Source organism: Pan paniscus, chromosome 9 (assembly GCF_029289425.2).
Source record: "Pan paniscus chromosome 9, NHGRI_mPanPan1-v2.0_pri, whole genome shotgun sequence".
NCBI classification, from domain to species: Eukaryota; Metazoa; Chordata; class Mammalia; order Primates; family Hominidae; genus Pan; species Pan paniscus.
Genome location: NC_073258.2, coordinates 91,964,779 through 92,108,957, shown reverse-complemented (window position 1 = coordinate 92,108,957; position 144,179 = coordinate 91,964,779). Strand labels below are relative to the sequence as shown.

At 34.2% G+C, this 144,179-nt stretch overlaps 1 long non-coding RNA gene and 1 pseudogene across 1 annotated transcript; one reads left to right on the top strand and one right to left on the bottom strand.

The window, feature by feature from the left end:
• Positions 1-22,872: 22,872 nt before the first annotated feature.
• On the bottom strand, positions 22,873-94,152 carry LOC130540606 (uncharacterized). The gene is made up of 5 exons (XR_008954602.2): positions 93,856-94,152; positions 85,216-85,359; positions 84,767-84,968; positions 58,956-59,095; positions 22,873-23,714 (listed from the first exon to the last, which is right to left on the bottom strand). It is a non-coding gene; the product is annotated as an uncharacterized LOC130540606 (long non-coding RNA).
• Positions 94,153-99,125: 4,973 nt separating this feature from the next.
• Positions 99,126-137,611, top strand: LOC100982848 (oxysterol-binding protein-related protein 9-like; annotated as a pseudogene).
• Positions 137,612-144,179: the final 6,568 nt, after the last annotated feature.

The window sequence follows — 144,179 nt, the reverse complement described above, 5'->3', positions numbered from 1 at the left end:
GGAGAAATAGAAATGCTTTTGCACTATTTGTGGGAGTATAAATTAGTTCAACTTGTGGAAGACAGTGTGGCAATTCCTCAGGATCTAGAACCAGAAACACAATTTGATCCAGCAATCCAATTACTGGGTATATACGTAAAGGATTATAAATCATTCTACTATAAAGACATATGCACACATATGTTTATTGCAGTGCAATTTGCAATAGCAAAGACTTGGAACCAACCCTAATATCCATCAATCATAGACTGGATAAAGAAAATGGGGCACATATACACCATGGAATACTATGCATTCATAAAAATAAAGTGAGTTCATGTCCTTTGCAGGGACATGGATGAATCTGGAAACCATCATTCTCAGCAAACTAACACAGGAACAGAAAACCAAACACCGCATGTTCTCACTCATAAGTGGGAGCTGAACAATGAGAACACATGGACACAGGGAGGGGAACATCACATACCAGGGCCTGTCAGGGGGTTGGGGGTAAGGGGAGGGAGAGCATTAGGACAAATACCTAATGCATGTGAGGCTTAAAACCTAGATGGTGGGTTGATGGGTGCAGCAAACCACCATGGCACATGTATACCTACTTAACAAACCTGCATAGTTCTGCACATGTATACCAGAACTTAAAGTTTAATAAATAATAATAAAAAGTAGTAGAAATTTAGGTGTGATGAGAAACTAACAATATTATCTAAAATAAAATGGGGAATGTGTGGTAGACAGGAGAGACCATGTTGGTAAAGTACATTAAGATTGGAAAAACACATCAGAATATTCACATTTTAAAACTGTATTATAAGAATATATATTTTTAATATACATCATGTATATTATAGGAATAGTCTATTACAAGAATAAAATTCTACTGGAAGGGAAAGAATATACAGAGATTTTCTTAGGATGGCATATAAACATAATCATACAATGTTAGACTGGAGAAAATTATGATAAAGACATAAGCCATATATTGCAATCTCATTTTTACATATGAAGCAACAGGCTTAGAGAGATTCAATGACTTCTCCAAGTTCTTACGTTTTGTGAATGGCAGTCATGGTTAGTATTCACAAACTTTACAGTATATTCTTCCTAAGAAAGACCATACCTTCTATAGAAAGAAACAATAGAATCTCCTTCTATGACTAACTTAAAAAAAATAGAAAAATCAACTCTCTTGTACATCTTAATAGTCAGAGTCTAAGCATTTTGATTTATTTTAAAATCAGCAATAAACTAATCATGTATGAATCCATAAATAGCTTTTAATACTCTGAAATGTTTTTTATCTTATTAATGCTCATTTAATTGTATAGAAATGACATAAATGACAAATACCTACAAAACTTGTGCATACAATGATAATTGCTGTGTAGCATAAGATCTTTAAATTAGAGTCATTAACAGCTGCTTTAAAATATAGGAGAATAAATTGGATTCCATTACATGATCCATTTTCACATATAACTTGACTTCATAGTTAGGATGCTTTAATTCTTTCACCCTTTTCCAGTTTTATTCCCGAACAATGTTAATCTTGTTTTCACACCCAGTATGAAAGTGGTCACTGCTTACAATTCTCCTGTTCTTCTACTCCAGATTCTCTGGTTCTTTCATTGTTTGTCCCAGGAACTTTGCACTTGTTTTTGTTCATACCTAGAATTTTTTCTTGAGACTCCTGCAAAGCTGCCTCTCTCTTATTATTGATCTTCCACCTCAACTCTCACTTTATTAGAAAAGTTATACCTTTCTCACTTTATCTCAAACAGTTTCTGCTTTCTGCATCTTTTCTATTGCATCCCTTTTTTCACTTTACATACTACTTTTAACTATCTGAAATTTTTTATTTGCTCATTATATGACTTCCCTCTAAGACTAGATTAAACATATGTTCTTTCAGTTTTTGGTTTTACTTGATTTCATTTCCCTACCTTCTCTAGGACATTTAGACTTTTTATCATGGCATTGTGGGGCTGCTATTTCCTAAGGTAGACATTGCACTCACTAATACTGCCCAAGACACTTTCTTAGCATATCATCTCATTGGCTCATGTGAAGCCTGTATGCATTAAGGTTTTCATGCAAGTTGCTATAAAGACTCTTCTCCCAAATTCTATAGATATTTAATTAACTTTTAAGCAAATTTAAGTGAAGGACTTTATAATTAAGTGCCATAAGAATTTCAAAATATAAGCCAAATCCTTTAGCCATGTCCTTAGAAAGTCTCTGTAGCGCTCATCTATCGAGAAAGCAGACAAGAAATCCAACATATAGCCCTGTTTAGTTTGCATTCCTTTTTACTTACTGAGCATACCTCATCACTTTAACTCCCCTGTGAAATTATGTTTCATGCATCTAAGAACTCTATATAATACCCATACAAAGGCTGCATTTTGAGTGGCTTGGGGAAATATTTTCAGAATCTTGTTTTGAAAGCAAAAAATATAATAGTGGTGACTCTAGGTGGAATGGCAAATTGCTTGTGTTATGTGTAAGGGAAGCTGTTGGCATGACTGGTGGAATGCTCTTTAGCTATTTGTGAATAAGAGATGCTGTTAATGTGTTAGATATGGTTCGTCTTCCAACTCAACCCATGCCTAATTACACTGTATTGGAAGTTAAGTAGACACTGAAGTTAGGGATGTGGAATCACAGGCAGTGTATCCCCATTGTGATTTCTCCCTAGCACCACACAGTTGTGTTTTTTTAATACTGTAGGGAACTTCATAATTATACATTTTCTGCCTCTGAGAGATCCAGTGTATAATTACACAGTTCAAATACAACAGTGCTGGTTACTGTCAAATGCATGTAGCTACATGGGATTAAAATATATTTAACCCTAATTGCATAGAAATTAGGTGTTTCTATGCAATTATGGGACCTATTACTTATTTTATTGTGAATGTGAAACGTGCAGGTATAATCTACTCCATTTATATGTGAAGGCAGTGTCTATCTCTGTATGTGACATTGTACAAGAATACAGTTAGTGTAATGCTTTTGATATTTTAACACATACTTTATAAACATTATACAAGAAAACGAATAAAATCTGCAGTGGGATGTATCTTGGGTACATAGTGCATATTTATCACTTATATATTTTGGAGTTATTTTGCTGTTTTTTCTTTTTCTTTTTCTTTTTCTTTTCATTTAACAAGAACTGTCAGCTAATCTCATCGGTGAACACCAGATGGCGCTGCATTGAATATCAGTGCCTTGGCAATTTTCCGTGAATGCTATAAACATTCTGGAGGTGAAGTGCATGTAAGAAATAATCTTGTCCAACTCTCATTTCTCAAATGAAAATACTCAAACTCATAGAGGTTATGTAATTTTTACAAAATTATGTTAAGTGTAAAAGTCTGACACTGCATTCACACCTTGCTGGGTTTTGCATATCCTATCCTATATTACTTGGGACCATGGTTTAGTTGCACTAAAGAAAAAGCAGCACAACGATAATGGTCAAATTTTAAATCTATGATGTTTCATTTACTAGCTGTATGACAAGTAGGAAAGCCATTTAGCCATCTTCACCTTTAGTTTCCTCATTTGTGGAAAAAATGAAGGATTCAAAACCTACTTACTTTATAGTTTTATGTTGATTAAATATAAACTCTGTATTAAATAGCACAAAATGTGCTACACAGGAGATGCTGTAGATATGATTCCCTAGATGAATTTAAGGCACCATACATATTTCCTCATTTTCATAATCCCAAAGCCTTTATTACATACTTAATTTTACTTTACGCTGTATTTAAGATAATTTACCTTTTGCTTTTTAGGAGCTTACACCACAAGATAGATATTCTGATGTAGATATGTAGACGAACAGCAGAGTTCAAGTACTCCAAGGAAATAATAAGTAGAAAGATATTAGGCAGTGATGTGTGAAAGGGATATGGTGTTTCTGCCTGACCAGTGCAGGCAAGGGACAATGCAAATTAATTCTCAAGTGGGTTACTTAAAAGCAACTTCACAGGATTGGACTCTCAGACTCTCCACTGATTGGCTCTTTTAATCTCCACTTCAGCTGTGTTCAGCCCATGCATTCTACTCACATTCTTCACTATTACCGCATGCTGCAAACTCTCCATTAGAGCTTCTCCTCTGGATTTTGGTGTCATCTGCATTCTGAATCCAGTCTTTGACAATAGTTAGATTTATGTGCCTAGCCTGGCACTTTTCTATTGTGGCTCCAATTTATTTACATGTAAAATGAAGCGCTGAACTAGATAGATGGTGTCTCTCTGAAATTCTCTAGTTCTATTTTTCTCCCGCTCTAGTCTCCAATGACAAACCTTCTCCCCTCCACACACACATGCAAACGTAAGCCTAGTCCAAATGTACCTTCTGGTGGGTCTCAAAGCTCTCTAAAATGCCAGTATTGTATCTCTTGTCTTCTAGACCTTGTTTAATCCTCTCCCACAGTCACAGTACTTTTTCATGTGACTTGTTGTGGCCAGTGAGTTGTTAGCAAAAGTGATGCAAGCAGAGACTTAATAAACACTTTTTTAATGGACTTGTCTTTTGGAAAACTCGTTTGCAAGCATGAGATCACCATGCAGGGCTCATGCCAGAATTGTGGATAAATAGCAAGGGACCTAGACAATAAACAATTACAATAAACAAAATAAATAGCAGACATATGGCTCACCCAGCTGTCCTATCCAGCCCCAGCCATTGAAGCCACCCCCAAATGACACCCTAGACCTTGTGATGCCCCCACCCTCATGTCCAGCCCTGTAGTGCTGCCCCATGGTGACTCTACTGGGTCCAGCCCAATCTGTGGTAGAATCCAGAGATCCTGCAAATCTCTGACTGGTAGAATATAGAGCAAATAGAATGATGGATGTTTTCAAGCTATTAAATTTCTGAGTGGTTGTCACACTTCAGTTGATAACCAAAACAATGTGTAACCTTGTTGACTAGTTTTGGCTTAGCCTCTCTAAGCCTCAATTCCCTCATGTGCGAATGAGGGATAATAATGGTACCAATGTCACAAGATTAGGGTTATTAAGTGAGAATTCATGTTATTAATATGTAACAAATAGTGATTAAGGCAGTGATAGGAATAGAGAAAAATCTCAGTATATAATACTGGTTATTATTAAAGGAAAACACTGTCATGATTTGATAGATTTTGTCCCAAAAAATCTCATTCAAGTAAAATTAAGGATTGGTTATTAGAAGGTTAATGAAATAACTGTAGTTAATCTGCACAGCTGGCAATTAGAAATTCCAGTGTGGCCTTTGTGAACCAAATATTTCCCAGTTCCAACTGCTGTTTAGTGTACATGCTGATATTTTTTAGCTGTACCTTAAAAATGAATGGGAAGGACTTGGAGTTTTCTAAATGTTTGGGACTTCCAGAACTTCCCAGTTAATTGACATCTGTTTCTCTCACTCTATTGAAAGACACTAGGTCAAGAGATTAGTAGATTACTGGTGACACAAGGACCCACATTTTACTTCCTTGTTTCCCCTCTTTTTTTTTTTTAACTATTCCCTCCCTTCTAATTTCTTTATCCCAATCACATTTTCATCAGATATAAAAACTTTTGCCTGCCTCCATTTGAGAACCAGGTTTGGGTGAAAGAAATGATGGGCTATTGCAAAGCATGTTTAGGTTATGTTATCATGGTGCTTTATTGCATTATAATTCTTTGTTATTATTACCATAATAATATGCTAACTATTTTACACATTTTGTGTATTAGAATACAGATGTAATAAAATGTATACATTATTACTATACACATATTATATATTAAAAACTGCATATCAATAATGTTAAATCACATGCCTGAAATAGCATAATGAATAAGATTTGAACTGGAACAGACAATCATCTATCACTGATGGCATTTTCCCCATGTATATAATTGGGACAATTGTACCTACTACTACAGTCATTGTGAAGATTTTTAGTAATAATACATGTAAATAGCCTAAGATAGTGCCCAGTATAGAACTGTTACAGATCTACCTTCTTCCACTCTGGAAAATATTCCTCATCAAACATCCAGGACCTCGTTAGTGGTACTTTGTGTACATGAGATGATCCCATCATCAAAGACCATGAAAAGACCTCTCATGAGTCCTTATGACAACTTAGCACTCTATAATGCACACCTGAATTACCTAATATATAAGTGATAAGATGAACATTTGCATTTTTATTTTTGGAGTTTGTTGTTAAATTACTGACCTGGATATCTCTTCTGCTGCAAGCACCATGCTCTGGAGTTTGTTAAGTCTCCTGTGTATTGTCGCTACTTCTATAGATCATTTCTGAGTTACTTTTTATTTCTACAGTAAATTAGATTGAAAGACTGCTAGTGCTGCTCAGTGCACCCAGGAGACAGCTGTAACTTGATCAGGGTCATGCAGCCAATCAGTAATGGAGGGAAGCAGAGGTAGGAGACCTCAGAGGAGAGTATTATTAGGCCAATGATAAGCTGTTATTTGGTCCTCTGGGGAAGCAGGTCATTAGGTAGGTATCAAGGCGAGTAACATGATGCCCTTGCCTGAATCATATCACTGAGTGTCTCTTGGGAACCAAAGCATCATGCACCATGGCGTTCTCTCATTCTAAAACTGAGGCTGCTCTGTCGAAGGCAACTAACATTCTGTCCTTCTTTCCCTGGTTTCCCTACTTCTTGGTAGCCATTCTTAGGTTCACTTAGATCAAGCGAAGGAGCCAGGACAAAGCCCTGACAGGCTAGCCTGGATACTTTCCTATATTTTATGTGTGTTTTCATAGTATCATAGAATCAAAAATTTTGAGGCCAGAGTTTATTATCATCTGACATGGCCATTTCACAATACTTAAATTCTCTCTGTAATAATTCTTTTGGTAAACATTTAGTCTTCTATTTCAACACATTTCTTGTAGGGAAATTCATTACCAGGTAAGTAGTCCATTCATTTCTTCAGATTTTTCTAACTCAGTAAATATCTTGCTTTCCTTAAATTTTACTTATTTGTTTCTCTATTATCTTTTTGTCATTAATAAATCATCAGATATCTGAAGTACACAATCAAGACTTTTTTTCATTTTCACCACTCTTCATGCTTTCCAATGCCAAGGAAAAAAAAACTACAGTTCTAGTAATTCTTTATTTCTCATGTATTATAGTTTTGAATTTCCTCATCAGTGTTATTTCATGAAAAAAATATATATATAGCCTTTGGATTCAGATCTGGCTCCATTTCTAGCCATAGCAGTAGATTTGTGATTCAGTACAAGTTACTTAAATTTCATGCCCTTATTTCCTCTTCTGAAAAATGAGATGAAAATATTTTATAATTTGATGTTTCAGGCATTTATCCACCTGACTAGCTTCTTTATTGGAGGAGCCATATCATATGGTTGATTGATTAGGAAATTATATCAACTAAATACCCTAGATTTCCTTTCTATTTTTTTTTTGTCCTTAACTCTGACCTCCTCACCTCATACTTACATAATTGGTGTTCTAACTTAACACAGTTATTTTTACTTTTCTCAAGTTTTAACTCAAAAGATTCATCCAGGAATACAGAGATTTAAGAATTGTTTCGCTATTTCTGACTAGATAGCCATATGATTGGCATTGGCTCATATTTTTATTAGGGAGTATGTGGTAGGTTAGCTTGATTGCTTAATGAAGGCTACAGAAACTAAGTGCAATCCTTGGGTGGGTAACTGTTGCAGTCAGAGACTAAGCAGGATCCTTGGCTAGCCTTCTTGCAATTGCACAACAATGGTGTCATAGTGATATATTGTGCCTGGATTCAAGACTGCAGCTCATAAATGAGTTAGGGTATATTTCATGTTTATGTGTGAAGAGCAAATGTTTCTTCAACAGTAGGGTCCTCATTTGAATTAGCATAGGATTTTCATTAAAATGGACATTTGACTGTTAATCTCGTAATTCGTTTATTTTTTGGAACTGGTGATATGACCCCTGAGACTCCTTAAATTTATAAAACAGCAGCTTATTGCCACCCCTACTCCAATAACAAACAGGTGGGAGTTACCAGGACTGCTAGTAAGAGTGATATATGTATATGACTTTGCTTTATTTACTCATTCAAATGTACTTGCAAATTACTTTACTTGAGTTTCATTAAGAAATTTGAAGTGACCAACACATTCCATGGTATGTGGAATTTCTAAGTAAGTTTCTGGATATTCACCTGATCCATTTTAGGCTCTTTGTGGATAAGCCTGAGTTATATTGTTTGATTTTGGCTTTCTGCATTCCTTGGCAGGGTAGCTGTTAATACAAACATTCCCCTTAGTTCACTTAAATAAATGTGTGGTGGTGCATTTTTTGACATATTATCTGATGTTGCAATCTTCTAAAACTGTATAAGTTGTTTCACTATTACGTCTTGCTTCTGGCCTTATGGTATTTATAGTTTTCCTTTACCATCACCACTGTCTTTGAAAAATGTTTTATATGTTATCAAAACCTTTGTATGTCCTTAAAACCTTGTTTTCTTTCTGTAAGTCTCAACAGTTTATTTAAATCCAATATCTTGGAGACTAGCCATCTTATAAATTTTCCTAGATGAAATTTAAGACACCCAAAAAGTGAGTTGAGTGTTGAATTGCCTGAAGGATGTGATGTTTTAAGGACTTCTTTTGTGGATATGAAGTCATGACTGGAATAGCAAAATCTTTATTTTGTGTCGAATCTAAGTTTGCTTCCATTAATAGGAAATTTGCTAGATAAACTGCATTTATCGTTAATATTTTTATGTAAAAAAAGCTTTCAATGTTTAGACACAATCTGTTTTCAGTGCTTAGCAGTGTGTAATTGAATACCAGAATGTTAAATACTTGCAAAGTAAATTTTTAATGCCTATTTCCCTATAGATCTGTGTACACTTAAAAATGTTAGTCACATATATTAACTCATTTACCATAATAACTCTGTAAGTGGTTATTATCACTTCAATTTATAGACGAGTATAACTAAGTCTAGAGAGGTCAAAGGACGGGCCTCAGGTCATTCAACTATTAAAGCAACTGAGCTGAGAGTCAAATTTTAGTTTTTTTGACGGTCAACAAAATGTTATTTCAATTCTGCTGGCTGTATATTTAGGAAAAGGTCTTATTCTTGGCCCTTAAGGGACAAAATACTTGTATATAAATAAGACAATTCCCAAAATACCAGAGGTATAAGATAGAAAAAATAAATAAATGCTGAAAGATTGTTGCAAAATCAAATATAAAGAAAAAACTGTCCTCTCTTTACGAGAACATTTATAAAAACAGATTTAATTTTGTGTCAATATCCCTGCATCTCCTGGAAGATTATTAGCTCCCTACATTCTCAAACCTCTTCTTCCCTTCTCACAGTTGTAGTCCCAGTGACTAGCGCTGTGCTTGGCACACAGTATGCAATTAATAAAGTTTGCCATATGAATGTGAAATGCGTGCTATGAAGGCACATAGGAATTTTCTCTTTCCTGAATTTTCAGATGAGAACCCCACAAAGATTATAAAATCTTAAGGAGCAAGGAGAAAATATCCCATGATCTATGCTCAGCCCTAGGTTCCGATTTTGCCATCTTCCTTATTCCTTGAGTGAACATGAGCAATCCTAACCCAGAGACTTGCTGGTTTAATGAGGGTAATCATTTGAAAGTAAAAAATGCAATGTTCTCCTTTAAATTTTGTAATATACATTCTTTATCCTTCTCAGGTCTTGGCTTACATCTAACTAAGGAGAGTTTAGAAATGCAAAAATAAGGAATACAAATAAAACAAACAAAAACATATTTGTGACTTGTATTTAAAATTATAATTCAATAAAACAATTCTCCAAGTTTTATACAAAATAAGATTTTTCAAAATTCCCAAATTGCATTTTAAATATCAAATATTGACGTTCTCAGATTATTGCATTAGCCAGAATGGAAGAAAAAGTAATTATATAGAAATGAATCAACCTTTCTGGCCAAATAGATTATGGAAAGGAAGATAGAGATCTAGAGAGTTAAATGTATCTCTATTTTTTTTCCTTATACTGGCTTAGACTCAGGGAATATGAAGATGCTAAGGATAAATGACAGCAGTACTATTGCAGAAGTATTTTTAGCCACTATCACTAGATTACGATTCTGGAAACAAATTATTTCTCTAGCAGTTATAACACCAAACTGGGATACAGCCATCTAAATTTGGCATTTCAGAGCTTTTTTCAGTTCCCAGTGACATGAAAACTGACATGAAAGCCAAGAAGATTCCATGGATTCTGCCCTGGTGGGAAGAGGCACCACTACCCCAGAGACCAGTGGGCCCACAGGTTTGATAAAGTAAAGAAGCTATGCAAGGATTTGCAGCCAGCAGGAACTAAAGTAAGACCTTCAAATGAAGTATCACCATTCTCTGATGAAACAACATTAGAAAGACTATGGGATGTAAACCCCAAATTTCAAGCATGGAGATCATTAATGCTCTCAGTGACCAGAAAAATACAGAATACAGTAAAAGGATATCAGAAGAATCTGAAGATCTTGTCCCTCTCAACTATAAAATAAGCCATAAAATTTCATAAACCACAACTCTCTCATAAAAAGCTAGATGTCATTTTTTTTTTTTTTTTTTTTTTTTTTGAGACAGAGTCTTGCCCTGTCACCCAGGCTGGAGTGCAGTGGCATGATCTTGGCTCACTGCAACCTCCACCTCCCAGATTCAAGTGGATTCAAGTGCTTCTCCTGCCTCAGCCTCCCGAGTAGTTGGGATTAGAGGGACGGGGTTTCACCACATTGGTCAGGCTGGTGTTGAACTCCCGACCTTAGGTGATTTGCTTGCCTTGGCCTCCCAAAGTGCTGGGATTATAGGAGTGAGCCACTGCACCTGGCCTAGATGTCATCTTAATGAAAGCATCAGGGTCCTAGAGAAAGAACTGATAAGTTTTAATCATGTAATAATATTACCTAGAGGGATTATTTAAACTACTTAGCAGGCTAAGTTTATCAAATGGGATTAAATGAAATTTCTTAATTTTCTTTTCTTTTTTTTTTTTTTTTTTTTTTTTGAGACAGAGTCTTGCTCTGTCCAGGCTGGACTGCAGCGGTGTGATCTTGGCTTACTGCAACCTCTGCCTCCTGGGTTCAATTGATTCTCATGTCTCAGCCTCCTTAGTAGCTGGGATTACAGGCATGCACCACCACACCCAGCTAATTTACATATTTTTAGTAGAGACAGGGTTTCACCATGTTGGCCAGGCTGGTCTCGAACTCCTGACTTCAGATGATCTGCCCACCTTGGCCTCCCAAAGTGTTGGGATACAGGCGTGAGCCATGGTGCCTGGCCCCAAATTTCTTAATGTTCTAATTAAATAGAAAGTGGCATTTTAAGTAAGGATAGGTTCATAACAGACTGAAGGTACTATTTTTATTTTTTCCCCATAGGTTCCAATTGTAGTGCAATTGAGTTTTGAGACTCATTACATTAATGAAATATGGATTTTTTTTGAGTTCTGTTTTCTCAACATCGGCAAAAGGACAGCTGAAGTTAGACAATCTGCATTTTGTGTATGTTTGTTATTGTCATAAGAGCAATAGGTTTTTCCAGTGTTCTTATCCCTTTGCTAGTTGATAGAAGAAACACAGGTGATAGCACTGCTCGGGGTTCAGATGGCAAAAACAATTCAATCAAAAATTGGTAGCCTGGGGTTTCCAGTTTCAGGTCCAACATCTAAAGAACTGTCCATCACTACCACCCTTACAACAAGAAAAACCTGAGCAAAAATCTTACCTTGAAATTACCCAGGAACTGCAGTTACAAGGCAAACTGCATCTCCCAAAATCTGGAGAAAGAAGCACTTACAGAGAGAGACAGCTGAGGCTTGCTCACCTGGAACAAAAGCTGTTAAATCTCTTAGATGGTTAGAGGCAGCTAAGTGCTAGTTTTGATGATGTGCTGAAGGTTGAGCGCAGTCTATCATGAGAATGAGAAACACCTGGGGATCTTAGTCATAAGGTAAACCACATATTTTCGTAGGCTTTCACTCCAGGAAACCCTCGAGGTTCCCACTGTGAGGAACTGAGAAAGATCACCTCCTGGCCCTGGCAGGAATAGGGAAAAAAATGCTCTCATGAAACCCATCCAGTGTCTTCTCTTTAACAAAGACCTAGCATCCTGAGGAAGGAATTTTCCAGAGCATATGCTGAAACTTGATTCAAGCTAGGGGAAGGAGATTCCTTCACACTCCAGCCCTCTCCTAACTTCCACCTCACCTAACAGGGTAAAGGCGAGGGTAGACAACAGGGGAAAAGGCTTCAAGACAGTAGATTAGTGTACTGCAACCAGAAGAGGCAGTAGGGAAAAGCAAGCAAAACAAGCAAACAAAAAATGACCTTGGAAGATAGACTAGAATACTTTTGATGGCCATATCCCTGAAACATTGGTCCACTAAGACTAACACTTCATTAGAAGATTATAGAAATATGCCTCTTATTCGCATGCTTCCATGACAACAGAAAGCTTCAAATATAATAATAATAGTAATAATAATGAATTATGGCTGAAAGAGCTGCAAGTCTCAGATCTTCTTTAAGCATCATTACAAAGGGAAACTCAAAGTCAAGGAGTACAAACGCAAGAACAGGAGAGGAGTTTGAAGCCTCGGGTACTTCTGTGAGACATTAAACAGAGCTCAACTAGCCACATTAACATGAATCCTCACATTGAAGGCCTATTTACTTCACTTCTGTAGCATGCTTGGCTTTCAACAAAAAAATTATCCATACCAAAAGACAAGAAAAAAACACAGTCTAAAGAGACAAAGCCAGTATCAGAATCAGTCTCAGATATAACAAAAATATTGAAATTATCAGATAGATAGGATATTTAAAATAATTGTGGTTAAGATCAAACAACTTTTAATAGGAAAACACACACACATACAACGTACAAGACCAGATGGACACTGTAACCAGAAAAAGAGGAATGATGGGAAAAAAAAGGAAATGTTGTAAATTACAAAAATAATCACAGAAATGAAGAATACATTCAACAGGATTATCATTAGATTCCACACATCTGGGGAATTACTCAATGAACTTAAATATAGGCCAACAGAAATTTTGCAAATTAAAAAGCACAGATTAAAAAGAGTGAAACAAAAAAAGACAACAAAAAATAGATCAGAATATGTAAGAACTGCAGGATAAAAGGTGTGATACAGGTAACCGGAATACCAGAAAGAGAAGAAAGAGAGAATGAAGCAGAAGAAATATTTAAAGTAATAATGACTGAAAGCTTCCTCCAATTATTGAAAATACCAAATCATAGATTCAGAAAATTCAGATTATATCAAACTGATTCATCTACTTACCATTCCGCTACCCTCTCCTTCCACAAGAAAACACCTAAGCAAATTATATTCAAACTGAAGTAAACAAAGACAACAAATATTGAAATCAGCCAGAAGAAGAAAAAAATAGTTTAAGTATAGAGTAACAAGATTAACTATTACTCTCATCAGAAAACAAACAGCAGGAAAATAGGGAAATAAACTATTTAATGTATGAAAGACAAAAAAACACCAAACTCAAATTTCAGATCTAGCGAAATTATCCTTCAAAAGTGAAGAAGAAATAGAGAACTCTCAGATGAACAAGAACCCACGGGCTTCATTGCCTGCAGATCTTCTGTACAAGAAATATTAAAGTAAGTTATTTATGAATGAAAAGAATATATTAAAAACTTGCATATACACAAAAAAGAGCATCAGAAAGAAAATAAATGAAGGTAAAATAAAGCATTTTATCTTTTAAACGTTCTTAATTTATCTAAAAGAAAACAATGTTTTAATCAGCTCGGGTATCATAACAAAATAACTGAGATTGGCTTACACAACAGAAATTTTATTTTCTCACCATTTTGGAAGCTGGCTGCGTTCTTCCCCGAAAGAAACCATAAAGCCAGTCTAACAATAAGAAAAATGTGACAAATGAATCTGAAGTATATTCTACAAAATATTTTATCTGTATTCCTCAAAAAAAAAAAAACAGAGAAAACATCTTAGTCTAAAGCAGTCTAAGGAGAAAAGACAAATATAATATGAAATCCAAATAGAATGCTGGAATAACAAAAAATATTAGGTAACAACGAAGGAAATCTGAATAATATATTGATTTTAGTGAATAACTATCAATGTTGGTTTATCAGTTTTGACAGATGTGCCATGGTAAAGTACGATGTTAGTAATGATGTCAACTAGGTTTAAGATATACGGGAACTCTCCGTGCTATTCTTACAATGTTTCTGTAAATTTAAAGCTATCCTAGAGTAAATAATTTAAAATATTTCATGTTGCCTCATGGTCAGAATAATAAATATGAACTCTCATTCAAAATTTGGGATGACTGTTAGTCTCCATTTTTACCTACACAGCAATTGAAAACTAGAGACAAATTTGAATTTAAGTGCCTATTTGAGACACACACCCTCCACTTTGCCCTTGTCCCTGTCACCTATTTCCTTGAGTATGCTCTACTTCATACATTTTTGTTACGTACCTATCTTCTTTAGGCATGTGAGTTGCAATCACTGATATAAAATCTATAACAGCCTAGAAATAATTTTGTACTGATAAATAAAATTTGATCATAAAAAATGTTTTAATCTGAAACATTGTCATGTCCTGACTCCCTGGATAAGATTAAGCAGTTGAAACAGACGTAGAACTGCCTCCCCATGCCCACTCCACCAGCACTACACAATACCCATGATGTGAGGGAGCTCAGAAGGTTTGAAAGGGAGGGACAAATGTGAATCAGTCTTGTTTGGCAAGGGGAGTGGATCTAATGAACAGTGAATTTATAAGATGGCCTAGCTCTTGCCAGGACAGTGGGCTTCACCCTTGATTGTTTATAATTATGCTCTCAGTCCCTATTGGAACTCTCTGATTCTTACTTAGAACAAACAACATCAGTTAAAATGGAAGACCTAGAATTAACTAAGTCTTAGTTTAAGATGAGTAATTTGGTGTCAAAACTATTTCAGCCACATTTATTTTAAGAGAAATAAATAAGTCTAGTTAAAATTCTTGGTGTTAAAGAAAACATAAACCACTTGAGCTGTAAGGGTAGACAATGAATTGAGCAATACTCCTATACTTTAACCCACCAAAGCCATCATCAATATATAATATGGCATATTGATGATATAATTTGGCTGATGATATGTGCAAAAGACTTAGAATGTACTAGCAGGTAGAACATATTAAAAACGTACAGATTGGCTTTCATTCTGATGTGTAGTAAATATGCAGGATGGAAGAATGGAGAGTTGGGGAAAGGAAGAACAGAGCCTATGGAAGAAATGCCAAAGGAAATAGAAAGTACAGGGTGTATTTGACAGGGATAGAAAGTTTGAAAGCTCAGCTAGAGAAGTTTCAGGAAATATTCATGATGTATTTCTTAAATTTTGTTTTCACCTAAAAAAAGTGGCAACCACAAAAACAGAAGTTTCATAAAACATTTAACTGGATTAACTTTGAGGACAGATCCAACTAGAATAATTTAGGGGTATCATCACACATTCCATTTTCATCCAAGAAAGTAGCAGTGTGCCTTACATGTCATAAGTACTGAATTACTAATTATTTAATTTATCCCTTTTGTTTTATATATATAACATATATGTTATACATATCATGTTTTATATATGTTATATATGATATATATGTTATGATATACATCATAGATAATATATATCATATATGTTGTATATAGTGTTATATATATCATATATAACATATATATGTTATATATCATGTTATATAATATATGATATATATCATAATATATATAACATATATAACATATATATACATATATATAACATATATACATATATAACATATATATGTATATATATCTACATATATATGTATATATAACATATATATGTATATATAACATATATGTATATATAACATATATATAACATATATGTGTATATATATAACATATATATACACATATATATGTTCTTGTATGGTCCTCTTCACATAAAAAGAAAAGACTTTCTGGAACTCACTTGCCTTTGATATTTCTATTTGATTAGACTTCATTATGCAAATCAAAACCACAATGAGATACCATCTCACACCAGTTAGAATGGCAATCATTAAAAAGTCAGGAAACAACAGGTGCTGGAGAGGATGTGGAGAAACAGGAACACTTTTACACTGTTGGTGGGACTGTAAACTAGTTCAACCGTTGTGGAAGTCAGTGTGGCGATTCCTCAGGGATCTAGAACTAGAAATACCATTTGACCCAGCCATCCCATTACTGGGTATATACCCAAAGGACTATAAATCATGCTGCTATAAAGACACATGCACACGTATGTTTATTGCAGCACTATTCACAATAGAAAAGACTTGGAACCAACCCAAATGTCCAACAATGATAGACTGGATTAAGAAAATGTGGCACATATACACCATGGAATACTATGCAGCCATAAAAAATGATGAGTTCATGTCCTTTGTGGGGACATGGATGAAATTGGAAATCATCATTCTCAGTAAACTATTGCAAGAACAAAAAACCAAACACCGCATGTTCTCACTCATAGGTGGGAATTGAACAATGAGAACACATGGACACAGGAAGGGGAACATTACACACCGGGGCCTGTTGTGGGGTGGGGGGAGTGGGGAGGGATAGCATTAGGAGATATACCTAATGCTAAATGACGAGTTAATGAGTGCAGCACACCAGCATGGCAAATGTATACATATGTAACTAACCTGCACATTGTGCACATGTACCCTAAAACTTAAAGTATAATAATAATAATAATAATAATAAAAGAAAAAATAAAAAACTAAGCCAAATTGGCCGGGCACAGTGGCTCAGGCCTGTAATCCCAGCACTTTGGGAGGCCGAGGCAGGCAGATCATTTGAGGTCAGGAGTTCGAGACCAGCCTGGCCAACATGGCGAAAACCCACCTCTACTAAAATATATAAAAATTAGCATCACTTAAAAAAAAACATATTAGAGACTATACATAAATGAATAACAAAATGTACTGCATACTAATGAAGATTTGAAAGAAACATATTTAATTTCTTAACTTAGTCCATATATTTTTCTTATAAAATAAATTTTTCTTATAAATCTGAAAATTATTACCTATAAGAATATTTGTTTTTTGTTCAGATTCTACTCATAAACCATGCCCTGGACTCTTCTCAATTGTTCGAAAGAGATTGCTGTTTTTTTGTTTCTTTTGTAAATGTAATATAAGCAGCAAAGAAGCAAAGGAAAGAAGAACTCTCTACATATTTGAGTCAGGAATTAAACTTTATTCAAAATCCTTTCCAATAGTACCTTCCCTCTTCCAAGTCCTTCAACGTGTCGAGAGAAAAAAATTCAATCAAGATCCCATTTCACTTTATGACAGACCAAAGCTATTTCTTCTTCTCCTTCTTCTTTTCTGGAATTTCTGCATTTAAAAATTATTTTGTAATTTTTAATTTAAAAATTATATGGAATTTTCCAGTTTTAATATGAACTGAATTTCCTTTTCCCTGAGACCTAGGAGAAGCAAGAAAGAAAATAAAATTGTTGATAAATAAAATGTTTCTCTGAGGAAGACAATTATACATGCAACTAATTACAATTACAAAGGGATGAAATACATTCTCTAACACTACTGTATGGGAGCCCAGAAAAAGAAATGATTAATTACAATAGGTGAATGGATTAAATACAAAGAAAAACTCCATGGGAAAAAAAATAAAACATTGAAATTGGCTCAGAATCATAAACAAGAGTGGCCATGCTGGAAGTCAGAGGGGTGATATCCCAGGCTCAGAGAAAAACTTGACCAAAATACAAAGCTGAAATCACATCTGATTGAGTTGGAATAGAAACCAATTCAATATGGTTAGAATGTAGTTTATTTGAAAGTGTATAATAGGAGCCAAGGCAGGCCAGGAACATGGCTAAATAGGTTAGAGGATTGGTTAAATAATTTAGTTTTTATAGGTAAAAATTAACTGCTGAAACTTCTGAAAAGGAGAGTTTCCAACCAATTGCTTCCTTTTTATTCCTTTTTATTCAATGTCAAGACATACAGGCTAAAATGTTGAATAATACTCCATTCTTACAGTGAGAAATTTTATGAAATGAATTATGCCCCCACAACCTTCATGTTGAAGCCCTAACTCCTTATGTGATTGTATTTAGAAATAGGGTCTTTAAAGAAGTAATTTTGGTTAAATAAGGCCCTGAAGGTGAAGTCATAATCTAGTATGACTTATTGTCCTTATAAGGAGCCTGGTCTGTAAAGTTTCCTCTACCACCTTATCCCCTTTTCGTGATTGTTATGGTTTCGCTCTGGCCCCGCCCAGCCCAAATCTCACCTTGAATTGTAATAATCCCCACGTGTCAAGGGTGGGACCAGGTGGAGATAATTGAATCATGGGCGTGGTTTCCTCCATACTATTCTTGTGATGGTGAATAAGTCTCACAAGATCTGATGGTTTTATAAATGGGAGCTGCCTTACCAAGCTCTCTTGCCTTGTGTTATGCGAGATGTGACTTTGCTCCTCATTCGCCTTCCACCGTGATTGTGAGGCCTCCCCAGCCATGTGGAACTGTGAGTCAATTAAATTTCTTTCTTTTATAAATTAAGTCTCGGGTATGTCTTTATCAGCAGCGTGAGAACAGACTAAACACTGATTTATTTTTCTCCATAGTTTTTATCACCAGCTGATATTCTACGTATTTTATTTCTTGATTTGTCTCACTGTCTCAACTACAATGTGTTCAATAAGGAATTGGGGGGCTTGTTTGTTTTGTTTTTTCCCTACTGTAGCCTCAAAACAGCCATACAACAGTGTGGGGCACATATTAAGAAATGAACAGGTATTTGCTGAATACTGAGTGCATGTACATAAAAAAAGAAAGAATATAGACAAAAAGGAAGACTTAAAAATAATTTAAATAGCTTACATTTATGAAATATGATTATTCTATACGAAGAACACAAAAATTATGAAAAGTTGCTGGTTTGAGGAAAAATCTAATAGTTAGCTTCGTATATATAGGTCTATATATAAGTCTGTAGGAAGCAGTGACATCTGTGTTTTAGATAGTGGGAAAAATGGGTCTAGAGTCCTAAGAAAAGATTAGACGTATAAAAATAGCCCCAAGAGATCTTCAACAATTAAAAGAGCACTTTTTATGAGAAATGTGGCCCTTAATGTCAGAAATCATTTTAAATTTAACTATATTTTCAATGATTATTTTACTAACCCCTATCTGCTTGTTAGTAACATCAGACATCATATATACACAAGATTGTTGGCATTCAATTTTTTAAATATGTTTTCCAAATGTGGGATTAATTAGTCCTCTTTGACAAGGCACTTGGGTCAGTGGCTTAGGTGTCTGTTAATAGTTTTAAAGAGTGTGAATTGTCCTTTCCATTACTTAACGAAAAGGGTCTATTCTCAGTAGACCTCTGCAGGTCTGGAAGGAGAAAGCCACTAACAGTCTCTGGGTTTTGTCAACATACTGAAAAGTAACATTTTCAAATGTAATTGTGATTATGCAGAGGCACTGGTGCTCTTCCTTCACCTTCCCTCTGTGGGTACTCTGGGTATGACACCAGGATTTCCCTTTAATTTATCTGAAGCTATGTCAACTCTAACATGCAAAATGAAATGGGATAATGGGAGCGTATTTCACAATATTTTTCACTTCAAATTCAATAATTTTAACTCTAGATTAATTTTCAGCCAATTTTATCCAAATAAATGGTAGTGAGCCAGTTCTCTATTATATTAGAAAGTTAAATTATTTTAAAAAGGCAACAAATGCTACTATGTTTTATAAAGAAATGATTAGTATGCACTTATATTTTCCTAACAAAAATATTGAAGGAGTCAAATGGACAGAGGTAGAGGGATAATGTGATAAGAGTAATCAGAAACATGTGCTTTAGAATGAGAGGATAATGAGCAAAAGAACCAAGTCTCAGCTGTTTGACTGTAAGTGAGACTAGAGTCTCATTTGCTACAGATTCTTCTGTGAAATGGGGATCATCACACTCACGTAATACCGTTGATTAGATGAGTTAATGTAGGTCGATTTTTGGCAACATTTTCTGTAGTTTGGAAGAACTCAATAAATGGCAGCTATTAATAGAAAATAGGCAGAGATAATAGAGCTTTGAAAAGTGGAATTTCCTAAACTATGCCTAGTGTTCCATTACTGGAACGCTTAGCACATGGGAGTTATTTATAGCCCACTGCTCAGGGTCATCACCAAGGTCTGATGGCAAATATTCAAAAAAATTGTAACCTCAGGCATAAGTGGGTTAAAATGATTCAAACTAAAAGGTATAATTTATTAGGCCAAATGAGTGGTTTTGAAGGTTAGTTTAAGAAAGAACTGCATAACAAATACGAGTTCTCATGTTTCTTTTTTTTTTTTTTATCTTCAAAGGGTTATGTTAACACAGAACTCCTTGAGAGCTGCAACTGAGATCATTGTAGCTTCAAAATGTCATTGACATAGAAAAAAAAGTCCCATCAACTTATTTCAGGAAATAACTTAAGGATTGTGGAACGTGAGAGAAAGGCATAATTATCTTAGATAGTCTATGCATTTTTTGGAGGAAAAGAATTCAGTGGATCTGTGTAAGTCTTTCATAATCTGAAGACAGCTCATTTTGAAGTGTACTTAATGAGCTGGTCCTACAAAAGAACTTAAAAGTAAACACATTGCAGACCTAAGAGAAAGAACAATGTACTGGTACAGCACTCTTTTCATCTAGGTGGTTCTCGTGTTACCTGAGAGAGCTTTTACTAACCTCAGCCAATAGGATGGACTGGATCAGTGGCCTGGAGCTAAAGTGCAGTAACAACATCTCATAAAGGCAGCAAACCATATAGGTTTACATTGGCTTTGAAGTAAGAGTGTCAGGGTTCTAAAGTCTCCATTATTGGTTAGCAGTGACACTAAGGTCAAGTTACTTAATTTCTCCAAGTCTCACATTCTTCATTTGTATAATTGGGATAACGATAGTACCTATTTCATAGGATTTATCAGAAATTAAATAAGGTAATTCATTTAAAGCATAGCATACCACCTGGCACACAGTAGCGGATCACTAAACGGATTACTGGCTGTTATGATGCAAATAAAAAACATTTAATTCTTTTTTTTACAAAAGGTAAAGAAAACTCAGAGCTGGGCATCAAACATTCATCTTTGTATTTCCAATTACATTTCAAGAAGGACTGCTTTAATGCTTACATATTTTTAATAACATTTTCTTCTGCACCAAAGAGTTTTCTATACAGATAAAATTTTAGGGAGAAGGAGATATTATGGGAGATTGTATAATCTAAGATTGTTTGTGAAATTATTTCAATGTCTCTCATATTTCTTGCAGTGAAGAGGGGTAGAAATACAACCTTAGGAAAATAATCAAGTCACCCACCCCATGGGCCCCTCTAGCCTAAGTGAACACACAGAGGAGAATTGGAAGTGAGTGCAGCATGGTGCTGGGAATGTAGTCTCAGCAGACCTCACCACAAGACAGCGTTTTCTTGAATCTTGATTACTTTAATGAAGCATTTCAGGTCACCGGCCTCAAATTTTACAAATATGAATTTATGTTAGTTTCTTCAGTCTCTTAAAAACACTTTCTGTAGCTCTGTACCTGATTTTAAAATAACACTTGCATCTGTTATTTACAAGCCAAATTTCCATGGAAAATAAACATATCTTTGGAAATTGCTGAACTCTTGGACAATTCTAGTGAGTCTTTTCCTCTCTTTAAATTTATTTGAAGACATGGAGTCTCTTTTACTCTCTATTTTCTCTATTTATTTTTTATTCATTTTGTAACATAAAAGATAACCTCTGATAACCTACTATTCCTTATGTGGTTTATATTATCCAACCTTAATACTCCCTTTTAGTGGTACAAGTATTAATGGACTTTTTTTATTGTTTTTACCAGTTTTGCTGTTTCTGAAATAAATATTATTGACTATAAAAGTAAGAATGCATCATTCAAAAGCATCTGTGTTTTTTTTCCAACACATGACAAATTATGTGTGAATAACTTACTGTCTGACAAAGGCTACTGTGACAGTGAAAAGCTCTGAAAAAAACTAGAAGGAAAACAAAATTAACTTAAGAAAAATCTTAATTTTAAGGTAAATTTCTTCCTTTGCCCAATTTTGTTATAGTAAATTGAGGTTACATTTTAATATAGGGTTCAGACACAAAGATTATTCATCTTAGATTGGTAACTATATATATATATGTACGTGTATATAAATATATGTATAAATATATATAAATATATATATATATAAAATCTCCACACATATACACACACACACACAGACATATATATATATACACATATCTTGTTAATATTAAATGTATATGGTTTCTCAGGATACCATTTACACAATTTCTTCACTAATCACCTTCCCTTTTATTTGATGCTTTTTTTAGTTCTAATTCCTCATCTTAATTTTGAATCCAGAAAATATTAATATTTAGTGGTAATTTTCTTAGCCCTTTCACATAAATTATGTTGTAATAATTTTAGCCACCTTAAAAGGGCATACGAAAGAAATGCTATCATATTTATCACCATCTTGCAGATAGAGAAACTTAGGAAATTGCCTTTTGCTAGAAGTCAGCAAAATAATAAAAAGTAGAGCTAGCTCCCTATTTTCTAGTGTTTCCATATTTGGCACCAGCTGCAATATTAAGCAAAAGCATTGACTTATAGAATGCAGTATATGGTGTTAGGTAGCACATGGGAAACATAATGTCTGAGATGTGTCGGACAAGTCTGAAGTCTGGGTGCTGCCCAGAGGCCCCACTTTTCTTTCCCATAAGAGCCACCATTTTGCTTGAAATGCTATTTTCTACCATGCCTACCTGGTTGGCTCCAACTCCTCCTGCAGGATATAGAGGAGATGCTCCCTTTCCTGGAATATCTTTCCTGACCCCTCTATCTCTAATGAAAAGTTCTTTCATCTGATGCTATAATGTGCTGGGTTATCTCATTCATTGATTGAGCAATTATAGAACACTGTACTCTTAGAAATTAGAAAGGAATCACATTGTAATCACCTTCTTTGTTCAAATACCAACTCCTCGCTGAAACCTAGGAAACTATTTCTGGGCTGGCAAAATCTACCTATAGACAAATAAGCATTTGTTGACACATAATTTTTTTCATTTTTGTTTTTGTTTATTTCTATGCCTATATCCACCAAAAGATTATCATCAATTTGGAGGTTTAAATTTGCAACTTGTAAGTTTTACATTCTCAGAGATCAGAACATCTCCTGAATTTTATAAAAGAAATTAAGAGAGAAAAGGATAGCTAAAGAATGCATGCTTTAAGTGCTTGACCAAGTAGACATTTAATAATCTTTCAGGCTGTGTGACAAACATAACTCTTCATATATCATCAGCTACACTAATCCTGTTCTCAGTACAACTCTGTAGACCCAGGCCTGATTATTAGGGAAAACAATATATTGTTTCTATGATATGTTGATTGTTAATAATTGTGGTCAACTAAACCATATTACACATATTAAAATCTATTCCCTAGTAGTCATCATTTTCTTCAGTTCTACTGGCTCCAGACAGTCTGGCATTGAATCAATTCTTTGTTCTGTGGAAGAAAAAAGAAGTATATTTAGAACAGGAATGATTAAAAATAAATTAATATCATTCCACCTGGAGTTTATTTGTAAGAAACCATCTGGCCATGCTTGGATCAATACTATCAGGAAGCTTGAAAAATTAAGCTAGTATGATAACTTTCCTTGGTGACTGGTTATTAAAAGAAAATAAGGTGGTACTTATTTTGAGGGGGCTTCTTTTAATAAAAGCTTGTGCTTCCCTGAATCTTAAATATAAAATGTAGATTTCCATGAGAGGACTGGAGACCTTAGAAATGATTCAAGTCAGGTGTTAGATAATGTCACAACATTATGTGATATATTAGAGAATGCCACAGGATGTTGAAATGTAGTATACATAGTTTTTTAACTATAGAGAAACCATTTGTAAAAGCAGAAGGAAATCAAAATATGAGAATGTTTATTAATTGTGATGATTTATTCAGTAATAGTTATGGAGACTATATTATGTGTCAAACACTATGCTGAGCATCGAAAAGATTTAGGAGAGATGAAATTATCTCCTCAAGAGAGTACACTGTAGTGTGGCAAGGGGAAAAAGCAACAGGTAAAAAATTATTATAAAGTATGAGATAATAGTATAGTTGAGGTGTGTATAACATGGACTGGGATGCAAAGGAAGGCCACACAACTTGCAGTAGTATAAGGAGTTCTTAGAAAACTCTATAGAGTAGGAAATGCTCGCCCTGAGCCTTAAAAAATAAAATAAATGGACATATCTGCAAAGTAGATAAAGGATTCCAGTAGGAGAAACCAGATGGGCTAAGACAAAATCAAAGCATAATAATTTTGCAGAATGAGTAGTAATTTGGTACAGCTAAAGAATAGGGTTTCTTAAAGCTGGTATCAGTTTTGCAAATGTGGAGTTAAATTTAATCTTAAGAGTATACCCCAATTAAGTAAGCTAAACATTTTTCAGCAATTAACTTCACATACATAAATATGAAGCAAAACCCACAGAGATTCTTAAGCATATGCAAATGAGAGAAACAAACTTTATTTGGGGTACCTGGGAATGTTATATCATCCTTGTGGTGTTCATAGGTTAAGTGATTAGACAATTGAGAGCATTGACTTTGGAGGCAGAAAAAGCTATTGTCACATCCTCACTTTGCCACTTATTACCTGGGTGACTTTGGGAACATTACATAAACTGCTTAATGTTAGTTTACTTGGCACACAAGATAATGTAAATAATAAACTCTTCTTGCAGAGGTATGCCTGGAACCTAGTAGGTCTTCAGGGAATGACAGCTATTATCTTTGTCATGCTGCTAATTACAATATTTTCAATTTGGTCTAGAAGAAGTATTACTATAACAAATAAGACATTGCACTTAGAGAATACACAACATTTTTTTTTATTATACTTTAAGTTCTAGGGTACATATGCACAATGTGCAGGTTTGTTACATATGTATACATGTGCCATGTTGGTGTGCTGCACCCATTAACTCGTCATTTACATTAGGTATATCTCCTAATGCTATCCCTTCCCCCTCCCCCTACCCCACAACAGGCCCCAGTGTGTGATGTTCCCTTTCCTGTGTCCAAATGTTCTCATTGTTCAATTCCCACCTACGAGTGAGAACATGTGGTGTTTGATTTTTTTGTCCTTGCGATAGTTTGCTGAGAATGATGGTTTCCAGCTTCATCCATGTCTCTACAAAGGACATGAACTCATCCTTTTTATGGCTGCATAGTATTCCATGGTGTATATGTGCCACATTTTCTTAATCCAGTCTATCATTGATGAACATTTGGGTTGGTTCCAAGTCTTTGCTATTGTGAATAGTGCTGCAATAAACATACGTGTGCATGTGTCTTTATAGCAGCATGATTTATAATCCTTTGGGTATATACCCAGTAATGGGATGGCTAGGTCAAATGGTATTTCTAGTTCTAGATCCCTGAGGAATCGCCACACTGACTTCCACAATGGTTGAACTAGTATACAGTCCCACCCACCAACAGTGTAAAAGTGTTCCTATTTCTCCACATCTTCTCCAGCACCTGTTGTTTCCTGACTTTTTAATGATTGCCATTCTAACTGGTGTGAGATGGTATCTCATTGTGGTTTTGATTTGCATTTCTCTGGCCAGTGATGATGAGCATTTTTTCATGTGTCTGTTGGCTGCATAAATGACTTCTTTTGAGAAGTGTCTGTTCATACCATTTGCCCACTTTTTGATGGGGTTGTTTTTTTCTTGTAAATTTGTTTGAGTTCTTTGTAGATTCTGGATATTAGCCCTTTGTCAGATGAGTAGATTGCAAATATTTTCTCCCATTCTGTAGGTTGCCTGTTCACTCTGATGGTAGTTTCTTTTACTGTGCAGAAGCTCTTTAGCTTAATTAGATCCCATTTGTCAATTTTGGCTTTTGTTGCCATTGCTTTTGGTGTTTTAGACATGAAGTCCTTGCCCATGCCTATGTCCTGAGTGGTATTGCCTAGGTTTTCTTCTAGGGTTCTTATGGTTTTAAGTCTAACATTTAAGTCTTTAATCCATCTTGAATTTTTGTATAGGGTGTAAGGAAGGGATCGAGTTTCAGCTTTCTACATATGGCTGGCCAGTTTTCCCAGCACCATTTATTAAATAGGGAATCCTTTCCCCATTTCTCGTTTTTGTCAGGTTTGTCAAAGATCTGATGGTTGTAGATGTGTGGTATTATTTCTGAGGCTTCTGTTCTGTTCCATTGGTCTATATCTCTGCTTTGGTACCAGTACCATGCTGTTTTGGTTACTGTAGCCTTGTAGTATAGTTTGAAGTCAGGTAGTGTGATGCCTCCAGCTTTGTTCTTCTGGCTTAGGATTGACTTGGAAATGAGGGCTCTTTTTTGGTTCCATATGAACTTTAAAGTAGTTTTTTCCAATTCTGTGAAGAAAGTCATTCGTAGCTTGATGGGGATGGCATTGAATCTGCAAATTTCCTTGGGCAGTATGGCCATTTTCACGATATTGATTCTTCCTATTCATGAGCATGGAATGTTCTTCCATTTGTTTGTGTCCTCTTTTATTTTATTGAGCAGTGGTTTGTAGTTCTCCTTGAAGAGCTCCTTCACATCCCTTGTAAGTTGGATTCCTAGGTATTTTATTATCTTTGAAGCAATTGTGAATGGGAGTTCACTCCTGATTTTGCTCTCTGTCTGTTACTGGTGTATAAGAATGCTTGTGGTTTTTGCACATTGATTTTGTATCCTGAGACTGCTGAAGTTGCTTATCAACTTAAGGAGATTTTGAGATGAGACGATGCGGTTTTCTAAATATACAATCATGTCATCTGCAAACAGGGACAAGACAGGGATGCCCTCTCTCACCACTCCTATTCAACATAGTGTTCAAAGTTCTGGCCAGGGCAATCAGGCAGGAGAAAGAAATAAAGGGTATTCAATTAGGAAAAGAGGAACACAACATATTTTCTAGTCAGTCAAACTTACGGGCAGGGCATCTTCGTCCCGTGTGGGGCTATCCTTTTTACTAAAAATGTCTCAAGCGAGTCAGAAACTACAAGAGCAGAATTGTTATAATGTGAGTATAACTTTTGAGTCCTTTTCCACTACTGACTTCGTATTTCATGTCCCGTTCAAGCTTTGCTGTTTTATTCATAGAAATAGGCAACATAAACAGAGATATGGCCACAAAGTGAAGTGGTGATACAATTTTTTTCAGTGTAATGATCAATTATTAAATATATAAAATGTAATAAACAGCTTTCCAAGCTTTTGAACAATGATTACTAATTGATTAGTTAAATTATCTTATGTAATTTAGACCACAATTTCAAACCAGTATATCTTATTCCTACTTATTAACTACTTTTAAGATAGAATATATATAAATACAATAATTTCAAAACTATTCCTAGAGTTATAATAAAGCCTGAGACATCAACACTGATTTTAATTCATATTTCTCTTTCAGATCTTATGTTTTTCAAATGTTATACTTATTTTGAGAGCTTAGTAGGGTTTTATTATTTTGATGCTTTCCTAGGGTTTCTGTAATGTCATTAATTAAAAGTCTCATAATATAATACGTAAAACTTTGCTGTAGGAAAATAAAGGACTCCATTTAATGTTCCTACAAACAGGTCTAATATCTCAACCAATAAATAAATCAAGTGATGATGTTCTTATTGTTATTGCTCTGTTATATATTGAAGGGTTAACCTGTCACAGGCACTATGCTAATGGCTGTAAAAAATGCGTCCTTATTAATTTTCAGGACATCCTTGTGAGTTAGCTACTGTAATAATCTGCATTTTAGAGGTAGGAAAATTGAGGCTTAAAGTGGTTAAGTTTGATCTCACCCAAGGTCAAACATTTAGTAAGTGGTAGATCTAGAACCAGAATCCAGCCTATATTCTAACTCTCATAAAACTAACTGCTATGTTCAGGATAAAATTATATTATTGTAAATATAGAATATTTTGTACAATTATAAAAAGGGCAGGAAATAAATGTCTCTATTTGCAATGTCTTTTTCGTGGCCTTGTTCTAATGTGTAGAAGTCTTGAAGGAGAAGACTGCAAACACGGTACATCCCCTAGCCTTTATACATCATATTATTCTTCCCTCTGATCATATATTAAGAAATATTTATTGAACAGCTACTTTGAATTAGGAATCGGGGTTTCTGTGATGCTCAAAGCACATTTGCTACCTTTTCAGCTCTATAGAATGTACAATAATAAGAAAAATAGGGTTAAGCAATGCTTATAATACATTATGACAAGTGGTACATAACAATATTTGAAGGCATGAATAACTCTGCGTAGGTTGCAATTAACAAATTTCTTATTTGATAAACTGTATTGTAATAGGATAGTGCTATAGTGACAAATATAATTGATTTTTTTTTTAGCTGGGCCATGAAAGAGTGCTTATAAGGTTAACTAATAGCCACGTACATTTCTGCCAGAATTACTGTATAAGGCATATTTATGGATTCATTTTAACTATAAATCAAAAAGCAAATGCCTGGGCTGCCTCCAATTTTGAGCAAGTGCCAACAACTCTAGAGTCTCCCTTACAGTTCCTTCTAAGTCTACCTTCTATTTATTTCTTTCTCAAAATTCAGTGTTTTATCCTGTTTGGGAGTCAGCCAGACTTGCAAGATTATAGGTCACTTACCTTAGAAGAGGTTCAAGAGGGACTGTTACATGTGCTATATTCAAGGACAAGCCAGGATTCCTGTTGCCCAGCAGGTATTGGTCTGACTGTCTTAGGTGGAGAATAATCTGAAATCTTGCATACCTTCCTGAAAAATGTGACACTTGATGGAAGTGTCCAGTCACTATGATAGGATGGGATACTTTAGTACATATGATAGCAAAATTTATTAAAATAATCCTTTATATTTTGTTTATATTGCTATTGAAATAAGGCTATAAAAATTACTAAAAATAATGGTCAGTTTTGACTCCCTTCCCTTTCTGATTGCAACCAGTGATGTTTTGAAAAAAGCAATACTATTTTTGTTTTTTTTTTTTTTTTTTTTGAGACAAGATCTTGGTCTGTTGCCCAGGCTGGAGTACAGTGATGAGATCAAAACTCACTGCAGCCACAACCTCCAGGGCTCAACCAATTATTCTACCTCAGCCTCCTGAGTAGCTGGGACTTCAGATGAACAGCACCATGCCCAGCTAATTTTTGTATTTTTTGTAGAGATGGGGCTTTGCCATGTTGCCCAAGCTGGTCTTGAACTCCTGGACTCAAGAGAAATGCAATACTTTAAAGAGCTGACTTTGACTTTGTTCCAGAGTAAAAACGTATTTATGTGGAAAAGAGCAGAATTGTTTTAGTGGAGGAACAACACGTGGGATAGAATCAAGGAAATGAACATTGGGTATAGGACTTGGAAAATGAGGAAGAAGTGGCCCATATTGGCAGTGTGTTTTCGAATGAAGCCTGTTAATTCTTAGAACAGTGAGCTGCTTAGCAGAAAATGACTCAGTGGTATACCTACAGATGCTGAATCTTGTTCACTGGGACTTCTGTCCTAATAAAAGTCTCCAACATGCAGATTCAGATTTTCAAGGATACAGTTACTTTTCAGGGCATAATGCAGCTTAAAAAATGAATATGTAAAGGTCACCAGGACAGACCCAAGCCAGAGGAGATGTGCTAGATATTTGGACTAAATAAAACCTTCTAGACTTCTTTATGTTTCTGGAAAAGAGGCAGTCCATCTCTGGCTAATATATAATTTCTCTAGCACAGTAGAGTAGAGGAGAGCTGCAGATGAAGTATGAGCTTTTAAGAAACGAATTCAATCTTCCTTATATATTCTCTGAGGGCTCCAATTAATATTTACCACGGAAGTAAAGCCTAAAGGCCATTTAGGCTATGATCCCTTGGGAAAGCTAGAATGGACACCAAAAGAGAAATGCACAAGCTTTAGGGAAAGGATTAAAAAAATGATTAATCCGTGGCATCAGTAGCCCTATTGATTAACTATGTTGACTGAATGCATTTGACTAAGCAGGCACATTTCTGCTTCCTCCCTTTCTACTTTATATGCATCTTTTCTGTAGCAGCTCACACTCTCAGATAAAGAAGTAAATTTTACTTCATATAGGGAGATCAAGTATTTTTAGAATCTAAGACAATTCTGACTCTAAATCCTTCTATTACCCACACAACAGACTTTGAGATATAATTTTCTCTGCGTATGAGAATCACCATATGCAAGCACAAAATCTTAGTTAACTTCACTGATTGTACTGAGGATAGCGATAGCAAGATTAAAATGAACATCAGATAACTTCTAAATCATTTATGTTTAAGCACCAGAATACATTTTATAATTTCCTTACTAAATCCTCACTCTTAACTTCTTTTGTGGGAGATAAATTTAAAATGGAATGTCCATTTATATTTGCAATCTCAGAATCCATCTGTGGTAGGCAGTCTTTAAAATGGCTTTCAATGATTTCTCCCTCCTAGTGTCCACAGCCTGTGTAACCCTCTCCCCTTGAGTGTAAGCTGGACTTAGTGCCTCATTTTTAACAAACACAGCATGGCAAAAATGTTATCATGCCATTTATTATATCCTTTTCTCTATCTTCATATTCTGTCTTCTCTATCTCTCACTCCTGTGATTCTATGGAACCAAACCACCATGTTGTCACTAGCCATATAAAAAGTCCACATAGCAAAGTACTGGAGTCTCTGCGCAACATCCAGTGAAGGCCTGAAGACTACCAGTAGCTACTTGAGTGAGCTTGGAAGTGAATACTTCCCCCATCTGAGCCATGAGATGACTGTAGCCATTTATGACAGCACACAGCCTTGTGAAATTTCCTGAGTCAGAGACACCAGCCAAGCCATGCCCAGATTCCTGACTCAGAGAAAATGTGAGATAATAAATGTTGATTATTTCAAGCTACTATGTTTTAGTATAATTGTTATGCAATATTAGTTAACTAATATACCAGCTGAATGGTGAGAGAAGGGCAAGAATGAGTATGGGCTAATGGATGCAGAGTAGAGAAACCACTGGTGAGAGGCAAGCTTGACATAGTCATCTGATCTAGGCTGAATAATCCTACCTGAATACTTACTTCTCTATATAATCAGAGAAAAGACAAGGTACAACTATTGCATCTACAGAAGACACATTCCAAGGAATACAGCTTTCTCAAAGCACATCACATGAGCCCTGGGCTCAGCTAACAAGAAATCCCCCTGAACATAAACAGATGTTTTCATGTGCAGCTTCTGTCAGCTAATCTTGTAAATGGTGCCACATTTGCTTTCTACAATGAACTTGTAATAGTATTTCCTTAATATATCAGCAATTATGTTCCTGAAACTCATATTTGTTGAACATTACAATTGTACATTGATTTACCAGTTCTGAAAATCAGTTCTTGACTGTTCTTTGTAAATTTGAGTGAGATTCCAGAATAGACGATTCCTTTATTTGAGAATGAAGTATGTTTATATGGTATCCTCTTATCATGAAACCCTCACTATGGCCTTGAGTTTAATGTTGTGTGTGCATGTGTGTGTGTGTGTGTGTGTGTGTGTAATATAAACAGGAATCAAAGAGTTCTGGTAGTGCTACAAAAGAGAGATACATTGAACAAAATTCTGTTCTCAAAAAAGACAAGCGACTGTTAGGAATAAGTGACATGTTGATTTCTTGAGGCAAGATATGGGGTTACCATGGTGATAATTGCATAACATCTATATTTCTATAAAACCATCTGGGAGGGAGTAGAACATTCTTTTTAAAAAAGACATTATATCCTTGGCATATTATTTGTAGTTGGTTAAAAATAGCCCAGGCATGTGGGCGTTTGCTATTCTTGTCATAAGCTTAGGCTTAGAAGAAATGCACACCAAACATCTCTCTCCCACCTCACATTCAGTAATTGACACATTACTTTCTACTCTTCTGTCCAGTAATTCTATAGTTTCCTCTCCAGTCTGCAAGGAAAACCTAAGACTACAATTTGGAGTTAATTTCTTACTACTTTTAGTAGTAAGACTACCTTAAGACTAATGCCTTCAGTTACACAACAGGTAAATACCCTATACTGTCCTTCTCCAGGTTAGATTTTTCCCTAACTGGATGACACAGTCTTGCCTGAAGATGGTCAGTCACCACAACACTTAGACAGATAGCTTTTCATAACTACACTTAAAGTATTGAAAAGAAGTATAAACAGGTTTTGAGTGGCTGTGGCATCAGTGATGGGGGAGCCACAGCTGTTTTAGAACAAAGTTTTCTTGTTAGCAAGTGAGTTTTCTAAGGATAGAGGTTGTATCACATTCTTCTCTAAATGAAGTACCTAGCAAAATGAGGCAAACAAAATGTGTTGCGAACATTTTGGCTGAATATGGTTCATCAAAATATTGGTTACCAGTTGATATTCAAAGTGTCACCTTTTTCACAAGTTGAATTGTTCATTCTGAAAGTATTAACCCTCTCAAGCTGTACTGAGTCATGTGATAAACTGTTTCTTCTCAATAATCTTACTAATTAGGACAAGAACAATTTAAAGCAAGAAGTGTAGCTTAAATATATATAACTATTGATCTCATTTGTTTAGGATTTTCTGCCCTAATCACGTTCATCTGCTATTTATAGTGTGTTGTCTTAAGAATAGGCAGGCAAGCTTTTAGCTTGATACAAATGAATATATGTGACATTCTTTTGGATGACATATTATGAAGTTGAATTTTGTATATATTTTGATCTTATTATTTTCACTTTTTATTAAACTCTTAGAATTATTAACAGGTGAATTAGTAATAGGTGATTTATGAATCAAATTTTTTGTTTGTCTCTTACCTGCCTAAGATTGTTTTCTAAAAGGACTTAGTCTCGTCAGATCCAACTTTCATTTTAGATAAAGTAAGAAGCTGCTGACAAGGATGTGATATGGGAAATATCAGGAAAGCCCCTTGACCCAGTTATCTCCTATTTCTTCCAGCTTGTATCTTTAAATTCCAGTTTTCTCTGGCTTAAAAGCTTGAAGACACTGTTTAAAGGGCAAGTACTAGCTGGACTAAATAGAGCATTTATTTAAAGTCTATTATTTTAAACTACCACATAATTACACTGTTGGTGAGGCATCCTATCAGAGAGCAGGGCACAAAGATGATAGTTTAAGCAACAGACAACTTTGGAGTAGAGCATTAACGTTTTTCTGGAAATGGGGACCATCTCTGAATACTCCATGAAATTTGAGGACTGTGGGATGGGGTACCTAAAAGGAAGTGAAGAGATACTGACTATAATTATTAATGATGTCGCAGTTTTACTTAGGCCCTTATGAGGTGCTGTGCGGAATCATTACATTTTTGTTGCTGTCAGTAAATCATTCATATGTATAAGAGACAATGAAATAGGGAAATTGATGAACCACAGCAATGAAACATATGCATTCTAAAAATCCGAACTAGAAGTGTTAGTAGACATAATTTTGTCTTATCCTATTTTTCATCTTATATTACTCTCTTTTAAACTTTCAGGTTTAGATTGCTATCATTTATCCAATAATCACTTATTGAATCAAAAAGAAATGTGCTGAGAAGTCACTGTGCTTACTGTCTAACATAGCAACCGCTAACACAGCAAGCTAATACAGAAAGTTTCAGATATTATGAAAACCCAAAATAGAACCTGTCAATTACTGCTGATAGATTGAGTACCTACTCTGCTCTAAGTATTCCTACTAAGATCAGGTCATGAATATGTTGTGATTACAGTGTGTTTGATTAAGTTAACATTTGTCAACCCCAGGAGTCCTGCACTAACAGAATCAGATATTTTATTCCTTTCCCCTTTAGTTAAAAACAAAAAGGGCTATTAGAAGTTTCTAGTATTCCATCACCAAGCAGAAAACCTGGTAAATGCCTACATTCAACAACACCAACACAGCACCAAACAAAAAATAAAGCAATTACTTTTAGAGGAAGAAGCTCTGGTTTCATAGGAACCTCAGCCTGCTCCTGGCCTCTCTTAGATTGTATTGAGTTATTTGGGTCTGACTCAAATCAGTAACAAATTTGGGAAAAAACAGCAGTTTTGGCTTAGCTTCCTCCACTTCCCTCTTTCAAGTGAACTGTGCAGAAGTTGCATTTCCCTTTGCTGCTTCTTGTTGAGTGTCTTATAGAGCAGGGGTCCCCAACCCCCAGACCATGGACCAGTACTAATCCATGGCCTTTCAGGACCTGGGCTGCACAGTAGGAGGTGAGCAGCTGGAGAAAGAGCATTACCCCCTGACCTCTGCCTCCTGTCAGATCAGCGGCATCAAACTCTCATAGGAGTGCAAATCCTGTTGTGAATTGCACATGTGAAGGATCTAGGTTGTGTGCTCCTTATGAGAATCTAATGATAAATGTAATGTGCTTGAATCATCCCATAACCATCCCTCTGCCCCGCCCTCATCCATGGAAACAGTGTCTTCCATAAAACCTGTCCTTGCTGCCAAAAAGACTGGGGCCACTGTATAGAGAGATGCTTACCCAAGTTTGACAGTGCCGTAACTTGGAAAACAGCTTGTCTTCTTTCTGGACTTCATTACTAGTAGTCCTACTTGCACAAGACATAAACCACGTCCTCTAACCTGAGTGCTACCATTAAGAAAAATGTTCTTTATCCTTCAATATTTACTTACTTTAAAAAAAATTTTCAGAATTCAGAGATGGAAGACAATACTATACACTCTGAGACCCTTAACAGGCACAACCGCAACCACATTTAAGGATAAATAGTAAGAGCTAATATTTGTCACATGCCTAATGAACATCAGACACTGTTTTATGTGCTTTACAAATATCTACTCCTTTAATCCTCATATAAAATTTTGGCATATGAATGTATGAAATGGTTACTACATATAGGAAACAGCTATTCTCTTAAATATCTTGAGATTATTGCCTCCCTGCAAAAATTGCAACACATGGCTTTACATGCCCACCAATAATGTGTAAGAACATTCATGGCTTTACCTTTTTCCAAAAGGCATTTTGTAAGACTTCAATTTTTGAGATTATGTTAACAATAAAATTTATTTTGATCAGTTTTAATTTGCAAATCCATTATTATTAAAGTTAAGTAACTCTTTGTTTATCCCATTATAATTTCTTGTTGTGTCAAATGCATGTTGCCTATTTTTATTTTGTGCTGTTTTTTTCTTACCTATTCTTAGTATATTTGATATATTATGCATAGTAGTCCTTTGTTACTTACCTATGTTAAAAATATCACATCCCACTCTTTGACTTGTGTTTTTACTGCCTATAGAGTTTTATAATAAAGTTAATTTAAATATTATCAATCTTTCCTTCCTTTCTTTGTTAAGCATCTTTATTGAGATACAATTTAATATCATAGCGTTCCTCCACATCTTCACTAGCATTTCATGTTGTTGGTATTTTTCATTTAAGTCATTAGGATAGGTATTTAGTAACATCTTATTATGGTTTTATTTAGCACTTTCTTGATGACTAATGATGCTGAATATCTTTTCAGAGGATTATTTGTCATCTATGTATTCTCTTCTGCAAAGTATCTATTCATATCTTCTATCCATTTAATACATGGATATTTTTTCTTTTACAATTGATTTTGTGTGCTGATTATATATTTTGGATTCTAGTCCCTTATCACATAGATGTTTTGCAAGTAGTTAAATAGTTTGCTCCAGTTCTGTTTTTTTTTTTAAGTAGGGTTTTGCACAAAGTAAATGTTTTTAATTTTGATGAAATCCAATTTACCAAATTTTCTCTTCTGCATTGTGCTTTTTGTGCCAAGGCTAAGACCTCTTTGCCATTCCAAGGATGTCTATCACCTTTCAAAAGGCTTTTTGGTTTTTACTTTAGCTAAAATCCATGATCCATTTTAGGTTAATTTTTATATAAGGTGTGAATTTAGAAAGCCTTTTTTTTTGGCATATGGATATAAAATTGCACCAGCACCATTTGTTTAAAAGATATGTTCCTTCATTGAATTGTTTTTGCATCTTTTTCAAAAATTAATTAGACAATTTTTATGAGTCTTTTATGAGAGTTTCTGTATTTTACTCCACTGATCTGGAGATCAGGTCAATTTATTCATTAATACCACAAAGATTTGATTACCATTGGTATAGGATACATCTTAAAATCAGGTAGACTTATTCTTCCCACTTTATTCTTCTTCAAAATGGGTTTAAATATTCTATACCATTTGCCTTTTTATATAAAGTTTATGATAATGCTGTCTATAGGTAAACAAAATACCTTACAGAAATTTTTATATGAATTGCATTACATTGGAATATGTATTTGGGGGGAATTTGTTTTCACTCTGCTGAATCATTAAATCTGTCAGCATTGCATCTATCCTTATTTATATATTATATATAATATATTATATATATTATTTATATATTATATATAATATATTATATATATTATTTATAAATTATATATAATATATTATATATATTATTTATAAATTATATATAATATATTATATATATTATTTATAAATTATATATAATATATTATATATATTATTTATATATTATATATAATATATTATATATATTATTTATATATTATATATAATATATTATATATATTATTTATAAAATATATAATATATTATATATATTATTTATATATTATATATAATATATTATATATATTATTTATATATTATATATAATATATTATATATTATTTATAAATTATATATAATATATTATATATATTATTTATATATTATATATATTATATATATTATTTATATATTATATATAATATATTATATATATTATTTATATATAATATATATAATATATTATATATATTATTTATATATTATATATAATATATTATATATATTATTTATATATTATATATAATATATTATATATATTATTTATATATTATATATAATATATTATATATATTATTTATATATTATATAATATATTATATATATTATTTATATATTATATATAATATATTATATATATTATTTATATATTATATATAATATATTATATATATTATTTATATATTATATATAATATATTATATATATTATTTATATATTATATATTATATATATTATATATTATATATTATATATAATGTATATTATTTATATATTATATATATGTGTATATATATACACACATAATATACATATACACACACATATATGTAGTGTGTGTGTGATTGCTCTTGTCAGTAGATTATAGATACATATTTATTATAATGTAAGTTTTTGTTTCTACTGGTACTGTCATATTACTAGCTAAAATGAGACATATATGTATATATACATACACACACATCTATTTGAATTTATTATTTATATTTATCTTATTTCTTGCACCTTTGTTGAATTTCCATTTTGGTTCTTGATTTTGTTGTAGATTCCTTGGAATTTCCTATGTAAGTAACCATGTCAACTATAAATAAGAACAGATATCCTTCTTCCCTCCCTCCCTCCCCTCACTTCCTCCTTCCTTCCTACCCATCCATTCATTAAATAAATAAATTAAATTCATTTTATTATTTCTTTTGAGATTTCCTAAGTTATGCATTATTTAAAAATATATATATTTGATTTGCAAGTATTTGAAGGTTTTTCTGTTAACTTTTTATTAGTGATTTCTATTTTGCTTCTATTGTAGTCAAAGAACATACTCTGTGTTCCCTTAATTCATTTAATTTTTTTAGACTCAATTAATAAATCAGCATATAATCCATCCGAGTTAATATTTTGTAGGCACTTGAATAGTATGTATATTCTGCTGTTGTGGGTTTGAATAGTCTATGAATTATTAGAACTTCATGTAGGTGACTTTTTTTTAGTTTTCTATTATATCTCTGTTAATACATGTGGCTGCTCTAACAATAGTTAAAAGAAGGACATAAACATCTCCAACCATAATTTTGGATTTGTCTTTTTATTATTTAAAGTCTATCATTTTTTGATTCACATGTTTTCAGCTCTGTTGTTTGGTACATACACAGGCATCTCTTCTTTGTGAATTGACTCATCTGTAATTATATAATGTCCTCATTCACCAGTAATTTTCTTTGCCATTCACTTTGGTTTATATTAATACAGGTACTTACTCCTTCTTATGGTTGATATCTGTATGCTTTATATTTTTCCATACTTTTACTTTGCCTATAGCATTATATTTGGAGTATGTTTCTTATAGACGGCATATAGTTGGATCATGTTTTATTCACTCTGTCAATCTGTCTTTTCACTGATGTATTTAAATCATTTACATTTAATATACCTATTGATATATTAGGGGTTAAGTTGGCCATTTTTATTCCGTTTTCCATATGCTGTCTGTTTTTACTTTCTATGTTTTCTTTGTCCTGCCTTACACTGGGATACATGAATATTTTTAGAATGTCACTCTTATTTATCTCTACAATTTTTGAATGCATATTTTAGTATAGATTTTTCTGTGATTGCTGTTGGCAGTAGATTACAGATACATGATTTATTGCAATATAAATTTTTCATTTCTATTGGTACTGGCATATTACCAGCTAAAATGAGAAATATAAATATTATCCCCATTTTATCTCTTTACTTTCACTAATTTATAGTTTGTGTTAATTTCTCTTCCTACATTTGGAACTATATCAGATAATGTTATAATTTTTGCTTCACATATCAACTATAATTTAGGAAACTCAAGAGGTGAGAAAAATTCTATTGTATTTGCCTATATAGATGCTTCTCAACTTATAATGGAGTTACCTCCTGAAAAACGTATCATAAATTGAAAATATCATAAGGCAAAATGTATTTAATACACCTTATCTACAAAACATCATGGCCTAGCCTAGCTTATCTTAAATGTACTTAAAGCATTTACATTAGCCTACAGGTCGGAAAAACCACCTGACATAAACACTATTTTATAATAAGGTATAGAATATCTCATGTAATTTATTGAGTACTGTACTGACGTAGTTTCTACTGAATGCATTTCGCATCATTGTAGAGTTGAAAAATGGTAAAGCAAACCACTATAAGTCAGAGACTATCTTTGCTTACTGTTTCTTCTTTCTAGATACCTCAAGAATCTCTCTTGTATTATTTCCTTTCAGTTTAGAGAAATTCCTGCAGTTATTGGAAAATAAGGGAATATCTGCTTATGAAAAGCTTTTCTGCTCCTGATTTCTTGACTTAAAATGTCAAGAATTATCTTCATTTCTCTATCATTCCTGAGGCATAGTTTCACTAAATGTAGTAAGCAAAGTACAGCCTGAGTAACATGCTTTAATACTAAAAAACTTCCATTTTAAGATAGGTCTGCTACAAGCTTTTTATCTCAGTTTCTATTTATCTGGGAATATTTATATTTCACCAGGGCCTTTGAAACATATTTTTTTCTGGTTGTAATATTGTTGGTGGGCAGTTGTTGTTGTTATGGGTTTTTTTGTTTGTTCATTTTCTTTTAGCACTTTGAATATGTCAGTTTTCTTCCTTATGGCCTCCAGTGTTTCAAGTGATGAATTAGTATATTATCTTATTAAATTTCTGTTGTCTGTGAGGAGTCGTTTTTCTCTTCCTACTTGGAACATTTTCTCTTTGCCTTTGGGTTTCAATATTTTGTTTGTAATGTGTTTGGTTGTGGATTATTTTATGTTTCTCCTACTTGGTGTCCCTTGAGCTTCTTTAATGTGAATATTAGTATATATCATCCATTTTGAGAAATTTCCTTTCATTATTTATTTAAATAATTTTTCATCTTCCTTTTTTCTCTTTGCTCCTATATAATGGGTACTCCCATTATATGTATCTAGGTGCAATTAATGGTGTCCAGATTTGTCAAAGGTTCCATTCACTTTTCTTTTTTTTCTCTGTTTCTCGGATTGTTTAATCTCTGTCCATCTGTCTTCATATTTGCCGATTATTTTTATGATAACTCAATTCTACCGTTGAATTATATAGTAATTTTTAATTTTATATGTTTACTTTTAAGATTTACATTTATATGACATGTAAATATAAATTTTTTTTGTATTTATAATAGCTGATTTGATGTGTGTTTCTACCTCCGCCAATATATGCTTACTCTCACAGTCAGTTTGGTTTCTCTTAGACAAGGTTTTAATATCCAAATCTGTAAGGAACTTAAGAAATTCAACACGCAAAAACCAAATAACCCCAGTAATAAGTGAACAAAATACATGGACAGATGCTTCTCAAAATAATACATACAAACAGCCAACAAACATATGAAAAAATTCTCAACATCATTAATCATAAGAGAAATGCATCAAAATCACAATGAGGTACCGTCTCTCACTAGTCAGAATGGCTATTACCAAAAAGTTAAAAAAAAAATATTCTGGTGAGTCTGGAAAAAAGGGAACATTTATACACTATTGATGGAAATGTAAATTAGTTCAGCAACTGTGGAAGAAGTTTGGAGCTTTCTCAAAGAACTTAGCACTACCGTTTGACCCAACAATCTCATTACTCGTTATCTATCCAAAAGAAAATAAATTGTTCTACCAAAATGATGCATGTACTTGAATTTCCATCACAGCATTATTTAAAATATCAAAGACATGGAATCAAACCAAGTGCTCATTAATGGTGAATTGGATGAGGAAATGTGGTACATATACCCCACAGAATGCTACACAACCATAGAAAAGAGTCACATTGTCCTTTGTAACAACATGGATGCAGCTGAAGGCCATTATCCTAAGTAAATTATTTCAGGAACAGAAAACCAAATACCTCATGTTCTCACTTATGAGAACTAAACATAGGGTATTCATGAACATAAAGATGGCGACAATGTACATTGGGGACTACTAGACAGGGGAGAAGAAGGGAAGCAAGGGTTGAAAAACTAAGTATTGTGTTCTATGCTAGCTACTTGGATAACAGGATCAACCATACACCAAACCTCAGCATCACACAATATACTCAACAACAAATCTGCACATGTATCCCTTGAACCTAAAATAAAAGTTGAAATCATAAAAAAAAGGAAGAGAAACAAAAAAACTTCATCACACCACACATACACACACACACACACACACACACAAATAAAAAGCCTGAAAAAATTACAGTTACAATTTAAAAATATTTCCCTACACTCAGGTTCTAAAAGTATCCACTTTTGTTATTTGAAATCTTAATTGTTTTGGCCTTTTGGTATGGTTTGAGGTCTAACATTTAAGTCTTTAATCCATCTTGAGTTAATTTTTGTATAAGGTGTAAGGAAGGGGTCCAGTTTCTGTTTTCTGCATAGGTCTAGCCAGTTGTCCCAGCACCATTTATTAAATAGGCAATCCTTTCCCCATTGCTTGTTTTTGTCAGGGTTGTCAAACATCAGATGATTGTAGATGTATGGTGTTATTTCTGAGGTCTCTGTTCTGTTCTCTTGGTCTATATATCTGTTTTGGTAACAGTACCATGCTCTTTTGGTTACTGTAGCCTTGCAGTATAGTTCGAAGTCAAGTAGCGAGATGCCTCCAGCTTTGTTCTTTTCACTTAGAATTTTCTTGGCTATTCGGATTCTTTTTTGGTTCCATATGAAATTTAAAGTTTTTTTTTCTAATTCTGCAAAGAAAGTCACTGGTAGCTTGATGGGAATAGCATTGAATTCATAAATTACTTTGGGCAGTACAGCCATTTTCACAATATTGATTGTTTCTACCCATGAGCATGGGATGTTTCTCCATTTGTTTGTGTCCTCTCTTATTTCCCTGAGCAGTGTTTTGTAGTTCTCCTTGAAGAGGTCCTTCACATCCCTTGTAAGTCGTATTCCTAGGTATTTTCTTTCTCTTTGTAGCAATTGTGAATGGGAGTTCACTCATGATTTGGCTCTCTGCTTTTCAATTCTTGGTGTATAGGAATGCTTGTGATTTTTGCACATTGATTTAGTATCCTGAGACTTTCCTGAAGTTGCTTATCAGCTTGAGGAGTTTTGGGCTGAGATGATGGGGTTTTCTAAATATAAAATGTCATCTGCTTTGCTTTTTTGTCTTGTTATTGTGTAGTATTTATTATGATGATATTTGTGTATTTATTTTTGTCTCTGATTTTAGCCTTTTATCAGTGAGTTTGTTTCATCCATTGTAATAAATTCCTGCATGTTATGTTCTCAAATACTTCATGTCTCTATTCTCTATTTCACATATTTCTCATGACCAAATTATTTATACACACACACACATACACACACACACACAGAGTACTCTTATCTAGACTGGATATCTCTTAAATTATTCTACTTTTCATATCTTTTAGTCTGTTTGCATTCCACTCTGGTTGCATTCTTATCTCTTTTGCATTTTGAAGAAATAACTCACTCTTTTCCTAAACTATTTTAAAGCCACTGTTAAATCCATGTATTGAGTTAAATCTCAGTAATTATATTTTTTAGTAAAAATTGCGTTTAGGACTTTAAATGGATTGTTGATAATTTTTGTGTTAAGATTTATTTAAAGAATTTCCAATTTTTTAATATACAGTAAGCATCATTATATTCTGTGCCTGGTCCCTCTGGATCTGAATATTAGCATATTAATTTCTCCTCTTTATTTTTTCAGCTGGTTCTTGCTCACAGTCCTTTGTTTCATAATTTTTTGAGAATGATTGCTCATATTCTTAGAAAATTAATTTTTATAGTCATTTACAAAATGGATGAATCATTTACAAAAAGAATGAAAGTATGTTTCTCTAGAGTTAGTCAGCTTTGTTTCTATAAAATGCTTATGAAAACATTATTAGAACAATTCAATTCAAATGAATTTAAGGCTTAAGGTATTGTTTTGTTTAGTTCTGTTTCTTTCCATTCATTGGAATGAAGAATCACATTTGTTCCCAAGTGACATTACAACATTTTTTCTTTCTCTGGAAAGTGCCAAAGAAATATTTATTATAGTTTTATTTTAATAAATTATTTCTAGTTTATCACCAAATGTATGCATTTTGGGCATCAGTTTCATTCAACATTCAGGGCAGAATGTTGACCTGCTGAGATTCCCCAGCATCAGTAAGCCCTATATTTTTTTTTTCTTCTTCCCATAGCCCTCTGACATAGGTGAACTAGAGTTTCAATTATCCAGGATTGGCAAATTACCTAACAACATGGTTTTACTGTTGTCATTTCTTTCTGGAGTCCTACCTTCACTTAGATTTGATATGATAATTCTTCACTATCTATGAGGCTTTTAACATTTTTATTATTTTTTTCTGGTGTTTTCATTTTCAGCAAGGAGTTTGGTTTGACCATGTAGGAAGCCATATTTCCAGAAATGGATGTCTATTCCCATCTTTATAGATACACTTTTACAGAAGGAATTTTGGATTGTAGTGCTATTTCCTCACACCCAAATTTTGCTGTAGAACCTCATTGCCACTCCAACTGCATATTTGATAAATCATATGTTTATACGTTTTCTGAAATATGTTCTTCCCTTTTCAATGTACATATTTTACCCTCAACTGGTCTTCTTATCTCTTTTAAAAGCAGACAAAAAACACAGGCAAGAACAGAAAGCTAAGATTGCTCTGCATTTTAATCAGCAATCTAAGCAAAATTAACATGAAGACACTGGGATGCATATTTAGTTCAATTAAGAATATATATCTAAAAATATCAATCTATGTAAAGGTGTAAGTCTGGTATAAGGACCCTTTCATAAAATTATCTGATTCTATAATCATAAAATGTAGGTTCATCTCTTTTACTAGGTGAGCAATCTCCATATTTGAAGATATGAGCCACCATTCCATAATGCCCTACCAGAGTTTAATTAGTAATATTTATTGCTTTTTATGAAAATGAAAGGCATTATGTGCATGCACACAGTTTATAAAGCAAGGGATTTTCTCTAGTGTTTGGTTTACCTGATTTGTATTTACATGAACAAATTAGATCACTGGCAAATTGCCATTTCTGTTGATATGTGAATAAAAGCTCAAGTAAAATAGTACTCTGAAGAAACTATAGACAGAAAAAAATGAGTCACTGGGCTCTAATTCTCTCAGATATATATAACTTATTGGATGTTCTCACATTGCCTTATACATCTTTTCTCTAGGTTTATCTCTCTAGGGAGGTCAGATTTTGCAAGGAATCTTGTGTATGACTTAAATATATTATAGATTACTATAATTTTGAAGTTACTCAAAGGCAGTTCCTAATTATTATTTTTACCCATGCTTTTTTGATTAATATAAAAACCTTAAACTGATGCACATGAAGTTTTGACCCCCGTTTAATGTTACTTAATAGTGCATGAAACCAAAATAAAACAATAATTTTGAATATATATTTTTAAATGATAAATGCTTCTCCTGAATTTCTGATACTAGTTTGAGTATCACATCCCTTTTCACACTGTAAGACTAATCATAGTGTATCTTCAGCTGATGGAACTTCCTGAGGTATTAGCTAAAATAGTGACCTTGCTCATATATTTACAATTTTGGTTTTAAAATTATTCTATTAAAGAATTGAATAAATGTCAGGCTTAATGACTCTACTGAGATTCTGTCCTCCTTCATGTGTGGTAGAGTGTCTTGCCTTTCCATACATCTATTATCAATTAAATAAGATGAAGGACATGAAAATAGAAAATAGTTAACAAAATTAAATATTAAAAGTGATTTAAAAATCTGGCCAGTATATTTGGAATAATTCCTTCAAATAGGTTTCATTTGAATAACACTTTTCTATTTTGACACCTAACAGGAACTTTACTATCTCTGTATGAAAGATGGGATTTTGTCATAAATTAGACTTCAACAGGAATGTCTCCTGTTAGACTTAATCACTCTATATCAGCTGTGACAAAAAGAGTATAGCATATATTACTATGTAATTTTCCTCCTCCTTCCTTCAAACTGGATAAAGGTCCAAGTTATCATTTTTTCAAAGTACCATCATTCTCAATTCCACTAATATTTTCATCTGGCATATAAGAAACCCAAGTCAGAACTGCAGAGAAAAATAACAGTTCTTATTTCTGGAGGGCTGAACAGAAACTGGAATATAAAAACTGGAGTGCCTGAGTGGAAGAAATTCTGTCCTTGAAACTTGGGAAATCAATTTTATGCAAAACAAAGAGCAATTTAAGGCCAGGAATAGGATATATTTGTGCTAGAGTAATAGTGAATACCTAAGTATCTATAAAATAAATAGATTCATGCTTTTTGGCATATTGCTAGAATAATATCATGTACCAGTCTATTTGTTTTTAGACATAGTCCATTTTTGCTTGAGAGGTCTCATTACTGGCCTATTCACAGTCCGTATTGGATGTTAGACACAATTGGATTATATTCTTTTGTGAGTTTTGCCAAGTTCTATGTGTTGGCATCATTAACAGTCTCATCCTCAACTCCAGTCCATTTGAAACTCCCTGTAACTGTTGCATGCACAAATTATTTCCTGACTGCCTGACTTTGCTTTGGTCTGGCTTACAGTAAAGTCCAAGAGAGAACATCCAGGAAAGTAGGAGCATAGGCTGCATAGCCCTTCTAAGTATTCAGTCTTGTATAGTACTGTGGTGATTTCTCCGTAAGGTCTACCTAGCATGGAATTCAAAATGATGTGGTGTGAATTTTATAATGACAAAATCAAAATTTAAACAAACCATAAAATTAGAGGGATGAAGAAGTGTAGCTTTATGAGAGCTCAACAACCAACACTTACTTTCTTCAGTCATTATAATTAAATCCAAAAGCATTTCTGTGGACTTAAATGCCCTATGTGAATCTGGCCCTTGCTGACCTATGAGGACCTATCATCACATTCCACTCTTTCCTTCAATCACTGTATACCAGAAAACCAATCTCTCCATTTCTCTTAAATCCTGAGCTCTTTTCTCCATAAGGTCTTTGCTGCTCTATCTTCCATAGGTTTTCCTTAGATTTCCATCTACATGATTCCTTAAGATCTCTGCTCAACTACTCATTAGAATAACCTTCTCTCACTACCTGCTCTACATTAGCTCTGCCAGTCACTCCTTATCACATTAGATATAGATACAGTAGATTACAAATTACATTTCCATTAAAACTGTCAAAGAAAGAAATGAATAACAAAATGATAATCCTCTGAAAAGTTTCCTGTGTGTGTTTTGACCTTTTTTTATATTAAAATCCATAAACAAAGGAACATAAGCAAACTTTCAAAAAGTATTTTATCAAAATGTCAAATAATTTTGGATTAATTTATTATACAGTTTTGTAGTCTATATGAATACATATGTATATAATATAGGTGCTTCCAAATATGAACTATGTAAATATATTCATAAATATACCTTGGTTTTACACATTAAAACAAATCTATTCTTAGTCACAGTAATATATTCAAGATGTTAAAATTCTAATACAAAACATATTGAGTATGATTTAAAATGAACAATTATAGTGCATGGATGAGTGAGTAACACAATAAAGGAAATTATCACGTGTCAAAAATATAAGAAAAGTATAAACCTGAGAAGTAAGCAAGCCCCAAAGCAGATGGCTGCCTAAAGGCATCTGATAATCTCCAGTGTTCTCAGACTTCGGCTGTAAAAAGATGCGATTCACTGTATGAGAAGTTAGTTTGGAGACCCCTGTATAAAATCAAGAACTTGAATGGGAATAACTCCAAGTGAAATTCTGGACTAGTAAAACAGTAAGCAAGAAATGAGGAAGAGCAAGGAAATATTCCTGTCTCCAACAATTAAAAAATGTAAAAGAAAACTCCAACAAAGGTTTGGAACATGGATTCAAACTACTCACATGGCCAGAGGGGAAAAAAGACTAGAAATTTAAAGGAGACTTGGATGATAAGGGCCCTAGGTACCTAGTAGAAACTAAAATAAATCTTCTCTGTCAAATACCCCACAACCAAGACCTCAGAGAAATCCCATCAAGTTTTAATGAGTATAATCTTAAACTCAAAAACAACACAAATGCATAATAAAACAAAAAAATTAGAAACTCTAAAGTGAAAATACAAACATATGTGTGATTTTGGAATTACTGTATGAAAAAATGAGAATATGTTATATGTTTAGAGAAATAAAAAGTAAATGAAATTATGAGTAATATCAAAGCCTATCACAAGAGTAATTTGAAAATTATAGTTAGATATTCTATATCTGAATATAATATTTCAATGAAAAATATTCTAATTAAAATCAAAAGCTCAATGAAAGGATTAAAAGGAAGATTAGACATAGATTAAGAATTATTGAACCAGAAGCTGAACTAAAAGTAAAAAGTCATCAAGAATTCAGCCTGAATTACTAAAAAAAAAACAGCTGCAGAGAAATGTTGAACAAAGAAAGCATATAAGTTAATGGCATAGTTAATGGCATAGTTAATTCAGTTTATTATGTTATTTGGGAAAATAGTAAATATACTAAATACTAATAAACTTTGTTCATTGAATGTACATTATGTAATTAGGAATATCACTGTACATAAATGTCACATGTAATATCTATATTTTGAAACTTTGTGTGGTGAAGGAGAATTGAAGGTAAAAACATGTACAAATAAACAAACTTGAAACCTAAATCTATCCAAAACAAAGCAGAAAATCCCTTATCCTTTTATTTTTATTTTTAGAGATAGGGTCTTGCTCTATTGCCCAGGCTGGAGTGTAGTGGTGCAATTATGGCTCACTGTAATGTCAACTTCGTGGGCTCAAGCGATACTGCCACCTCAGCCTCCCTAGTAGCTGGGACTAAAGGTGCACACCACCATGCTCAACTTCTTTTAAAAATACTCTGTGGAGACAGGGTATTGCTCTGTTGCTCAGGCTGGTCCTGAACCTCTGGCTTCATGCCATTCCTCCTTGGCCTCCCAAAATGCTGGGATTACAGGCATGAGCCACCATACCCAACTAGGAACAGTTTGCTAATGCATAAAGTAAATTCAAATTAAGAAGAAAACCAATATATTGAAATGCTCTATTATCTACCAACTCCCTATGGGTCTGTCATGCTCCAGTTAAGAATTCCTATAAATCTCAGCCAGTGAACTATAGCAAGAAAAATAATAAAAAGATAAAATGATTTGAAAAGAAGAAAGAAAATATCTACAAGTGATAAATAAGAATACCTAGTAAAAATGTATTTGCATTGGTAGGATTTAACAAGGATGCTAGATTTAAAAAATTAATACCTAGATTTAAAATATTAATATACAAACAAAGCTTGTACTTTAATACTATAGCATCATGTAGTCAATACATTGCAGACAGGTACTATTTATAATAGGAACAATCATATCATGTACAGAAAAAGCATAATATAAAGCATGCAAGGCTGTTATGGAAATGTCTATAACATGTTAAATGCATGCAAAAAGTCTAGAGACACCTATACCATTTTTAATTAAAATATAATATTTTAAAAATGTAAATTATCCTGATAATGACTCATAATTTTGATTCTTTTCTAATCAAATACCAACAGATGTATTTTCTGGATGTTGATGCATTAATTCTAAAATATATGTGGAAGAGGAAAGAACCAGAAAAAGCCAAGACAAGCCTCAAAAACACCATGATTGCAGAGCACCATGGGACGTGTGAGAATGAGTGTGTGTGTGAGTGTGCACGTGCATACGTGTGTATGAGAGAGAGAGAGATCCTTACAGAATTCCAGACCTATAAAAAAGTTAGACTAATTGAGTCTATGTTTTATAGTTGTGGACAAAGACAACAAATAAGGCCAAAATTAGAGAACAAAGTTTCCAAACACTGTCTCATGGATATAAGAAAACTGACATGAGACAGAGATGGCATTGGCATTGAAGGTCAGTAGGGAAAGATGAAACTATTGAGTAAGCAATTGTTCATGCAATTAATCCAATTATCTATGAGGAAAAGTATAAAACTGACTATCTACATTATTCTATATTAAAAAATCAATTCCAGGTAGAGTAAAGATAAATGTCAAAGACAAAACTTGAATTAAAAAAAAGAAAATGTAGAAAATAGTCTGTTTTATTAGGGGTTAGACAAGGATTTCTTCAGCAACACACACTTAGACTCTATTAAAATAATAATTGAAAAATTATCAATCAATAAAACTAAGAACTTTCATTTATCAAAAGATAATATTAAAAAGGAATATGGAGCCAAAAACTAAAAGATAGTTGTAATATGTTTAATTGAAAAAAAAGTAATATCTAGAATATATAGAGATAAGATATAGATAGCTGTATTTTAAGACTGTGTGTGTGTATACACATATGTATATATAATTATATATGTGTGTGTATACACATATGTATATATAATTATATATGTGTGTGTGTATATATATATATAAAATCAATATATCAAAGAAGAACAGCTCAGTAAAAAATGGGTCAAAGATATGAACAGAGTTTTATGGAATATGAAAGATAACCAATAAATATGTAAATATGCTCAACCTAATTCATAATAGGGGAATTGCTAACTAAAACCACAGTGAAATTTTACTACACATCCAACAGGATTAGGAAAAAAAGTCTTGAAATCTCAAGAATGTCGAACATCATGGATGTTCATAGGCTACTCTGGAAAGCTTCCCTGGTATTGTTGACTGTGCACACACTGATGATGCAGAATTACCAGTCCCAGGAATAGACTTTTGGCAGGTTCAGGAAAGATTTATATAAAAACATGTTTAAAGGCATCTTTAAGAAAAAAAAAGTCACTGAAATTAATGCTATGCCTAATAAGAAAAAATTGAGAATAGTGGTCACTCTGATGGTAGTTTCTTTTGCTGTGCAAAAGCTCTTTAGTTTAATTAGATCCCATTTGTCAGTTTTGGCTTTTGTTGCCATTGCTTTTGGTGTTTTAGTCATGAAGTCCTTGCCCATGCCTATGGCCTGAATGGTATTGCCTAGGTTTTCTTCTAGGGTTTTTATGATTTGAGGTCTAACATTTACGTCTTTAATCCATCTTGAATTAATTTTTGTATAAGGTGTAAGGAAGGGATCCAGTTTCAGCTTTCTGCATATGGCTAGCCAGTTTTCCCAGCACCATTTATTAAATAGGGAATCCTTTCCCTATTTCTTGTTTTTGTCAGGTTTGTCAAAGATCAGATGGTTGTAGATGTGTGGTATTATTTCTGAGGGCTCTGTTCTGTTCCATTGGTCTATATCTCTGTTTTGGTACCAGTACCATGCATGCTGTTTTGGTTACTGTAGCCTTGCAGTATAGTTTGAAGTCAGGTAGCGTGATGCCTCCAGCTTTGTTCTTTTGGCTTAGGATTGTCTTGGCTGGAAACCATCATTCTGAGCAAACTATCGCAAGGACAAAAAACCAAACACCACATGTTCTAACTCATAGGTGGGAATTGAACAATGAGAACACTTGGACACAGGGTGGGGAACATCACACACTGGGGCCTGTTGTGGGGTGGGGGGAGGGGGGAGGGATAGCATTAGGAGATATACCTAACGTAAATGACCAGTTAATGGGTGCAGCACACCAACATGGCATGTGTATACATATGTAACAAACCTGCAGGTTGTGCACATGTACCCTAGAACTTAAAGTATAATAAAAAATAAGTAAATAATGATGAATAGTGGTATATTCACATAATAAAATATATAGCAGATAAAATTAATAAATTGTGGATACACACTAAACATGGATGAATTTTTCTAAAATTTTGGGGTGTGAAAAACAATTTCAGAGTTTTTACTACATTATTTTGTTTATATAAAGTTCAAATTCAAACATATATACATAGATACATAAACATACATTTCTTATATGCACATATACACAAACATACGCACACAGACACACTTAACTAAAACCATGAAAAAAGCAAAAAATTAGCTAACATAATGTTTAGGATAATGGTTATGTTTGCTGGGAAGGGAGGAGAATGCATCCCAGAGACAATCACAAAGATAAACACAGGGCCTTTGAGTATTGATGTTTTATTTGTAAAGTGGAGGTGTAGTTATATAGTCAATACAATTTATTATTCTTTCAATATTTTGTATATCTCAGTGAGACTCTTTTGTATGTATGAAAATAGAACTGAAAAATAAACACAGCGGAAGAAGACTGTAGCCATTGCAACTCTAACATTAGAAATAATATAGTACACAGCCTGAGCATCCTGTGGGTATGGAACTTTACATGTGCAGAATAACTCTATTTTCTGTCAAATTTTTAAACTAATTAGCTGAAATAATGAGAATATGCTTTAAGAAATGTTGCAACTAATTTAAATTTGTTTTCTAAACCACCTTCATCTTCCTTTAGCATAGAGCAAATGTTAAGGATTATGCTAACGGTTTCCTGCAGAAAATGGGTGAACCAAAAACACTGTCTGGTCTCATCTTATTGTTTTGTTAGCTATATAACAGGCTCCATCAGGCCCTGAGCAAATTATTCATTCATTCATTTTTATTCACCTGCGAATTTAAAATAAACTGTTGATATGTACTCTGCTGCAGGCACCGTGCCAGTGACTATGGGTACAAAGACGGATAAAGCATGAATTTGCCTGGACATAACTCACAGCTGACCAGAGCAGGAAAACCTTGGTACCATCGGTAAGTGGTATCTGAGATTATACTTGCTTCCTTAGCCTTGGTTTACTTTTTAATTTCAGTGTGTTTCTGAAATCTAACCTATATCTTTAACTCTCAATATCCTTATCGGCATCCTGAAAACCTGATTTTCAAGAGATGTTTGTCACTGCCTCATCTGGAAATGAGGAGCATCAGAGAAGATCTTTTCCAAACATACTCCCACAATCCCTAAATGTTTCTGTGCCCAGGACTTCCTGCTGTTATGCCCTCACCTTTCCTTTGGTGGTCTCTGGGATACAGCTAGAGATATTCTGTATTGGCCTAACAGTTGGGATTTCCCTCTACAGTCAGGCCATGTTGATTTGCAGGGTCCTTTTTGGTTTTTGCTTCATTTCCTTCAAAGTCTAAAACCCTGAAAAGCTAGCATGCCTCAAGATTAAACCCCCAGCGTTTCTAACATTGTCTTCCTCTTAAGTGCTGCAGCAAGCAAAATGCCAGTGAGAAAATAGCCTGTGGGCAGTCCCTGAATTAGCTTAGCTTTGGGATGCTCTTGGACCCTGTGTGAAGTCTTCTGCAGAGGAATCTCTGGGGAACATTCCTCAGCCTGTGGTTACTTAAAGTTTCATTTTAAAAGAAAATGATTCTCAGCTGAACAAACAGAATAGAAGGCAGCTGACTTGACTAAGGGAAGCTGAGATAACTGATTTTGACCATTTGGGCTTTTTTCTTCGGGAGCCAGAAAACACCTACATACCACATTGTGAGGCTGGAGACTTCTGGGTTCTGTGGTTAAACTGCTAGCCTGGCATTATTAAGATCCAGAATTCATGTGTTCCTCCCTTTAACAGCTGAATTAAAGGGGAAAAAAATTTCCCTAGGGAGAAAGTGGACAGTTCTTACAGGAAATTATAGTGAAAGGTTATCTCCATCATATATATAGGTTGTGCTAAAATTTCCCTTGGGAGAAGAACTGGAGAATGACTAGATTTAATAATAAAATAAACAAAATCCAAAAATGAGGGATTCATCACAATATTATTTAATAATATTTTTAGTAAAATATAACTTTTAAAAAATAAGCAGCTGTATTTTCAAAAGGGAATATCTGAAATCACAAATATAAATTTCATCTTCACACATATTTGTAAGCTTTTGTGTCTTTGAGGCCTTCAGTTAGATGCTATGGAGCATACAGTGATAAATCAGAAATGGGTTCTGCCCTCAAAAGAATGGCATTGAAGGAGAATAGATAACATGTACAAAAATATCTAAAATATAATGCATAAAAGGGTAAGTACTCTAATAGAGGTGTTAACAAAATTTTCTGAGCTGATGATGAAGTTTTCACTCACAGCTATCTAAGCAAGAAAATAAAGTAAACATCATCCAAAAAATTAAAGAATATGGGGGTTGAGAAATAGTACGTAGTACAGGTTTGTTAGGATAATAGTGATAATTATCACATAGGGAGTGAAATCTGAGACTGCTATGAATAGACTTCATGTCATAAGTGGATAGAGTTGAAAGTTTTTGATTGTATATGTTGTTTGGTTGGGGATATGTCATAATTATAACTTCTTTCTTGAAAAATTAACTGGCTGTGGCATCCATATTAGAAATGGTAGGGAAAATGAAGTTGGAGACCATGAAAAAAGTATTAAATAGAGATATGAGGAGGTCAGAAAATATAAATGTATCTATGAAATGGAGCAATAGGAATAAATATAAATGATACATTAGCCAAAGACTGTACCACACTTGACAAAATAATAAATATGAGAAGATTAAAAGTGAATTAAGAAATTCAATTTAGCAAATATTTTGAGCGCTTGTTATTTCAGAATATATTGAGTTCTGAGTTCTTTGATTAAAGAATTTATAATTTAACTATAATAATGATAGTATCACCACTAACAATAGATAAAATTGTCTTTGAAGGTAATCGATATAGCACAAATTGAGCTTGACATGGTAGAGACATTAAGAAAATCAAGTCAAAAGGTAGTTGTAAATTTGGAGGGGTAGGTGGAGAACACAAAAGAGAAATTAAAAATGTGGGTGGAAATTCATAACCAAAAAGTGAGATATGAAACTGTAGAGAATAGTTGAAAAAATGGAGGAAAGAAAGCTTTCCCTATATCATTATCAACATTGAATGTTGTTAAAGGTAAAAAAAGATGTTAATAAGAGAGACGAGAAGACTTAGGGGAGAACTGATGAAATAAAAGGTATTTCAATGTCTTGGTGACTAAGAAAAGGCAGAATTTCAAGAGGTAGGTGTGATAAAGCCAAAATTGCATAGCTCATTACATTAATTGGCCTATGGGAGAGGGCAATAATGCAGTTATTAACACTTGATAATATGAGTTTGAATATAAGGCAGGAGAAATAAAAATGCAATAGTTTAGTGATACAATCATGACACAAAAGAATAGATGACATCGACAGGATTTTCAAAAAGCTTTAAAGTAAAAGAACAGATTATACTATGATGGTTGGTCCAAGGGAAATAGCTTCTAGTGACTTTTTTTCTATAATTTGTTCCCGTATAAAGAAGACATATATGTATAAGGACATATATAGAGAGAAAGAAATAGAGCCAACTACAGTAGTTATTGGTTGTCTTTTAGACATTTAATATTGTTTTACAAACTCATAACCCAATTTCTATTTGAAATATTAACCCTCTCTTCTTGGTCTATGTGACCATGGTGCAATTGACTTCGTACTCCCTTGCTCACTCACCTTCCTTAATTCTAGGCTTCCTGAATTCAGATCTGATCAATTTAAGCACTTCCTTCAACTGGAGAGACAGATTGACTTAGAAACGTTATATGATTGAAAGATTATTGTATCAGAGATATTGAGAGACTATTTCAGAGTTTTTGTTTTGTTTTGTTTTTTTGTGCCAACAAGGGAATAGATTCTTATTCTTCCCATAGATCTGATGATGGATTGAAGTGATACTGAAGTTTCTTATTACCTGTATCTGGAAACTGAGAATTAAGTCAGTGCAGCAGAATGCACAAGAGGAAAGTGGGGGAAAACACAGTCCCCATGGTAGCATTTGATCCTTTTATCTAGCCGTTCCTAAAGCCAATTTTACTTGTGGGATTTTTCACTTAAATGTATCTATACATTCTTGTAATTTTAATTTGAGTTTCTAACCACTTGCCACTGAAAGGGTCTTAGATGGTATGCTGGTTTCATTGGAGGGTGAGGGAAGTGGATTAAATTGGAGTATGGATTTTGAGAGACTGGGGGAAAAACTTTATCTAGATCAGAAGAAAAATAAGAGAATTTATAATTTATATTTGTCTATCTATCATCTAGAAAAAGAGAGATTGAAGATGGTAGCTTTAGAAGTCTTGCCTTGATAGATTATGAGACAATGACTACTATTGAGGATAAAGGAGGTGCAAATTTGACTTGGAGTTTGCAATGTATGGAAAAGTTTTGAGTCAGTTACTGTGTAAACAAGAGAGCTAACAAAAAATAATAAATAATTACTCAGTTACAGTAAAGCACAGTTGAAGCGGCTCTTTAATTTGGTACAAATTAGATCAATAAAAATACTTGGAAGCTCAGAATTAGGGTTAAACAGCAGGCAGTGAGGCTTTTTTAAAGCATCAAGACTGGTAGATTTTTGGATAGATAAATATGGTATTTTGAGATGTACATCAATAACATGACTGATCATGAAATTCAAGTGTATAAGGAAGAATAGAAAGCCAAAGAGTGGTAAATATTCACTATAAGAAAAGTGAGAAAGGACAAGTAATCAGAGTATAAGAGGAAGTTCTCACTAGAAGAAAGAATTTGAAGAAGATACAGTATAAGAACTGGTTTTCAGAGTAGAGGATTTTAAGATTCCAAAACTTGAAAACTGAATAAGACTGCATGATGATTTGAGTTGAAGCTCTCTACTGGGTAGCTAAAATAGAGATGAAGTTTCTAAGATGGGAACTTAGAAAGAAATGTCAACAGACTTAAAAAGAATACTAAGTAGGCGATGGAATTTGTCAAGGAAAATAGTGGAAGATTAGTGTAAACAAGGTGTGTAAACCATAGGTTATTGAAGAAGCTAGGACAAGGCTGTCAACATTGGCAGCTACTGGATTTATCTTAGGTTGGAGACAAGGTGTTATAAGATGATAGAATGAATTTCAAAACAAGGGAATAATTTTGGAGCAATGGTTATCTGAATGAGACAGTGATGAACAAGCATATTTTAATTTCTGCATTAAAATGTACCCAGCATTTGTTTTAAGCAAGTAAGACATGCACACATAAAAATGATTGTCATAAAGGAAGAAGTTTATACTGACAGACCCCTAGAAGCAGGGGTCACATAATTATATAATCACATAATTATATCAATTTAATTGAAGATATAATTTTTCATACATATAAGAACTAAAGACAAATTGGGGGTAGTACTGTGTATGCTAAGCCACAAATCAGTAGAATAGGAGTTGATAATATATCCATTAAGGCATTACCTGCTGGTAGCCATGACTGGGATTAATTGGATTTCATATGTGCCTTCTTGTTAAAGAGCTGAACTGGGGTCCACTCACTGGGCACAGTAGAACCAGATATGTACAGCAAGGTTTGCAGCTGTAGAAAGGAAGGTGTTGGTCTGCAGGGCCCAAGCAAGGAGGATCAGGCAGCAAATGCTTAAGTTTAGAAGACCTCTTCTAGGGGTCACATGCTTCATGTGACCATGAAGGGTCACAGGGGAAGGAAGAGGGTCATTCAGGAGACAAAGGAGCAAGAGGGGAGAACATGGCCCAGAGCCTTTATTGGGGCTTTTACAGGAAGAAATGACAAGGCAGGGTTGATATGCTAAAGTTTAAAATTAGGCTGTTTGAATAATTTCAGAGGGTTGTGAATTATAGGGGTGGTTCTGACTTTTCTGGTATCTGGCCCAAGGGTGACTTGGGCAGGGGAAATACTGGCTTGATATGTGAAAATGTGATAAAGGAGAGGGCTGGCGGGGTAGGGGAGGGGGGCCGGTGCAGGTTTGATTGGTTGGTTTGTAATTCAAAGCAGCCCTTGCAGGGTAGTTCTTTGCTAATTCTAGGAATTAGCTAGCCCTGGCGGTGGGGGTAGTTTCTCTGGGAATCATAGCGCCAAATGTTTGAGCATCAAGAATATGGAAAATGGGAAAATACAGTGAATATACCTTCTCTTCCAAGTAACTATGGAGAATAGAGGAAGTGACTAATTACATATTTCCTTTCATTAGCTAATTTAACTCTGAATGTAAATTTATTAACATTAAGATTTGATTACTTTTTCTTGAAACAAATACTAAAATGAAGAAAAAGTTCATGACTTTAATGATAAAATTAGTCATTATTTTGAATACTTACCAGCTACTATGCTAAAAACTTTTCACACTTCATATACTATACAATCACTGATTACACTATATAATCATCAGGAAAACCATAATGAGATTACTACTATTAATATGTATGTTTACACCTAAGGAAACTGAGGCTTAGATACTTTAAGTAACTTGTCCACGTTCACTGGGATATAAATCTAGGTCTGTCTAGATTCAAAAACCTAGGCTTTCTGTAGCAATATCTACCTATTTTTCATGCAATGTGTTCTTAATTCAGGAAATCACCCATTCAATTCCATATCATTCATTAGAGGCACAAGTTATAATAAAATAAAAAAGTATAGAAGCTGGTATCTACCTTAGTGGTTTCTGATTTGCTTAGGATTTAACTGAATTTCATTAGTTTTTCACTCTGAATAAAAGCAATCCTTACAATGATACATGGCATGCAGTCTATCTTAAGTTTTATTTTGAACATGACAGTGGCATGTAATTTAAAAAAAAAATCAGCCTAACACTAAGTGTATGAGGCAATAAATCTCAAGTCTCCAGAGCAACATTTTTCTGCCACCCCCTTCCTTCAGACATAAAGAGATGTGGGACTGCTGCCAGAGAAATATAATAAAATGTAAGAACATTTATAAATGAAATACAATCAGAGGCCAACAATCTGCTTCTTTGCTAGCTTGCTTTATTCCTTCCTTGAGGATTCTATTTCTTTCTCTCCTTCACCATGATATTCCATTTCCCTTGCTTTCATTTTCCTACATTTGCCACTATTTATAACATTTGCCCTTTCTCATTTATTCTCTTTTATGTGTTTTCTTTTTTCTTGAAGAAAAAAGATATCCTATGACTTCATTCCTATGTGTATTCAGGATCAGGGTTAGCTTTTTCTTTTGCCTTTTATTACTTTTTTTATACTGGATATTAATTTTTTCCCTCCTGTGTCTTTTTCCTGCATTTAGTTGGTATTAATACTGTGATCTTACTTCTGGGTTGGATGGAGCAGTTTCCTATGGACTATCATGTTTAGAGATTTTTTTTTTCTCTTACCAAAGCCAGTCATAACTTTGCTTATGGGATCAGACATCAGAGTCCCTGAGTCTAAAGAACAGTGCCAAAGTATGTTGAAGGGGTTTACTCTTTCACTCTTTTACTTAGGTAGGTGAAGATATATTTATTCATTTACCCTTTCTTTCATCTCTGTATCCGTCCTTCCACCCTTTAACCAAGTATTTATTGAACACCTTATACTCATTTATTGACCCAGTTAATGATCATTTATGGAGCACCTATGATGTGCCAGGAGTCAGTGGCAAATGCGAGAATAGGTGAAAGCAAAAGATAAGATATGCATTGTCATGAGGTAATTTAAAAGGAATATTGAAGTCAATTGTCAGTCTTTTTTTTATCATCCTCACGTATCCAGATTTCTAAACGATGCTAGTGATAATCCTTCCCATGGAGGCTGTTCACTTCCACCACTTTCCATCTCCCCATTGGTGTGGAACTTTCTAGTACAGAGCACAACAGATAAAAATTCCTGGCCTCTTGAAGGTTACATTCTAGAAGAAGTGGGTATATGTGTGTGTGCACATATATAACTATATTGATAATTATATCAATTTAATTGAAGATATAATTTTTCATACATATAAGAACTAAAGACAAATTGGGGGTAGTACTGTGTATGCTAAGCCACAAATCAGTAGAATAGAAGTTGATAATATATCCATTAAGCCATTACCTGCTGGTAGCCATGACTGGGATTAATTGGATTTCATATGTGTCTTCTTATTAAAGAGCTGAACTGGGGTCCACTCACCTGGCACAGTAGAACCAGATATGTAAAGCAAGGTTTGCAGCTGTAGAAAGGAAGGTGTTGGTCTGCAGGGCCCAAGCAAGGAGGATCAGGCAGCAAATGCTTAAGTCCCAAACTCGCCGATGCCTTGTAGGTAAGGGTTTCTAAAAGCAGGGGTAAATTGGGAAAAAAAAAAAAAAAAAGTTACAGGCAAAACTGTAAATCAATGTATGGAGGTTACAGATTGGTTTTGGCTTAAAAGGCCAGGGTATCTGAAAGCAGAGGCTTATAGGTCATAGGTAGATTCAAAGATTTTCTGATTTGCAATTGGTTAAGGAAGAGAAGCTTTGCTTAAAAATTTGGGGTCAGTAGAAAAGAACGTTAGCTCTAGCTCATGGTATGACTTTCTTCAGGCTTCTTAGGAAGAAATTTAGAACAAGGAATGGCAGCCAAAGTTCAATCCTCAGTTTCCCCTTATCTGAGGTCTATGTGACAGCAGGTCAAGTCTGTGGGTGTCTGGGTTTCTGAAAAACAACTGAGAGCTACATGTTAAGACGTTATCTTTACTTTCTTTAGAAGAACCAAGCATCCCCGTGATTTCAGCTTCCTTGGCTATTGTTTTTTTACTACTGTTACCTTCTGACTTATCAAGGTCCTTATTTGCTTCTTAAGATGAGCTAAGTTTCTGGAATTTCCTTTGAAGGAACTAAATATTTTTCTTTATTTTCATATTTGGGGGACCTGGCAGGCCCCTGAAGGGGTCTTTTGTCTCATTCTGTCAGTGTTGTTACATGCACTTGAGCATCATAATCACCTAGGGGTGTTCTTACAAAGAGAGGTGTCCTAGCCCCATTCAGAGAAATTTTAATTTCATTGCTCTGTTGTATGACCCAAGTGTGTATATTTTATAAATTCCTCAGATAATTTGGGCAATCAGTGCTGAGAAACATATACTACATGACCCAAAAAGATCATGAAAAGGAAGTTAAACTAGATGTTGTAGGTTTGTGTCTTCAAAAATATAATATTCCTGTGCCTCAGTATGTCAAAATATGACCTTATTTAAAAGTAGAATCATTATAGATATAATTAGTTAAGCTAAAATTGGATCTACTGGTGTAGGCTGGACCCTTAATTCAATATGACTGATGTCCTTATAAGATGATGTGGAGACATACAGGGAGAATGCCAGGTGACGATGGAGACAAAGATTGCAGTGATGCAGCTGCAAGCAGTGAACACCTGCCACCATCAGAAGCTAGGAAAAGGCAAGAAAGACTTCTACCCATAGCATCAGAGAGAGCAGGGCCCTGATAACACCTGGATTTTAGAGTTCTCCGTAACTGCAAGATAATAAATTTCTGTTGTTTTACAGTACCATATTTGTGTTACTTTTTCACAGCAGCTCTAGACAATGAATATAGTAGATTTTGTCATCTGATGTTTATTGTGAATTTATGGTGATGAAGCTAGGAAATATCTTTGCTTTGAGCAATATTTGCATCTGTGTCACCTATATTTAGCCCTGTTGCAGGAGAACAATACACAGTGTTGGACCATCAGGAGAAAAATGTCAAGGAAAATGATTCTAAAGAAAACACATCTTGACCTCTCCACCCATATGAACTTTATTTCTATGCAAACACTGAAGGTTCCTCTAATGTTGCCAGCCAGTTACTAAATTGTTGGTAGCTTAAAATCAACCTTGATAACAGTATATAAGCTATGGAGATCTGCAAATGCAAAAAGTCAGGCTTTTGTTATTGTTGTTGTTTTTCCAGAGAGTGTTCATCAGCATACTACTACAGGGCCTGGTGAGGCATATAAATGCGAGATGTTAAATGTAGAAAAAAAGATGGGAAAGTTAATGGGCTTTCTTGGGCATGATAGGATAATAGGAAAGCATGAAGTGTAAACATCTTCCCTGTAAACAGAGGAAATCATAATGCTACACAGCATCTCAAAGAAAAGTGAATATGGGTTCAAGTTTGACTAAGTGGTTGAACTAGCATGGCTGCTGGCTTCCACTCCCAAGTTCAGCTTCAGAGGAATCAGTAGGGAAAAGGGAGAAAACTGACAAACCCCTGGGAGATGAGGTTTTAAATTGGTGTGTAGGAAGAAGTAGCTTTGACCTGTGACAGGAGGCAATCAAGCACTGCTGAGGTGTAAGTACAGTGAGGATTATTGGAGTTATGCTCTTACTTTTTCCAGGACATTTCCTGGAGGCGAATAATGCCTGTGCCACACGGCTGGGTCCAGGTGTATTAGGAATAACTATCAAAGAATCCCTAGGGCTTACTGACTTCAGTCAATTGCTCCTCCATTTCCCATCTTTTCCCTTTCAAAACTCTAAAGATTAGGAACTATATTCCAAGTACTTAATGAATACTTCTTGGGCTGAGAAGGATAAATAATTGATAAAAGTGTTTGTTTTATAAGAAAAGGAATGATTGAATCTGGTTTTCTTAGACGGCTCTACCCTTGGGCTTTTCTACTCCACATCTTCTCGATTTATCAGTCTGACAAATACTGGGGTTTCGGACTTCCTTAACTCTCATTGCCTGAAGAAGAAAAAAAAAGCTAATATTCCTGAGGAAAATGAGTTCACAGATCAAAATAACAAGATATTTAGGTGAAAAAAAAAATTTCAAACTGTCACTTCAATATGAGAACATGATAAAAACCATATTAGAAATGTACAGTATCAGAAGTATTGTAACTGAGAAACTCATTAAATTTTTGCATGTAATACTTAAATCAGGAGTGGAAGTGAGAAAGACCAAGACATGTAAAACGATGCTGATTTCTATTTTATTAAAAGAGGTATACAGTTAGCAATTTAAAAAAGAAATAATTAAAATAGACATTGCAAAAATAGGATATAATACAAAAATAAGACAGTAACAGTTCTAAATAAATCAATAGTTACAATAAATAAATATGGACAACCTTAACAGTTCAAAGACAAATTCTGACAGACTGAGAATAACATCCAAAATTTTGCTATATACTGATTACAAAAGACACTTAAAACATGAGGATAAACAAAAATTCAAAGAGAAGAGATAAAGACATTTAACACATGTTTTTCATTTCATTTCATATACTAGCACAAGGAAATTGCCATACTGATATTAGATAAAATACAGTTAAGATAATGATATAGGGTAGTGTCACTATCTAATGATGCAATTTCAATTTACCAAGAATTTATAGCTATTAGTAATGAAGTAATTTTGAAATATATGATGCATAAGCTGAGAGAAATACAAAAATAATTTCATAAATCCAAAATTTTATCAGTAGATTGAACACACATCTGTCGTTTACTAACAGTTAAAAATGAAAATGAAAAGGGGTATATAAATATTTACAACAAAATCAGTAAACTTGCCCATAATCAATAAATTCATGGAATACATACATATATATATATATATATATATATATATATTCTACGTTGAACAATTAATGAAAGACATTTTTCACAGACACTTGCAAAGCCTTAGAAAATTTCAAAGGCAGGTATCATAAAGATTATAATCTTTGATCACAATATAACTTAGAAGTTAATGACAAAAATATAAATTTTTAAAATATCACACATTTGAATAATATAAAAACATTGCTAAATAATTCATGGTATAAAGAAGAAATTATACTAAGGAATGACTAGAACTGAATTTTAATGAAAACATTGTATATCAAAGCTAGTAGGATACAACAAACCAATGCTTTACGAAACACATGTATAGCCTACTTAGTTTTTTTAGAAAATTAGAAAACTTCTAAATACATAAGCTAAATGCCCATCATAATAAAGTAGAAAAATAAAAATAAAACTTAAAGAAATTAGCAAGTGAAGTAAAAATCTAGCAAAACTCATTAAAATATAAACCAATACTACTGAGATCACCAAAGCCTAAGTAGTTGTTTGAAAAAAGAATTAAAGGGAGACAAACTTTTGTCAACAGTAATTAAGAGAAAAAGATATACATATAGAATGATAGGAATAAAAGTTGTAACACTAGAAGTAATATGCCAACACTTTTGCCAATAATTTTGAATACTTTTGATTAAATTGAAATTTGCAGAAAATATATCTTACTAGAATTAAACCAAGGAGAAAAAAACAGCATGGATAATATAAGCATTCAAGTAATTGACACAGTGCTTAAAATAATCCCACAAGCAAACACTAGGCTCAGAAGGTTTTAAAGATGAGTTCTTGTAAGTGTTCAAGCACATGATACCAAGTTTATTTAGTCTCTGACATGAAATTTTAAAGGAGGAATATTTTCCAATGTCCTCTATGAGGCCTCATCAACCTGGTAAAAAAACTAGAGAAAACTATGTAAGAAAGAACAATTGCATGTCTATTTCACTTATGATGATAGTGCAAAAAAAAATTAACATATTAAGAAATCAAACACAACAATGTACAGAAAAAATATTACACCACAACCATATTGGTGTTATTCCAGGTATGAAAAGACAATATAGTATTAGACAGTCCAGAAATTCAATCCAACAAATTGATTAATTTAAAGGGAAAATAATATAATATTCTCTATACATGCAGTTTAAAAAATTAAAACCCATTTACAAGGAAGATTATTACCAAATTAATAATATAAGAGGATTTTCTTAATATAATAAAGGGTATAAAAAACCATGAGCAGCCATCATCCTAAATTAGAGACATCTTCTTTTAAGACAAAAATGTCTATTATATTAGTTACTTATTCCATGCCCCACATCCTTTTGGCTCTCCTTTTACTCAAGTCATATTCGTGGCATTCAGCTTCATTAAGGTGTAAACTGATAGCACTTTGCTTCAGTTACACCTCGCATTTTCGCTTTCGGCCTTGGATGTTTCTAAAAGCATGACTTAAGAGACAAGGGAAATCTAACTGATTTTTATGCATATGTGGTCTGGGAAGGTGAATGAATACCTCATGGACAATTCTTGACCAGGGTGAGACAGGAGCCAGTGAATAAATTCTCCCCTCTTTCTTTTCTCAAGTGAATAGTTGCGAAGTTCAGTCTACACAGTATCTTATATAACCTTGATGATGCAAATGGCCTCATTTATCATGGAGAGCAATCAAAAATCGGATGTACCCTCTGTATTGCCTTCCTCTCCTTACATATTTTACTCTCATTAGCTTTCTGCCTATCTTCCCTGAAATTTTTTCCACAATTAAAATCCTTGTTTTGTTCTGGATTAACCCTGGTTAAGACAGATGTTATCACTATTCTAGTCAACATTGTGTGAGCAGTCCTAGACTATGATTAAAGGCATAAGTATTAGAAGGAAACAGAAGCTAATGTAGCTATAGATGTTATGACCTCTCAATTAGAAAATTTAAAAGAATCCATACGCATATTATTAAATGTAATAAGAGCATTTAGCAAGCTGGCTGGATATTAGATTAAAATATAAAAACGATACATTTTTAAACAGTAACAGCATATTTTTTACACCAACTGCTGAATATTAAAGAAAAAATATTTTGTACAGTAGTAACATAATATCCAAAAACATATTTAATAAACTATAAGACTTCTGCAGGAAGAAATAAAACATTTTATGATGAGATATTAAAGAAAACAAATAGGGACATGTACCATCATGGATAACAGGAATTAATATTTTACAGATATTAATCATCAAAAGATCAACTTTTAAATTTAATAAAATTCCAAACAAATTTTAACAATTTTTATTTTGGGAACTTGATAAATTGCTTCTTTAATTTTATGAAAAATTACTGCACTAAGTATATTCGAGGCGCTACTGAAGGCAAAGTCAGGAGGAGAGGGATATTACTTGATTATATGTTAGAATTAAGTTTGAAGCTAAAGAACTACTTAAAAAAGAAGTAGGGAAAAAAAAGGAATGCACAAAAGTCCATCTTGGAGTTGTGCAATGGTAAAGGCAGTGATAAGTCTGGAATTTACATTAAAGATCATATTAGAGAATATCTTAAATTCCATAACATAAGGAATTTGTTTCCTGTAAAGCAGTGGGAAAAGTTTGGAACATGTCTAATGTGCTGGAATTTTAGCACATGTTGTGTAGCATACATTGAGAAGAAAGAAGACTTGAAAGAAGCCAGGATGAGAAGTTTTTAAGTTGTCAGGAAGTGAATAAGTAATTGGTTAATGTTTTTGGATATTCTTAAGAACCTCTGACTTAACATATTTAGATATTAAGATACCTCCTTTTGGATACACTTAAATTACCTCCAATTCAATATATTTAAATTGACTCCTATCATTTGTGTCTATTGATTTTATGATGCATAAGTACATTACTCTAATGATTAGCTAGGTATGATTTTTTATATAAATATTCTAGCCAATAATCATAAAACATTCAACGATAATAAACCCAGGGCTGCAAATTTACAATGATTGACATAACTTGCATTTATTTGTGTGTGTTTAGTTAACATAGTTAAAATTAATTTTATTATTTTGAAACTATATATTGCATATTTATGACTTATGAATTTAATATATGAAATAAAAATGTTTATGAGAATTCTTTAGACTTGAATCTCTCATAGGAAAAAGCTTTGATTAGTATTTTATAATTTCCACAGTTATAATATATGTGACTTTTTCCAGAGCTTGATCTTTGGACTCTTTAACATTATTTCTGAAAAGAACAAAATTGTTCCATGCGTATGTAATAAAATATATGAATGATGAATTATTAAATAAAATTCAGGCCAGGCGCGGTGGCTCACGCCTGTAATCCCAGCACATTGGGAGGCTGAGATGGGTGGATCACAAGGTCAGGAGACCAAGACCATCCTGGCCAACACAGTGAAACCCCGTCTCTACTAAAAATACAAAAAATAGCTGGGCGTGGTGGTGGGAGTCTGTAGTCCCAGCAACTCGGGAGGCTGAGGCAGGAGAATGGCATGAACCCAGGAGGCGGAGGTTGCAGTGAGCCGAGATTGTGCCACTGCACTCCAGCCTGGGTGACAGAGCGAGACTCCATCTCAAAAAAAAAAAAAAAAATAATAATAATAAATAAATAAAATTCAATTAATATTTTACTAATAACCTTGAAGATCTGGTAGCACAACAAATTTCAGAATTGAAATAGCTGTTATAGATTGGTTTTCTTTTGGCTGTTGTTGTTGTAATTATCAGGATGTATGGGATTAAACAGACTCTCCAAACAGAATATAAACATTTTATCCTTTGCGGATATTTTTGGCCTCAGTTATAGATGACTAGTAAAAATTTACTGGTCTTTTTCTTTAGAAATTTTGAGAGATGGATATATATTTTTTCTTTTTTCTCTTATTTTTGGTGTTTTCATTGCATTGGGATGACAAATGAAATAATGATTTTACTGACTATAAATTCTTTTTTCTATTTTCAAATATCACAGATTTAAAGTGGAATTATTTATCTCAAAGGATTTACTCAATGGCCAAAATAATAAGAACAAAAATGAAGTTTCTCTAGTTAGGTTGTAGTAAACTTCACCAAGGACTCAGACAAATCTGTTAAACAGCAATTATTTGACTGGGCACTCAGTGCAAAGGATGTTATAGACCAGGGGTCCCCAACCCCTGGGCTGTGGATGGGTACTGGTCCGTGGCCAGTTAGGAACCGGGCTGTACAGCAGGAGGTGTGAGGCAGGCAAAGGAGCATTACAACTGAGCTCCCCCTCCTGTCAGATCAGTGGTGGCATTTGATTCTCATAGGAGCATGAACCCTATTTTGAACTCACATGTAAGGGATCTAGGTCAAGTGCTCTTTATGAGAACTAATGCCTGATGATCTGAGATAGAAGAGTTTTATCCAGAAACAACCCCCTCTGCCTTCCCTCCTTGGAAAAATTGTCTTCCATGAAACCAGTCCCTGGTGCCAAAAGGCTGGAGACCACTGCTGTAGACAATAAGATGAGAGAAGGCCTGGGCCATGCAATTCAGATAATTTTTATCTTTACAAACTATGAAAACATTGACAATTAATAGTGCAACAGAAATAGTCAAGATGTAACTACAGCTAAGAGATATAGTTGTGATGCAGGAGAACATTATCATTGTTTCTAGTGGAAAGAGATCATCTTTCAGTGGATGTAAACTCTTTTCAGAGAAAAGGGTTTAAGAGGTATTTTCAAGTTTAGCAACTTTTAGATAAATGGAGAAAGACAGTGAATAGGTGGTTGTAAGATAGATAAATATTTATTTACAGAAAACTTATGAGAAATTAGGACAGGAATGTACGTTGAGATAATGTATCTCAGGACTTGAATGCCAAACTAAAGATTTTGGACTGTTTTCTAGAAAATGGGGAAGAAAAAAGCAGTTAAATAACTAGATGAAAGTAGTGGTTTCAGGAGATAAATGTAATCATAGATGGTTTTATATAGATGTGTGTGTGTGTGTGTGTGTATGTATGAGTATAAAAGTTACTACAAATTTACTACAAGAAGAAATACTGAGGGTAAAAAGAACAACTGGGAATAAAAACTGGTACAAAGACATAGTACTTTTTTACAATAATAAATGTGTATTTTTCTATACTTTGAATTACATAGTGGCCCCTCCTCCCCATTCCAATAATAGCTAAGGCATTTTTATCTTTATTGTTCAGCAAGGAGACAACACAGCAGTAAGGCAGAATACTTAGAATACTTGGGGTTTTATTTTTTAAGATAGCCACTTATAATTTATATTAGAGACAGCTTTGAGGGAAATAAACAAAAATTATGAGTTTCAAAACTCTGAACTTTTAAATGTCCTCTGCCATAAAGAAATTGCATAATACATGTATGCCATTAAGAAAAAGTAGTTTTAAAGTATAACCCATGGATCAGGTAACATCAGAATCCAGGAAGTAACACTGAGACAAGGGAACCTTCCCCACCCAAGGAAGTAGTGGGTAAACGTGCGACCCTGGGAAACCACGCTTCTCCCACGGACCTTTGCATCCCTTGGGTCATAAGATCTCCTCATGAACCCACTCCATAAGGGCTTCTAGTCTGACACACAGAGCTGTATGCAGTCACATAGAGCAGCTGCTCAAGCACATGTAGAGACCCAGGAGCTTTAGATACTCTGGCTTTTTGGGCTTCCAAGAAAAGGTAATAGCAACTCCAGCAAAGTGGGAGGTTAGACCTCCATACATACCCCGAGGAAAGAGGCTGAATCCAGGTGGGCAAGCAGCAATGTTCTGCAGGCCCCACTTCCATGTGACATAGGTCTGTCTCACAGGACACGACCCACTGGCTTGGAGTTGCAGCCAGCCACCAGTAGCAGTGTTGCCCCTACCTGGGACAGAGCTCAGTCACTGTTTGGGCAACTTAGCCATTCTAGCCTATAGGCTTTGGAGAGTCCAAACCGATCAGGAGTGGAAAGGATCCTCCAGCACAGCATAGCTGCTCTACCAAAATGTGGCTAGCTTGCTCTTTAAAGTAGGCCCCACATCTATTCCTCCTCACTGGGCAGGACCTCCCAACTGGGACCTCCAGCCACTTCTGCTGGTGTTCTCCTGCTGATAGATATTTGAAAAGTCCCAGGGACAGCACTCCCAGAGAGAGGGGCATGCCACCATCTTTGCTGTTTGGTAGAGTTAGCTCTTCCAGCCTCCAGGCTCTGGAGAGCCCAGGCCAACCAGGGGCAGAGCAGTACCCCAGCATAGCACAGCTGCTCTATGAAAGCATGACCACACCACTTATTTAAGCAGGTCCCTGATCCCATTTCTCCTCACTGGAAGAAACCTGCAAACCTGGGCCTCCAGCCACCCCCAAAGATGTTCTCTGGCCTACAAAGATTTAAAAACTCCCTGGGCAGAAATCCCAGAGGGAGGGGTGGGCCACCATCTCTGCTGTTTGGGCAACTTAGCAGTTCCACCCTCCGGGATTTGGAGAGTCTAAGCCAACTGGGGGTGAAAACAGTACCCCAGCACAGCACAGAAACCTGATGAAGCTATCCAAATTGTTTTTATAAGTGAGTCCCCAACCCCATTCCTCATCACTGCGTGGAGCCTCCCAATCAGGGTCTCTGGCTACCCCCACTGGTGTTCTCTGACTGACAAAGGTTTTAGGCCACCCGGAGATGAAGGGGTAGGCAGAGGGTGACACCTTCAAGTGGACCCCCAGCATACCACAGCAACCCTGTGAAAAAGTAGCCAGACTGTTTAAAAAAAAAAAAAAGACCCATTCAAAGGTCAGCAACCTCAAAGATTGAAGATGGGTAAGCCCCTAAGGATAGAAAGAATCAGCTCAAGGAAACTGAAAACTCAAAAAGCCCAGAGTATCCTCTTTCCTCCATATGACCATGTCATCTCTCCAGCAAGGGTTCAGAACCAGGCTGAGGCTGAGATGGCTGAAATGACAGACGTAGAATTCAGAATTTGAATAGGAAGAAAATTCACTGAGATAAAGAAGTACATTGTAATGGAATGCAAGGAAGCTAAAAATCATGATAAAACATTGCAGAAGATGGCAGACAAAAGAGACAGTATAGAGAATAATGTAGCTGACCTGATAGAACAGAAAAACATATTACAAGAACTTCACAATGCAATCACAAAAGTATTAATAGAAGAGTAGATCAAGTGGAGGAAAGAATATCAGTGCTCAAAGACTGGCTTTCTAAAGTAAGTCAGGCAGACACCGAACAAAGAAAAAAGAATGAAAACCTCTGAGAAACATGGGATTATGTAAAGAGGCTGAATCTATGACTGATTGGTGTACTTGAAAGAGATGGGGAGAATGGAAGCAACTTGGGAAACATATTCCAGGATATCATCCGTTAGAACTTTTCCAACCTAGCTAGAGAGGCCAACATTCAAATTCAGGAAATGCAGAGAACCCTAGTAAAATACTCCATGAGAAGATCATCCCCAAGACATATAATTATAATATTCTCCAAGTTCAAAATGAAAGAATGATAAAGGCAGCTAGAGATAAAGGCCAAGTCACCTACAAAGGCAAGCTCATCAGACTAACAATGGACCTCTCTGCTGAAACCCTATGACCCCAAAGAGAGTGGGGTATCAATATTCAATATTATTTTAAAAAGGAAGTTCAAACCTGAAATTTTGTATCTGGCCAAACTAAGCTTTATAAGCGAAGGAGAAATAAGATTCTTTCACACAAGCAAATGCTGAGGGAATTTGTTACCACCAGACCTGCCTTGCAAGAGTTTCTGAAGGAAGCACTAAAATGAAAAGACAAGACCATTACCAGACACAACAAAAACACAATGAAGTACACAGACAGGTGACACTGTAAAGCAACCACATAAACAAGTGTGCAAAATAATCGGCTAACATCATGATGACAGGATCAAATTTTCACATATTAATATTAACCTTAAATGTAAATGGGCTAAATACCCCCAAATAAAAGACACCGAATGGCGAGTTGGATAAAGAACCAAAACCAATTGGTATGCTGTCTTCAAGAGACCTATCTCACATGGAATGACACATACAGGCTCAAAACGAAAGGATGGAGGAAAATCTACCAAGCAAATGAAAAACAGGAAAAAAGAAGAGTTTCCAATCCTAGTTTCTGACAAAATAGAGTTTAAACCAACAAAGACAAAGAAGGTACACCCAATACAGGAGCACAAAGATTCATAAGGCAAGTTCTTACAAATCTTCAGAGTTAGACTCTCACACAATAATAATGGGAGACTTTCACTCCCCACTGACAATATTAGAAAAATCATCAAGAGAGAAAATTAACAAAGATATTTAAGACTTGAACCCAGAACTGAATCAAATGGACCTCATAGATATCTATAGAATTCTCCACCCAAAAACAAGGGAATATACATTTTTCTCATTGCTACATGGCACTTACTCTAAAGTCAAGTGCATAATCAGAAGAAAACACTCCTCAGCAAATGCAAAAGAATTCAAATCATAACAAACAGTCTCTTGGACCACAGCACAATCAAATTCAAAATCAAGAGTAAGAAATTCACTCAAAATCATACAATTACATAAAAACTAAATAACCTGCTTCTGAGTGACTTTTGGGTGAATAATGAAATTAAGTCAGAAATAAATGCTATTGTGGAGTAAGTAAAGGGAATAGAGTTTTGACAAAGAAGTTTTAATATTGATAAATGTTTTCTGAGGTCCTGAAAAGATTATCTGAAGGCATTCTTCTCACAAAGAATATTAAATTGCTGGACCTAGCCCTAGAAAAAGAAAAGGAACTATGAGAACACATTGTCATTCTTCACCTGTTTTTTTCTCTTTTATAATTAGTATGTTATATGGTCAGTGTATAAGTAATAACTAACTTCAGTGGAACAATAATGTCTAGACAAAGATCAGGGAAATGTAGTAGTTAACTGTCAACAATGAGCAGAGAAGCAGAGGAAGACAATAAGTCAGCTACAGTCACAGAAAGTTAGTTGGAGAATGAAGGAGAGTGGCAGCAGCAAATTTAGGATGAGGTTTGGGTACAGTTACTAGGAAAGCAAAGGACAGATTCAATTTCTGAAATGATAAAGTAAGAGAAAAGATACTGTATCGGTTAAACATTTCAGAAACCAGTGATTCATGAACATAGAGGTGCTGGGTTTTGACTTCGAAAGCATATGTGCTAGGGTGCTTTCAGATGCCAATAATTGAAATTCTAAATTAAACTGTCTTACAAATAAAGAAACATACTGTCAATAAACCCAGCAATCTGGTGGTCTTCAGGTATTGGTATGGTCAGGATACTGACTCCATTTCTTTGTGATTCTTTGTGCTCTACCTGTCTATGTGTGTTTACTTGATCCTCAGAAGGGTTTGCCTTCTGGTTGCAAAATGGCTAGCTAGCTACAACTGAATAGAATTCCTAGCTCACATTCAACTGATATGACACTCCTCCTCCAATCAAAAACTAGTCTCCCTTGAAGTTTATTGGTTCAGTTTAGTCTAAGCCATTCCCCAAATCAGTAGGAGTTTCCAGAGAAATGTTTTACATTCACTAGATTAAGCCTCAATCCCTGGAAAGAGAGATTAAATCATCATAGTTAACATAAAATGAACAAAATCAGCTTTTCCTGAGTCATAGGGATGCATAATTTAAGTTTTTGGAACAAAACTAAAGTTCTGTTAGGAAGAAAGAAAAGTTAATGTCTTCACTAGCCTTTATAGAATAGATTTTGTAAAATGCAGGATTTTCTTGATTCCAGGAGACATTTTTCTCCCCACAGGTTTTAATACCTCTAAAGTTGGGATGTAACTTACAATCAATGTCATCCTAAAGATGAGTTGGCAATGATCTATTTTCTCTGTTTTAGAGTGACATAGGACACAGTGTTGCATATTAAAATTTTATACCGTTATAGATCTTAGGTAACATGGTATTTCCTTCAAAGATTAAAACTTTGCAAAAACTAGGACTTTCTTTATATAATGTGACTAGTCCTTTCATTTCTGCAAATGCTTACTGAATCAATTCATTTAGGTATGTGAAGGAAATAATCTTGTCAATAACATGTAATAAACATATTTGAATTCTGTCAACTTCTTATTATGTATTCTACAATTTTAGCCCAAGCTACTGACACTTCTCTTACTGATTGTTTCAGTAGTCTCCTAACATCTTTCAGTATTCACTACTGGTCCCCTTTGAATCTACCACATCACAGTTAGATGGGATTATGTGGAAGTTTAAATCTGCAATTCTGCTACAGGTAATTGTAGAACAGCTTGCATCAGACTTACTTGCAGATAAGTATGACAAAAACTACAAACAAAATATTAAAAATGACTTTCAAAATGGTAGACTTTCAAAAGCAGAAAAAAGCCAAAAGCAACCAACCACTGAAAGAAGTACCTGCACTCAGTAAGATATCTGTTTATTGACATTTTACATTGGAACACACCCTAAAACAAGTTCTTTGCTAGAACTCAAGTCAAAAGAGCAAGTGGGGTGCTAGGACAAACAGGGGTGCTAGAATTCAACTAATATCAATCAGGGACTGTGGCTCAAGTAGTCAGACAACAGAGTTTGGGGCTTCTTGAGAATCCAGAAAGAGACAGAATGCAAAAAGAAAGGAGCCATAGAGTGGGCAGCCTCATCATAAGCTATGTATATTCTCCAGCTAAATACTTGGATAACCCTCCAACTAAATACATGTATGGTCCCAAAGTGCATTCACAGAAAAACTCCCAGGAGCCTGGTAGAAAGTAACATCTAGGGAGACAGAGTATAAAGTTTGAGTCCAGCCAAGTCAACAGCTCACTAAGAGGATGGCATCAGCAAAAACAACATTCTTCAGATAAAGATGAAAGATTCCAGACATCCTAGGATGTATTACAGCATTGTCCAGGATAAAAAAATAAAATAGCAATTATTTGCAGTAACCAGAAAAGTAGCCTCTCATCAAAAGAAAATCATTCAATAGAAACAAAAACTTAGCTCATATTTTGAAAACATAATGATAAAGTTTCAGATTTAAAAAGTACAATATCTAAAATTTAAAAGATTGCCAGCTAGGCTTAACAGAAAATCTGAAATGGCAGAAGAAAGGACTAGGTAACTTGAAGACAGTTCCATAAAAATTACCAATCTGAAATGCAGATACATGTATTGAAAAGATAAAGAGTCTCAGTAATTGGGAGAAAAAAACCCCTAGATATTGTACGTAGTTATACTTACTCATAGCTGTAATTGAAGTAAAAGAAAAAATATTAGGTCAGGAACAAATATTTGAAGAAATAATTTGGGAAGTTTTCTTGAATTTGATTTAAACACTCCTCCTTCCTCCCCATATACACTTAGGGGTTCAAGAATTTCAGCAAATCTTAAAGAAGATAAATACAACAAAATGCAGGATAAAAGACAACTCACATATATTATAGTTAAAAAGAAATACCTAGAAAGCAACCAGAGAAGCAATATACGTAGAGAGGAATAATGACACAAGGAGAGCTGACTCATCAGTAACCATGTAGGCCAGAGCATGACATAAGAGCATCTTTAAAGTGCCAAAATAAATCCAAAAATCTGTCAACCTAGAATTTTCTATCCGGTACTATTATATTTCATAAACATAAGCAAGAAAAAGATAATTTCAACTGACATAAACTAAGGGAATTAGTCACCAGCAGATCTGCACTACAAAGAAAGCATTACAATATTCCTTAGAATGAAAAGATCTACAGAAAGGAGTTAAATGGTAAGTCTTTGGACAAATATAAAAGAATATATTAAGTTTCAAATAATTTTTATTTATAGACAAAATTTTTATTTATAGACAAAATTATTTATAGACAAAATAACCAAATAGTCATCATCATCCAATACCCAGAGAGCCCACCACCATGTGTCTCCTAACATAAAACACCAAGAAGGAAACATCAATTTTGTCAAAAATTGATTGCCTAAATCTAAGCATGAGAAAACATGGAGCAAACCCAAATTGAAGGACATTCTAAAAAATAACTGGTCTATGCTTTTCAAAAATATCATTGGCAAAAAAGGAAAGAAATGCTGAGGAGTTGTTCCAAATTAAAAGATAATATAAAGATATGGCTAGTAAGAGCAATGTCTGCTCCTGGGTTGGATAATAATCAAAAATAACATCTCTGAAAAAATATTACAACAGTTTGAATACAAACTGTTTATTAGTAATAATAATGTATGATTGCTTAATTTTCTCATAGTGATTTCTAAAAAGTATAGATGTGTTCAAGTCTCTTCCCTATTTGACATTGTATCAAGGCTTACTGTTGGTTTCAAAGAAATCCAACGTTAACATTAACAAGATCTAGATGGTTCCAAGCATTCTGGCTTCTGATTACCTAGCATCTTTCATCTCAGCTCCTTGTATGCTAACTTTGTTCAAAGCACACAAACATACATTTTGTGCACTCTGTATCTCTATTATCTCTCTTTTATTTTTCGTGATTTTGGTATTCCACCTGTTCTTTCTTATATGTATTTCAGCAGTTCTTTCTTTCAACTGTTCTTGTTTATATAGGGTTTTTGCTCCTATCTGGTTCTGTTAAAAAAATGTTACTACCTAAGCCCTACTCACTCTTCAGAACTCTCCTTAAAAATTTCTTCCATAGAAAAATATTTTTTTCACATGCCTCATAATCCTTCTTTTATACACCACCCTAACATTATGTATATCTTCTTTATAAAATGTAGAATAATTGTAAGCCAGTAATCTACTATGTTATTAGTTATATATTTATCAGTTCTTCCAGGTAGAATGTAAGCTTAATAAGGATAAGGAATGGATCATTACTCTTTAGTACTATAGCTCCAGCAATCAGCTCAGTGCTTGGCAAATAGACACCGCTGAATACATTTTGTTGAATGAATAAACAAGAAAGAGTGTGAGTATGGAGAGGAACAGTTATAGGTAAGTGTTGTTTGTGTAGAGAAAAAGACTGAAGAGACTCTTAAGTGTCTACTGCACTCCTAATTTCCTTTTGAAGAAAGTGGCTGCAGTTGTTGACACCTAAGAAAAGTTGTTCTCATTTTGCATCATATAACTATGGTTCACTGGCCACAGCTTATTGGCCTATGGATCACTCTAACCAACGGCATCCATCTAGAGGTTAGAAAAGAAATGAAAGTTTCTAATCTTTGAGATGACTCCAAATGTGAGTGCTGTACATTAGTTCTGTACTAGGTTTTGTATTGAATGGTGATTGATTGTGGTAATAAGTTTCTCACTTGGGTTAGGAGTTACGATTAAGAGACAAATATATAAAGATTATTTAAAAAGAATGGTCAGCATTGTAGAAGATATCAAACATAAAAGATAAAATTAAAATAGATTGAATAGCAGAATCCTAAGAATGCCAGTCCTGAGAATGAAAATCTCTAGAATAAAAGAAAGTAGATATATTTTATTAGGAGTAACAGGATGGCACTACCATGGACTCCCCTTTTCTTTCTATTATATATTAAAAGAAAAGAATCTGAAAGAATTAAACATATGTCACCCCATCATATGCCAGTCTGGAATATGGACTATTTTGAGTTAAAGGTACTTAAAAACCAGCAGGTACAAGAAGATCACTGTGACCTTTGAGCTATTTCTTAAAAGCAGGAGATAAAATTCCCATATGAAAATGTCTTCTTTCTACCAGAAGGAAAGTATCATTCTAGTATCATTCTCATCTTCCAGGACATAAAGTTGGGGCTGAGAGAAATCTGTATAAACCTTGTTAAATTAAGCCTTATCTTTCTTGCCACATCTATACCCAATTAATTATCTTAGCCAAATCCCTTTTGCCTTGTCACATTTTCATAGTTTACTACTATTTCTCCAATTCAGTAGATAAGCTTTCAACTCTAACTGCATCTTTGGTTCTTCATTTACTTGAGGAAGACCGCTATGTCACATAAAATTTACTTTAAATAAATTTGTAGGCTTTTTTCCTGTTCATCTTTCTCTTGTCAATTTAATTATCAGATCCAGCCGAAACACCTCGAAGATATAGGTAAAATGTTGTCTCTCCTACAGGTTCATCCTACTTTTCTATTTAAGACCTAGCTTTGTGTTTGCTGATACGGTTTCTTCTGTTGCGTTGCTCAACCCTAACTACCTCTGGTAACTTGATCGTGTGCCTTTTACATATGACACATCTTTCTGTTCTTCTAACACATCTTTTAAGAAAGAAAAATTGTAAACCATATCTTAGTTGTATTGTCAGCCAGGAAGCATAATAATAATCATAAATTAGGGTATTTTTGAGATTTCTATTACACTGTTTTGTCATTTATTTTGAGTAATATTTCCTTCAGTGAAAATCAGTTTTACTCATAAATAAGTACAAATAAGTGCTACTTTCCATGTATACCTTAGAATTTTATCAGTTAGCAAGTTCACTACAGGTGTCCAGCTTAGAGCGTTAATATAACTTAAAGACAGTGATTAGTCTACACAAAATTACAAACAGAATGGTATACATTCAACAGATTTTCAAGGGCATTAAATGACTTGTGTAACTAGTTGCTGTATAATCAAATCATGTTATAATAAATTACATAGAATAATGAAAATTCTCATAGGCATGCGCACAGGCAAGCATGCATCACAATTACACATGATGCTAGAAGTTAGACTGAGGCAATCACACTAAATTTATTCAGATGTTATTCATCCTAAATCATTTAAAATCTAGAACAAAGCTTATCAAATCTGAGATCAATAATATCTTACAAGGACTCTATATTATTTAATGAAGGACTTTTAAGGTCTTTTATTTTTCATAATGTATTTTTGGAAGTGCTGAATAGACATTAATGTAACTGCACTTTAATAATTTCAATTAAATACATTTGTCAGAACAATGTCACTTGTTAATGTTCCTCTACAGATATTTTCATGGAGGAAACCATATTAATGCTAAAGTCAGAGTCACTGCCTTTAAAAGCCCTTAAATGTTATTTGTGTAAAATGTGTGACTGGGAACATATACAACCAGTGAAATAGCAGGTTCCAGTATAGGAGATTATAACCCACCACAAATAACCTTGATAAAAGGCCAGTAACTTTCAAAAAAATCTTATCCAGTCTGCAGAGCCCACAAAATAAATTTTATAAGTGGCCCAGTAAAGAAGGTCAAATATTTTACACTGACAAAATTTTATTAAAGTGGCCCAGATCCTCAAAAGAATTACTGACAGAAGATATCTGAATCAAATAATGGCTTCTCTTATTTGCCCTATTGTATTTTCTTATTCCCTTTGGGCAACATCTCTCTTCAAATTGCCAAGGCTCCTCAGAGTCTCACACTGATATTTGCCATCTGTGTGTGCGTATGCTGATCCAGCTGTCACTGCCTAGTTACCTGATATATAGACTGGGTTTTGATTCTATCTGTTTTCTTCTAGTGTTTGAGCCTTGTGTATATACAAGTTGATTCTTTTCTCTATATCTGATGCAGTTTGGATATTTGTCCCTGGCTAAATCTCATATTGAGATGTAACTACCAGTGTTGGAGGTGGGGACTGGTAGAAGGTGTTTGGATCGTGGGGGTGGATCCCTCTTGAATGGCTTGGGTCATCTCCTTGGTGATAAGTGAGCTCTTGCTCTGAGTTAATAAGAGATCTGGTTGTTCAAAAGTGTGTAGTAGCTTCCCTCCCACTCTCTTGCTATTGCTTCTGTACTACCCATGTGAGGTTCCTGTTCCCCTTTTGCTTTCTGCCATGATCAGAAGTGCCTTGAGGCCTCCCCAGAAGCAGATGGAGCTATGCTTCCTGTACAGCCTGCAGAACCATGAACCAATTAAATCTCTTTTCTTATAAAATATTCAGTGTCAGGTATTTCTTCAGAGCAATGCAAGAATGACCTAATACAATATCATTGCTTAGTATTTCTCACTGTAGGGTCAGCAAGTGGTTTGATGAGTAATGTCAAAGGAAAACAATGACGAAAACATTTTTAAGTATATTTCAAAATTTTGAGATGCTAAGTTAATTATGATTTTAGTATACATCCCATAGTATTCTTAATGATTTTTACATTTCTAAAGGTTTTTTTAAAGAAAGAAATTGATCATTTAATATTATTTGATATTAAATAGCTTTTAATGTAATTTTCCAATGTCTTTAGCATGTGGTGGTTTATATTTATCAAACATGAATGTTTCCATAGAAATGATTTTTATATTCCCAAAAAATGAAAATAAAAAGAATAGCTTAAAAGTGGTTAATTAACATATCATCACATTATCATTGTACTAGAAAATAAAGCCTAAAAAATGTAATAATAGTAAATAATTAAGAGGACATTTGAATGAATTTCTGTTTCTGGGGATAATGAAATTTAAAAGTGTCATGATTTTAAATAATTAGAAAGGTATGTAAAGGAAATGTTCCGATGATCATTTGAAAAAATAGATTTTTGGGGAACATCAATTCATTCTTCTCTAGTCCCCAGTGTGTTGTAAAATAGTGGCATGTAGCCATCAAGTGCTTTAATTCCTCCCCCAAAACAAAGTTAATTATTTTATAAAAATAATTGTTTTTCCCCCAGAGACAGTACAAAATAAAGCTCTCCATTATGAAACTGATTATTAATGTGGTTAAGACCACAAAAACCTCATTCAAATTTTATAATCTCAAAGACTGAGAGCAGAATGAGCTTTTGGCAAAATTTATCAAATGATACTTTTCAGTGTCCTAGAAGATGAAGTCCAACAGCATGGAAGAGTAAAACTACCAAATTTACATATTTACATTCTGGGTGATTTTTTTTTTTTTAACAAAGGAAGTGGGAAATACATTATCAGACAGCTTTATTTTCTTCCGAAAGTATCTTGTGAACATTACAGATAATTTAAATAACACAGAGGTGGTATAAGCTATAAGGCTGAAAGAATAATTAAGTGAAGAGAGGAGAAAAGATGCATGATTTAGAAAAGCATAGAATAAGCTGAAATTTGTAAAAAAAAAAAATTAAAGTGGCATGTCTACTACAATTTGAAAACTAGCTTAAGCCTTCATTTGCCCTTTCATTTTGTGAAGGCACAGCATTTGTTCCCCCTGGTGGATGTAGCAAAAAGGAATCATCTTGGAAGCAGAGACGGGCCTCTCACCAGATACCAAATCTGCTAGCATCTTGATCTTGAATTTCACAGCACCCAGAACTGTGATACATAAATTTCTATTTTTTATAAATTCCCAAGAATGTGTCAATTTGTTATAGCAACAAAAATAAACTAAGACAACAGATAGATAGATAGCTTTATATCTATTTTATTGATTTTTTTCCAAAAACCATCTCCCAGATTTGTTGATTTTTAGAAGGGTTTTTCATGTCTCTATCTCCTTCATTTCCACTCTGTGCTTGGTTATTTCTTGTCTTCTGCTAGCTGTGGGGTTTGTTTGTTCCTGGTTCTCTAGTTTTTTTAGTTGTGATGTTAGGGTGTTGATTTGAGACCTTTCTAGCTTTTTGAAGCTGGCATTTAGTGCTATAAAGCTCCCTCTTAACACTGCTTTAGCTGCGTCCCAGAGACTGTGGTACATTGTCTCATTGTTCTCATTGGTTTCAAAGAATGTCTTGATTTCTGCCTCGATTTCATTATTTACCCAGAAGTCATTCAGGAGCAGGTTGTTCAATTTCCATGTAGTTGTGTGGTTTTGAGTGGATTTTTCATCTTGAGTTCTAATTTGATTGTGCTGTGGTCTGAGAAGACTGACACGATTTCAGTTCTTTTGCATTTGATGAGGCATGTTTTACTTCCAATTATGTGATCAGTTTTGCAGTAAGTGCCATGTGGCCCCAAGAAAAATGTATATTCTCTTGTTTTGGGGTGGAGAGTCCTGTAGATATCTATCAGGTCCAGAGCTGAGTTCAAGTCCTGAATATCTTTGTTAAATTTCTGCCTCAATGATCTGTCTAATACTGACAGTGTGATATTAAAATCTCCCACTATTATTGTGTGGGAGTCTAAGTCTATTTCTAGGTCTTTAAGAACTTGTTTTACGGATCTTGGTGTTCCTGTATTGGGTGAATATATATGTAGGATAGTGAACTCTTCTTGTTGAATTGATCCCTTTACCATTATATAATGCCCTTCTTTGTCATTTTGATCTTTGTTGGCTTAAAGTCTATTTTGTCAGAAAATAGGATTTCAACCCCTGCTTTTTTCTGCTTTCCATTTGCTTTGTAAAGTTTCCTCCATCCCTTTATTTTGAGCTTATGTGTGTCTTTGCATATACGATATGTCTCTTGAATACAGCACAATAATGGGTCCTTTTTTTGTTTGTTTGTTTTTGAGAAGAAGTCTCCCTCTGTTGCTCAGGCGGGAGTGCAGTGGCATGATTTTTGCTCACTGCAATCTCTGCCTCCTGGGTTCAAGTGATTCTCCTGCCTCAGCTTCCGGTGTAGCTGGGACTACAGGCACATGCCACCATGCCTGGCTAATTTTTGTATTTTTAGTAGAGATGGGATTTCACCATATTGGCCAGGCTGGTCTCAAGCTCCTGACCTCGTGATCCACCTGCCTTGGCCTCCCAAAGTGCTGGTATTACAGGTATGAGCCACTGTGCCCGGCTGGTCTTGTCTTTTTATCCAGCTTGTCATTTTGTCTTTTAATTGGGACATTTAGCCTATTTACATTTAGTGTTAATATTCTTATGTGTGAATTTGATTTTGTTGTCATGATGCTAGCTGGTTAATTTTTCAGACTTGTTAATGTAGTTGCTTCATAGTCTCATTAGTCTGTGTACTTCAGTGTCTTTTTGTATTGGTTGGTAATGGTTTTTCCTTTCCATGTTTACTGCTTCCTTCAGGAGCACTTACAAGGCAGGCCTAGTGATGATGAAATCCCTCAGCATTTTCTTGCCTGAGAAGGATTTTATTTCTTCTTTGTTTATGAAGCTTAGTTTGGCCAGATAGGAAATTCTGGGTTGGAAATTCTTTTTTTTTAAGTATGTTAAATATTGGCCCCCAATCTCTTCTGGCTTGTAGGGTCTCCGTTGAGAAGTCTGCTGTTAGTCTGATGTGCTTTTCTTTGTAGGTGACCTGGCTTTTCTGTCTGACTTAACATTTTTTCCTTCATTTTGACCTTGGAGAATCTGATAATTATATGTCTTGGGGTAGATCTTCTCATGGAGTATCCTATTGGGGTTCTCTGGATATCCTGAACTTGAATGTTCGTCTGTCTTGCTAGTTTGGAGAAGTTCTCCTGGATGATATCCTGAAGTGTGTTTTACAACTTGGTTCCATTCTCCTTATCTCTTTCAGGTATTCCAATCAGTCGTAGATCCAGTCTTTTTACATAGTCCCTTAGTTCTTGGAGGTTTTGTTCATTCCTTTTTGTTCTTTTTTTCTCTAATCTTGTCTGCCTGCCTTATCTCATTTGCTTGATATGGCTATTGATAGTTGTGTTTGCATTGTGAAGTTCTTGTGCTGTGTTTTTCAGCTCCATTGGGGTGTTTAGGTTTCTCTCAAAACTGATTATTCTAGTTATCAGCTCCTGTAATCTTTTATCATGGTTCTTAGCTTTTTTGAGTTGGGTTAGAACATAATCCTTAAGCTCAGTGAAGTTTGTTATTACCCACTTTCTGAAGCCTACTTCTGACATTTCATCCATCTCAATTTCAGTACCATTCTGAGCCCTTGCTGGAGAAGTGTAGCAATCATTTGGAGGAGAAGAGACATCCTTGCTTTTGGAATTTTTAGTGTTTTTGTATTGTTTTTTTCTCATCTTTGTGGATTTATCTACCTTTGATCTTTGAGGCTGTTGACTTGACCTTTGGATGGGGTTTTTGTGGGGTCTTTATTGTTGATGTTGTTGTTTCTGCTTTCTGTTTGTTTTTCTTCTAACAGTCAGGCCCCTCTTCTGCAGGTCTGCTGCAGTTTGCTGAGGGTCCACTCCAGACCCTGTTCATGTGGGTATCACAAGTGGAGGCTGTGGAACAGCAGATTGCTGCCTGCTCCTTCCTCCAGAAACTTCATGCCAGAGGCACACTTATCTGATACCATCCACAACTCTCCTGTATGAGGTTTCTGGCAACCCTTTTTGGGAGGTCTCACCTATTCAGAAGACACATGATCAGGGACCTGTTTAAGGAAGCAGTCTGACTGTTTCTTAGTAAAGCTGTTGCACTGTGCTATGCAATCTTCCTCGTCCAGATTGCCCAGGCTCTTTAGAGCCAGCAAGCAGGAAATATTAAGACCACTGAAACTGAATGGGTTTATGGAGTTTCTCATGCTGACATATTAGAATTCAAACTCCCCTAGTCTTTTTTTACTGATTGTCAGTTCAGAAAATCAAACCCTTTCATCTTCTGTTGTCTAATTTCTGACATATGCTTATAGCAAATATATTTTGCAGTACACCTGCTATATTTTAATGCTTCTATAAAAACATTATGTGTTATTATAAACTTTGATTTATTCTCCCTACTATATTTCCAATCATCTTTAAGAATTTCAAAGCACTGCTACATTGGTTATCCATGCATATGCTCCATTAACCACTTTGCATGACTCTGGAAACATAGGTTTAAACATGTTTTCTAAGTAAATTGTAGGTGGGTCATAGTTAATTGTAAGCTTTCTTCCATCATGAACTTCAGATTCTAATAAACAATATGACATTGAAGAAGAATATGTTGTTATCAAAAAAGAAAACATCTCTTACAACTCTTTCTGTCTACTTTACTCTTAAGCTCTTAATTAGTGATGGAAGGGAGGGCAAACAAGCCTTTAAAGACAACAGAGAAGTAATTGAAGGTGGTGTTTAGTGACAAGAAAAGGCTATCTATTATATATACCAAATGGTGTTTATTGGAACACTTTCTGCAAAGTCTGTAAGTGGCAGTGTCAATCCCCTGGAAAGATCTGCAACAATGTGGCTTAAAAGAGAGACCAAACCCTTAACCAGGAATGCCTGAAATCTTGACAGAATAAGTGAACCTTAAGCCTTCCAGCACTCTGATTATATGCTATATATTTCTGTTGACTTGGAGTTATTTCCCTAAGTGCCCTCTTTTGGGGTACTATCACTGAAATAGCATCAGGTGTAACATTCCTATTTTTCTCATGATATGATGAGGTGACTGTAGAAGAAAAAGAGATTAGTAGAAAAGCCTTTTTATTCAATTCACAATTACATAGATGCATATGCATGTAAATATGTAATAGTTTCCATAGATTAGAATAGATCATAATTATTGACCGAAAAGTAAAATTAGGTATAGTGCTTACTGTTATATTTTTAAAGATTCTAGCACTAATTATGCTCTGGTAATTTCACATTTAAAGTATTTCTGTCTTTTTTTTTTTTTCTGAATCTTTTACCTCCTCCCTTGCTCTATATTCTCTGGCAGCAGCATCCTTCTCTCAACTTCTTCCAGTTTTACTATAATAATTTCTTATAAATACAGATCATCTGAAATAATACAAGGTTTAGCACCACATTTTACAACCAATTTGAGATATGGGCTGTTGTCATTGTTGTGAGAACATGGAAGAGTCTATGAATTAATCAACAAAAGGTAGTAAACATAAATAAATGAGACAGTATTTTCCACTTGTAGTTTAAAGTGCATTGAGTCTGATAACCTTTATTAAGTCTTGTGTTCACTTGCGAGGAAATCACTATACCTGGTGGAGGTGACTCGGAGCCCTGATGTCCAATTTGCTGAATTCAAATCCCAATTTTACAACTTATGAGCTATTTGAGTTAAGGAACTTATTCAAATGTTTATATCTTAATTTTCCCAATGATTAAATTTGGGTTAAAAACAATATCTACTTTAAAATTATACATGGATTAAATAAATTCATATGAAAGTGCTGAGAATAATGCCTGGTACATGGTGAATACTCAATAAACATTAGTTATTAATATAGTCATTCAATATACTGAAGCTAGTATTGCCGTTATCTTACCATCTCTTTTCCATTTTTTAACTGAATTTATTCTATGAATGCTTCCTATTTTATGCTTTTTTTAAAGTTCAAACATCATATGTAGATATGTCTTATATCTCAATATAGCAGAGAATGTACTTCCAGTCTGTATAAAATATCTGTTTCTATAGCTAAATATTCTCACTCAGCTGGCTTTTTTATTGTACTAACTCCCTGTCACAGTTTAGGCTTTCAAATTTTTTTGAACTCATAAATGACTTCATGATATGATTAACCACTGAACTGCAATATCATTTTTCCCATTTTATTTTTTAATCTAATAAATTTGGCTTGATGTTTCCTAACTGTGCTTATTATCCAACTAAATTATAACTCTTTGAGAATAAGGACTCTGTTTTATGCTTCCCCATATTATCTGAAAGATGTGTTAATTTAATGAAAATAGATTACATAAGTAACAATACAGCTGAGTTCTATAAAACTCACCAGTGACTAAATCAGGGCTCATAACATAATGAAATTGGGGTTCCTTAATGAAGTCTCACTTAGATTGGTTTGGTTGCTTCTTCCTGTTTCCTAAGTCACATGTAAAGACTTGTGATCCTCCAGTTTGAACTTGGTACAAAATGGTATTCTTGGAGAGTACTTTACTAAGTCTTTCTTGATGTAAGAGACACAGATTGTATTCCTGTAACAGTGAAAGAGATATTTTTATTTTGGATTTTGCTTGCATTAGCACTTTCTTCATTATTCAGTTTAGGTCCCAAGCTAATATAGCACAAAGAAATAACTCTTCATACTTAAACATATTAGAATAATTATGTGGTCTGAAAAAAATATGGACTTTCTGGCAGAAATGTAGTACAGAATAAACACAGACCAATGAGTCAATAAAGATATATTAAAATGATTAAGTATGATAGCTATACCATTACCTCCAGGATCTACATTTGGATAGACTTCATTGATTTTACTTGCAGTCCCATCCAAATTTCCTTTACACTGTATTCTTTCTTGCAATGACTCATTAATATTTTGAGTTCCACTTTGCAGAGACTATATTTGCCTGAGTTGGAGACCTGTATATAGAAAAACATTTTACAAGTGAAAGTAAAGACTACCTTAGAATTTTATTTAGCTGGAACTTATCAGATTACTTACTCTTTTTGTAAAATAAGATTTTATTTAATCCAAGGGAACTTTAGAGGTTATTTAAACTTATTTGGGTAGTATAAGGGGTAAAAAGGACTTAACATTTTTACTAATAAAAGATATCAATATCTTACTTTATGGAAACTTAATCACTTGGACTTCATTATAAGAAATATAATACTGCCTTATTTAATTCTGACAACACTCTCTTGTAGGAAATACTATATTAACTATTTTACAAATATAGATCAAGGTTTCAAAGTGAATGCCTAGCTCACAATGATCAACCTGATCTGTGATACAACACCATCTTTATCTGAATTCAGATATTTTAACCTTTTAAAATTCATCACCCTGCTTTCATACTTTATTCTCTGTATAATAAAATGTCACATTTATATGAGCATGCTAATTTATCTGGCCCTCAAAATATACAGAATCTAATCATAATGACAATATTATAATTGCATTTTACAAATTCCATACTATCTTTGATTAATACTAGTAAAGAATCCATAATATTTGCTTCAATAAGATATTTTTTGAAAGGGGATACAGATGTGAAATCATTTGACTTACATGTAATTTGCATATTCTGAATGACAATTTTGCCCTGAAATCCTCAGTGACCGTTGAATTTTAAGTTGGACCATACGTCATCAAATAAATAATTTGCCTTGGAATTTGACTTGTAATAATGCCTAAGCCTTCAACTTTGACCTTATTGTCATTAGATATTAATGATCTATACCAAAGAATAGCAAAGTTTATGCTAGCTTTTATTGAGATTTTATTTACAAGGACATACAGTCACTAAAATTCATTAGGTTCATAAGTGGAACTTTGTATCCTGAATGTATTCATGCCTTAAATGAATTGCTTTAAGATATGAAATTGAATTCATATTATACAGTTAATGAGAATATATTACATAGATTTTTCTGTTACTTTCTTAACACTTTTTTCTCCTACTTAGGTATTAGAGTAATTTGGAGTTTGAGGGTAAAAATCCATATTTTAAAAGGGCACTGTTTAAAATATAAAACCAGTTATTGGAAGATAAACCAGTCTTATGTATGACACTTGAATTTATACTCAGTAGAATTAACAAATCTATACAAAAGCCTCTTCAAAAATAAAAGTGACCATGATCACCAGTAATTTATTCCACCATGTTTTACACCATATAGTCCATGTTTATGAGCTAACATTGAATATTCCTTACATCTCCCTGTTCAGAATACGGTGCAGGGAAAGGTATCTGTATGCAACACCGAGCAGTATCAAAAGGCAGTGGTCATGCCTAAAATACACTATAAAGGTCACTACTGGAAAAGGAATAAATGTTGTATCCCAAGGCATACTTTCTTCATTATCTCCTGAAATGCTCTCAAATGCGGTATCTCTGTAAGAATTATAGCATACGTAACACCATCTTTCATGGGGCAAAGTTCATTTTGCTAAAGCATTCAGCATTTCATGATTCTTCCTTGGAAATTTGACTTGCAACAAGAAGTCCAAGGATAATCTGAAATAATCCACGGAGGCTTCAAAAATTTCACTGTGCATTCTATAAAATACACTTTATAGAAATAATTTCATTGAGAATACCTAATTAGGCACTACATATTGACGCTATGCATCAGAGATGGGAGTTATATCAATTGACCATTTCATTTATTGAGTTTGACAATCTAAATTCTCAATTAAAATGATAAATGACTTTCTTGTAGCCAAATGATACTTCACCTTGCAATTTTCCTTTCCCTTTTCAATCTTATTCTAGCATAAAGACAGAGACTATTGTTCATAAATATTGTAAACATCTACCATTTGCTTTGTTCAGCCTCAACGGTTATTTTTATGCAATTAGCATCTTGTATCTATTATTACTGGCAATTATCATACGATATTTAAAACATATGATTTAAGACAATAAACACTAGAATGCCTTAGACTCTACCACCCTCTAATGTGTTTCTGAGAAGAAGCCGCAGCCTTTGTCATTGTTTCTTTCAGCAAATATTTACTGCAATGCTTTTTTGTGCTGTGCACTTTACTGGGTGCTTTAATTGATGACTCAGCTCTGCTTGTTTGATACAAGAAATGTATCTCCGTTCATCTTTTTTGCTTCTCTCTCTGTTCATTGTTACTTAAAATCTAGCTTAAGAACTCCACAGATGTGATTTGGGAGTTTCAGGGAAGATCCTTATAAACAAAGATCATGATTATTTGAAAAGAATGACTAGAACATGCTATTTTTCATGTGATATATTTTCATCTGCAAAGCACATCTGGACAGAACACTTCTGGCAATAAATAATAAAACAGCAACATAGTAGATAAGGGAAAGTCTGATCCAAAAGAAAACTAGTCAAGGCTATACATATCGGCCAGCAGGCAAATAAAAGCAAGGGAAATCACTGTTTACAGTGAGCAGGTGGTGGTAGAAGCTGAGCTATAAAAGAATGAAAAAGGAAGAAAATAGGATTCATGCTCTGAAGATTTTGAAGTCAATGCTACAGCTGGCCTGGTGACCCAAAACACAGCAGTGCCCACCCCACAGGCACAACATATCTGGCTCAAGGCTGAAGTCACAAACACAGTACTGAGTAACCCTCTGTCTGGGAACTTTAAAGCCAAACAAGGTCATGGAAAAGTCAGACTGTTCTTTTTCTTGACAGTCAGTGCATAGAGCAGGGTACAAACTTAATTTTTGCACAGCTGTGGAATCCACTGAATGTTCCTGCACAGAACAATCTGCCTGTGATGGAGATGATCTGCTGGAAGCCCTACAAAGCAAGAATTACAGACATCAGGCAGGTTTGTTCGTGAAAGCAAGGCTTACTACAATTATGTCCAAATAAGCAGTACAAAGTACATGTTGCTCTAATGGTGTAGGGGGAGGTACCAAATTCATGCTATTTCAACTATGTAATTGTCAAGTAAGACTGAGTCACTGCCAAAAAGCAATTCCACATTTGTGAGATTGGTGCACTGCCCTCCTATAAATCATTCAGCAAGACAGGTGCTTAGCCTTCAATTGTGCTTTCTCTATCTGGGAAGTGTCTGGAATTTTGGAAGAAGCAAATGGGAGACAGAAGAATGAATAATGAACAAGTTTCTTTGGATTTACAATTTTACTGTTAGAAGTTCTTCACTATAAGAACATAAATTATAGTAGTAAATTTATATATAAAGCATATTATGTGCTAGATGTGGTTTTAAAAACCTTACAAATAATAACTGCTTTAATTTTTGTTAACAACCCTAGGAGGTCAATACCAATAAGGAAATTAGTAATAAAGAAATCAGTGAATGTGGGATTTGAACCCTTGGAATTTGGCTCCATACTTTGTGGTCTTTAACCCTATTCTGTACTGACACTCTAGGAATAGAAAGATAAATAGAAATAGATGAGTGATAGTAGTATGGGAGAATTAGGTCTCTTAATTGCAAGCAACAGAAAGAAACTGGCTAAGAGAGAGGGTGGTTATGAAAGGGTGAACACAGAATCAACAGGAGGCAGGGGTACAGGAGAACATTGAAAGGACAAAAATTAGCAAGTGGGGAACATGAAGATTGTTTCACAGCTAATGAACTTGGTCTGTCTGCAGCCACTATTGCTGCCTCTGAGATAATTAACCAACTTTAAACCTACAATGTGCACCCCTACCTCAAGACATAAAATCCTAAAACTGTCGGTGTTTAGGCCATGTACCTGCCTTCTGTCTGATGGGCCTTGAAGAGGACCTATATCCTTTTTTATTTCATTTGAGAAGTAGATTTTAGAATTATATTTCTCCTAAAATTAATGGGACAGAGAGCTTTCTGAAATAGGAAACAGAAAGTTGTAACATATTCACCCATACTGCTATCACTTGCCCTGCACAATGGACAGGTAAACACACCTGCAGTTTCACTCTAAGAACTGTGCACAAAGATGGCTGGTGTTTTGGAGCTGCTCGGCATGGAGTAATTGTGGAAAAAGAACGAATTTTCAAGTCAAGCACACTCAGTGGATGAGGTATTTATCTATCTGAACTTGGTTTTCTCATTTATTAAACAGAGTTAGTAATTATTCCTTTTGCATAGGGTTGTTGTGGGGATAAATTAAACAATGTGTGTGTGATGTTCCCCTTCCTGTGTCCATGTGTTCTCATTGTTCATTTCCCACCTATGAGTGAGAACATGCGGTGTTTGGTTTTTTGTCCTTGCGATAGTTTGCTGAGAATGATGGTTTCCAGCTTCATCCATGTCCCTACAAAGGACATGAACTCATCATTTTTTACGGCTGCATAGTATTCTATGGTGTATATGTGCCATATTTTCTTAATCCAGTCTATCATTGTTGGACATTTGGGTTGGTTCCAAGTCTTTGCTATTGTGAATAGGGCCACAATAAACATACGTGTGCATGTGTCTTTATAGCAGCATGATTTATAATCCTTTGGGTATATACCCAGTAATGGGATGGCTGGGTCAAATGGCATTTCTAGTTCTAGATCCCTGAGGAATTGCCACACTGTCTTCCACAATGGTTGAACTAGTTTACAGTCCCACCAACAGTGTAAAAGTGTTCCTATTTCTCCACGTCCTATCCAGCACTTGTTGTTTCCTGACTTTTTAATGATTGCCATTCTAACTGGTATGAGATGGTATCTCATTGTGGTTTTGATTTGCATTTCTCCGATGGCCAGTGATGATGAGCATTTTTTCATGTGTTTTTTGGCTTCATAAATGTCTGGTGGGGGGAGTGGGGAGGGATAGCATTAGGAGATATACCTAATGCTAAATGACGAGTTAACGGGTGCAGCACACCAACATGGCACATGTATACATATGTAACAAACCTGCACCTTGTGCACATGTACCCTAAAACTAAAGTATAATAATAATAATAATAAAACAATGTGTGAAGCATCTATGTTAGTAGGCTCTCAGTAAATGTTATTCCCTTTCTTCCTAGATTCATTTACTGAGTCCTCATGCACTAACAGAATTTAATAAAAATTGCTACCTTTTATTGTATATTCTTTATGCTCTCTGCACTTCTGCTAAGCTTTTCAAATACTGTTTCTTGCTTTAATCTTGCAAAAATCCTGTAAACATGGGTTCTATCATCTTCATTTACAGATGAAAACGCCAAAGCTTAAAAAGGTTAGTTGATTTATCCAGTGTCACACTGCTTGTAAGTAACAATGCTGAAATTCAAACCTAAATCTATCTTTACAATCTGTCTTCTTAAACTTTCTTCTTAGACTTCTTCTTAGACTTTACCATCCTAGACTTTTTAAAAAAAGTATAGTTTGTGATATTGTATCACAAGGATATTTTTGCATTTATTTGCTCTATTTCCCAAATACCTGTATAACTTTTATTATTTCACTTAAAATATTATTTATTTTTTACTATAATCAATGAAATTGAAAAACTTAATAAATTTTAAATTCAAGAAATATAAACATAAAACTCAATTTATAGTACATATGAAAACAGATTGTTTTAAAGTAATTAGCAGACAAAATTAATATTTTTCAATAATATTAACACAAAAATGAAGAAAATTTAACCACAAAGTATTTAAATGAAATATTCCCATTAATTTATTCTTAAAGAGGAATTGTTTTGAGGTACGGAAATACTTTGAACATATTTTTTTAGCTGGTGAAAGCTATTTCTGATTTTAAACCAATCTGCTAAATTGAGTTATGACCTAAGTTCAAATATTTTCCTCTGACTCCATCTTAAAATAATGACCCATCCGTGTTGGAACTTGAAAATAAAAATAAAGTGAGACAATGGGATACAACAGGCATTGCAGACATAGGTGAGTTTTCTCTGTTCCCTCTCAGTTTCAGGCTGACTTAATGGGAAGTGGCTACAGGATAGAAATATGAAAAGAAATTCCTGAATGCCCAAAGTGTTTGCTGAGAAATCACTAACTCTTGTGGTCTTGGTGGCAGGTATGAGGGCAATGTTAAGTACAGAGAGATTATTAGGGGTCAGTTATGTCCTGTTTTAGGTTAGTCACAAAGAGTAAAGAGGGTTGGGTCCAGCCCTATAAAAACTGTGTCCTCACTTGCACCTTTTAGGCCATAATAGAGAGAGACAGATTTTGTCCTGAGGTCGATGAATATTTTCCATATCTTAGGAGACCTGGTCATCTGACTCTTCTTTGTACTCCCAGGCAATGGGCCTCTCTACATCTAATGAGCTAAACTCTTGACCAATTCCCATTGTCACAGCCCGCATCCAGAGTTAACTGCATTTTAGGGGAGGAGGACAGAACAACAGAATCACAGTGATAGATGCCTGAGTCAAAATCGAGAGGCCATTTTTGTCTTCCTGACCAAGAGTAGGAGTCCTGGGTCAAAACTATATCTTCAGATGAAATACCCAGAACGTGTCTGACCTCTTTGGAAGAATTTGACCTCCATTCCTAATTTATTACTGAAATGTTAGTATTTCTTCAATAAATAATGGGTATATTGTGAATTTTTTAATATGCACTATATACAGTTATGCACCACATAAGGATATTTCAGTCAAGACCATACAACAGCAGTCTTATAATAATATAAGAGCTGAAAATTCCTGTCACCTAGTGACATCATAGCTGTTGTAGCATCATAGCACAAGGCCTTACTCACATGCCTGCAGTGATACTGATATAAATAAACCAACTGTGCTGCTAGTTGTATGAAGTATGGCACATACAATTATGTAGACTACGTAATACATGATAATGATAATAAATGACTGTTACTGGTTTATATATTTACTATACTATGTTTGTGTTGTTATATTAGAGTGTACTCCTTCTACTTATAAAAAAAAGTCAAGTGCAAAATAGACTTAGGTGGGTTCTTCAGGGGATATTCCAGAAGAAGACACTGTTATCATAGGAGAAAACAATTCCATGTGTGTTATTGCCCCTGAAGACCTTCCAGTGAGGCAAGATGTGGAGGTGGAAGATAGCGATATTGATGACCCTGACCAGTTGTAGGCCTAGGCCAGTGTGTGTGTGTGCCTTAGTTTTTAACAAAGAAGTTTAAAAAGTAAAAGAGAAGATAAAAATATTAAAAAGAAAAAAGCTTATATGTTAAGAATAAAAGAAAGAAAATATTTTTTTGGAGAGCTGTACATAAAAAGTATTATAAAAGAGTCAAACAAATATAAAAGTTTATGAAGGAGTTCGTAAACCTTAGTTTATGAAGCTAAGGTTAATTTATCATTGAAGAAATAAAAATGTTTTAAGTATATTTAGTGTAGGTTCAGTGTACAATGTTTCTAAATTCTACAATACTGTAATGTCCTAGGGCTTCGCATTCATTCAATACTCACTCAGTGACTCATCCAGTGTCACTTCCAGTCCTGCAAGCTGCATTCATGGTAAATGTCCTATACCAGTATATCACTGTTCAAATCTTTTATATCATTACTTAACCATGCATTTTCTATGTTTAGATATATTTAAATGTACAAGTATTATTGTGTCCCAATTTCCTACAGTATTCAGTACAGTAATGTGCTGTACAGGTTTATAGGGTTTATAGCCTAAGGGCCATATACCATATAGCATATGTGTGTAGTAGGCTATCCCATCTAGGTTTGTGTGACCACATTCTGTGATGTTCACACAATGACAAAATCACCTAACAATGCATTACTCAGAATGTATCCCCACTGTAAGGGACACATGACTGAATTAGAAACAATATTGTAATTACTAATTACTTTGATTTATGATGATACCTTCAATTCAACCTCCCCAAATGAATAAAGAATTAATAACAAACATATAGAATATACACAGTAGTGTTAGATGCATTTCTAAGTAAGTGCATGAATCTAAAATCTCTTCCTTAAATATAGATTCTCTTTTGTTTTTCACTAATACAAGGGTTCTTTGGTAACTTGAAATCTGGAAACAATTTAATAAAACAGCTTTCCTTTACCAGGTATGGTCATGGCTATTCTGGACTTGTATTCTGAATCTTAACATTTTTGAAGAGAACACTAAGATTTCTATGTTATTTATGTTAGAATAGACTCAACAACTAGTCAGCTGAGGCAAAGGTTCAACTTGCATAAGTGATTGAAAGTGCTGATTTCAGCCTAAACCTTTAGAAATAAATGCTGAGTTTCTACTTGCTTTATATGGTTGTTACCTGTCACCCTGTAAGCCAAGTGCAACTGAGTTGAAACTGACAATCACTCTAATAACTGTTATGATGTTGCCTTATTGTTAAACTGATAGTGATGGGTCAGGCAGAAGAGGACACATTCCATCTGCCACAGAGGAACCATGCTGTGCAGCCCAAATCCCTCATCACCTTTGCAGCTGCTTCTCTCATGCATTTGCCAATTTTATATAGGCCCCAAAAGATAAAGAGCAGAACGTTCTATATCATTCGTACCTTTGTTATGGGAAGCAAGGATAGTAGTAGGGCCACAGGAAGTCGAAAATTAGATGCATTATTTTTCAAGAAAATATTTTGCCACAATAACTTTATTAAGGCTTTAAAATGACAAGCCAATTATTGGTTCAGAAATTGAGAGAATAAACATATTTTGATCATAAAGAAAACTTCTTAAACAGTTTCTTAAAGGTTGAAAACCTCCCACAATTCCTGGTTAAAAGTTAGACATATAAAATATTTCCTTCTTTTTCTTTTAGAATCACATCTTCCAGAAGAAACATTCTCATGTCTATTAATTTAGAATTTATAATTTAAGTTTAAAATTCCATGGAATATAGGATAAATCAAGGGATGATCATGAGGTCACTCCTTTGTACAGTAGGTAATTACATAGCCATTTGTGAAAACTTGAATTAATCAGCTTTTTAACTAAAGTATCAGCATGGAGATTGGAATGCATGTGTTTTCACTTCCAATAGAGAAGCTTTCACAATATTAACTTTTCAAGAAAGACCTACATTTTCAGGATGGCTGATAACTTCCATTATATGAAAATATTTTCAGTTAGTTGTGTTGGTGGTATTATAAGTGAATATATGGTTATAATACCATGAGCTACAGTCAGGATAGCTACCTACTGGATATGTGTGTTAATAAACAGACCTTGCTTTAGTAATATGTTTATGTATGTAGTGTGTTGGCGTATGTTTGTGTGTGTGTGTGTGTGTATGTGTGTTTGTACATTAAAATGTTCTGGTTAATTAGATTTTATAAAATAAATGATAACCTGTAAGGCAGCCAGATACAGAATGACAAATAGTTTGCTTAGGAAACTGAGAACCTATAATTTATACATGATTTTTTTTTTGGCATTGGCCTTATATGCAGTTTTAGGCAACACACCTACTTTCAGGAACTTGATTTCTTAATTTCCTAATATTTAAAATGTAAGTAATAATACAACCTTCCAGAACTCCTTAAGCCCTTTTCCAGTGTTCATTTGTCACAATTATCACTGCTCAATATGTTTTCACTTGAGTCTGTTTTTGTCCTCTACCTAAAAAAATCTAAGTTCCATGAGAGCAGAGATAAGTGCTCTGTTCACTGCAGTTTTGCCAGCACCTAAAGAGTGCCAGTCACAGAGTAGGCATTTAATAAATACATATTAAATTAATTTCTTACTAGACATTTTATGAAGCAACTTTGCACATCCAAAATTATGTAGCACAGGTTAACATTGAGTCAGATTTCAGCCCATCTACCAAGGAATAAACAACTGAAAACTGCTCACCCTTTCAAGCTCTGCCATCAACATCTGAATTGTTTAATGTGCCTGCATATCAAAAGTTTCAGCAAATCTGAATTGATTTACTTTATTGGTATAAAATAATGGAAGTCATTTCTTATGTATAATCTCCAGATTTTACCACATGCAAATAAAAAATTCTCTATTTTGTTGTGTAAATCATTATCTCCAGGGTTTACTGTATAATCAGACTCTAAGACTTACTGGAATTCTACTGTAGGTATATGTCTGTGTCCAATGAAGAGAAGTATGAATGGGCTTTAAAAAAAATGGTCTTCTTTCACATAGTAAATATCTTGGAAGAGGATTACAATTTTAAGTTGTTCATGTGCAGGGTTAAACTTTGCATTCAGTTTTCAGTTTTCTTAACTATGTCACTATAGGATATAACAATGTGTTAGTACAATCATTGAAACTCCCTACACTTTAATTTTAATGTACTGTGCATTTAAGAATATGTGTGTTATTCCTTCTAAACTGTCTAGATACCACTAAAAATAGATACCACTCACCTCTCACCGACTACCGCCACAGCGCTTATTTTTCTCATGCCCTTTAAGAATTATTTTCTTCTGAAGTTTTCACTTCACCGAGCACTTATTTCTGGTGTCCACGATTGATCATTTTACTCTTCTGCCATTGCACACACAGAGATGACTCACTTAGAGCTAGCTCAACTTCCGCAGCTTTCTTCCAAATAACCAATCTCAGACTTGATCATTTTCCTGAAATTTGGTTCTTCTGGTACTGACACTGATGTCTTTTAGTCATTATTTCTGGTCTACTGAGCGAATTCTTGGCAGCTTAAAGAGTTTCTTTTTATAACTTAAACAGAAAGTAGTTGTATGAAATATTATCAGGTACCTCTTGGAATGAATTAGACGGTTGATGAATTGGTTTAGGCAGAGACTAAGGGGACCCCAGTATTGTCATATGAATATTCACCTTAGAATACTAACATAGCACTATCTACAGATTTCTACATAGCATTTGGTGCAATGGTGCTGAACCTGGGGTCAGATCACCATGTCACTAGATTTTCAATGTGCCCTAGATGTCATTAGAAATAATCCTCTGTAGAACCCTATGTCTTTGTGTCAAATTCTCAAATTTAAAATTTTAGAGGGAATATCTAATTGACCATATATTTTAACTGCCAGGGGTTTGGGAGAGGTGTTACTCTCCTTAGTAGCCTTTTGTAAACAAAGAGATAAAGCTTTGGTTTTCCCCTGTCTTTGGGAAGATTACTTTGCAAATAATGAGAAACCCTTGTGATAAAATCTAATACAATTGTTCTGGTAAATGCCAAAGCTGAGTTTCAAAGTGGTCAAAATATTTAATCACAGTAAACAGATAAGGTGTAACAGGAAAATACTAACATCAAGATTTTCTGATTCTTAAAGCAATGGTAATTTTACAAAATTAAGCTATCTTTGAAGTTTGGCTGAATTAACCAAACCTTAGTAATGGCTAATAGACTTTCCCACAAAGCATGTACAAAAGGCTACTTCCTACAACTGTGATCATGCTTTAAAATGCAAATAGTCTTAACTCTCTGAGACTTAGTTTTTCTATCTCTAACATACAAATCGAAAGGCCTAGTTGCCAACTTAGCAAGTTGTTTAAAACATATGGCATATTACTCTGTATCAATACATACAATATTTTTAGCATTTGTGCAGTAATGTTAATGGAAATGATTATGTGGAGACGTTTAGTCAATATTCAGTTTGGCTGTGTTTATTTTTTAAATATTGAAATGTCTTGATATTTAAACTGCCTTCAAGCCCCTTATGTGCTTCCCTGCTTCCTCCTCAACATTCCCCAGAATAATTCATCATTGTAAGGAGAAAGAGTTAGTGAGCAGGGGTCCTGTATAATCCTTCTTCTGTGCTATTATCAGTTTTTGTTTTAATTGGTATATATCCAGTGAACTTGTGAAATATTTTAAATATTACCCCTATTTATTCTGCCATACACACACACACACACGTATGCACACACATACACCTATGTATGACCATATATCATATTACATTTATACTATATAATATACATATACATATAACATATAGTACTTTTAATGGCAAAAATCACAATTACTTTTTCACCAACTATATATATATATATACATAATTATATATTATTTATCATTGTAAACTCATAGATAATGGTACATGAAAATCTCATTGTATTTGAGGAGCAATTGGCTTAAAAATTCTGTTTATTTTTGAATGAATTATATGGTGTTGACTATTTGTATTGATCCAGACAGTTATATAATTGCTCCTGTTGTTTCCATTCTCCCAGGATAAAAACTAGCATTGAACTACAAGCTTTGAGGAGAAATATGAAGATTTTTAGCTTGCAAGAAGTAATCATCCATAAACAACATTCTTTTAATTCACAGTTATATCTTCCTATTTTAAGATTAATTTTCTAAAGTTAATCATGGCAAATTAAAGAACACTTTCCATTAGTGGCCACAGATTTTTTTGTTATAAGTAGTAAACGGCATCACTGATTACACTCGTGACAACATACTAGCTTAATCTGAGAGGGCAGAAGCAGAAGGAGAACCCCTTGCTTATCCTGAGACTTTCGTTTGTATTTATGATGCAGATGAATCTCTACAGCTGGTTGTCTCCAGTTTCCTTGAACAAATTTACCAATAAGAGAAATAGGCAGCTACCCTTATTGCTTTGTTTTATGGAAAGGGGTAACACATACACCTTTCCATTTGGTAATAAAATCTAAATTTCCAGCTAGATTACCAAAACATTTGCTGTTAAAATATAGTTAGTTATCTTTCAAAAGAAAACAAGTATCTTTTCTGAACACTCCAGTCCTTGGAAATTTTAAGGAAGATGTCAGTAGCAATCATTTATCACCACTTGAGTTGTATTCTTAATAAAATCAAAACTCATGTTAGGTAAGTTTTCATTATGGACCTTGGCCGATATGGCAATCTACTGGGAAGAAAATACTCAATAGATCAGTTACTCTAGTCCTGATACTAAATGTTTGTAACTTCCTTACATTTCATGTAACAATTACTTGGTATATGTTTCTTATGGTGCTAGACATTGTGGATACAGGTATTAAAAAGATGGCCAACTAGAAACCTCTAAGCTCTTCTTTTCTTCAAAGAAACAAGAAACAATTACAGACTGGCTAATATAACTTTTTAGAAGTTCTGGAAATCAATCAGTGATTTCAGTGGCCAAGTGAAAATCCAATCAAGAAAGGGTCACACTCTGAATGGTGGGAAATCACCTGGCATTTTGCTCATTCATACCTCCCTCCCTCCTTATGTGTCATGGAGTGGATTAAAAGCACTGGGTTGGTCCTTAAATTCCTTTCATAAGCCTTACAGAGCAAAGTGAACCTAATTTACAGTGTTCTAACTTGTTTTTGTGATTTTTGATTAGTTCTCTGTGTCTTAAAATTCTTAATTTACAAGGGATTTTTGTTGTTTGTTTTGTTTTATTTTGCTTAAGAACTTTAAATATATAATTCTACTCCCTTTTGACTTGCAGGCTTTCAGCTAGAAGTTACTGTTAATCTTTTTGTGGGCTTTTCTTTGTAATGAGTCATTTTTCTCTTGCTGCTTTTAACAGTTTTTCATTCAGACTGATGAGGTTTCAGATGGATATGAGGAATTTATTGGGAACACTGAATTTCACAGTGATGGTTGAGGGTATCTGGTGGAAGAAATTTCCATGCAGCAAATTGTTCAATTGTTGACCTGGCTGCTTCTAACAACATATGCTTATATGCATGAGCAAAGAAATGATCTGAAAATGGAACTTGTATTTAAAAGGGAAGCAGAACATAAAGTTTGGAAAATCTGCACCCTGACCATGTGGTAGAGAAGAAAAACCCATTTTTTGGGAAGAATTCAAGCCTGCTGCAGAAATTTGCATAAGTAAAGAGGAGCTGAAAGTTAATAGCTAATATGATGGGGGAAATTTCTCGAAGACATTTTAGAGTGCCTTGTGGCAGCCCATCCCATGACAGACCCAGAGGCCTATGGAGGGAAGAATGGTTTCATGGGCAGGGCCCAGGTCTCTGCTGCTGCCCTGTGAAACCCAGGGACACTGCTCCTTGCATCCTAGTGGCTCCAGCTCTTGCTGTGGCTAAAAGAGTTCCAGATATGTCTCAGGTCATTGCTCCAGAGGGCTCAGGCTGTAAGCCTTGGCGTCCTCCCTGTGGTGTTAAGTCTGCAGGTGTGCAGAGGGTGAAAGTTGAGGCTTTGGATCCTCCACCTAGATTCAGAGCATGTATAGAAAAGCCTGAATGTCCAGGTAGAAGTCTGCTGCAGGAGTGGAGCCCTCATGGAAAACCTGTACTAGGGCAGAATAGAGGAGAAATATGGGGTTGGAGTCCCCACACACAGTCCCCTCTGGGGCGCCTACTGGAGGTATGAGAAGAAAGCCACTATCCTCCAGACCCCAGAATGGTATATCCACTGACAACTTGCACTGCGTTACTAGAAAAGCCACAGGCACTCAACACTAGCCTGTGAAAGCAGCTACAAGGGCTGTACTCCGCAGAGCCACAGGAGTGAATCTGCCAAAGGCCTTGGGAGCCCACTCCTTGTATCAGTGTTGCCTGGATGTGTGCTACGGAGTCAAAGGAGATACTTTTGGAAGTTTAATATTTATGACTACCCTGCTGTGTTTCAAAATTGCATAGGGACTACATCCCCTCTCTTTTGGATGATTTCTCCTCTGTGGAACAGGCCTATTTACCTAACACCTGTGCTCCCATTGTATATTGGAAGTAAACTAATTTGTTTTTGATTTTACAGGCTCATAGGCAGAAAGGACTTGCTTGTCTCAGATGAGAATTTAGACTGTGGGATTTTAAGTGAATGCTGAAATGATTTAAGACTTGGGGGAGTGTTGAGAAGGGGTGAATGTATTTTGCAAAATGAGAAGGATGTGATATTAGGTAGGGGCTGGGGAGGGAGGAATGATATGGTTTGGATTTTTGTCCTTGCCCAAATCTCATACAGAATTATAATCCCCAATGTTGGATGAGGGGCCGGGTCGGAGGTAATTAGATCATGGGTGCAGTTTTTCTCCTAGCTACTCTCATGATAGTGAGTGAGTTCTCACAAGATCTCATTGTTTAAAAGTGTATAGCACCTCCCCCTTTACTCTATTCCTTCTGCTCTAGACATCTAAGATCTGCCTGCTTATCTTTCCATTATGACTGAAAGTTTCCTGTATAGTCATGCTTCCTGTACAGCCTGAAGAACTGTGAACTAATTAAACCTCTTTATAAATTACCCATTCTCAGGTATTTCTTCATAACAATAAGAGAATGAACTAATACAATCCTCATGGCAAAGGCAAAGGAATATTTGTAGAATACATAGAAGAGGAAAAGAGAAATGAATCCAAATATGTCCATACAATAAATCAACTAAACACAAAGAAATTCAATAAAAGCAAAAATGAAAGACAAAAATGCTATAAGACAAACAAAACCCAATTAAAAATAGCAAAGTGAAATATTTCCCTGTCAGTAACTATTTAAATATAAATAGATTAAATTCCACATTTAAAAAAATATATTGGCAGAATGTATTTTTGAAAAACAAGATCCAACTATATCTGTAGAAACTCATTTTGTATCTAAAAACACACAGTGGAAAATGAAAATCTGGAAACCGACATCTCATACTAATTAATAATTAAAAGAAGACAAGGTTTGTGGACTGACGTTATCTGACTTCAAGAATTATTGTAAATATATGTGATCAAATTAGGGTAAAACTGGTAAAAGAATAGACAAACAGATAAATGAAACAGTGGAGAAAGTAGAAATGAGACACCTAACTGTAGTCAACTATTTGGCAAAGAAGCAAAGGAAATTCAACTAAGACATAGTCATTGCAATATGTGGTGCTGGACCAACTGGACAGTACATGCAAAGAAAAAAATAATCTAGACATTGACCTTATATACCTGATCAAAATTAATATAAAAGGAATCATAGACTTCAGTGTAAAACACACAAATATGAAATTACTAGAAAGTGATATAGAAGAAAATTTAGATGATCTTGAGTTTGGTGATGACTTTTTAAATATAACACTAAAGGCACAATGAATTTTAAAAGTTTGATAAACTGGACTTTATTAAACTTATATTTTTTGCAGAAGACATTATCAAGAGAATGAAATGACAAGCCACAGTCATATCTGATAATGACTGATATCCAAACTATACGTAGAGCACTTAAAACTTAATAAGAGAACAAATGACACAATTTAAACATGAGATATGGCTGGATGCAGTGGCTCACACCTGTAGTCCCAGCACTTTGGGAGGCCGAGGTGGGTGGATCATGACATCAGGAGTTTGAGACCAGCCTGACCAACATGATGAAACTCCATCTCTACTAAAAATACAAGAAAAAATTAGCCGGGTGTGGTGGTGGACACCTGTAATCCCAGCTATCCGGGAGGCTAAAGCAGGAGAATCACTAGAACCAAGGAGGTGGAGGTTGCAGTGAGCTGAGATTGAGCCACTGCACTCCAGCCCGGGCAACAGAGTGAGACTCCGTCTCAAAAAAATAAAAAAAGTAAATAAATGCTTTAACAGACACCTCATCAAAGAAGATACAGAATAGCAAATGAAAAAAAGGCCCATATGCTATATCATTAGAGAAATGCAAATTAAGATAGCAATGACATACCACTATACTCCTATTAGAATGACAGAAATCCAAAACACTGACAATATAAAATGCTGGCAAGAATGTGGAGCAACTCAAACTCAGAATGCTACAGACACTTTGGAAGACAATTTTGCAGTTTCTTGTAAAACTAAACATGCTCTTACCATATGACCCAGCAATTGTACCTTTTAATATCAACCCAAAGTATTTAAAAACTAATGTGCACACACACAAAAAACAAACAAAACTGCATATGGATGTTAATAGTAGCTTTATTCATAATTTCCAAAACTTAGAAGTAATCTAGATGTCCATCTATAGATGAATGGATAAATAAACGGTGATACATCTAGACAATGAAATATTTTTCAGTGCTAAATAAATGAGCGATCAAGCCATGAAATGTCATGGAAGAAACTTAAGTGCATATTACTGAGTGAAAGAAGCCCATCTTAAGGGTTGCAAACTATATGTTTCCAGCTACGTAACCACTGTAAAACCAACAGTGGTTGACAGAAGCTAGGAAGGAAGGAGGAATTAACAGGCAGAGTGCAGAGTGTTTGTAGGGTGGAGAAATTATTGTATATGATGCTACAATAATGGATATACCATTAGGCACTCAAATATAGAATGCTTTTTGTAGAATCCTTTTTAAAATATAATTTGATATGAAGAAACTTCAGAGCAATAGGGTTAGCACATCATCTATCTAGATGTGGAATAGAAAATATTCAAAGTCCTTTAAAAAAGTCATAATCTGCTAGAAAGATTAGAAATATTTGAGCAAGAGTCAAATCAGAGAGAAAGAATGAGAAACAAAACCCCCTACATTTGGTCAACTCCTTTGCTTCTTTATGTTCTAATCGTGGAAGACATTCTGAGTGTCGAGTATCATAACTGCTGTAGGGCTGCTATAGAAATAAATATTGTGCCATTATTGCAGATGCTGGAAGGTGAGCAACTTAGCCAAATGCTGGGTAAAGATGCATGGCTTAGGCCAGTGCTTGTTAAAATAAGGTCACATAATCAGTACTGAAACACAAGCAGTGAATGGCAGAAATTGAAAATAAATGTTTAGAAACTAGTATTTTGAAATTGATGTGATATTTGAGTATTGTCATTTTTCTGGTCATTCATTTCCATTGCATTTCACAAAATTAATCAGGTACAAAATAGAATTTAAAAAAACCCACATGCTTCATCACAGATTGTTTGAAACCTTCTGGATTAGACTACACTCTGCACCCCTGGAGATATCCAGGTGACTTGAGGTAGGTGGGGGAAGGAGGGAGACTCAGATGTGAATGGCAGATGCTAGCATAGGGTACATGGCCAAGTGTAGCAAAAGGGGGATCTGCAGAACCTGGGAAGGTCTTAGAAGGCAACTCAGGAAACAGATGCTAGGATTCCTTCTCCAATAATCATGAAGTGATATGAATAGTAGATTGTTGTGGTCTTCTCAGTATGTTTAGAAACACAAAAAAAATAAAGGTTAGTGTGGCCTTTAGTTATCTGGCTTCTGTGTGGATAGAACTTCCCTAGAGCAACATCTCTGTGATCTCTCAACCTCTTCACTTTCTCTACTCCAGTTAGGAAGGAGAGACATCTTTTTGGGTTTGAAAGAAGGAACTGGGCATGCCACTTCATTTCTGTTTGGAATTGCACACAATTTCCTTTTGCTGTGACTTCAAAGGTACCATTTCTTAAAGGGGAAACTTGTGATTTGTACTCCATCTAGTTGAATGAGTAAGTCTATCTTATGGATAAAGTGTTGTCAAGTCAACTTAGGCAAAACATCAAAGTCACATTTTCCAGTACTATCAGTGTTATCAATAATAAAGGTGATTATTTGTATCTCAATTTGTAAGACTCTTAAATTTATCTTTCAACTGATCCTAAAGAAAAGTCTATAAGTAGTTCATGGAACACAAAGTTTGGAAACCACTACCTTAAAATGAATCATAAATGTCTATGGCTCCTTTCAATTCACTTAGGTTTCTACTGTTCAGAAAGATGTATCTAATTTTCATAACTTTGTTCTTTTGCAAATGGTTAATCTTATATACTGTATTTGCCCACCTAATTAACTGTCAAACAGAACTAATCAAATTCCAGTTTTACAAAATTTCAATTTTGTGGCTAAAAATAGGACTGTGTCAGCAAAAAGAAAAAAGTACTCTGAAGTAAGAAAGTTAGTCACATGTAATAAATTCCTGAATTTATACGTTCATTTTTTAGCAGGATGAGGATTGAAACCATGCATTCATAGCATAACTAAACGATTTGCTCAATTGCCAATGATAAATCGACATTTTTGTTGTTTGTAAACTCAATGAGATGTTATATCTTTATGTGTTGTACACTTTCACAAATTTATTTTGCAAAATTTTATATTTTTTCCAATATTTCACAAAAATTGCAAATGTATTTTTCCCAAGATATATGTAGGTTTTAAAAACAAATTTTAATTTTTTATGCTCTGCCATTGACTTAGATGTTTTTAAAATCTTATATGTAATGTGTTTCTCTTAAATACCACGATGTAGCTATCTATAGAAATAGTTGCATTATTAGGAAAAACATCAAGTTGAACTCAAGAAGTTATTTCCTAAAAATCTTTTATAATTTTTTTCCACTGCATTACAAATTGAGGAATGGTAAGTGTTGTTCTACGAGGATAGAGGGGTTTTATGCTTTTATTTAATTACTGGTAAAGAGAATATGCTCACAAAGACCTACAGAAAATCAGGAGACAGCCTTATTATATCAGAATAGTAGGAAACCTATAATATAAGTTAAAAGGCAAATATTCTCTAAGACTTCATTACATATTTGAGAGAAGTTTGGTATATTTAATATTAGTTGGACCGTATTATTCATCCATTCAGCACTCACTGAGTACTTACTCTGTGACCAGCACTGGAAATACATCATGGTCTTTGACTTGGAAAAATATATGATAAATTTAAAAAAGGTATATGTGGCTATATATACATACATACATGTATATATAAATATATGTATGTATATATACATACATACATGTATATATAAATATATGTATGTATATATACATATATACATGTATATATAAATATATGTATGTATATATACATATATACATGTATATATAAATATATGTATGTATATATACATATATACATGTATATATAAATATATGTATGTATATATACATATATACATGTATATATAAATATATGTGTGTATATACATGTATGTATATATGTGTGTATATATGTATATAGATGTATACGTGTGTATATGTGTATATGTGTGTATACATATATGTATATAGATGTATATATGCGTATATACACCTATATGTATATATAGGTCTATATATAGATGCGTGTATATATATGTATATATACGCATATATACATCTATGTATATAGATGTATATATGTGTATATACGCATGTATATATCTATATATACATATATGTGTATATATATACACATACAACTGAGATATGCAACAAATATTATAAATAGAGAAAGAGGACACTGTGGAAACACAGAAGAGGCAGGACTTAAGTTTCCTTGAGTTTATGAAGTAAGGTAATATTTGATCAGGGTCTGGAAGAATGAATATAAATTTCTTAGAAAATTACTTTCTGTAAGTGGTGTTTTTTAAATAAATAAATGTATCATTTCAAAAGTCATATTGTATTATGGAAGCCATAAACTCATCTTATGGTACTAGAGATAAGGGAAGGAGTGATATTTCAAGGTGAACTTGGAGAAAATATTTGGTACCAGTTGGGATGAACTTATATTCCATCAGGACTTAGGGTCTGGGTGGAGCTTAATAATTTTAAATGCAGGCACATAAAATGGTCACACCTCTTTTAAAGACAAATTTGGCAAAATATCAAATAGAGGAAAATGAGTATGGGTATAATATTGGAAATTGTGAAATAAAGTCGTTATAAAAATCTAATTGAGAAATGAAGAAATTAAGAAATAAACCAGGTCAGTGACCATGACAGCAAGAAACTGGTCTTCAAAAATTCATTGAGGATTGTATAAATATGATATATCCCAAAGTAAAATAAATTATTGAGAGGTCTGAAAATAATGTCATACAGAGTCTGTGAAGGTGTTTTTCTTTGAGAAGACCAAAGATTTATTTTTTAGATCACATGAAGGTATGTACATTTTGTGGTCCTCATAATATAAAAAAATAAAGTTACAAAGTTGCAACCAGGAAAGATTTGTAATAGTCTTATACAAGAAATCTGAATGTGTATATGCCTTCACAATGCAGTATTTATTTAGCTTGAATCAATACGTGGCTCACAAAAAAGAAAGAATGTAAAACCTGAATCACAGGCAGAACACACAGGAGGCTGCTTAAACACAACTATGAAGAGTAGAGCTGGGATGTTTTATAACTTATATGAGAAACTCTTTATTAGAAGTAAATGAATAGAAGGAAATACCTTTCAGTGTATTTTAAAGGGAAGTAAACATTGCTCAGTAATATAGATGATATATATTGAACCTAAAATGAATTTTGAACAATTGCTAATAGATACACTTTTCAAGAAAGTCATAAAGCCCTGAAATAAAGACATAATATCTTACCCTAGATTACAGTTGGACTCAGGAAAGATAATAGTAAAAATGTGGGGGAAAAAATGAATGAGACATATTGAATTCACTTAGCTGTTCCTGGCTGAGAATTACAACAATCCACATGAAAAAAGAGTCAGAAAATTGAAGGGCTGGAAATATGCAGTATTGGTCAAAATGTGAGAAAATTACCAACTGGACTCTTTTAATGAGTACATAAATTGGCTCTTGTTGACCATGCAGTTTGGAATTATATCACAATTTTTTTTTAAGAAAAGCATGTTATCAACTGAATTGCATTGGTCAAATTTCACGTTAAAGCCCTAACCCCTGGTTCCTCAAAATGTGACTATATTTGGAGACAAGATCTTTAAAGAAGTAATTATACTGGAATGAGGCACTTAGGGTGGGCCCTACTGCAATATGATTGGTGTTGTTAAAAGAAAGGAGATTAGAATATACAGAGAGAAAGAGAGACCATACAGACAGAGACTATGTGAGGACTTTGTATGATGGTAGCTGTCTACGAACCAAGGAGAGCTCAGATGACACTAGACCTGCCAATACTTTGATTGCAGGCTTCTAATCTCCCGAATTGTGAGACCATATGTTTTTGTTGTTCAAGCCACCCAGTTTGTGGTATGTTGTTATGGCATTGATGATAGAAAAAACAAATTCTGCCAAAATATATTTAAAGAGGTTTATTCTGAGCCAATATGAGTGACTGGCCCAGGGTGACAATCTCAAAAGGTCCTGAGAAAGTGTGCCTGATGTGGTTGTGTTACAGTTTGGTATTATACATTTCAGGGATATAGGAATTTCAAGTAAAATCATATATCAATGATATAGTTTGGTTGTGTCCCCACCGAAATCTCTCTTTGAATTTCTTTAATCCCCATGTGTCCAGGGTGAGGCCAGGTGGAGATAATTGAATAATGGGGGGCTGTTTCCCCATACTGTCCTCGTGGTAGTGAATAAGTCTCATGAGATCTGATGGTTTTATAAATGGGAGTTCCCCTTCACAAGCTCTCTTTCCTGCCACCACGTAAGATGTGACTCTGTTCCTCCTTTCTTTCTGCCACAATTATGAGGCCTCCCCAGCCATGTGAAGTCAATTAAACATCTTCCCTTTATAAATTACTCAATTTTGCGTACATCTGTATTAGCAGCGTGAGAACAGACTAATGCAATCAATAAATCAATATGTGGAAGCTATACATTGGTTATGGTGGAAAAGGCAGGATTTCTCCAAATGTGGGGGAACTGGTAGGGGTTCTTACAAATCATAGGTGGGTTTTAGGGATTCTTTAGTTGACAGTTGATTGAGAGAGTAAAGCTATTGTTTAGAGACTTAATGTCAGTAGAAAGGAATGCCTGAGTTAAGATAAAGGGGTCGTGAAGGCCAAGGTTCTTGTTATGTCTATGAAGTCTCATAAATAGCAGCCCTCAGAGAGTATAGATGGTAAATGTGTCTTTTCAGACTTTAAGGTGTCTGTTAATCTCTCCTTTATCAGGTGTCTCAGTTAATCTCTCCTATATCCAGGAAAGGCATAGAAAGAGAAGGCTTGGCTGCATTAATGGTGATTCTCTGCAGATGCAAATATCCCCTACAAAACAGGGCTTTGCTATGACATTTCAATCTGTTGGCCCTGTGGCAGCAATTTCAAAATATGTAAAAGGTATATATTTTGGGCTAAAATATTTTCATTTCCTTCAGGACCTGTTCTCTCTCATGTGATGCTATACCAGAGTCCATTTAGAAAATAAACCACATTATACAAGGTTAATAAAAATCCATCTAATGAGATGTTATAGTTTGCAGGGTGTGACTCCACAGGCCCTTTAGTTAGGAATTTGGGCAAGAGAAAAATAAAGGTCAGACTTTAGTCTCCAGCAGCCATAGCTGATTTATATAGCACATGATTTACAATGGTGTGTCTACTTTTAGATATCTATCCTCTAGAAATAATTGCACATGGTCCCCGAAATCATAAATAGACATTGTTTATCATTAAAAATTGGAGACAACCTGAATGTCCATTAATGAAGGAATAATTAAGCTATGTTACATTCATACTATGATACTTTGTAATAGTTTATAGGAGAATACCAGTCAGGGTCCAACCCAGAGACAAGACAAAAACTGCATAGTAACTTGAAAAGGGAATATTTAATATAAAGATTGTGAAGTATAAAAGACATTGGAGTAATGAGGATTAACTAGTAAGAAGTAAAGTGAATGTTAAAAAATACAGAGACAGTCAAACATAACAAGCAACCTCTAGTGCTATGGTAAAACCTGCAAGGAAAAGGTCATCCTCCCATTTGCAATGAGATTCATTCCTTGCAGAAAACAGCAGGGCTTTGGCTTCCTGGATGACAATAAAGCCCCTGACATGTTGTGCTGTTGGAATTTTCTGGAAATATGCCATACAGAATGATGGGGAAGCTGTCTAAAAGCAATGTCATTCAGAAAAAGGCCCTAATTCTCTTCAGTTCTATGAAGACTGAGAAAGGTGAGGAAGCCCAGAAGGAAAGTTTGAAGCTAGCAGAGATTGATTCATGAAGTTTAAGGAAAGAAGCCATCTTCATAATATAAAAATGTAAGGTGAAGCAGCAAGTGCTAATCTAGAAGATGTAGCAAGTTATCCAGAAGATTTAGCTAAGATAATTGACAAAGATGGCTACACTAAACAACAGATTTTAAATGTAGATGAAACAGCATTATATTAGGAAAAGATACCATCTAGGACTTTCATAAATTCTATGCCTAGCTTCAGAGCTTGAAAGGACAGGCTGACTCTCTTGTAGGGGTAATGAAGCTGGTGGTGTTAAGTTAAAACCAATGCTCATTTATTATCTCAACAATCTTAAGGCCCTGAAGAGTTATTCAAAATTTACTCTGTCGGTGCTCTACAAATAGAACAACGAAGACTGGAAACAACAAATCTGTTTATAGCATGGTTTACTGAATATTTTAAATCTACTGTTGAGATCTATTCTATAAAAAGTTTTCTTTCAAAATATTATTGCTTATTGACAATGTGCCTGGTTACTCAAGAGCTCTGATGGAGATATATAAGAAAATTAATGTTGTTTTCATGCCTTTTAACACAATATCCATTCTGTAATCCATGGATCAAGCAGTAATTATGGTTTTCAACTCTTATTTCAGAAATACATCTCATAAGGCTATAGCTGCCACAGACAGTGATTCCCCTAATGGATCTAATCAAAGTAAACTGAGAACCATTTTGAAAGGATTTACTCTTTTAGATGCCATTAAGAATATTCATGATTCATGTGAGAATGTTAAAATATTGAACTAGCAGTAGTTTGGAAGAAACTGATCCAACCTTCCTGGGTGACTTTGAACAGTTCAAGATTTCAGTGGTGGAAGTAACTGAAGATATGGTAGAAATAGCAAGAGAACTACAAATGGAGTCTGAAAATGTTATGGAATTGCTTTAATCTCATAATAATGCAAATGAGTTGATTCTTATAAATAGGCAAAGGCAGTGGTTTTATGAGTTGGAACCTACTTCTGTGTAAGGTGCTATAAATATTGTTGGAATGAAATCTAAAAATTTAGAATATTAGATAAACTTAGTGATAAAGCAGCAGCATGATTTAAGAGAACTAACTCCAATTTTGAAAGAAGTTACATTGTGGGTAAAATGGCACCAATCAGCATTGCATGCTACAGATAAATCTTTCACGAAAGAAAAAGTCAACCAATGCAATAAACTTCATTGTCTTTAGAAATTGCAACAGCCACCCCAATCTTTAACAACCGCTACTCTGATCAGTCAGCAGCCATCAACATCAAGGCAAGACCTTCCACCAGTGAAAAGACTACATCTAGCTGAAGGCTCAGATGATAGTTAGCATTTTTAATAATAAAGTAGTTTTAAATTAAGGTACATGCATTTTTAGACACAATGGTATTGCACAATAAATACACTGCAGTAAGATATAAACATAATTTTATAAGCACTGATAAATCAAAAAAATGGTGTGACCCACTATTGTGATATGTGTTTTGTTGCAGTGGTCTGAAACTGAGCTCGCAATATCTCTGAGGTATGCCTGTACATTAGTAATTTACAGAAAGATTAAAAAAATCTAATCATATGAACATAAGAGATTTTAATATATTCAATAGAGATCCATCTATGTTAAATATTATGTAGGTGAATACATGGAGAACAAGATATGAGAACAAATAGATGGTCTGATAACACTGGTAATAACTGCTGAAAGAAAATGACTAGAATAATTAATAATACATTTATTACTCAAAATGTAAAATAAATTTTTAAAAAATTTAATTTACATTATCTATAATTATCTTAGAATAGATAACTATTTTAAATGCATATATTTTTCATTGTATGATGCAGATGTTAATTTTCATCTAAAATACAAAATTATTACAATTACATAATGCATTATACACATATTAGAACTGAATGATATATTACTTAATTTTAGTAGTCAAGATTCAAATATATTTAAGAGATAACAGTAACCTGACGTTGGGATCTGGTGGTGCTAGGCATAAATATATGCTTTCTTTCCTCTCTCATCTCATGCTTTGTTAGATTTCTTTCTTTCTTTATTTCTTTTCCGTCCTTCCTTCTGTCCATCTTTCCTTCTTTCCTTCCTTCCTTCCTTCCTTCATTCCTTCCTTCCCTCTTTCCTTCTCTGTTTCTTTCCTTTTTTTCTTTGTTTGACACTTCCATTGTTTCTACCTTCTCTTCTATCGTAGCATGTTTCTGTTGAAATATCCTGGCTGCTTCTTCCACTTTTAAGGATTACATTGTTCCCATCTGGATAATCTACAGTAATTTTCATATTTTAAGGTCAATTGAAAAGCGAACTTAATTTCATTTGCAAAATTAATTTCCTTTTGCCATGTAATGGAAAATATTTATAGGCATAACACCAGGGGGTAAAGAGAAAGGGTCAAAATTCTGCCTACCACAAGAACCAAGTTCATTTTTTAGCATATATGAGTCCCATTGTCTAGCACAATTTTTCAAAAAGACTATCTGTTTATCATTAAATTACCTTTGAATCTTGTTGAAAATTAATGGACCATGTATGTCTGGGTCTACGTCTGGACTCTCTTCTCTTCTGTTGGTTTATATGTATGCATTCGCCCATAACATAATGTACTGAATATTGTAGCTTTATAAAAAGTCTTGAAATTAAGTAGTTTGATTCTTCCGATTTTGCTCTTCTGCTTTCTGTTACTTTTCCTAAATTTAGAACCAGCTTGTCAATTTCTTAAAAAAAAAAAAAGAATCCTGGTGTGATATTGATTGGGATTACATTGTGTCTATAAATCAGTTCAGGAAGTTAGAGGTAGTCGCATCTTAACAAGTATGAATTTTCAAATGTATGAACATGGTGTATATCTTTATTTAAAAAAAGTATTTGTCAATGTTTTGTTGCTTTCTCAATACAGATTTTTGTAATAGTTCCATACGTATTGCATTTTTGCAATATGTTTTTATTTTTATTTTAAATTATTTTTTAATTTTAATTTTAAACTATTAATAATATATTGAGATATTATTGAATATTTATATAGATCTTTTATCGTCTTTCTTAATTCACTTATTGATTTCAGCTGTGTTTTTTTAATATTCCCTGGCTTTATTTCTTCCTTTTCAATCTTGATATTTTTTCTTGCTTTATTATATTGGCTACAATACTTATTATGATGTTGAATATGAATATGAATAATAAGGCTAGATATATTTTCCTTGTCTTTAGTCGTTGGGGAAAAACATTTAACCTTTCACCACTAAGTACAATACTGTCTCTAGGTCTTTTTTGTACACCTTTTATTAGGTTGAAGAAGTTCCTTTCTTTCCTAATCTATTTAGAGATTTATTTATCTGTAATCTATTTTATTTATTATTTAGTTATCTATAATCTAATTAGAGATTTATTAAGAATGGATGTTGAATTTAGCCAAATCATTTTACTGTATTTAGTTGATTATATTGTTTTTATTCTTCAGTCTCTCTATGAGTAACATTTCTTCAAGTGTAATTTATTTTAAATGCTGAACCAGTGTTGTATTGCCAGAATAAAATTTATTTGATCATGTTATTTTAAATATTTTATATATTGCTAAATTAGATTTTCTAGTAATAGTTGAAAACTCTAACAGGTATATTTATTAGGAATACTGGCTTTTAGCTTTTTTTTTTTTTACTTCTAGTATGTTAGCCTATTATTGGTAAAAGGGTAATGATGACTTCAATAAATTAGGTAGGACATTGTCTTCTTTTGAATTTTAGAAGATTTTGGATAGCATTGCTATTTTTTCTTTCTTACGTGTTTGGAAAAACAGTGAAGATATGTGAACCTGTAGATTACTTTGATAAAAGGTTTGTATGAATGTATTTATATCACTTGATGTAAGATCCTTCTGGTTATCTATTTCTATTGCAGTGACTTTTGGTAGTTGTTCCGCTCAAGAACTGTCTTTATTTCATCAAAGTTGTCAAATATATTTATACATAATTGACATAATTCCTGTTCTTTTTTTTTTTTTTTTTTTTTTTCCTGAGACAGGAGCTCTGTAGCCCAGGCTGGAGTGCAGTGGCGCGATCTTGGCTCACTGCAACCTCTGCCTCCTGGGTTCAAGCGATTCTCCTGCCTTAGCCTCCCGAGTAGCTGGGACTACAGGTGTCTGCCACCACGCCCAGCTAATTTTTTTGTATTTTTAATAGAGACAGGGTTTCACTGTGTTGGCCAGGATGGTCTTGATCTCCTGACCTCATGATCCGCCCACCTCGGCCTCCCAAAATGCTGGGATTACAGGTGTGAGCCATGGTGCCTGGCCTAACATAATTTTTTAATATATTTCTGTTGCCTTAGTAACTTTATGATTACCCCAAACCTTATTACCAGTATTGGAAAATATTTTTTTTACCTGCATGGCAAGAAATATATCAGTGTTTCAAAGAAAAACTTTTTGTTGTATTGATGTTTTCTATTGTGTTTTCTAAATTCTATTTCATTGATTTCTACTACTTAATATTTTTAAGTCTTGTATCCTTTTCATTTAATTTGCTATTATCTTTACTGTCTTGTAAAGTAGAAGTTTAGGTAATTGTTTCAATACTTTTCTTCAAATACAAGTACTGCTGTAAATTTCCTCCTAAGCACTATTTCATCAGCAAGCGATAAATATTGATATGTCTTAATTTTATTCCCATACAATACAAAATAGGTTCAATTTTCCCTCATGAGTTCCTCTTTGAATCACAGGCCATTTTAGGCATATTGTTTAATTTCCAGTATGTGGGGGATTTTAAAGATGTATGTTTTGTTAACTTCTGGTCTAATTCCATTATAGTTATACACTGTGTAATTTTAAATCTGTTTTACTTAAGGATTGTTTTATGGGCCAGAGTGTGGTCTCTTTTGGTGACTATTCCTGAAAATAATGTGTATTCTATCATTGTTGGTAGGTTTTTCTACAAATATTAATTAAATCAAGATGTTTATCAGTGTTGTCCAGGACTTATATATTCTTACTGATTTTATTTCCACAAATAAAATTTTAAAATAGGCAAAACTTCCTTTATGGTGATAAAATTCAAAACATTAGATGACTAGCAAAGGGCCTAAGAAAGTTTCTTAGGTGACTGTTCTGTCTTTATCTGAGTCATTTGAGTGAATATATACGTAAAAATGTATCAAACTGTAAACAAGTTTTGTACACTATAATGTATATATGTTTTAACTCATAGAGTATGATAAATAACAAAACAACAAAATAACCAAATTTACCTATTCTCTTAAGAACTGCAATACATCTAAGCCCCATATATATAAATTAAGATTAAAGTATATTATATGTTTTCTTCCTTGATATAATTCCAGCATATCCATTTACATAATTAGAATATATATGTTATATCTTCTGAATCTTTCCAAATATGAAAATTTCAATGCATGTTCTCCCACTTTTTTCGGACACATGTCTTAATTTTCATATTCAACTGACATTGTGATTTGGCAGTCTATAAGTTTCAATCATTATTCTTGCTCCCATAGTCTTGTGGCTACAAAGTATAAAAGTTCCTTCAGTCACAATTTTAAATGTTTGTTATTCTCTAGTTGTTACATAAGCCAAAAAATTACTTAGTATTTTCCTAAATTTCTTGTCTCCCTAAGCTTTTCAAAGTAATTAGAGCCATACAGCTTATTACATAATGCTAGAATTCCCCATTTCATTTACTCTGTTCTATGGAAATTTATTGCCCTCACAGCCAATATTCAACTCCAATATTCGTTCTGAATGACAACAGGTAATATATTTTTTTCTTAATCACTAACAATTTTTATTTCATACTTATTTAAAGAGCCCTTTTAGGCTTATTTAGGTATAGTTTGTTTTAGAATGAACTATTTCTTTTAAATGGTTTCCTTTTTTCAAAAACATTGTGAAAATAATACAGAAAGTACCTATATAACCCACACTACATTTCCACTATTACTGATATTTTAGCTCCAACTTTGCCAGTCTCCATCTAAGATTTCCATTACCTTGGCAGTCTATTGTTTTTGATAATTTGCAGTTAACAATATATCAGCCAAGGACGTGCCTTGTGGCAAAATCAATCATTCAGTCATTCTAGCTAATTTAAGCAAATAAGTTCAGATTCGCTCAGGATATTATTAAAGTCATATAATTATTGATATTATGAAAGGATCATTCCCGAAGTCTTTACGTCTAGTAATACTGGCCAAATCATCTTACAGGGCTTCCCAAAAGAAGACCCAGTACCATATTTGCCTGCAGAGATATGGCAGTTCTCTCTTCCGAGTGTACACTGCTTTCCTGAATCTCCACCAGTGATCCTCCAAATATTCAGATATGTACACTCTCATCTCACAGTAAATATGGTCCTCATAGCACTTGAGTGTTCGCATGAATCATTTCCTGTTTTGGGGATGTGTATGATTGGCCAGCCTTTATCACATGCCTACTTTTAGTATGAAGGAAGTCCAGTAAGTTGTGACATTTACTGTAAGGAGACACCAATAAAAAACAGGACATTCCCCAAACATATGAATAGTGCCTCAAAGATACCAGGCTGTCAGAAAATATGGCAAATATTTTAAGTGTGATGCCACTGGTTTAAGAAATAAATGGTAAAGACCTAACCTATGCAATCACCAGGTGATGGGAGAATAGATTACATAATCGAAGGATCGTGTTTCACGGTAAGAGTTGGCAGGAAATGTGATGAATTTTGTATGTTTTGAGGGTTTGTGAAAAACAATTAGGGAAATGCTATCCCAAGCTATTTTTGGGGGGGATGGGGCTATGTGCAGGGATTGGGTCTTGCTCTGTCACCCAGGATAGAGTGCAGTTACACAGTCTCAGCTCACTCCAACCTCCTGGGCTCTAGTGATCCTCCCACCACAGCCTCCAGAGTAGTGGGGATTACAGGCATGCACCACCACACCCGGCTGATTTTTGTATTTTAGTAGAGACGGGGTTTTACCATGTTGACCAGACTGGTCTCAAACTCCTGACCTCAAACAATCCACCCAGTTCAGCTTCCCAAAGTGCTGAGATTACAGGCATGAGCCACTGTGCCTGATGCCTATACCCAGCTTTAAACTGATTTTAGCACCATGAGCGTGATGAGCATTGCATCTTTATATCCACAGTTTGCCTAATTTCAACTGTTACTCATCTGTTGTGCCCAAATAAATCTTAGGTGCTTCTTCCATTATGCTTCCACTACAATTTGTTCAAACTCCTATGTAGGTAGACATGTCTTTTATGTATTTTTCTTGCCTAAGCGTCATTTTCTCTCCTTCTCTAGAAACAGCACCACAATTTTTCATGAGTTACTACCCTTCTCCACTTTCAATAACAGAAAGGAAAACAAGACTGGCAAATCAGAACATTCTCTCTCTCTTACATCAGTGATTGGTTTTTGCTGTGATGCACTAACCAAACAAATCAAATTAAACTTAATTATGGAGATTATTTTTTAAGCTATAGAGAAGAGAAAATTTATCTATGTATTTTTCTGAGATAGTTTACAGACTTGAAACCGAGGGCAGCAGTCTTACCTAAGCGTGGATCTATCATAGAGGAAGAGAAAACTGAGAAGTGATGAGAGTTAAACTGTCTTTATGACATATATTCATCTAAATCCAGCCATTGATATGTCATTAGACTTATAAATTTTTAGGAACAAGTAATTATCTCCATTGTTTAAGCTACTTTGTGTTGGACTTCTGTCTCTCCCTACTGAAGAAATCCTTAAAAATACATTTTTTTGCGATCACATAATTATGCTATTATAATTTTGTATTTGGGTAATTTTCTGATTAAAAACTCCCCAAATCTAGAGACCATGTCTTTTCCCATTTTTTTTATATTCTCTAACACAGTCCCTAGCAAATATCTGTCCCTTATTTCAAGAATGAATGAATGACATATAAGATAGATAAGTAACTAAAGTCACGTAATTCATACCAAAAGTAGGGAGCCTAACCCAAGACACCTGCTTCTCCTACTTATATTCTTTCTATTATGTTTTATCATAGAGGTAAGAAACGAAGTTACATTTCCAGAAGCATTTTTTTTTTTTACCATAGAACCATGAGGTAGACCATTTTCATCACATGTTCTTATCTGCCCTCCTAGCAAAGTTTCACTACATGAAAAAACAAAGTGAATTAAGATACCTTAAGCCTTTTCTGAAGGGGTGTGTGTGAATGTGTGTGTGTGTGTGTGTGTGTGTGTATCAGAAGTATCTTTTATCTTATATATATATATATACAGATTCACACTCTATTGACAAAGAAATATACTCTTAGGAAAACCTCAAACATTTCTTCTCCTGGGAAACAACTGCCCTATGATACAAGAGAATGACCTAAATGTCTCATTACAGAAAATACCTAGATCAGTGTATTGATGATATTTTTTATCATTAGGATTCAAAACATAGCTTTCCTCAAGGGTCACTACTGGGCAGCTTAGTCTGTACTTTTACATATTTTTTTAAAAATTTGTCAAAGAGGTGACCCAAAAGGAGTAAAGTCTTTGTTGCTTCTATATGAGCATTAATTTGCTACCAATGACAGATGGTTCTCTAATCCACTTTCCTTTGTTTGGGAGTTGGGATAATTACACTGAAGAATTTGAGAGAAGACAAAGTTTTCTTGCTTACCTTTATTCTCTTGTTCCAGTCCAGTAAGAGGCAAGTAAATTAACCCTTAATATGACAATTACACTAGTGCTTAAAAGTGGTTGATATATAATGTGTAAAATATATACTTGATTTTCATTTCATTTATGCTTGGCAGGTACATATTAGAATCTGTAGTTTTTGAAATCTATAATTAAAAAATGTAACATGTAGACTACTCAAAAAAATTTTGAATAGTGTTCCCTTTTCTGTGTTTGTATGGATGATTGATATCATAAATCACATATGCACATGAACAGTGTTTCTTTTTGAATATGTTTAGTAGTTTCTCTTTCTCCTTCTTAAGCTAAAGAAAGTAAAAGTGACTGCAACTTGATAGGAAGATAATACATATTTCATATAATGAAAAATTACTTTCATAGACATTTTAAATGTTAGCATTTTTTAAATGGAGGTTTCTGATTCTTATTTAAACACAACTGGGGATATTTGAGGAGTACATATTTCTCCTCTGAAGTATCATATTGTATAAATACTTGATAACTTAAAGTGGCATTCTCTAGCTAAGCAAGTGGTTCCAAAACTGGGCTGTATCATCAATAGAACATTAAAAATATATTTATGGGCTCTACTCCAAGTCAGTTGAGCCTAGATTCAGGAAAACTAGGATCCACAAATCAGAAACGTAAACTACAGCCACAGGATTCAGGGTATCCAAATTTAGAAATCACTGTAGCAAGTAATTCCTGTTTTAAAAATAAATTTCTCTTTTTATCCTAAACTTAACTTACTGATTTCACAAAATCTTCACTTCTTTTTCAGAAGCAGCAGCACTGGCAGTTGAAACAAGAAATATATTTTAGTATGAGGATGTTAGTTGTAAATTAGGTGATTGCCCTCCCTTTGCTCAGATTGGGGTTAAGAAATGTTTAATAATAGAGGTTTGCTGATCCAACAAATATGTATGAAGTCTCTACTACATGCCAGGTTCTGTCCTAGTTATTGGAGATAGACCAGTAAAAATAAAACAGAAAAAACCTTTTTCCTTTAAAGGACCAGGAATTCTTGGAATCTGACCTGGATAAGGTTTTCCCAGAAGCTTACCCTGAGACAAGGATTTGAGTAAAGTAGTTTATTTGGGAAATGATCTCAGAAAGCGACTGAAGGAGATTGAGGAATGAGGCAGAGAAAGTAAGTTAGTCATGGGTGCAGGTTATCATGTAGGAAGCTGAAACCTGATTCCACGGGGGAAATTTGGGAGATAGTATAGAATACAATTAAGTGTTATCCCACTCAAAAGTGCCAGGGTATTCACTCTCCAGCTCTACCAACTCCCAGTACTGCTGGTTTCGTGAGGTTGAAAATAAACCTTCAGACAAGGAACTGCGGGTGTTTTAATAGGATGGCGTAGGCATGGGCAAGAACAAGGAGTGCTGAGGAAGTATGGGCAATGTTCTAACACCATCTACTACTGTAGGATATAGGCAGAAATAAAAGTAGAATACTTGGAAGGTTGTGTTGTGATCAGTAGTATGAGCAATATAAAGCATGCAATAGCAATATGGAATGTATTCATATGTAGAATGGCCAATGTGGAAAACAAAAAGATGGTTAAAATGGCCTCATGGAGAAGGTGATTCTAGAGAAAGCCTGAAGCAGATAAGGGAGCAAGGTATGTGACTATCTGGGATAGAGAGAACCATAAGTTCAAAGGCTCTGAAGTTAGGTTGGACATTGCATGTTGGATTAACAACAACATATTTTAAATGCTCTGTAGATGATTCTGATATATAATCAAGTTTGAGAACCAGTTGCTTAGTTAGAGGGTGTGACTGTTGATAATTATACATTTATGATGTGTGGCTGGAGCTGAGTGGATTAGGAGCTGAGAGCTGAAAGTGTAAAGGGGCTTTATCAGGCAGGTCTTTGGCAATTCAGGGCTTTTAAAGAAGTGAGGGGGGGAAACCCTCAAAGGACTCTGAACAGATGTTTTCTGATTTATGCTGAAACAGGATCATTCTGGCGGCTGTGCAGAGAAAAAGTAAAAGGAGAAATTGTGAGAAAAGAGAGATCAATTTAGAGGGTTGTTATAATTCAGTACAGCGATAGTAACTAGGAACAAGGTAGAAGCAGGAAAGGTGAAAAAACATAATCACATTGGATATATTTGGAAGGCAAAATTAATGGTATTTGTTGATTAACTGAATATAAAGTTAAGTGAAAAAGTTTAATGAGGGAGATAGAGGATAACTAAGAATTTTGACTTAAAAATTAGACAAATTGAATTGTTATTACCTAATGTAGGAAGCTTTGGTGGAAGGAAGGGCAGATTTAGCAGCTTGTGTTGGGGCATAAGGTCAGAAGTATAGTTTTGAACATGTTAATTCTCTCTATATATTACAATACAAATAGATTCCTCAATTGTCTTTACAAATCTCAACTTCGAGCCAAGAGCTGAGCTAGGAATTATCAGCCTAGAGGTGATATTTAAAGGTAGAAGACCAGATAAGAACACCAAATCAGAATGTGCAAATAAAGATGAGAATACATTCATGGTTTGAGTCTGGACACGTAATGATTAGAGGTTGGAGAGATTAAAGTACGCTGGAAAAAAAGACTAAGAAGGAATGCAATGAGGTAGGAGAAAAACCAGTAGAATGTGGTGCTTTGGAAGCCAAGTAAAGAAAATATCTTGAGAAAGTGGGAGATGCCATTAAATCAAATGCGTTTTTTAGGTTAAATAAGATTGGACCACGTGGAATTTCTGTTATTGTAGGTCTAACATGGTCAAAATCAGCAGTTTCTCATGGTTCAATCTAAGTAAGATGAGGACAGAGAACTAGTCATTAGTTTTAAAAACAGGAAGCTTGAAAAGAGCAGTTTGGAGTGGATATTTGGAACTAAAGCTTTATTTGAATGGATTTAAGAAAGAATATGAGAAGGGGATTGGAACGTGTGAATAACACCATTTTTATTACTATTATACTTTAAGTTTTAGGGTACATGTACACAACATGCAGGTTTGTTACATATGTATACATGTGCCATGTTGGTGTGCTGCACCCTTGAGCTCTGTTCTAAGGAAATATGGTAAAATAGGTTGGGTCCTACTGGTAACAGTCCAGGACTGGGATGTGCCAGTATCAGACATCTGAAAACTCAGCGTTTGCTTGGATTTCTATTTGTTTTCTCCCCTGACACAAGTTGATGAGTGGATTTATTTATTTATTTTTCCAAACATGAGACCAATATCTTTTATAGGCTACGAAAGAGCAACATCAATCAGGTGAGTGGCACAAAGAATTAGAATCTTAGTCATACAAAGAGAGTCCCATTTCCCTGCAAAGACTCCTGTCAGCTGCAACATTTTGAAGCATATTAATATCAAGCCCTGAATATGTGTCTTGTTTTAAATACTGTAGTATAGGGCAATTCATCAGCCCTTTTGGAAATAATGATGCAAATTTGAAGTCAGGCATATTTTAAAGAAGAAGTGCTCTTCAGTTTTTTGTTTTTTGTTTTTTTTTTTTTTAGAATTTTTGCTTCCTAAGAACAAGGGACTGATAGTCAATACAAATCACCCAGATTCAGAAGTGGGGCAATAAGCATAGTGTACAGGATGGTGTGTATTAGGTCTGATTATGCCTCTTAAATATATTCTGATATTCTCATAACTTCTCTGCAACTGAGCAGTAGCATTCATGCTGCTGTTTTATTTCTCATAGTGTCCAAAAAAAAAAAAAAGAAATCCACCAAAAAGAAAAAACCAAACAGATCTTTAAATAAAGAGAATAAAGAGGAGAGTTTTATCCAGTCTTTGATTTTTAAAATTTCAAATAGCAAAAGATCTGTTACATTATAATATCATATCCCAAATAGAAATTTAGATAATTTTAGCCAGGTAAAAGAGATTTTGAATGTTTTATATTCCTTCTTATTTGTAGTATCAACAGGTCAAGAGGTAAGTGTACTCTAAAGCCAAATTTAAAGATCTAAAATTATTCATTGTTTCTTTTTGCTGCTTATTATTCCTAATAAATAATAACTAACAAGGATATGGTAATTTTGATTTTGCTGAGAAAGACAAGCTGTCTTATGACAATGAAAATATGCTTGTAATAGTAACTAAAATAAAAATCCTAATATTCCTTAATCTACAGTATTGAAAAATAAAATAATAAAATTAAAATAAAAGATCCTAAAACTATCAGGGACCTTAGAAATAGTTTTACTAAACCACCTCTCTTCAAAAATTAGAAAAATGAAATTTGAGGATAGTAACAAACATATCAAGGTAACACTGGTATGACTTGCAAAAAGTGGCTAGAGAACTCTGCTTTCCTATTCACTAGCCCTGTGTCTCTTTGCTTATGAAATGCAGGCTTTCCTCAGTATTATGAAGGTAAGAGGCTAGTACACTGGCTTCTCTGGCTTCTTAAATAGTGCAATATATGAGGGATATAAAGAAATCTAACACATTCTTTACTGGAACTAGATAGAAACCTCTTGTGAACCCTTAAGTGGAATGAGTGAAATAAGCAATTATCCTAGCTGTTGCAGCAGAAGGAAGAAAGAATGAAATTGACCTAAGTTATCTATTTAAAAAGAGAAGAAAAACTGGAATGAGAAGAAACCTAGCATCATGGTTCAACCAAGAGTTAATATTTGTATCATTTCAGAAAAATGTAATCATTATCTGTTGTAGATGACTTTTTGCTTCATGTGACGGTTCTTACATTGCGGTCAATAAATAAAAGTTGTGCTGACAGAAAGCTCGTGTGGTAGATCATGTAATTTACAAGAGACTGAAATATATCATAATACTGCATCTAGTACTTAACCAAGAGCTTCAACAACACATAAATCTTACCTTACTTTGACACAATCATAGAGTCTTGTTTCATACTAGGCTTTTCAATTATAGCTGAGCATTCAAGATTGCTCTTGTAATAAGTACCATTTTTCTCCCCCATTTCTCCCTTTGCCCAAAGAAATGGAATCTGGAAAGTGCTAAAACAATTGAAGCCTCCAGGAAATTGTCCTGAAACCAGAAACCAGCAGGAAATTGTTCTGAATACCCTATAGGCAACATCCAAAGTATTGTTTAAAACATATTCCTTTGTAATAACTGTCACTATTTTTTAATAAGTGCAATAGTATTCATATTCGAGCTACTGAACTCTGTGCATAGATGTTGGACTGTAGTGTAATATCATCATAAAAGCTCCAGCACAGGGAGAATTGAACTTTTTATGGGATAAGGAATTTATCTTCACAGCATGTTTAGGATCATCATTGAATATTGCAACTGTCATTAAAAGCCTGCTTAGTGTCTGTACCGGAAAAAAATTCTACTGAAATCCTGATTCCTTTAAAAATTATCTAAAGATATTTTTGAGGAAATGCTTTTTGCTCTATTTATTTCCCACTCCATTAAGTTTTTGCACTGATTATAATTTGTTTTTCTAACAAGCATCTTTAGCACTGCTCCTTACTACGATAGCCTCTTGTAGAGTTGCTGAAACTGCTCTTTAGAGTTTGAAATTTTTTTCTCACATAAATAAAGAGATAAACAGTATTCACCAAGCCCTTTTGAAAATATAACATGCTACCCTCATTTTATTTGATTCTGTAGTTAAATTGGTTAAGCTCATATGTAGTCTTCTCTTTTCAAGTCTTACATTTTACAGTAGGCTGAGCTCATGGGATTGCCCTTTCTATAGCATCTTCAGGTTGCCATTCTCCAGATGGAATTTTCTCTCCAGTCTTTTAAACAGCACACCATAATCACACGTTTTTCTCTTTTATGTAGCTTTGCTCTGCATCTGCAATCTGGTGCCTACTTTGCCTCTCTTTACAACACCTAAGGGTGAATGTGCCTTTGAGCAATAACTCCCAATGTACTTTATGCCGGGATACTACATAAATGAAAGGAAGTATAAATGCATGAAGAACAGGAAAGAAAATAATATATCTACCTCAAGTATAAAAGACAGGCATGTTTTATATAACCATTTCCATATTGCTATTACCATTTCTACATTATGGAAATGTATATTTACATTATCCATGGGGCAAACTGAGAACATGAAAATTAGTGTTTTTCCCCGGTGCCTCCTGTTTTTAAATGAAATAATAAATGAAATCGTGTTTTCAGAGCCTGTTTTCTCGTTCTATTCAAAATATCACTCTTTTTCATAGTGCATATAATGTCAGTATTTTAAAAATTGTTCTTTATGTAATTGTAGTTTTTATATTTAATATTATTTTTCAGGTTTTTAAGAGAGATATATATGTATTATAAAACTTAGAAAATATAGGGAAGACAATAAAACTCATCTGTAATCTTGGACCATTTTTACTTTTATATAATACTCAAGATGAATACATTTAATAAAATTCTGAGGCTATTAGGTACATTGTTTTGTAATCTATTGTTTTCCCATAGCATATCATAAGTTCTTTCCTACATTATTATTTTTTCTTTTTTTAATATCTATCCATGGGGCTTTATACAACTAACAGTAAATCTTGGTATCCATTAAGACAAGCATCCTCGCTTTTTTCTTTTTATTATTATTATTATTATACTTTAAGTTAGTTCTAGGGTACATGTGCACATGCAGGTTTGTCATATATGTATACATGTGCCATGTTGGTGTGCTGCACCCATTAACTCGTCATTTACATTAGGTATATCTCCTAATGCTGTTCCTCCCTCCTCCCCCCACCCCACGTCAGGCCCTGGTGTGTGACGTTCCCCACCCTCTGTCCAAATGTTCTCATTGTTCAATTCCCACCTACGAGTGAGAACATGTGGTGTTTATTTTTCTGTAGTCTTCCATCATGTTCGGGTTTGTTTTCAATTTGTTACTAATACAAATAATTTTGTGTTAAAAGTCACGTGCTTAAAAAAATTCCAGTGCTTAAATTTTTGTGTAAATCTGTTTCTTTAAGTTTGTTGATAAATTGTAAACTTAAAAAACTTTATTATCAAGTCTTTTTTTTTCATTCTAATTTTGTCTTTGTTTTACTACATTGTGTCAAAATATAAAAATATAGGAAAACAGGAAATGCTTGATATCTATAAAAAACTTTCCTCTTATGGAGAGTAATGTCTATCTAGTTCAACTCCTCATTGATTGCTTAGAACTAGGGGTATTGGGAATTCAACAGACTATGCCGAAGTAACATTAGATGGTCACCAATCACCTTGTAAGAGGGTTCGGTTACTGACAGAAATTTGAGGTTTCTTGAATGCCTAGAAAAGTAGGGAAGCTAATTTGGATTACAGAGTAATTGCTCTGGAGAATAGAGGAGTCAGTGAATCTTGTGGCCAAATAAGAAAGGGAAAAAAAAGAGAGAGAGAGACCTAGGGTGCTAGAAGGATGAATTGCTATAAATAAGATTACTGACACTGAGTGCAGGTATAGAGGCGGAGAGGAAACAGCAAAGAAAAGAATGTGGAAAGTTAAAATGTGCCTAAAACAGTAAAAGAAATACTCCTTAAAGTAAGGTATCTTGAACCTTAAGGTAAAGGCATCTTGAAAAACAGACATATATTTTGATGATGATGATCAGAAGAACTCTGGACTAGAGGCTGAAGTCCTCCTATGCTTGGCAAGTTTCTGAGAGGCAGACGACCCCTGTCTACACAGAAGAAACATACGTTAAGTAATTATAATATCAAAGGATGAAATCCAGAGAAGACAAAATATGTGATAAAACACCAAAATCTTCCTCATACTTACAGATCTACATATATATTTTCCCTTTGCTTTATAGTTATGAAAAATGTTGCTACAAAGCAGAGGAAAATTTAAATAAATGTTAATAAGTGTAAATCATCAATTGCAGCTCTGAATGGAGAACACAAAAGCAAACATAACAACTTGAGTGAAGAGACCATCCGGCATTCTAATGTGAGAACCTGACAGGAAATGAAGGTGAATCAGAAACTGAGAAAACTTAAATAAGAAATAAAAGGGAAAAAAGCCCTCTTAGAAACAAAGATGAAATATAAGAATTTCAATGGAAAATAAGCACAACAGAAAACATGGTAGGGAGATAGAGATTGCATACGAAATGAACAAATGAAAGGAAATAGAATTACAAAAAAGCAAAATAAAAAAACGAGAAAACAATAGCCATTGCAGGTATGATATCTGTAATATTGGAGTAGTCCAGAAGAAAAAACTAGAAAAATAAATTATAGTCACTTTAAAAATTATAAAACTGAACTTAAATAACTGGAAGGAAATGGTATTTTCCAGGGAGAGTTGTTGTACACACAACCCACATAATTAATACAAGAATACAAAGTAGGCTGGGCTCAGATATATCCACAGAAATATTCAATTAAAATAAATCCAGAATATTTAGTAAAAACACGTTAAAAATACATACACGGTAAGTCAGTGAAGACGGTATAGTAGAAGTATCAGGAATCTGTATTTCCACCTGGCCAATAATTATATTGGCAGAACTTTTCTGAAGTGACTATTTTGGAACTCTGGAACTTATTTGAACACTTGCAGCTTCCAGGGGAAAGCATTGCTTATATGTTGCTGTTAATTTCAGTCCACTTCTACTATTACCATGATTGCTATCCATCCTTCATCCTATATCCCCTTGGAAGGCAGCTGTGGGGATGGCAATTACATATTTGCCATGGATTGATGGAGCCAGGGTGAGAAATACAGATGTTGTCCTCCAAATCTCAGGATCCCAAGTTCTGCTTGTGAATTGATGCTTCTAATTGCTGATGTCAAGCAGATTGACTGCCATGTGACTAAAAATGGATCCAAGACCTAAACTTTAGAGCTGAAACTATATTTACGAATATGACACCAAAAAGCACAGGCAAAGCAACAAATTCAAAAATAGACAAATTAGACTTTATCAAAAATAAAAACTTTTGTGCATCAAAATACACTATCATAAAAATGAAGACTACCTACCTACAGACTAAATGTGAGAAAATATTTGCAAATTATTTATTTGATAAGCGTTTAACACCCAGAATATATAACCATCTCCTACAACTCAACAACAAAAACAGAACAAATGACCCAGTCAAAATGGACAAAGATTGCTACCACAAACATACAAAATATCATAAGAGGCTAAAATGAACAATTATAGCAACAAACTGGATAACCTAGAGGAAAATGATATATTCCTAGAAACGTATAACGTACCAAGACTGAATCATGAGGCTGGGTTGCGGTGGCTCACGCCTGTGATCCCAGCACTTTGGGAGGCCAAGGGGGGTAGATCACTTGAGGTCAGGAGTTTGAGACCAGCCTGGCCAACGTGGTGAAACCCAACTCTACTAAAAATACGAAAAATTAGCTAGGTGTGGCAGCACATGCCTGTAATCCCAGCTACTCGGGAGGCCGAGGTGGGAGAATCATTTGAACCTGGAAGGCAGAGGTTGCAGTGAGCCGAGATTGGGCCACTGCACTCCAGCCTGGGCAACAGAGTGAGACCCTGTCTAAAAACAAAACAAAACAAAACAAAAAAAAAACTGAATCATGAGGACGTATAAACAGTAATTAAAAAGTCTGTTATCAAAGCAAAGTTCAGGACCAGATGATATCATGACTAAATTCTACCAAATATTTAAAATTCTACCAAATTCTAAATGCTACCTGATATTTAAAAAATACAAGTACCTATCAAACTCTTCTAATGACTCAAGAAAATAGAATACTTCCAAATTCATTTTACAAGGCCAGCATTACCCTGATATCAAAATGAGGCAAAGATACTGCAAGAAAAGAAAATTATAGGCCAATGTCCCTAATAAACATATATGCAAAAATCCTCAACAAAATACTAGAAAAATTAATTCAATAGCACATAAAAAATTCACAATGATATAATAGGATTTATCCCTGGAATGCAAAGATGACTGAACAACTGTTAAATTAAGTTTAGCCTAAAGCTGCCTCCTTACATATACATTTGGCCAAAGGGCTTCTTCATACATATTTAACTATAACCTAACTGGGTGTGTAAACAGACTTCAAACTATTCTTGTAACAAGGAGCGGAATCTCAGCTAATCACAGCGGCTGAGTTTCAGACAGTCACGGGTGGCCACTGTGCCTCATTTCCGTTTTTGGTACATCACTTTCCCTTTGTGTTCATAAATGTTATTAAACCATGTGGCAGCCCCAGAATTGCTCTGGAACTATTCTAGTTCTGGTGGCTCCCTGATTTGCAAATCTCTTTGCTCAATTACTCTTAATTTAATTTGTCTATTTTTTTAAGTAATACATAAGCCTATAAATGTTATACAACACATTAATAGAACTAAAGACTAAAACTATGTGTTTGTTCTAATAGATGCAAATAAAACATTTGGCAAAATTCAACAGCCTTTCGTGGTATAACTCAAAACAAGTATATCAACACCATAAAGCCTACATATGACAAATCCACAGCTAACATTATATTCTACAGTGAAAACCTGAAAGCTTTTCATCCAAAGTCTGAGACAAGACAAGGATGCCCACATGTTCCACCCTAATTCAACATTGTAGTGGAAGTTATAGTCAGAGCGATTAGGCAAAAAAAGAAAGAAAATCATCAAGAATAAAAAAGGAAGTTGTCTTCCTTTAGCTGATAGCATGATCTAATATATAGAAAACACCAAACACTCCACCAAAAAGCTATTTAGAATTGATTAATTCAGTAAAGTTGCAGGATACAAAATCATACAAAATTCAGTAGCACTTCTATATACTAACAATAAACTATCTGAAAAAAATTAGGAAAGTGATTCCATTTATTATAATAGCATCAAAAATTATAAAATGCTTAGAAAGAAATATAACCAATGAAGTAAAAGACCTATATATTTGAAAACTATACAATATTGATAAAGAAAACACAAATAAGTGGAAAAATATGCTGTGTTCATGGATTCAAAGTATTAATATCATCAAAATATTCATACTACCCAAAGTGATATACAGATTTAATGGAATATCTATCAAGTTTCTATGACACTTTTCACAGAAATGGAAAAACAATCTTAAAATTTACAACTACAAAAGACCCTATACACAATCTAGAGCAAAAAGAAAAAAGTTGGAGGCATCACACTACCTGAGGTCAAAATATAAGACAGAGGTATAATAATCAAAACAGCATGATATCGATATAAAAACAAATAGACTGATGTAACAGATTCTAGAAATAAACCTATGCATTTGTAGATAATACATTTTTTGACATAGCTATAAATAACACAAAGAAGAGATAGATGGTCTTTTCAATGATGTTAGAGAAATTGGATATCCACATGCAAAAAATGAAATTGGATCCTTATGTGACACCATATACTAAAATAAACTGAAAATGAATTAAATACTTAGTAAGACCTGACAACATACAACTAGTGGAAGAAAACATAGGGAAAATGCTCTATGACATCAGTCTAGGCAATTTTTTTTTTATGTAACCTTAAAAGCATGGAAACAGAAGCAAACTCAACAAATGGGTTTACATCAAACTAAAAATGCTTTAGCACAGCAACGGAAGCAATTAAGAGTGAAGAAAAAGACCTCTAAATTGGGAGAATATATTTGACAACCATATATCTGATGAGGGTCTAATATCCAAAAAAATAAACAATAAACTAAATTAAGAAACTCACAGCAAGAAAAGAAATAAACTGATTAAAAAGTGGGAAAAGAACTTGAATAGACATATTTCAAAAGGAGACATACAAATGATTGACAGAAACATAAAAAATTCTCTACATCACAAAGTATCAGGAAATTACAAAATAAAAGAATAATGTACTAATATCTCACATCTGTTAGAATGGCTATTACCAACAAGACAACAGATAAGTGTTGAAGATGTGGAAAAAAGGAAACCTTGTTCATTGTTGATGGCAATGTAAATTAGTACAGCCATTATGAAAAACAGTACAGAGTTTTTTTCAAAAAACAGAAAATAATATTAACATTTGAGCAATTCAAAAAAATTGAAATCTGCATGTTGAAGAGATATCTGCACTGCTACGTGTATTACAATGTAATTCATAAGGGCTGGGCGCGGTGGCTCACACCTGTAATCACAGCACTTTGGGAGGCCGAGGCAGGCGGATTACCTGAAGTCAGGAGTTTGAGACTAGCCTGGCCAACATGGTGAAACCCTGTCTCTACTAAAAATACAAAATTAGCCAGCCGTGGTGGCACATGCCTCTAATCCCAGCTACTTGGGAGGCTGAGGCAGGAGAATCGCTTGAACCCAGGAGGCGAAGGTTGTGGTGAGCTGAGATCATGCCATTGCACTCCAGCCTGGGCAACAAGAGCAAAATTCCATCTCAAAAAAAGTAGAATTCATAATAGTCAAGATATAGAATCAATCTACGTGTTCATCAACAAATGAGTGAATAAAATGTTGTATCTATACACAGTGGAATAGTATTCAGCCTTAAAAAAGAAGGAAATTTTGTTATTTGGAACAATATGAATGAACCTGGAGGATATTATGCTAATTGAAATAAACTGAGCATGGAATGACAAATACTGCATGATCCCACTTACATGTGTAATCTAAAAAATTTTGAACTCATAGAGGTAAAGACCAGAATGATCATTACCAGAGAATGGAGGTGAAGAGTGGGGAATGGAGATATATGGATGAAAGGATGAAAGGATGAAAGTATATTTTTGGTGATATAAAAGGAGTAGGTGTTTGAGATCTATTGAACAGCATGGTGGCTTTAGTTCATAATAATGTCATGTGTGTTTCAAAATTGATAAGAGAGTAGTCGATTTTAAATTGTCACTCCACGCCATTAAAAAAAAGTATGTGACTTGATGGCTATGTTTATAGCTTGACTTAATCATTCCATAATGTATACATGTTCTAAAACATTACATTGCACTCCATAAATACATAAAGTTATTATTTATCAATTAAAGTAAAATTAAACAAATAAGCAAAGGACTTTAACATTTTCCCAAAGATATACAAATGGCCAATAAATGAAAAAGAAATTAGCTCAGCACCATTAGTTATTAGGGAAATCCAAATTAAAGTCATAATGAGATACCACTTCACACCTATTATGAAGATTATAATTTTGAAAAATGAAAAATAGCAAGTGTTGGCAAGGATGTGAAGAAATTAGAACACTCATGTTTTCCTGAGGAGAACTTGAAATGGTACCACCACAGTAGAAAGCAGTTTGGTGGTTTCTCTAAAGATTAAATACAGAATTACACATATTCCTGCAATTCCAGTTCAACATATCTATCCAAAAGTATTGAACGAAGGGGCTCAAACATATTTGTATTCCCAAGTTCACACTAGCATTCTTAACAATAGTCAAAAAGTGGAAATCACTCAAGAGTCCAGCAATATATTAATGGATAAACAAAATGTATGTATATACATACAATGGAATATTTTTGAGCCACAAAAATGAATAAAATTTTGATATATGCAACAACATGGATATACTTTGAAAACATTATGCTTAGTGGAATAATCCAGACAAAAATAACAAATATTGTATGAATCTTCTTGTATGACTTACCTAGAGTAGTCAAAATCATAGTGTCAGAAAGTAGAATAGTCATTATGAAAGCAGAGAGAAAGTGATTGTTTAATGGTTACAAAGATTTTGTGGGGAATGATGAAAACCTTTTGGGTATAAATAGTGAAGATTACACAGCATTGTGAAGATATTTAATGAACAGAATTTTATACTTACAAGTGGTTAAAGTGATGAATATTTTGGCACATATATTTTATCATATTAAAATATGCAAAAAATTATTAGGCCAGATATAAAAACAATATAATAGAATTTAAATCAAGCATATCTGTCATACAAACCATGTAAATAGAATTAATTTACTTTATATGAAATAATTTGCAAATTTTCTCCCAAAGTAAACTCAAGAAACATGACTAAAATTTCTTATTTGTCAATCATTACCTGCACATGTGCACACATACATACAGAGCAAAAGGAATCCAAGCAAATGAACATATTAAAAAAATCAGGGAGATAATATCATAAAAAGAATTTTTTCAAAATTGTTAGGGTGAACATTTTAAGAACTCTGGGAGTTAACCAAAGTCTTCCAGCAATTAAGGAAGTATTTAATTAAGAAAAATGCTGCAACTTGGTAAGAAAAGTGAGTTTTACGGCATTTAACTTGAAATACTCTCATTCTCCTATCTCCAGCTCCACTGTAGCCTTGAAAATCAACAGCCCACCATCATAGTGAGTATTGCAAACCAGTAGAATGGCAGCCTCCAGAGACTGTAAAAGGGGGCTGGAAATCTTTTAATGTCTCACTCTTAGATAATTGTCGTTCTCTGACATTTTTTATAGTTCTCCACAAAATTCCACTTAAAAGGCTGTCTTTATTTGATCTATGATCTCACATACCACAAAAATCCTTTTTACTCAGGAATATATTTCAAAAATAATGAGAATACATTGTTTACATTTCTGGTTTCCTGGGACAATAGATAACAGTTGGGGACAACAACAGGCTATTCAAAACACTTGCTGGTGAAAGATGGGCAATGACATGTTCATATTGTCTTTGAGCAAGCTCTGAGATATTCCTGGAAACAAGGCCATATGTATTTGTATGACTGCGTGCATGCCCAGGACTTTCTGCATATGAAGAAGTAACAGAGAAGGCACTAAGTTCTCACTTCTGGCTTGCTTTGAGACTTGGTGCAAGCAGAAGGTGAAGAATAAAGGACACTTCTCAATTGCCTGGTTGGGTCTTGAAGTCATGCCCAACACAGAGTCCCTTAGCAAAAGATTGGGAAACTTATTGGTTCTAGGCATTCAAGAAAATGTCATCTCAATCATTAGCTGACCACTAAGCTAACCCAGCAGAGACTTTCATGGCTACACCATCCAAAGAAACCCTCCCCTAACCCCAAACAAATGACTGTTAAGTATACTAAATAATTTGAAATGGTTGCTAAATATAAGCTCAGTATATAAAAAATTAATTGTGCATAGTGTATTTCTTTGCACTAGCAATGACTGATTTAAAAATAAAAGCTATAAAACAATGTTACAGTAGAATCAAAGTAAATAAAATACTTAGAAATAAATTTAACGAAAGTGCAAGATATGTACAATGTAAACTACAAAACATATTGAAAGAAATTAAAGATGGCAATTATCCCCAAATTAATTATCTAATTAATCACAGTCGTTACCAAAAATTCACCTTATTTTTAAAATTAATGTGATTCCTTTATAACTGACAGATAATTGCATGTATTAGGGAGGGAGAGTGTGATGTTTCCATTCAGTTATACATTTTATAATGATTAAATCAGCATAATTTTACTCATTACTTTGTAAATGTATCATTTCTCTGTGATGATAACATTCAAAATCTTCTTTTCTAGCTATCTTGATATATATACAACACTGTTATTAGCTGTAGTTACCTTACTGTGCAATATAGAACACCAAAACGTATTCTTCCTATTCAACTGTAACTGTGCCTGTTGACCCCACTCTCCTGGTTCCCTCACCCTTCCACAGACTCTGATAACTACTATTCTACTCTCTACTTCTATGACACTAACTTTTTTAGTCTCCAAGTATGAGTGAGATTGTTTATCTTTCTGTGCCTGACTTTTCACTTAACATAATGTCCTCTAGCTTTATCTACATTTTTGCAAATGACCTGATTTTCTTCCCTTTTATGAATGAACAGTATTAAATTCAGTATTCACATTGTGTGTGTGTGTGTGTGTGTGTGTGTGTGTATGTATGTATACATGTATTACATTTTCTTTATTCATCTATAGATGGGCATTTAGATTGATTCCATATCTTGGCTATTGTGAACTGCATTGTAGTAAACTTGGGAGTTCAGATACATCTTCCACATACTGATTTCATTTCCTTTGGATATATATGGAGTAATGGATTGCTAGATCATATGGTAGTTCCATTTTCAATTTTTGGGGGGAAGCTCCATACTGTTTTTCATAATGGCTGTATTTATTTACATTCCCATCAACTGTGCATAAGAAATCCTCCTAACTTTTTTAAAAAAGATTGACAAGCTTATTCTCAAATTCCTATGAAAATGCAAAGAAACCAAAGTGACTATAATAATCTTGAAAAAGAACAAATTTGGAAGACTTCTTTCCAATTTCAAAACTTACTACAAAACTAGAGTAACCCAAATGCAGTATTGAAATTAGAATATACATGGATAGCAATGTTTCCATTTTTGAAACATTTTATAGAAATAAACCAACAGATTTATAGTCAATTGATTTTTTACGTGTGCCAAGAAATTCAATGGGCAACCAATATTACAACAAATCTACATTCATAGGAGACAGCTATTTTACCTAGTAGTAGGAATAAGTAGACTTCAAGAGATGTGTTGTTGGAGTAGCAAGAGGTTATAAATTGATGCAAAGAGGGAAAGCCAGATCAATAATAGAGCAATGGCAATAGGGTATAAAACAGTCTCTCTCCTTATCATCACGAGCTCAGAAAAGCAGAGGTACAGAGTCATTTATGCTTAAGAAATACAACTTGAGCTTGTGTCTCTGTATTTTCAGAACAGATCAGGAGAGACATAGGTTTGCATAAGTAGATTAGAGCCTGATTTGGAAGGCTATTCATACTGTGTAGGTATTTCATGTCAATATTAAAAAAGAGAGGGGAAAAGAAAAAGAAAGACAAAACAAGTCACCTATAATTCCAATTTCAACTGAAAGGCAAGTTATATTTGTATCTGAAAACTATTTATCACTAAATAACCTATAATTTTCTCACCCTATGCTTTTGTGCATGCTATTCTCTAAGACTAGAACATATATTATTTTCCTGCTTTGCCATTCTCTTCAACTCTACCTCCCATTATCTTTCACTATGCCAGTTTATATAGGTCTGGGTTAAAATGCTGCCTTCTCTGTGAACCCTTTTCTGACTTCATGCAGTTAATTTCCCCTTTGCTGTGTGCCCACACAGAATGTGTACAGTTTTTCACTTTCACACATATCACCTTGAATTGTAATCTATCTGATTTTTCCTCTAGAAATTCATCTTCTTGAAACAGAGATGACTAGGTCTTAATTACCTCTATATCTTACTGCCTACACTGCCTCTGACATATGAGAGATATTCAACAAGTTTTAGTTGAAAATGTATGAATAAGTATCCCCAGTTAATTGATTCATTGGTTAAGACTATCAGCTACTGCTCAATCTGTGCATAATATGAAGAGAAAAACTTTAATACTGTTACTTCCATGCAACACTAACATAAACAATTGATTATTTTACTTTCATTTAACTTCCTCTACAACTGTTCCAGCCTTCTGTGATCCAGTCATGCCAGCTCTGCATATCATCTGTTTACATGTATCTGATCAAAATATTATTTTTCAGAAATCATTTCCTGGGCATGATTTCTAATATAAGCACTGTGTGGTCTGTGTCTTCTGAAATAAATGGTTGAGGACATTGGCAAGCTTTTGCTGTCAATCTTACAGCTGAAAAAAGATTGGTAAGCTCACCAAAATTTGCACTATAGCTGAGGTAGACTGATTCCATACAATAGGTGGAAAAAAAGTAGCATCAGGTCCAATTGGTTGAGTGTCAAATTTAAGTCCAGGACTTACTTGTTAGGTTTCTGCTTTGATGCTGTCTAACACTGTCAGTAGAGTCTTGAAGCCTGTTACTATTATTTTGTGGTTGTCTAGTTCTCCAGAACAATCAGGCAAGATAAATAAATAAAAGATATCCAAATATGAAAAGTCAAACTATCTCTTTTCGCCGGTGATATGGTTCTATACTATATCTAGAAAACCCTAAAAACTCTGCAGAAATGCTTCTAGAACTAATAAACACATTCAGCAAAGTTTCAGGATACAAAACCAATGTACAAAATGAGTTGAATTGCTATATACCAATAATATTCTAGCTAAGAGCCAAATGAAGAACACAGCCGTATTTACAATAGAGAGAAAAAAAAATGAAGTACTTAGAAATACAGCTAACCAAGGAGGTTAAAGATCGCTACAAGGAGATCTACAAAATTCCACTGAAAGAAATAAAAAAAAGATACAAATGTAAGAAGAAACACCCAAGCTCCTGTGTATCAGGACTGAGGCAGATCCAGAAGAATCTATCCAGTGCTTTGGGGATAAGCCAGTTTGATGGAATTCATCGGCATCATAAAATTCATCTTCACTAGCAGAGTAAGAGAACTCTGGGACTGTATTTGGAGACAAGTTCACATGGCTTGGAGAAGTTAGACTGCTATTCGGTGGTGAATGGCCACTGCCTGTACTATTTGGTGTAGGAGTCTTATCCTGTCCCAAGGTAGCCAACACAGGTCCAACTGGTAGGGAAGATGGATGCTGCTGTTTTGACTTACACAACTGAACAGGTTCTGGAAGTAACAATCTGGGAAGGCGTTGTGCTGATCACAGGTTCCAAAGGACTAGGTTGATAGATTGCATCTACAGGATTAATAGTACTTATTCCATCTGCGTGCTTTTCTGCATTACCCTTTAGCAATCTGCAGCAACACAATGCAGTGTTTAGCTGATTCTACTATGCTATTTGTTGTTTCTTTGAGAGTTTCCATTTTCTTTCTCTGTTCATCTTCTTTGTAGTTTTGAAGCTTGTCATCAAAAAACTTTAATTGTTCAATCAAGATTTGTAGGTAATTACATCAGCAGCAGCTCAGGAAATAGTCTAAAACATCCAGATACTAGAGAATCACTTAATTCTTCCATGTCCAATGGAACAAGTGATGCTGACCTTTTTGATTCATATGACAGTAGAGATGATGATGTGTAGGCGGGGTCCGCAGGGAGCACAAGAGCGTTATCATGCATCTGTTGTCACAGGTTAGGCTTGGGATGGATCTTACTAAGGTAGTTCTTCCAAGGTTTATTCTTGAAAGAAGATCTCTTTTAGAAATGTATGCAGACTTTTTGCACACTGGGACCTGTTTGTGTCCATTAGTGACTAGAAGGATCACAAGGATAGAATGGTTCTGGTTGTGAAATCATACCTCTCAGCCTTTCATGCAAGAAGGAAAGGGTCAGTTGCCAAAAAGCCATACAATCCCATTTTGGGCAAGATTTTTCAGTGTCACTGGACACTGCCAAATGATACTGAAGAGAACACAAAACTAGTTTCAGAAAGACCAGTTCCCTGGGTTTCCAAAAATACTGTAACATTCGTGGCTGACCAGGTTTCCCATCCTCAACCATTTCAGCCTTTTATGTTGAGTATTTTAACAAGAAGATACAATTCACTGCTCATGTCTGGGCCAAATCAAAATTCCTTGGGATGTCAATTGGTGTTCACAACATAGGGCAGGGCTGTGTCTCATGTCTAGACTATGATGAACATTACATTCTCATATTCCTCAATGGCTATGGAAGGTCTATCCTCACATGGTCCTGGGTGAAATTAGGTGGAGAATGTTGTATTAATTGTTCCAAATAGGCTAGAGTGCAAATATCATCTTCCATACTAAACCCTTCTATGTGGGCAAGAAGCACAAAATTACTGCTGAGAATTTTCTCCAAATGACAAGAAGTCTTTTTGCTCAACTGAAGGGGAATGGAATGGTTTGATGTATGCAAAATATGCAACATGGGAAAATACATCCTTTGCAGATACCAAGAAGTTGCCTGTAATCAAGAAGAAAGTGATGAAGCTAGAAGATCAGAACAAGTAAGAATCCAGCAGCCTTTGGAAGGATGTCACTTTCAACTTAAAAATCAGCAACTGAAGCAAAGCACAGGCTTGAATAAAAGAGCAGAACCCCAAGTAAGGAAAGAGAAGGAAATTCAGTGGGAGACAAGGTTATTTCATAAAGATGGAGAATATTGGGTTTATGATGAACCATTACTGAAATATCTTGGTGCTGCCAAGCATTAAGTTTGAAGATGCAAAGTATATACCTGATGATCAGGGCAGTAGACATAATTCAGCAACAAACAATCTTCCTTTGGGAGAAACCTGTTCACTACCTTCTTATTAGAGTGGTTCCTATCTCAGGGATACTGGACTTTTGGACTCAGATGAACAATTAAACTGCAAAAAACTTCCCTTTTCCCTCTGTGGCAGTTATGATTTTGACTTCAGTCCTGAGAAAAACTTCAGGTTTTGAAAAAGAGATAATGTCTGCTCCTTTTCCAAACCCCACACGTTGAAAATCATTTATAAATCCAAACCTGAAACTCTTTACTCTAGTACTGCTATTAAGATATACAACCTGTTTCTTAGTACATATAATCTTGAGATACGTACATGCACACACACACACACATATATATACACACCACATACACACACGTGTATATATGTATATATATGTGCATATATATGTGCGTGTATATATATGTGTGTGTATGTGTATATATATGTGTGTATATATATTATATATATGTGTGTATATATATTATATATATGTGTATATATATATTATATATATGTGTATATATATTATATATATGTGTATATATATATTATATATATGTGTATATATATATTATATATATACACACACACACACACACCCCTGGTGCCAGATTTTTTCATAAATACTCTGCCTAATGTAAATATGGGTTCCTCTGAGTTGTTTTAGAAAATTACCATAATGTATTAAAATCAAGTGTTAGGAAATGTCATGGTCTTACCTATAATAACTTTTATTTTAGAATTGGACTATTATTAAACTGTATCTAATCCTGGAAAAAAAGGAACAGCCCATACTCATAGATCAGAAGAATAAAAGTTTTTAAAATGGCCATACAGTCCAAAAGCAATTTATAGATTCAGTGCTATTTCTATCAAACTGCCAACATCATTCTTCATTGAATTAGAAAAAAAAAATTCTAAAATTCCTATGGAACAAAAAATAGCCCAAATAGCCAAAGCAATTCTAAACAAAAAGAACAAAGCCAGGGGTAGGCATCACATTACCTGACTTCAAATTATACTAGAAGTCTACAGTAACCAAAACAGCTTGGTACTGGTACAGAAACATTTGCATAGACCAATGGAACAAAATAGAGAACCCAGACATAAAGCCACATACCTTCAACCATCTTATCTTTGACAAAGTTGACAAAATTAACCAATGGGTAAGAATTCCATATTCAATCAATTGTGCTGGGATAACTGGCTAATGCAGAAGGATAAAACTAGACCCTTACCTTTCATGGTTTACAGAAATTAACTTGAGATGAATTAAAGATTTAAATGTAAGATTTCAAACTATAAAATTCTGGAAGAAAACCAAGAAAATACCCTTCTTGACATCAGCCTTGGCTAATGTCAAGAATTCCTAAGAAGTTATGGCTAAGTCCCCAAAAACAATTGCCACAAAAACAAAATTGACAAGTGGGACCTAAGTAAACTAAAGTGCTTCTGCAAAACAAAACAAAACAAAAATCAATAGAGTAAACAGACAACCTACAGGGTGGGAGATAATATTTGCAAACAATACATCTGACAAAGGTCTAATATTCAGAATCTATAAGGAACTTAAACAGTTCTGCAAGTATAAAACAAATTACCTCTTTAAAAAATGGGCAAAGGTCATAAATAGATACTTCTCAAAAGAAGACATACAAGCATCCAACAAATATATGAAAAAATGCTCATAATCACTAATCATCAGAGAAATGCAAATAAAAACCACAATGGGATGTCATCTCACACCAGTCAGAATGGCTATTATTAAAAAGTCAAAAAACAACAGATGCTGGCGAGGCTGCAGAGAAAAGGAAATGCTTATTTACTGTTGATGGGAATGCAAATTAGTTCAGCCACTTTAGAAAGCAACTTGAAGATTTCTCAAAATACTTAAAACGGAACCACCATTCAACCCAGCAATCCCATTAATAGGTATATATGCAAAGGAAAATAAGTTAGTCTACCAAAAAGACAACATGTACTCAGATGCACTATTCAGGATAGCAAAGACATAGAATCAACCTAGGTGTGTGTCAATGGTAGATTGAATTTAAAATGGTATATATACACCAAGGAATACCAGGCAGCCATAAAAAAGTGGAATCATGTCCTTTGCAGCAACATGGATGCAGCTGGAGGCCATTATCTCAAGTGAAATAACGCAGTAACAGAAAACCAAATACTGCATGTTCTCACTTATAAGTGGGAGCTAAACACTGAGTACATTTGGATATTCAGATAAGAAAAATAGACACTGGCAGACTACCAGATGTGGGAAGAAAGAAAAGGTGTGTGGGCTGAAAAACTACCTGTTATGTATTATGGTCACTACTTGGGCTATGGGATCATCTGAATCCCAAACCTCAGCATCACACAATATATCCATGCAACAAACCTGCATATGTACCCTCTGAATCTAAAATAAAAGTTGAAATGTTTTTAAAAATTAATTTTTTAAAACATGAAATAAGGAGTAGAATCAGCCAGTAGGGTTTATGCAGCACCACCCAGCATCAGCCGACACATTGACACCTGAAAAATGATGACCCTTGATGTGAATATCTATCCCAGGACCTAAGATTCTCTTTCTCTCCTGTTCATTATTACCTGTTGAGCTTTTGCTTTTCAACAGCTATTACTGATCCCAATCATTGTCTTCCTCTATAGGCTTTATTTAAGGGAAAATATATTTGAGTTACAATAATTTTCATAGAATAGACAACTCACATTATATTGTTGCAACAGATATGGCTAGGAGGTGAAAAATGTCCAAACAGTAGAGGGTTTCAAATGCAGTTTGAACAGTTTTCCTGCTAGGGGAGGGAAAGTGTTGGGATGTGATGGAAGAATTTTGAGCAGGCGATGGTGATGTGATTAGGTTTATGCATCAGAAAAGCTAATCTGAAATTATATGCAGGCCATATCACACATGATAAAAACTGGAGGCAGGAACACTAGCGAGGAAGCTAGTCCAGACAAATGAGAGGCAATGAGTGCAGGAATTAGGACAATGGAAGGGAGACTGACATTTCTGATGGCTGATTGGAACATATGCTCTGTATATCTGTCAAGAAACTCTTAAATTTGAGATACTCTCCATCCCCAAACAACAAAGTACAAAAAATTAAAAGCTCCTTCATCTCCATCCCCAAGCTACTCATTATTCCCATCGCTGGCATCATCTCCTTCACTTTTCTCAACTCATCAGTCACTCACTCCTGTTGATTTTATTTCCCAAACACTTCTTAAACCCTTTAACCATTCTGTTTATATTGTCTATGGAGAAGAAGGAAACATTATTTATTGAGCATAGTTAACCAGATAACTGATCCAGTCCTACCCACAGTGATTAAATTAATTTTAAATGATCTTTGGTGAGCCACTTAATCTTGCTGCATTTTCCCCCTTATCTGTCAAGAATATAATAATCATATAAACCCAATATAAACTATGAAAATCAATATTTTACATTTGGCAACTTTATATTTTTATACTTTCACAGAATCTGGAGACTATTTCAGTAGTTTTCAACTTTAGCTTCTGTTGGAATCGTTTGAAGGGCTTAAAATACATTTTCCGGTACCATCACCCCAAGAGTTTCTGGAGTGGGCTTTAGAATTTGCATTTCCAACGTGTTTTCAGTGTTGACAGTCATGCTGCTCATCTAGAGACCACACTTTAAGAGCATTGACTTATTTGAGTTCCCCTTGAAAACTAAAATGGACTTAAAGTGAGTTTGATTTTATTCTAGTTCCAACACTAACTAAGCAATAGTATCACCATAGGTATATTCTTTGACTTTATAAGCTATAGTTTTCTCACCTGTAATGAAGTAATTGAGTCTCCAAAACCTATATTTGTTGCTATGTCCCTATTATGCTTCTGAAGTATGCACATATCTTGCATCTTTATGAAGTATGCAAGTAAAATAAAAAGATCATTGTTTCTGAAGGAAAATGTAAGAACCTTTAGTTTGGGTATAAAGATCATTGTAACATTGGTGAAGAAATTATTGTATTTAAGTCTACCTCTCTTAAATTCTCTATTCAGGTGATTCCTGTACCCAGAAATTCTTTCACTTTATCCTGCTTAAGCAATGTTTTAGAGTTTTGGAATATTAATAAATGTTCATAATAAGAAATAATGGAGTGGAGCTGAAATTTATAAAAATAGTGAAGTGGAGCTGAAATTTAAAATTTTGGTACAAAATTTAAAAAATTTTAAAAATATTGTGCCAAAATCACAGTAATTCCTTGTGACTTCAGGTGTGTAAGGCTGGCTAATAGTAGTGTAGTAGCAGAGTAAGATGGATCAACAGATGCATTTCCTATCTTATTTCAGTGACTCTTGGCTTGAAAACTTCAAGTTTTCCTTTGACTCTGCTCGAATGCATCTCAGATGGGCTAAGGCATTATGCAATATAAAGGGAAATACCCAACATAGATCGGTGCATTTGAGAATCACTTAGCCTAAGCTATTTTTGACTGAGTGCAGTAGCTCTAGAATGAAATTTCACAGGTCAGTTTCTCTGCCACTATCCAGTGAAGTGTTATCTGCTTCTATTTTCTCAACTAACTAATGTAATAACACATGAATGATCTTTAGGAAATGGCCGTTGATGTCAGAAACTTGGAAATTGAAAGGATTAAGTTATGATTTATAATATAATTAAGAAATTAATTCTAGATGGCACATTGTCCCTTTCACTTACATTTAATGTACACATGGGATGTAGTACAAAAAAGTATCTCATGATATGTTCTGAAGGATGCAAGTGACACTAAGCTTTTCCTGTCACTCCAATCGAAGAATGGTCATGTTCCAAATTTAACAAATGATAAATTTGAAATGTTTTAATTGATATAATGTTCCCAATAATACATTTTTGTTAAATATTTGGAACATGCTCCTGCCTACCTACATTAGAATCTGTCATACAAAGATGTACATTTAAACTCAAATATATTCTATATCTTATTTTAGAGTCAAATAGGGTTAGGTCTAATATGTGTCATAATATTCCACTCACGATATATTATTTCTCTAAGTGCTCTGTTGCTTGAACATGTCTAAAACCACTATATTTTAAAGATAAAGAATGGTAAAAATTGACTATTAAAATTTCACGAACAATTGAATTAATGAGCTTAGTTCAGACAGTATGAAAATCATTATTTCCTTCTGTGTCTGGTATAGTTGTCTCTTGAGTTTTGTATCAGGGAAAAAAAATCAAGCTGTTAATGAAATTGGAACGTCAAGAGCATTGTTTCTAACATACAGTAGGGTGAAAATAAAGGTTGATTTCCTTTCCAATGGCAATGGTGGTGACTGCGTATACTGGATTCAAGAGATATTTGAAAATAATAGATACAATGAAGTAAGCAACAGATTTAACTTCAGAGTGAGGGAGAGGAATCAGTCTATAAGGACTCCCAGATGTCTAGCTTAAGCCAACAACCACAACAACAACAAAAAAGAAGTTTGGATGGTTAATTTTTTGTGTCAACTTGAGTGGGCCATGGAATGCCGAGATACTTAGTCAAACTTTATTCTAAGGGTTTCTGTGAGGGTGTTTTTGATGAGCTTGATATTTGAATGGATTGAGTAAAGTAGGTTGCCCTCCCTAATGAGTGTGGACCTCATCCAGTCAGTTGAACATCTGAGTAAAACAAATAGGCTAAATAAGAAGGAATTACTTCTGCTTGACTACTTTGAACTAGGACAGTGGTCTTTCCTTGCCTTCTGATTCAAACTGAAAAAATTGGCTCATCTTGGGTCTCAAGCTTGCAGACATTCATACGGGAACTACCTTCTCTTGGATCTCCAGCTTACAGATCTTGGAAATTCTCAGCCTTCACAGTTGCATTAGCCAATGTCTTATAACAAATCTATTTCTCATTCTTTCTCTCCCTCTCTCTCTCTCCATATATATATATATATATATATATATATATATATATATATATATATATACACACACACACACACACGTTTATATAATGAAAGTTTTATATATACATATATATATACACACATATAATGAAAGTTGTTTGTATACACACATATAGTGATGTGCTTCATAACAACTTTCAGTCAGTGATGAGCTGCACATATGATGGTGGTCCCACAAGATTATAGTACCATATTTTTACTCTACCTTTTCTATGTTTACATATGTTCAAATGCACACTTACCATTGTGTGACAATGGACTACAGTATTCAGTACAGTGACATACTGTATGTGTTTGTAGCTTAGGAGTAATAGGCTATCCCATATAGTCTGGATGTATAGTAGGCTATACCATCTAGGTTTGTGTAAGTGCACTCTATGATGTCTATAAAATAAAATTACTTAATTATGCATTTTTCAGAATATATCCTCATTGTTAATATATATACACACACATCTGTACACACACGTGTGTATATATATATATAGATATATACACATATACATGTATACAGAGTATATATGTGTGTGTGTGTACATATATGTATATATATGTATATATATATATACACACA